Below are 144179 nucleotides of genomic sequence, written 5' to 3' on the forward strand. Positions count from 1 at the left end.
TGTAGACCTAAACTCAGCAGGGACTATCTTTATAACCATGTCCTCAGGGAAATTGGAACATGCTTGAATGGAATACTGTTAAATGAGCCTAACATGACCCTCCTTTCTCCCTTACTCTCAGTATTTATTCTCTGTAGGCTTTAACTTTTTGCAATGGAAGCATCATCTCCCATTTCATCCATCCAAGAAAAGGTACTGTTTTTTGTTGTTTTTTTTTTCCTTTTGTAAGTAATCTAATAAAGGTAAACATTAAACCTTGAAGAATGTTAATGATGCAACTCAGTTACCTTTGGAATTTCATAAACAGCTCTGATTGTATGAAAAGTCATTTGCAGCACAAACTATGGTTTAACAGGATGACAGTTTTGAGCTATCCTAGAGAAAAAAAATATGACCTTTGCTCACCAATTTCTATCATAATGTGCCCTATATCCATTTTCTCATAGATAGGAAGGAAGCTAAATATTGGCCTTCATCCCCAGTGGCTTGTGAACATGACACCATGAAAAATTTTCTGGGCTACTCAGTGCATTTCATTTAACCCTGAGCAATAAATGGCCTTTCATGCTACAACATAAATCCTGTTATCACTCTACAGCTCTACTGCTCCTCAAAAGGGAATTTTGGTATATATTTGATATATATATATGTGTGTGTGTGTGTGTGTGTGTGTGTGTGTATGTTTCTGATTCTAATAATACTACGTAAAATTTTACCTCTTATAATAATCATGGGCATAGATCTGAACTCTTATGGAAAGGCATTTATTGGGCACTTATCTACAAGACACTGGGGTTAAGTACTTGAAATATAATATCACATTTAATTTTTACAACAGTGAAGTCCTATTCATAAAAAGGATTTTACGGAAAAGTAACCTGAGGCTCATATTGCTTAAGCCCTCGACTAAGGGAACCTGGAAAATGGCAAGATTAGAATTTAAACTCAAGCCTATGTACTTACAAAGTCAATGGACACAATCTTAACATGATGCTATATTATACTATCTGCAGAACTTTCATCTTTCTTTCCTTCCTTTCATCTATTCATCCATTATTAAATGTTTAATAAGTGTCTATTATATAGCAGATGCTCTTTTAAGTAGCTATATTAAAACAGTGAACAAAAAAAACAAGGTCCCTAATTTCTTGGAAATCATGTTCCAGTGAAAGTGCAGTAAAGATATGAATGAACAAATAAAAAATATTTTTTGTATTGATAGGTCCTGTGAAATAAAATACAGCAGGGAAAGATAAACAGTGACAACTTCATGGTAGTTGCTTGTTTAAACAAAGTGGATAGGCAATATTTCTTGAGTTTTGAGTTAAATGAATGAAACAAGCATCTGGGACAGATAATTTTCAAGGGGAAAACATTTCAAACCTAGGTTTGAGAAGGATTTTTACTGTGGCAGATTAACAAGAATATAGGGGAAGAGAACAGTTAGGTAAATAATAGAGGCCAGATTATAGAGCAACTTTTTGGTCACAGTAAGGATCCTGGATTGTAGGTTTTATGTTGAATGAGATGGAATGCAATCATAGGTTATAGAAAGAAAGGGTGACTTAATCTGACATATTTATATACAGTTTCTTACAATGCCATATGGAGACTCTTTTGTTAAAGATGGAAGTAGAAAGACAAGTTAAAAGGCTTTTATAATTATCCAGGCAATACGATCATGGCTTGTATTTGAACGATAGTTGTAAAGCAGTAATAGTAGTTTATATGAGATGTATATTGAATTAAGGCATGACAGGTTTTGCAGATGGATTAAATACAAGAAAATTCATGTAGAGGTTGATGTCTTTGAATTCTTTCAAATAGTTTTTCCTGTGAAGAAAACCAAAATAATTGTAGTTTGAGGTCAAGGGAAGATTGTATTTATTTTTTAAGATAGGAGATCTTATGGTGAACATAAGGTATTCTTTATGATATAATTATCTACTAGGAATTGAAATCACATATTAAACAGTCATCAAATAAGTTGCAGCAAATTTGTGCCATATTTTACGAACCTGCATATGGCTTAACCACAGCCCAAATAGACAGTTGTCCCTGAATATAAGAGAGTTGGAGAACCATATTTTCAAAGTTATAATGCTTCCTTTCTGGCATAAAATAACGACAATAATAATGAGCTTCATAAATATTTGTTATTCTCCAATCATAGAACCGTGTGTACATACAGTAGAAATTATGTTTCCCCTACACTCTTTGGCTATTCATTTTAAAATGTAAATGCAAAATAAACATTTCAGATGGATATGTCTCAAAAATTGGGAGGATAGAAAAAAAGAAGAGATATGTTAATGAGAGAAAGATAAAAGAGAGGGAAAGAGAGAAACCATCAAAATCAACAAGTAATCTACTGATCCTACACTCTAGAACAGGGGTTCTTAACCTTTTTTGTTCTATAGACCTTTTCTCAGAATGCAGTGGCAGATAGTTTTATGACACTCAACTAGTGTCAGATCTAACAACTACTGTGATTTTGAATTATGGATGAGCATAACAATTTTTCAAGATATGCAAAAACTAATGTTATATGAAATGAATAATACTGCAATTTATTACAAACATTCATAAGTGAAGGAAATGCTAGATTTCAGTTAGAGGTTAGAAAAAAATAAAGATAATAAGTTTACTTTTTACAACTCAAGCTCAAGGACCCCCTGAAATCTTTCTATAGACCACTTGGGTGTCCATGGACCCATGGCTCAGAAATGGTGCTCTAGAAAAAGGACATAAAAATAATTCTTATTACAATATTTCACATTTTCAAATACAATCATCTTTGAAAAGAGCTAGGTCTTTATGACCCAGAGTTCAGATAAGAAATACAAGTTTAGACCTCACCAGGAGAACTAAACTTGATAAAGAGAAAACAGGGATTTATTGTTTGTTAAGACAGATTAATACCAATGCTCCAACACAGTTCAAAATTTTGAACTAGCACATTTTACTCAGAACTAAAGTAAATTATAATACGGGGAAATTTTATTACTCTAAATTTTTATATTCATCCCTATCTCCCTAAAATTATCATTTTTTAAAATATTGATTTTGAACAAGTTTCTCATTATTCATTTTCCAACTACATGGAAAATTTAAAAAACAACATCTTTAAAACAAATTCATAATTGTGTCCAAAAAAGATTGTCAAGATAATGACTTCAGTGTATTTATGAAAACTTTCTTGTCTTAATTAAGATCAGTTATTACAAAGATAAAACTATATTCCATGTAATCAATAACATATTTTTAAGTATAATCAGGAAAAATGAACTGTCACTAGACAATCTGCCACAACATTTTTCAATCAACAGAATTTAGCTAAACTAATTAAAACAATGTGTTATTAAAATTATGGTATAAAGCTTTTATACATAATCATGTGTTTAATGTACCACACTACTAATGCCTGCTTTATTCAAGTTTGCAAAAGATTCCTGAATTGTTTATTTTTTCAACTTTTATTGCAATGCTTTCAAAAATTAAAAGCTTAAGTTGGAACAAATGTGTCAGATTCTCTGAGTTCAAATATGAAGTTGATTCGGAGTGATTAGTTGGATCATCCTTTCCCTTTAAAAAGACATGGAATATATAAGACAGTAAAACAATAAAATCTCAATGAATACTCATGGGGAAATGCATTTCAGGGCAAAATCACCTGATTATTTTCATAAGAAAATAAGAAAAATGGGCAAAGAAAAATGTTTATGTCACAGGAGGCTGCAGTGCTGCATCAGTGTGAATACATTAATAAGAATTCATCTTAAAATATAAATGTTGGAAAGTGGATGTGGCTTAAGCATCTGACTCCCACCTACCACATGGGAGGTCCCATGTTTGGTTTCAGGTACCTGCTAAGAAGACAAGCGCGAGAGAGAGCTGATGTGACAGACTGGGTTAAGGGCTGGCCCAGAGAGTTGACACAGCAAGCTGATGCAACAAGAAGACAAAGAACACAGAGAGGAGAAACCAAAAGACCAAAAGACACAGAGAGAAGAAACAACAGAGTGGAGGTGGCTCAAATGATTACATGCCTCCCTCTCACTTGCGATGCCCCAAGTTAGGTTCCCAGTGCTTCCTAAAAAGGAGAAGATGAGCAGACAGTGACTGCAAACAAAGAGGGAAGGGAGGGGGGGGAGGGGAGGAGAAATAAATTAATAAAAATAAATTAATTTCAAAACAAAATTGAAAATACTTAAACAGTTAAACCTGTCAGTTTTAGGGGTCTAATGGGTTATCAAAATGTTAAATGTTTATCTAAAATTTTACTTTAAAAATTATCATATGGACATATGATAATCCATTTTCTAATTTTTGCAGGTACCTAAATATATGTGCATGATTTGATGTGTTTTAGAATATTGAAAGTCCTCAAAACATTTGAATTTCATCCTTTTTTTTTTTTTTTTTTTGCTACTGCATTGCTTAGTTTTAATTAGAATGAATTTTGGTTGTAGATTCTAGACCTCAATATGCTTTCTCTCCATATCCTTATGATTGGATCATTGTATTTCAGGCCCCACCAGACTTGAACTTCTTCTGCACAGAGTTAAGGAATTCCAGTCGAATATTCAGACTGCACACCTAATCATTAGAGGATGTTCATACTGTTCCCCAATATTAGGGTTTGCCTTGTAGTCTAATTGCATTAACTACTTTCCAATTCCTGCCTGTAAGTAAAATAGCTTGCCAAAGTGCTCTCATACTTGTTTGCCAGGGATCCTGTCAAGCTTGTGACATTTTCTTCCTGAGTGGAATATAATATTGAACTCATCCTCATGGCTTTTTGCCCATTACCATATCCAGATCTCCCTAAAGTCAACTCACTGCTTGCTTAGTTTTATGAATTTCTAAAGGTATATACAATCCATAATCCCTATTAGAACATCCAACACATCCCTTGCTAGATGTTAAATTCCATGATACCTACAACAATCTGGTGATCCCACCTGCATCCTATTATCTTAGGTGCCAGTTACCATATTGTGAATTCTGGGCTTAATTTTCACCCACCATATGTCAGTGGGATACAGCTAGGATCTCCTTTCTTTGTAAAAAGAGTAACTACTTACTGGTTTCTTACTCAAATCACAGATTATTTCATAAAATTGCCAAGCTAGACCTAGCCATTTGAGTAAGTACAGAACTATACAAGATGGCTTTCTTTTTGGGGGGAAATGGAGGGAGGTATAGGGATTGAACCTGGGACCTTGTACATGGGAAGCAGGGGCTCAACTACTGAGCTACACCTGCTAACCAAGTTTTGCTTTTAAAAAGGCTTAGTTCATACCTCTTTTGGATGTTATGTTAATATATCTCAGAATTTGTATTGAATTTATAATTTATAAAACTTACATTTTCATAAATATGAAATCATTATGTTTATGTTTAGTCATCTCAATAGAACAGTTCCAACCTCTCCTGAGTTCCATAAATATAGAGTACAGGAGATCAAATTGTAGAAAATCTTCTAGTTCTGTTTAATTGAACAAAGTTTGTGTTGACAGGTGGTTGTGTTGTAGCTTCCTAATAAATAATACTGTTTAGGTTTATAAATAGGACATGAAAGTAAAATGTACAACAGTTAAATACAAAAATGATATTGTTGTTCTGTCTTCACTGGCATAAGAAAGATTAGGAAAAGATATTTACTGGTGTTAATTTATCTATTTAATTGTCAGAAGAAGCCAGTTCTGAAGTGGTGGCATACTAAATATTTGATGAAGGTGATAAAGTTAACCATGACGATGTTGTAAGTTAAGTCAAACAATGACTAATTATTTAAATTATAGCTGAATGTTTGTATCTCCTGAATCTTTCAATAACATCCAATTCTGTTGAGTTTATGCATAATAAGGCATCACATTGGGGTAATGATATGAATAAAAAACATTTTCAAAGACCAAAATATTACTTGAGAAATTAAAGACATGTCTGGGGCACAAATCACATCTTGGTGTTTTCCAAAAGGCTTCATTTGTTTCTCATATGTATCTCTTCTACTTCCAAAGATTATTCTACTTCAGTTTTAATAAAATAAGTTTCAACAGTTCAGCATCAAAATGAGTGACAACTGAAATAGATTATAAAATATTCAAGTAATAACAATATATGGGTCCAAAAGAAAGAAAGAAAATGGTAAAGAAAGACTACTTTGCTGAAAATACTACTCCAACACTATTATCTGAAACTTATTAATTAAAGAACAAGAATTGCACATAAATGTTACCTTTGGAAGAAATATAGTTCATCTGCTGTTGATAAGGAAAAGCTCTGCTTTAGAAAACAGCTAAAAATATAGAAGGAATGAAAATAAAAAATCACTCCTTCTCAAATTGATGATTAAGTAAAGAATAAGTAAAGGATTATTAGTGGATGAAATAAATAAATAAAGGATTTTAGGGGACAGTAGGTTTGTAAGACACAAAAAGTATTATCCCACAGATTTCTTGATAACTGTAAAAGGAGGAAAATCCATCTTTATAAAGGAGAGATATGGTCTATTATTACATGAAGAAGGGATAAGAATTAGAACCATTAATTTTAGGATACAATGATTTTGTGAATCTACTTTTGGTATGCAATATGGGATACATATCATTACCTGTGCCCTATTTTCACCAAAAATTGAAAAAACATTAACTTGAATATAATCAGATCCTTAGAACTAATTTCTAGTTTTGGAGCAATAATGGTTTTAAGGAAAAGGTTAAATGACACCATGAGGAAACAATTAGGAAAATTTAGAATGTGACAAATTCTAAGACAGATTTAGTTTCTTTACACATCATGTCTTAAAAGAATAAAAAGGCAGTGAAATTATTCTAGATTTAAAAGCCAGAACAACTAAATGCCATGTGAAAAAAATTTTGATTATGGTTGAAAATAAAAGAGCTATGAAAGTTGTACTGGGGGGAAGCAGACTTGGCCCCGTGGTTAGGGCATCTGTATACCACATGAAAGGTCCACAGCTCAAACCCTGGGCCTCCTTGACCTGTGTGGAGCTGGCCCATGCGCAGTGCTGATGCGCGCAAGGAGTGCCCTGCTATGCAGGGATGTCCCCGCGTAGGGGAGCCCCACACGCAAGGAGTGCGTCCGTAAGGAGAGCCACCCAGCGCGAAAGAAAGTTCAGCCTGCCCAGGAATGGCGCTGCACACATGGAGAGCTAACACAACGAGATGACGCAACAAAAAGAAATACAGATTCCCATGCCATTGAAAACAACAGAAGCGGACAAAGAAAAACACGCAGCAAATAGGCACAGAGAACAGACAACTTGGGGGGGGGGGGAGGGGGAAGGGGAAATAAATAAATAAATAAATCTTAAAAAAAAAAGAAAGTTGCACTGGGGACATTTGGAGAAATTTAAATACAGAATGAATTGTTAGATATATTATGTAATTATGATATTGTGATTATGAAAGAGTATCTATGGCTAAGTAAAGGTGTATTGATTCATATGGAGGTATGAGGCATGAGAAGTGCAACCATCAAATGGTTCAGAAAAATATACATGCATAAATATTAATAAATAGGCAAAGCAATATGAAAAAATATTAAATTTTAAATCTAAGTCATGATTATATATTAGTGTTTAATGTATATTTTTTCAACTTCTCTAAATATTTGATAATTTTCATAATAATATAATGAAAAGTCAGAGTATTTATACAATAAGCCAAGTTGGCCTATGATGGTGAGTAACTGCATATATTCTTGGATTTAGTGAATCAAGATTTATGGATTTTTAAAACATTTTGCCTTCAAAATAAAATATAGATAGTCAAAACTTAAAGTAGTTCTAAGATTACCAGAAGAATAATATTTAAGTACTTACTAGACTGATTTCCATTCTCCTAAATTTATAAATTTGTAATATTCTTCTCTAATTTATAAAACCACCAAGGTCATTTTAATTTCAGAGTTTAAGAGATAAACTTTGCTTTATTAAATTGAATAAGGTTTTTTCTCTGGGACTTAAAGAGAACGTCCTTCCATTTCTTGCTTTATAAATCACATTGAAAATCATACTGTTGGGTATTGATACAAACTTTGCTAGAAAAAAAAATAAGTAAAAGATTTTAAAAATAAAACAAAAGGAATCATGAATTATGGATGGTGCTTGTGTTGTGAGCAACCCTGAGCAACTTACTGGTTTGAAACCAAAGTGCAACTCTTTGCATCAGTCACACTCCATTTTCTGTCTGATATGTTGTAGTATCAAATATGTGGAATATGTAGTATCAAATATGTTGAAATATCATATCTGTTTTTGATTTAAAAAACAGGATATGTTAGAAGCATTTGCAATTATTAAAAACTATTTAACTGCTCATGAAAAATGATTGGATAAATGCCTTTTGAACTGTTTAATCATCCCTTACAACACTGGGAGTAGATAGTACACTAACTGTGATATGGAATAAATGGAAAGTGGTAGAAACATGCCAATCCCAGGATTCCAAAGAGTCTCAAATAGCTGATCTTCCAATGGCTCAGATTCAGATTGAAGAAAGACTGGTGGGACTACTCAAACAAAACTATCACACTTTTCTACACTAAGGCTTTTACATGAATATAATAGGCAGTATCACTGAATACAAGGAAGCATGTTCTGGAAGCAGAATATATGTTTTCAAATTCTGATTCTATTGCTTATTTGCTTTGTGTTCTGGAATAAATTCCCTACTGTTTTCTGCAGATTATCTGAACAGTTAAATAAGTACACATAGACAGATGTCTATACATATTAGCCATTAGTCTGGGCTGTTAATATTTATAGAAAAAAAATAGACTATTCCCTCTTTAATATCCATGAAGCCCAATTTTTTTTTAATTTAAAAGAAGTTTAAATGAAAACTAACAGACAAGGTTTTAAATGCAATTAATGAAGGCATTGTAAGTGAAATATAAAGCAGAATCTATCAGTAATGCCGATGTTTATTATGGAGCTATTTAAAATGTCTAATTTTATCTGGAAAAAATAACCAATAAATATGTTTCAAATAATCTCAAAATGTTAGTATATTTCAATATTTTCCTTGAAAAAATAAAACAAAACTAGAAATTCAAACTTTTCATTACTCCTTTACCATTTTTAGTGTTAATAAATGGATTCAAAAGATTGTTGAGTAAAATTACCATAATATAACTGAAATTTGAGCAGTAATATAAGTATCACATTGATTTGCAATTTAATCCATGGTTTGGAAAGAAACAGTGGGCAAATTTGGAATGATATCTAAAAATATAGGCCTGCGTATCAAAAATTTCTTATTAATTAAAGAAAGATAGAAGACCTTATACAAAAATTAACTCAAAATGGATAAAGGACCTAAGTATAAATTAAGCAACCATACTCCTAAAAGAAAATGAAGGAAAACTTCAAGATCTTGGAGTAGGAGATAGTTTCTTAAACCTTACACCAAAAGCAGCAGCAACAAAAGAAAAAAAAATAGATAAATGGGATCGCCTCAAAATTAAATACTTTTGAATCTCAAAGGCCTTTATCAAAATGGTGACAAATATTTGGAAATCACGTATCTAATAAGGGTTTACTACCTATGATGTAAATAAAGATTCTACAACTCAACTATAGAAAGATGAACTACCAGATTTTAGAAAGGGCAAAAGACTTGGATAGAAATTTGTCTAAAGGAGAAATACAAATGGCAAAAAAATATGAAAAAATTTTCAACATCACTAGTGATTATGAAAAAGTATGTCAAAACTATAATGAGATATCATTTCACACCTTTTAGAATGGCCACTATTAAAAAGTTGAAAGACTACAAATGTTAGAGAGGATGTGGAGAGATAGTAAGGCTTATTCACTGTTGGGGGGAATGTAGAATGGTACGACCACTGTGGAGACTGTTTCGTAGTTCCTAAGGAAGTTGAATAATGACTGGTCATGGGACCCAGGAATATAATTACTAGGTGTATACCCAGAAGAATAGAGAGCAGTGTCACGAACAGACATCTGCACACTGATATTCATAGTGCTGTTATTCACAATTGCCAAAAGATGGGAAACAATCAGATGTCTATCAACCAATAAATGGCTAAACAAATTGTGGTGTATGCACACAATTGAATGTTCTGTACCTGTAAGAAGGAATGAAGTCATGAAGCATATGGCAATGTGGATGAACACGTAGTGAAGCAAGCCAGATTGAAAAGGACAAATAATGTATGATTGTGCTATTATGAACTAAATATATTATGTAAAGTCATGGAGTTAATAATTAGAATATAGGTTGCAGAAAAATAGAATGAGTATAGAGAATGAAAAGCTAAGGGTTAATTTGTACAGAATTGATTTAAAAAGTCAATTGTAAATCTTTGGAAATGAATAGAAATGGTGAAAGCACATTATAGTGTTTCTAACTAGCAGAGCTATTTGGGTATACAGTGGTTGAAAGGGAAGTCTAAGGACTTATTTTATTTTATATTACAAGAAAGAAAGCTAAAAATTGTAACATGGGACTGTATAACATAGTGAAACCTCTTGTGAAATATGAGGCTTTTAGTTGTTTCTTTGTTTTTCTCTTACTATTATTGGAATAATGAAAACATTCTAATAATGATTGAAGTGATGAATGCACAACTATGATACCAAATAGTATTGATTGTACACTTTGGATAGATGTATGCTTTTTAATATGCAGTCATATATGGCTGTAAAAATAGGATTTCTGTATGTGAAGAATCATGTCTCATTCATCTCTTCTTACATATGCCCAAGTGCAGTACCCAAAGCATAACTGATTCTTGATGTATTTGTGTTGAATCTAATTTGACAAGAAGAGAACTTAAAGTTATGGGCTTTGTGATCAGACACATGCCTTTGAGTGTCATCTCACCTGCCCTACCACTTAGAGTCTCAGCAGGCACTTGAGAATATAACTTGGCATTACAGATTTTCAATTGCTCCATGTTTAAGTAGCCAATAAGATTGCCTACTCACAGGGCTGCTATAAGGATAAATGGATAGTGATAACAGTAGATAACCATTATTAAGTACATTTGTTGAGTGACTACTATGTAAGAAGTTTGGTTCTGAGTAGTATGTGCCAAGTAATCTTTGAAGAACTTTATGTGCTCAATTTCTTGAATCCTCAATAGCCCCAAAAGTTATGTAATATTAGGTCTCCATTTTACAGATGAAGAAAATGAAATGAAGAGAAGTTAAATAATTTGCTCAATGTCAAAGAGAAAGTGTGGAGTTGAACTAGGAACCAGGGAAGTTTTACTCCAGGGCCTCTTTGTAAGGGGTCAGCATGCAATAAATGATGCAATTGTTAGATTTAAAAGCAAAACAAAATCAAACATAAATACTTCAATTTTTACTCATACGGTCAATTTTTACTCATGAGGACAGGAATGCAAAAATTCCTTTAGGTTTCTAATAGTTAATAATGAGTATGTCATTTTTATGAACGTATGAATATACTTGTTACAGCCCAGCTCCTGAAGGGCACATGTTGCAGTGGCTGCCAGATCAGAGAAACACCTGGTACAGTGTCAGCCATGAGCTTTATTTATGGGACTTATGGACAGGAGAAATTTTCTCTGGTGGTGGTGGTCCAGAAAATGTAGACACTGGTCCATAAAGAGGTGGGCAAATGATGGGCAACAAAAAGGGTTTCTGAGCAAAGACATTTCGTAACAGAGTTACATAAACAGGGTCTGGTGATGTTATTGTAGGGAGGAATTGTACAACCTGGAGGGAATTACAGTTTAAGATCTCATCTGTACATTGTTCTCCTGTTGAGGAGGTTTGGCACATTTTAACTTGTGGCCTGGAGCATGCAGGTGGCTGCATACTGTGATCTGAGTTTCCCTTAGGGAGGGGAAGCCAGGGCTGGGACCTTATGGACCCCCACAATGCTTAAGCCTTCAAAGACTTTCGCTGGCAAGGATAGGAACAGCTGAGGGGGTGGTACTCTGCCTAAGGGGCCTGACTTCTGTATTAAAGAAAACCATGTGTGACTTGAGATAGGAGGTGGCACTTTAACCTTAGGATTTATAGCAATATATCTATTCCTTTAACTCCTCCCAGCCATTTCAAGACCACTTATGCATTTTTTTGGCCTCAGTTGTCACAGTCTTTCAGCAGAGATTTGATATTTGAAAATATGAAACAGCAAGTATCATTTCCATGTAATTCCTAAAAAGTTGGCTTCCTTCTAGACAGACACCTGATTTGGAGATAAGCAAAGTCTCTGGCCAGCTGGAAAACAAAACAAAACAAACAAACAAAAAAAAAACATACAAGAAATTAAAAAAGAGTCAAGGTTTCCAAGAACATAGGTCTCTCCCCATTTAAACTGTTCCAAACTGTACTCGCTTAGAAATACGGCCCAAAAAAGTCTTGGCTCTTTCTATGCAGAAACTTTTTAATTATCTATGGCAGGCCAAGGGCTACAGCTTGAGGCAGCCACATGGCCAGAATCTCTGTTCTCATGTCTTTGGCTATAAGAGAAGTCTGTAAACCAATTTCCAGACTGTGTTAAAGTAGTTTAACAGTCAGAAGAAAAAAAAAGAGTCTCTTTGATGTTCAATATTTGAAATTAAACATTTGGTTCATGTATGAGTCCTTTTTAGGAGTATTAAACCAGTCACTTGTATTTGAGTTCCACATTGCTATAACTAATAATTATGTCACTTTTCAGCTGTATTAAGCTCACAAGTTAAAGTTAAGAAGGGTTTGCTTTTTTTAAGAAAATTTACTTCACAGTTTATTTGCAATACTGCATGAGTTCACTTAATGGAGTTCCTTATAGCAAAACTAACTTGTTCAAAGTGACGTTCTTAAAAATTTTTATTTTTAAATATGATAGCTCTCAAACAAAGGTACTTATCTATTTCTGATTTTTTACTGACTTTTAGCTGCTGGATCATATAATAAGAAAGGACACTGGTTTAAATGACACACCATTTTGATAGAGTACAATTTTTATGTTCCACAACATAGGAAAATGTTTACAGTCATACTTACATCCCTCATTAATATTGGAAAGTTCAGAGCAGAAATCTCAAAGCATTGAATTGAGATTTTTAGTATCTGATTAAAACAGAGGCTAGTTAGTTGGTACAACCCGGCGGAACAGATGAGTTCTTCATGAAAACAAAGTCTGTTCTCTGCATTACAAACCAACTTCTGAAGAACATTCACAATTTTGAAAACTGAAATTCTATTTCTGTGGGGCTATTTCTAGTGTATAATACTAAGTAACATCAATAAGAAGGTCTGGGAGTTTTTTGTCTTTCCTCTCCATAAGCTCCACTAGGTCTCCCATTGGAAAGCAGACGTGGCCCGGTGGTTAGGGCGTCTGTCTACCACATGGGAGGTCTGCGGTACAAACCCCGGCCGGGCCTCCTTGACCCGTGTGGAGCTGGCCCATGTGCAGTGCTGATGCATGTAAGGAGTGCCCTGCCACGCAGGGATGGCCCCCCATAGGGGAGCCCCACGCAGAAAGAGTGTGCCCCATAAGGAGAGCCACCCAGCGTGAAAGAAAGTGCAGCCTGCCCAGGAATGGTGCCATCCACAGGAGAGCTGACACAGCAACATGATGCAACAACAAAAAAATAAACATAGATTCCCGTGCCGCTGACAACAGAAGCGGACAAAGAAGAAGATGCAGCAAATAGACACAGTGAACAGACAACCGACAACAGGGGCTGGGGTGGGGGAAAAGGGGAGATAATTAATTAATTAATTAAAATAGTGCTTGCTGTATATAATATCATCAAGACAAAAGCCATAAGACTCCTTTCCAATTAGAAAGTTTCTCTTAAATAGAAATTCGGAAGATACCACTGGTTGTATTCCTATTTTGAACAGCTTGGTCAAAATATGTTTGTAATGAAATAGATATGATATTTTCATGCTGTAATGGATGGCAACTTCAAAGAAAACTGTTTGTGTTCCCTAAGTAAGGACAATAACATGCTTTCTTTTCTTTCTATGAAATGAGGAAAGGGGGCTCTAATTTTATGTAATAGTGATAAACTTTGAATATGACATGAAAATTTAGTCCAAGTATTCATCTTGACAGTGAAATTTCTAAATTTATCACAGTATTCAAAACTTACATGTAGATTTTGATTATCAGACTTCTTAAAAAGGCCAACTGATTGTCTTAAAATTAATCCAGTTCAAGTGCTTTTATCATGAATGTGTTGATTTTTGCAAATGATTTTACTGCTTCTGTTGAAATGATTATGCTGTTTTGTTTTTATTCTATTAATATGGTGTATTGTCTATTAATTTACATATGTTGAAGCAACTTTGTATTCCTAGAATAAATCCCACTATATCATGTTGCATATTCCTTTTTATGTTACTATATTCTGTTTGATAATATTTTGTGTCCTTTCATATAGATATTTTTCTGCAGTTTTTATTTCATGGCTTATCTATGTCTGGTTAGGACACAGGATAAATCAGGACTTATAAAATGAGTTGAGAAGTAATTCCCCCTCTTCTAAATTTTTGGAGAATTTGTGAGGCTTGTTGATATCTCTACTTTAAATATAAAGTTTGGGCCTGGGCAGGAGACCTGAATCTCTTGACTGTCCATGTAACAGCCAGGCCCTGAACCTCAGCAGACTTGCAACTCCTACCATCTGGTTTGTTGGACTTACCTTGGCCAGCTAACAGGGAGGTGAAGAAGCTCAACCACCACACCAGGGTGCCAAGAATGCAAGCAAGGGAATTTCATCCATCATTCATGTGGAATCTAAGCCTCCTCTTGATATAGAGGAGGAGTGGATATAACCATCCCAGGGTCCACAGGATGGAGGAATAGAGTATGGATTAGAGTAGACTTACTGGTGTTCTACTATGGAACTATTGTGATTAGTAATGGAAGAAATTGTAGCATTGATGTGGAGAAAATGGCCACGGTAGCTGCTGAGGGTAGGAAGAGGGAAAAAGAGATATGATGTGGGAGCATTTTCAGGACTTGGAGTTGTCCTGGGTGGTACTGCAGGGACAGATGCTGAACATTGTATGTCCTGACATGGCCCACTGAGTGGACTGGGGAGAGTGTAAACTATAATGTAAATCACTATCCATGTGCTCCAAAATGTATTCACCAAATGCAATGAATGTGCCACGATGATGAAAGAGGTTGTTGATGTGGGAGGAGTGGGGTGAGGAGGGTGGGGGTGTATGGGGACCTCATATTTTTTGAAAGTTTAACATTTTTAAAAAAAAAGAAGGAAAAAGAAAAAAGGGAAAAAAAAGGCAGAATCCGTACTGTTCCATTTTTTAATTCTCCCTGAGTCAATTTTGGAGGCTGTGGTGGTTTAAAGCTATATATATCCTAGGTAAACATGTCCTTAAATTTAATACATTCCTGTGGGTGTGAACCCATTGTAAGTAGGACATTTTGATGCGGTTACTTTCCTTTAAGGTATGGCCTACCTCAATCACGATGTGTCTTAATCCTATTACTGGAATCCTTTATAAGAAGAATCAAATTCAGACAGCAGAGAGAGGAAAGCTACAGAGTGAGCAGCCACAACCTGAATATCAGCAGAACCCAGAAGAGAAGGGAGAGGGTAGAAGAGGCTGCCATGTGCATAGCCATGAGATGAGATAAAGACCAAGTATCACTGGTAGCTAACCCCAGAATGGCAATCATCAGGAAAAAAGCATTGCCTTGTTCATGCCTTGATTTGGACTTTCTCTTAGCCTCAAAACCATAAGCAAATAAATTCCCACTGTTATAAGTCAAACAATTGCATGGTATTTGCCTGAGCAGGCTAGGAAACTAAAACACTCCCCAATCCAATACCTAATGTTTGACATTATGTTTTACATGATGAAATTCAATAATTTGTTTTATGTGAAAAAATATAGAATACACAAACAGTGGCTGTTGTGATTCTAGGAATTTGTCCATTTCTTTTAGGTTTTCTAATTTGTTGGTATAAATATATTGATGGTGTTATCTTATAATCTTCTTTATTTATGAAAGATCAATAGGATAGTCCCCTCTTCCATTCATCATTTAAGTAATTTGTGCCTTCCCTCTTTTTATCTTGCCCATTGGAGGTATATGTTTGTTAATTTTGTTGAACTTTGAAATGAACCAATCTTTGGTTTCATTGATCCGCTCTATTGTTTTTCAATTTTCTATTCATGTTTATCTTCTCCAGGCTTTCCTGTTTCCTTCTTTCTGCCTGCTTTCAGTTTAGTGACTTTTCCTTCTTTAATTTCTTCTTATGAAAGTTTAGGCTATTCACTGAAATCTTTCAGCTTCTTTAATACAGGCAATTACAGATATAAATTTCTCTTCAAGCACTGCTTTATCTGCATTGAAAAAGTTTTAGTATATTGTAACATTATTTTCATTCATCTCCAAGTATTTTTTATTTCACTTGTGATTTCTCTTTGATGCACTGGATATTTAGGAGGGTGTTGTTTAATTTACACAGAATTGTGAAATTCCCCTATTTCCTTCTGTTATTGATTTCTAATTTCCTTCCAATATGGTTGGAAAACAAACTTTATATGATATATGTCTTTGAGAATTTCATGGCCATATATATGTTCTACCTTGAGTTTTTAAAAATTTCTTCTTTTTTCTTACAATTCCTTTGCCTGGATAATCTCAATTGTTCTAGCTCCAAGTTGTTGACTCTTTCTTCTGTCTGCTGAAATATATGTTGAGGCCCTGTAGTGAAGTTTTTGTTTCATTTCTTGCAGAATCAAACTCCAGAAATTCTCTTTGTTTATGGTTTAATTTTTCTCTTTATACATAATCTCCATTTGGTAAGACATACTTTCCTTTAGTTCCTTGGAAATGGTTTCTCTTCATCCTTGAAGATATTTAAAATAGCTGATCTATAATCTTTGTCTAGTAAGTCCAGTATCTGTGCTCATATGTATCTATTGGCTGTTTTTCTTTCTTTCTTCCTTCATTTTTGTAAGTCTTGTAATTATTTTTAAAACCGGTTGTTTTAAATAATATGATATGGCAACTGTGGAAATCGGATTGTCTTCCTTCCCTAAGGATTGTTTTGATACTATTTGTTGTAGTTGTTTGTGTGCTTAGTGTCTTTTCTACACTAAACCCATAAAATCGGTGTCCTTTGTCATCTGTGGCTCCTGAAGTCTCTACTCAGTCAGTTTAATGTTATGCTATTGACTGGAATGAGATTTCCTTAAATGTCTTGGACAAAGAAGTCCCCAGGTTTGCTGACATTCTCTGTCTACGTGTTGACATGTCTTTAAAGTTCATACAGGTAGTTTAAACAATTCTCCCTTAACTTCACTTCCTGCTTGGGCAGAGCCTCCAAGTCATCCAAAGGTGAGGGCATGGAGCTTTCCTAGGCATATACACACACTGAGCATGCACACAGCCTTGCACATGTGTGTGGCCTTCTAGATTAACAGGAGTATATCACAGTTCTTCAGATCCCCTGCAAACATCTCACTCTCCAGCTTTGCCTTTGAGTTGATTGGTCAGCTTATTTTTTTGCAATAAATATTATCACAGGCTTAGACAGCTGCAATGTTAAACAATTCTGCTGATTTTGTTTGACAGATTCCCTGAAGAAAGGCTGTTCACACTGAATGAACTCTGAGTCAGGTCAAACAAAAACACTTCCTGCAAGTGGGGTCTTCCAGGAAATTACCAGACAGGGCAAACAATGACAATGATTTGTGGATGACCCTTCAAAAGAGTTCCAAATGTGTTCTCATCACTCTGGAGGCATCTATGTGCCTGATGTTCACCACAAATGTGTATTTTCCAAGGCTATCATGTACTTCAGAATAGATAAGGGAATTAAAGACATTTAAAATGCCACAAAGATCGTATTTTTATTGAGATTCACTCATTTCTCTTGAATACATGTCCTCCAGTTTCTTTAAAGACTTTGGTTTATTTCTGAGTTGTAAAAATGTTGATTCTGACCGTCCTACCAGTTTACTCATTATTTTTATGGAGGAAAGAAGTTTTAACGGGTACCTACTCTGTTGTCTTTGCTGATGTTATGCACCATCATTTTGAAAAGTTATTTTAATTGAGTTTAGAATTCTGGGTTGTTTTTTTTGTTTTTGTTTTTGTTTTTTTGTGGCAATTATGTAATTTTCTGTCTTATTCCTTCATTGTAATCTGACAAATTCTTCATTATTTTCCTTCTTTCATTTTAAGCATTCTATCTTCTTTTTCTAGCTCCTTGAATATTTTCTCTTGTCTGTAATTTTCAGCAGTATGAAAATGATACCACTAGGTGTGTTTCATTTTATTCCATTTATCTTGCTTGGTTTTCTCTGAGACTCTTGGTTTGTGGTTTGGGACATTGGTCAGTCATTCATTTTGGGAAATTCATTGTTATTTCTTCAAATATTTCTTCTGCTCATTATCTTTATTTTTCCTTGTATGGGATACAAATCATCTATACATTAGAAAATTTAATAATATTTCAGAGTTTCAGATATTCTGTAATGCATTTTTCATTCTTGTTTCTTTCTCTTTGGATTTTAATTTTTATAATTTCTATTGGTTTATTTTCTAATTCTCCTGATTCATCTAGACAAAATTCTGGTTGCTGGTAGTGTATGATTGGAAAATAAGTGACGTTATAACTACTGAAATGGAAACAGCTATTTTTTGTAAAAGAGAATGATACTCAAGACCTTGGATGTAAGGAAGAATCACCTCTAGAATCTTCATCATGAAGGAAAACACCCCAATGTGTCCCTCCTAAACGATTGCAAGCACTTTTAATTTAGCTGACTCCTTGATCTGACATGCCCCACCAAACAGCTCCAACAAAAATTTTATTGCCATTTCTTTACTTAACTGGCAAATCTATTGGAAACAGAAGGAGATGGCCCAAGCTCTTCCACACCCAACAAAGCACATCTGTCAATACCATGGGATATATTTCCAATGCACATTCTCATAGCCATCACTCAATTTGTGGAGCAGACAGAGATCATTCTGCTGGTGGCCTGGACACTCCCTGTAAAGTAAAAATCAGATCATTAATTCAAACTGAACTTGGAAATCTAATGCTTATCAGCTTTCTGGGTGGCTGCATTGGAGGTATTCTCAAGTTCTACTCCCTCCCTCACAACTTAGGTAGGTCCCATTTGGGGAACCCCAACGTTTTAAACAAGAATGTTTCTTTCTGGGGACATCATGGGCTTTGCCAGGCTTGTGCTTCTTGTCTTGTAGCTCAAACTAACTTGCCTTTCTCCCCAAAACACAGTGACTTGCAACTTAGAGGTAGATATAAGAAACTTCAAATGTTTTATGGTACAATAGCAATAAATCATGCAGGTCACAAGGGGCTATGGAGCTCTCTTTAAAATGAAGCCACTTGATTACTTGCAGTTATTCTCTGGAGGGATAATTGATTAATCATGCACTCCCTGGAGGCAGTTTTCTCTAAAATGGGAGTCATTCAATTAGAAACTGTGGTACAAAATTAATTCCTGAGTTCAGATAAAGTGATCAATGACAATGTGTTCGTCTGAGAAGACTTTGTGTTCACATGGAACTCACTGGTCATGATTATTATGGATGATAAAATTATCCAAGACGTCTTTCTTACTGGCCACAGTGGAGTCTGGACCATCACTAATACATCTTATGTCTTGAATTATGCTTTATATTTTTAAATCTATATATTGTATATGTTTTGTTCATTAAAATATGTATTTAGAATGGTAGCCCCAATGCTTGGCAGACAGTGAGTGGTCAATCAATCAATCAAACCTAATGAAATGATAATTTTTAATGAATTAATTAAATAGAACTCAAAAGGTCCATGTCTATAGGTAAGCACTGTTAAACTGCACGCTTCAAATTTTTCTGTGAATTTGTGACAGATAATAGAATCCACTGCAAGAGTATCACATAATCTACTCCACCTTCATACATTAAAATTGTTCTTATTTCTATTGCCAGAGAGCTACTTTTCCCACTCACTGCTACAAATATTGCTCAGAATGATGACAATTTCCCTTTCTCAATAAGAAATACGTTTTTTGGTTAGGAGGAAAGAGAAGTTTCATTTACTTGTTCGTTTCAAATACTTTCCAGAAAACACCTCAGTTATATTAGCTTTCTCTGACTATAAGACTGGAAAGTCGTGGGCCAGAAATCCGGTTTTCCAAACTAAATAATTTGATAATTTCATAATTCAAGTGTTTGTGGTACTCCAGTTTTACATGTTCTCAAGTAGTATAATAAACTTTAACAAGTGAATGGTGTTTTAGAGCGACTTGAGAAAATTAAATAAAAAAGCAAGAAAATGTAACAATTTTTAGAAATAACTATGTTAAAAACAAATACAATGAACAATTTTTAGGAAAATTGTTGCAATAAATGCATTTCCATGTCCTTAATTTTAATTAATAATCTAAGAAATAATGACCTTTAACCTGGAATATTCTATCATATTTAAAAATGAGAATTTAATCCTATTTTCACTTAATTACTCAGGTATTTGTGTCTACATAAAATTGGATAATGATTCAAAACTCCCATCTTGGGTTTTGATTATTTGACACACAGATAAGGATATTAATATGAATTAATCAGTATTACCTTTATACCTATCCTAAATTACCTAATGATTCCCTTTCAAGTACAGCATTTTTATACATGATTATTTTTCTAATGAGACTATAAGTTTTCTTCAGACATAATGCTGTATATTTAATAAGATGTTTTAGAAATAATACATCCTTGGTTTCAAATTCTGAATCCATCATTTACTAGGTGTATGACCTTAGTAAATCACTTCAACTTTCTTACACTCAGATTCCTAATTTTGAAACTAAGAATAATACCCATGATATAAAAGAATTAGAAAATGACTGATTGCTATTTATGTATGAACTCTGTATAATCTTGTTAAAACTGCCAAAAAACTGTACAAAATAAACAAAAAATACAAACTAGCACACCGCAATGTGTGTTAAGCCAAATATTCATTGATTGTAATAGAATTACAAGTTTCTATATTACCAAAAGGGTTGATATGTTAATTTTCATAATTGTTTTCTAAAAAAGGATATAATGGGTGGGGTTTTTAATTGTTCACTTATGAAAGTTGATGTCAATTACTGAATAGAATACTTAGAGATAAAACTTAAAGTGTGCTAAAAATATTTTTTGGGTATTCAAATAACGAAAAAAAGACAAGAAAGGAGGAACTGGTAACTAAAATCAGAGAAGGGATATATAGAATAAATTATAAAATGGTAAGTTCACACTCAACAATATCAAAATTGAATTATAAGTTAATTGACTACTCCAATGAAAAATCAGAGATTTTCAGAAGAGATTAAAAAGAAACAATAATTACAGCCTCCAACCCAATACTCAACTAGTTTTCCATGCAGATATCTCTATAGGTTATCAGCACTTTTTGGTGAAGTGGTTAACTTTTCCTTATTGAATTAGCTTGCTTTCCTTTCTCAAGTGTTTTTGCCATTTTAGGTCCTCTGCTTTTTCATAAACATTTGAAAATCAGAAGAGAGATTATGTTACACAAAACAAAAGAACACCAAAAAGCTGTAGCAAGGCTACTGATTGCTATAGCACTAAATCTAGAGATGAATTTGGAGAGAATTGCAACTTAATGATACAAAGTCCTTCAATCCATTACAATTACCTATCTCCATTTACTTATTTTTTTAAAATTTCCCTTTGTGATGTTTCACAGTATCTTGTCCTACATATCTCACAAAATTTATTCTTAAGTGTTTTATTTTTGTTTTGAGTACAACTAATACATTTCCTGTATATTGAATGCAACTGGTATTTGCATATTGATCTTGCATCCTGTGACCTGTTACCAATTTATTTATTCTAATACCTTTTTTCCCAAGTTGCTTAGGGTTTTATACCCATAATATTAAGACAATATAATACCTATACTGAAGACAGTTTTACTTCTTCCATTGTAATTGCAATCTTTATGTTATTTAATTATTCTACCTGCCATAATACAGTAGCAATACTGAGTTTAATAATACTGTAATAATAGATAATAATAATGAATAATACACTAAAAATACAAATATAACCCAATTGACGGCCATCAACACACTTAAAGAGGTACGTCACAAAGGAATATATGCACGTGCCCAAAAAGGAAATGGAACAGTGCTCAGCAATACTCAATAGAAAAATGCAAATCAATACCATAAAGAAATATCACTAAACACTCGCTAGAATGGGTAAAATTAAAGATATTGAAACTCCAAATCTTGGCAAGGATGTGTACCCAGAATACCAAACTCTTACATTACATATTAGAGTATAAAATAACTACTTTGCAAAAACTATTGGATAGTTTCTCATAAAGTTAAACATCCATCTACCCTATGAGTCAGCAGTTCCACTCAGGTACTTATACAAAAGAAATGAAAACATATTCATAAATGAATTCTAAACACATATGCATAGCAGCTTTCTTCACAAATTTGAAAATATGAGAAAAACCCAAGGAAAAAATGAATATACCTATGGATAAATAACCTTACAATGGAATACTTTTAGCAATTAAAAGCCATTAATAACCTGTTACATTCAACATCAGGATGAAACTCCCCAAAATTATGCTAGGCTGATCCAAAAAGTAGGTGCCCTATTATTCCATTAACATGATATTTCAGAACAGAAAAATTTAATCTGGGGTGATAGAATTTCGAAGAGTGGTTTCCCATTAGGGATTTACAGAAATGGGGCATGAGAAAACTTTCTGAGGTGATGAAAAAGGTTTTATATTTTGATATGGATGTGAATTATTTTAGTATACTTATTTGTAAAAATACATTAAACTGTATATTTTAGATATGTATATTTTCCTGTATGTTAACTATACTTCAGTAGAAAAAGAAGATGTAAAATTTTTAAAGGAAAGGAAGCTGTTATCAATAAAAATTCAAATTTGAACAAATCGCCCCTAAAATAATTTTTAAAATAAAGAGACAAATATGAAATGGTACATATTTTAGGTGAAATTAATATATTTATTTTTGAAAATAATGTTGAAATCATGCTTATAAAGTTATCCCTTGCAGATACATACAGAAGCTTTTGAAAATAAATTATGGGGTATCAGGTTTGAAAGAGAAAAAGAGAAAAATAGTGTTGGTGGAGGAAATAAATGAAATAAGATCAGCCACATAATGAAAATTTATTTTTCATTCGATAATGTTATTTTATTTGAAAAAGTATTTAACAGTGCTTCTCAGAATTCAGTAGTACCAAGGATAAAATGAAATCTACGCAGGAGAAAAAATGTGATAAAGAAATATTATAAATAAACATCAAGTCATAGGATATAATAATACCCAGAAGATATACTAGATTTAGGATATTATGTCATTTCTTGCATCAGCTGTGGTTTCCATATAATATAGAGTGATTTGTAAATCCAGGGCATTTAAATAAAGCTTAAATCCATCCAAAGTGTACAATCAGTAGTATTCAGTATAATCATGTATTTGTGCATTCATCACTTCAGTCTTTTTTAGAGTAGTTTCATTATTCCAGTAATAATAATAAACAAAAAAACAAAACTCATCACCTCTCAATCTCTCTATGCTCCCCCTGCTGTACATAGCTGCTATTTTTTCCTTCCCTAGTATATATGTATTTATATTTTGTAAAAAGGTCTTATATATCACCCATATTCGTGTTTTAAATGAGGTTTTACTATCTTATGGAGTCTCATGTTACAGTTTTTAACTTTCCTTCTAGTAATATACATGACCTTAGACTTTCTCTTTCAACCACTGTCATACCCATATATCAATTGCTAGTTACAAACAACATGATATGCTTTCACCTTATCTATTATTTCCTAAGATTTACAGTTAACTTTTTTTTTTTTACCAATTCTGCACAGATTAACCCTCAACTTTCCATTTTCTACCCTCTTTATAATTTCTGGTGACCTATATTCTAATTATTAACTCCATGACTTTACACAATATAATTAGTTGTGAATTTGTCCTTTTAATTCTGGCTTGCTTCACTCAGCATAATGTCCTCCAGGTTCATCCATTTTGCCATATGCTTCACAATTTCATTTCTTGTTACTGCCGCATAATATTCCATCATGTGTCTAAACCACAATTTGTTTATCCATTCATCAGTTGATGGACATCAGGGTTGTTTCCAACATTTGACCATCATGAATAAGGCCACTGTGAACATTTGTGTGAGATGTCTGTTGGTGTCTCTGTTCTCAGTTCTTCTGTATATATACCTAGTAATGGTACTGCCAGGTACAATGCAAGTCTATATTCAACTGCAAGTCTATATTCAACTTCCTTAGAAAGTGCCAAACACTCTTCCACAATGGTTGTATCATTCTACATTCCCACCAACAGTGAATAAGCATTCCTATCTCACTGCATTTACAGTTTTCTGACTTTTTATTAGTAGTCAGTTTAACAGGTGTAAAATGATATCTCATTGCAGTATTGGATTGCATTTCACCAGTCACTAGTGATGTTGGATATTTTTTCATGTTTCTTCACCATTTGTATTTCTTCCTTTGGACAATTGTCTTTTCAAGTCTTTTGCCCATTTGTTAATCAGGTAGCTTATCTTTTTATTATTGAGTTATATGATCTCTTTGTATTTGATGATAAATTTGGAAGTGTTATATGGAGGCTAATTTTAATATTCTTTCATTTTCCATACGGAAGTGTTATATGGAGGCTAATTTTAATATTCTTTCATTTTCCATACATTTGATGTTTGAATAATAAGAAATTAAAATGATCAACTTTTATATTTTCTAAGTTTTGTTTGAATAGTTGAAAAATTTTCCCAATATAAGGATCCAAAATTTCTCACATGATTTATTATAGTTTAATATTTTAAAATATTTTCCATCAGCAGTGTATATTCATTGTAATTAGAAAATAAAAATAGCACGAAGAGGATAAGTCTGGAATGATCAAACTACATAGAGATAAGCATTATTAATGCTTTTTAATTATGTAAATTTTCTGGTTTGAGTCATCTGTGGACCCCAGAAAATTATGTTCTTAAACTAACCCATTCCTGTACACATAAGCCTATTGTATGTAAATCCTTTGGTTAGATTCACTTAAGGAAACTTTTGATTAAGCCACTTTAGTTAAGCACCTTTAATTAGATTGCAGGGTCCAGGGTACTCTCACTGGAATCATATATAGCCTGAGAAGTGATAGCAGGAACACATGGGGAAAAAGAACTTTTATGTGTGTGTGTATGTCTGTGCATGCACAGAAGTGTATGCATAAGTCCTAGTCACATCTTTTGTTACAATTATTTGTTATTCAGAATTGAAAAACATTATTTCATATTGGAATTTAAATATAATTTTAACTTTATATTTCATGAAATAACTTGCTACCCATAACTTGTTAAATATTTAGTTTTCACTAATGAATCTTAGCAGCTTTTTACAGTGTACGTTAATTGGTATCTGTTAGGGTCATTGCTATGCTATCTAATATAACCATTAAGCAAGAGAGTTATATGACGATAAGTGATTTAATTATTGACTGAAAAGCTTACCAAAAGAATTTAAGAAAAACTTAGCAAAAAAAAAAAAAATCTAAAGGAAGAGTGATGAAAATAAATTTTAATAATGAATACATTCATTTAAAAAAATAAGCAGTATCACTTTAAGAACACCACTGTCTATTGTATTATTTTTAAAGCAGTTAGAGAAAAGTTGTAAGGTAAATTAAAAAATAAAGCTAGGAAACATAAATGCATTAGATTTCAATTAAGAAATGAAATATATATGCAGAAAGATGATTTAGACAAAGTCAACAAATACACTAAAATTCCATTGTACTGAATGTTAAACAGCTCAAATACCTGAATATCCATATTGCCCTTTATATAAATCAACCATATTATTTATTTCATTATGTGTTCTATATCTTTCTATAGTTCTTGACCAGTAGATCTGTTAAAGATTGAGACATACATAAAAGCATAATACTATTGTTCCTATCTATTCATAGCTGCATTTTCTAATAGTTGTTGTGTTGCATATTTTATCTTTTATTGTAATATTAATTGCAATCATATTTTATCATATATTTTATTTCTTGATACAAAGTATAATTTAATGTTAAATTGAGTTCTAGTTATGTAATGTTAATATGGCTTTTATGATTTTCAAATTTGCATTAATTTTACATAGATTAATTCAACCTTGGATTTTAAATATTTCTTATATATTTACATTGAAGTGTACCTTTTCTCTACAACTTTGGATATTTTATGCCTTTGAAAATTCAGGAAACTTATAATTCTTAATAAGAGGGTTAATGCATTTAAGTTATCTATCTCTATATGTTATATTTTTTCCACTTTTTTATTTTTTAAAAGATATTTCAATTACATAAATGTTTCAGAGGGATATAAGGGATTTCCATATGTCCCAATCCCCACACCTCTCATATTTTTCCACATTAGCAACATCTTTCATCAGTGTAGTACATTCATTGAAATTGAAATTAATAAACACATTTTGGAGCATTGTCACTAAGCATGGATTATAGTTTACATTGTAGTTTACACTCTCAACTAAATGGCTCGGTAGGTTATAGCCAGATATATAATGTCCTGTAATGTCAGTCAGGATGATTTCCAAGTCTGGAAAATGTCCCCCTATTACAACTGTTTTTCCCTATCCCTGGCCCCAGAATATCCATGGGTCCTGGCCTCCACAAAAATGGTATTTTTCCATTGCTAGAATCACAATAAACCTATAGTAGAATATTAGTAAATTTACTTTAGTCCATAGTTCATTTCTCAATCCTGAAGACTCTGGGATGGTAATGCCCGAGGGGCTTCAATTATACATCTGATGAATGGGACTTTCTTGCTTGCAGTTTTAGGTACTTTTAGTTACTTGGAATGTTGTTTGTCCATCATCTCCTCCCTATTATGAGTCCATTGAACTGGAGAGTAGGTGTTGCAGTTCTGTTGAGACTCAGGGCTCAGCTGGCGTATGGATGGCCCAAAGATTTAAGTCTCTTGGATGTGCACCTACCAACTTTAATACTAATTATAGGTGCTACCTCTGGGATGGCCTCCCAACTCACTTTGAAGTCTCTTACCATAAAAACTCATTTTTCTTTAGCTTTTCCCCCTTTGGTCAAGGTCTTTTTTTTTTTTTCCAGATGCATTGTTTGTTGGTACTTGGTAGCAATCCTTCAGTGCCAGGGAGGCTCATCCAAGGGCTTCATGCCCCATGCTGGGGGAAGTTATTGCTTTTATATGCTGAGTTCAGCTTTGAGAGTGGTCATATTTGAGCAACAAGGAGGATCCCAGTAGGTAACTCTTAGGCAACCTACATCACTAGGCTAAGTTATAATTTCAAGAGTAAAGGTTCATAAGCATAGTTATCAATATCAAGGGTCCTTCAGTGGACAATTATCTTCACAAGTCATTGTCCCTGTAACTTGGGGCACCTTGTTGTTCCATTAGAGAACGTGGCAGAGCTTCCTGGGATGGGAATTTGACTCTCCACCCACTATGACAATGTCCCATGAACATTTAAACCTATTTATATGCCTTATACGTATACCCAAGTGGAATTCCTCCCATGTATCCCCCCTTACTGACACCCTACATCAAATGATCCACCCCTGCCACAGTTTTAACCTTTCTGTGATCTAAAACCTCTTCAAAAATGAATCTAATAAAATAGCCACATACAATTAATAAGAAAATGAAATAATAATGATAGTTTTATATATAAGAAGTATAATACAGAAAAAAATTAATAAAAAAGTAAAAGTAAAATAATATTTTTTAAAATTGAGATATTAAGAAATGATGAAAAAATATTTTTAATAACCATTTTTTGACATTTCACCTTTCATCACTGTAAGACTGTTGTCCTGTATGTATAGTGATATATTTTTTTCCATTTATTCCCCCAGTGTCTTACTTTTTTTTCTTCAAAGAAGTTTTAGGTCACAGTTGAGTACTGAACAGAATACAGGGGATTCCCATATATCCAACATCCTCCCCCTTTTCCGCTTTCTGCCATCAAAAGCATTTTATGTGTGGCAGGGTACATTTGTTACACTTTATGCACAAATATTGAAACACAGCTACTAACTATTGTCAATGATTCACATTTGGACCATATACTTTTACAAAATCTGATAAAATTTAACATGGCCTATATCCATTATTGCAAAATCATGTCGAACAGTTCCATCACCCCCAAAATGCCCACTGTTCCATCTGTTTTATTCCTCTCTCTCCCTCCCCTTTGGGCCCATTACAACTACCAGGCTTCACTCCTAAAGGAAAAGAGTCATAGTTGCTTGCACCTCTACAGAGGGCTTGACACACTGGTCTGTCCTCCCATATGATACAACACCAATTGTCTCAAATGACTCCCATCCCTCTGTTTGAGAACATAGCAGGGCTCCCTAGGATGGGAGTCCAACACGTTTCCACTCATTATGTGGGTCTTACCCACTGATGCAACATACTATATGCCAAAATGATCACTAATACCTCCCTAGAAGCCTGTCCCAGATGCAGGCTCAGATGCCAGCCATGCAACACCATAAACCATTAACCCTTCCTTTTCTTATTGCCAAATGAGCATTCCCAACTTTGTAGTTTGAACCATATACCCCCTAATCCCCAGCGCTCACCTACTCTCTCCCCAAGCCCTCTCCCCAGTTCCATGGACCATACAACCAACTCTCCCCACCATACCCCCCTTTCAAACCTGCACCACCTAACCCAATATAATCACTATACCCCTGCCACTACACAACTACACACTTCCACCTTGCCATAGATTTTGTCCAGATGGCTATTGATTTGCAACTTTCTTCTCCATTATTATTTATTGTAACCCTATCTTATATACTCTAGTTCTGAGAGTTTGCTCAGTTTGCTTGATTTATATCAGTAAGGTCATGTAATATTTGTCATTCAATGCCTGGCTTCCGTCACTCAACATAAGTTCCTCAAGTTTTATACGTGCTATCCCATTCATCAGTTGATAGGCATTTGAACTGATTCCAAATTCTGGCAATAGTTAATAATGCCACTATGAACATTGGTATGCATATATCTGTTCATGTCCTTGCTTTCAATTCTTCCAGGTATATACCCAGCAGTGGAATTGCTGGATCATATGGCAGCTCTATAGTTAGTTTTGTTGAGGAATGATCAAACTGTCTGCCACAATAGCTGTGCCATTCTACATTCCCAGCAGCAGTGAATGAAGGCTCCTATTCCTCTCCAAAAATTGTAGTCTTTTGTTTTTTTTAATAGCTGCCAATCTAATGGGTGTAAGATGGTATCTCACTGTAGTTTTGATTTGCATTTCCCTAATAGGTAGTGATGTTGAGCATATTTCATGTGCTTTTTAGTCATTTGTACCTCATTGGAGAAGTGTCTGTTCAAATCACTTGCCCATTTTCAAAATGGTTTGTTTGTCTTTTTATTTTCAAGGTGTAGGATTTCTTTACAAATGATAGATAAGAGACTCCTATCAGATATATGGTTACCAAATATTTTCTTCCATTCGGTAGGTTGCCTTTTCATTTTCTTGACAAACTCCTTTGAGGTGCAAAAGTTTTATCTAATTTTGAGGAGGTCCCATTTGTCTATTTTTTTCTTTTGCTGCCCATGCTTTGGGTTTGAAGCTCATGAAATCATTTCCTATTACAAGACCCTATAGATGTTTCTCTATATTATATTGCAAGGTCTTTATGGTCTTTGCTCTTATATCTAGATCTTTGGTTCATCTCGAGTTAATTTTTGTATAAGTTGTGAGGTGGTGTTCCTTTCTCATTATTTTCATTATTTAGGATATAGATATCCAGTTCTCCAAGCACCATTTGTTGAAGAGGCCATTCTCTCCCTGTTGAGTGGGCTTGGTGGCCTTGTTGAATACCAGATGACTGTATATGCAAGGATCTATATTAGAACTCTCAATTCAGTTCCATTGGTCAGTATGTCTGTCCTTGTGCCAATACCGTGCAGTTTTGACCACTGTAGCTTTGTAGTATGTTTTAAAGACAGGTAATGTGATTCCTCTGATTTCATTTTTCTTTTCCAATATATCTTGGCTATTTGAGGCCTCTTGCCCATCCAAATAAATTTCACAGTTAGTTTTTCCAATTCAGTAAAAAATGCTGTGTTGATTTTTATTGGGATTGCATTAAATCTGTAAATCTGTTTGGGTAGGATAGACTTCTAAATGATGTCTAGTCTTCCCATCCATGAACAGAGAATATTTTTCCTTTTACTTAAGTTTCTTTGATTTCCTTTAACAGTGTTATTATGTAGTTTTCTTGTACACATCCGTTACAGTGTTGTGTAGTTTTCTGTGTATAAGTCATTTACATCTTTAGTTAAATTTATTCTTAGGTATTTAGTTATCTTTGTTGTTATTGTAAATGGGATTTTTCCCTTAATTTCCTCCTCAGATTGCTCATTACTGGTGTACAGAAATGCTACTGATTTTTGCACATGGATCTTAAAATCTATGTTTGTACTGAACTAATTTATAAGCTCTAGAAGTTTGTTGTAGATTTCTCAGGGCTTTCTATGTAAAGGACATGTAGTCTGCAAATAGTGAAGTTTTTACTTCTTCCTTTCCAATTTGGATGTCTTTTATGTCTTTTTCTTGCCTAAGTGTTCAAGCAAGTACTTCTAACACAATGTTAAATAAGAGCAGTGATAGTGGGCATCCTTGTCTACTTCCTGATCTTAGAGGGTAAGTTTTTAGGATTTCACCATTGTATATGATGTTAGCTGTGGGTTTTTCATACATACCCTTTATCATTTTGAGGAAGTTTCCTTCTATCCCTATGTTTTGTAGTGTTTTAATCAGGAAAGGATGCTGTATTTTTGTCAAATACTTTTTCTGCATCTAGAGAGATGATCATGTGATTTTTTTCTTTCAATCTGTTTATGTGGTGTATTGATTTTCTTATGTTGAACCATTCTTTCATACCAGAAATGAAGCCCACTTGGTCATGGTGTATAATTCTTTTGATGTGTTGTTGAATATGATTAGCAAGTATTTTGTTGAGGATTTTAGCATCTAGGTTCATTAGGGAGATTGGTCTATAAATTTCCTTCCTTGTGGTGTCTATGTTTAGTTTTGGTTTAAGTGTGATGTTGGTGTCATACGATGACTTAGGTAATGTTCTTTCCAATTCTATTTTCTTAGGTGGGAGGTCTTTGATGAATGATTCTATCTCACTGTTTATGACTGGTCATTGAGTTCATCAGTTTCTTCTTTCATCAATAGAGTCTGCTTGTCTATTTCTGGGAATTTGTCCATTTCCTCTAAATTATCCATTTTGTTGGCATGTAATTTTTCAAAGAACACTCGTATGATACACTTTATGTTTGTGGGGTCAGTGATATATCCCCTTCCTCACTTCTTAGTTAGTGTATTTTCATCTTCTTTCTTTTTTCTATGTTAGCCTACCTAGGGGTTTGTCAATTTTATTGATTTTCTTGAAGAACTGGATTTACGTAATGTTTATTTTATTTTTTTCTTATTTTCAATTTCACTTACTTTTGCATTTATCTTTGTTATTTCCTTCTTTCTACTTCCTTTGGGTTTAATTCATTGTTCTTTTCTAATTCTTCCAGTGTGCAATTAGGTCTTTGATTTTAGCTCCTTTCTATTCTTTTCTATATATATATACACATACATGTAGAATATATATATATATATATATATACACTTATGGCTATGAATTTCCCTCTCAGTACTACTTTACTGTATCTCATAGGTTTTGATATGTTGTATTGTCATTTAAATTTGGTTCAAGGTAATTAGTGATTTATTTTGCTATTTCTTCCTTGACCCACTTTTCGACTAAGAGTGTATTGTTTAACTTCCATATCTGTGTGCCTAATCTGTTTCTCTGGCCCTGACTGTTTTCCAGCTTCATTCCATTGTGGTCAGAGAAATTATTTTGTATAATTTCAATCTTTTGGAATTTTTTGAGAGTTGTTCTGTGGCATAAAATGTGGTCTATCTTGGAAATGACCCATGTGCACTCAAGAAGAATATATATCCTGTTTTATTTGGGCATAGTGTTTTGTATATGTCTATTATGTCGAGCACCTCTAGTGTGTTATTCAAAGTCTTTGTTTCTTTATTAATTCTCTCAAGATGCTCTGTCTAATGGTGATAATTGCATATTACAGTCCCCCACTATAATTGGAGAGCCATCTATTTCTCCACTTAGTTTTTCCAGTGCCTCATGCATTTTGATGTGCCCTGGTTAGGTGCATAAGTGCTTATGATCGTTCTTTCTTCTTGAAAGATTGCCCCTTTTATTAATATATAGTGTCCACCTTTGTCTCTTACAATAGTTTTACATTCAAAGTCTATTTTGTCCTATTTTAGTATAGTTTTCCTGTCCTTTTTTGGTTATTGTCTGCTTGTAAAATTGTTTTCCAACCATTCACTTTCAGCCTCCTTGAATCCCTGGGTCTAAGGTGGGTTTCTTGTAGATATTATATACATGGGTCATATTTCCTTATTCATTCTGTCACTCTGTGTCTCTTGACGAGTGAGTTTAGTACATTAACATTCAATGTTATTATTGTCATGGAATTACTTAGATTAGTCATATTTTCTTGGGTGTTATGTATGTCATGTATTGTTTTTATTACTCTTTTGTCCTTTTAGTTTTTCTTACACTGTCCTCCAACTCTCTCTTTCCTGTTTTATTTCCTTTTGACCTGCAGAAATCCCTTTAGTATTTCTTGAAGTGTAGTTTTCTTTTTGACATATTTTCTTAAATTCTGTTTCTCTGTGAATATTTTGAACTCTCCCTCAATTTTGAATGGCAGTTTTGCTGGATAGGGAATTCTGGGCTGGATTTTTTTTTTTTTTTTTTTTTTTTATCTTTTAGCACCTTAACTATGTCATACCACTGCCTTCTTCTCTCCTTTTATTCAGATGAGAAATTATCACTTAATCTTATAGAGCTTCCCTTGTATATGATGTTTCTCTTTTCTCTTGCTGTTTTCAGTATTCTCTCTTTGTCTTGAGCATTGGACAATTTGACAAGAATATGTGGAGAAGGCCTACTGGATTATACTATTTGGGGTACATCTCACTTCTTGGATATGTACATCTATCTCCTTCAACAGGGTTGGGGAGTTTTCATCCGTTATTTCCTTCAACACTCCTGCTATCCCCTTTCTCTTCTCTTCCTCTTCTGGGATGCCTATAATGCATATGTTTACATGTTTTGTGTTGTCATTCAAGTCCCTGAGTCCCTGTTGGACTTTTTATATCTTTTTACCTATCTGTTCTATTATTTGCCTGATTTCAGATGTACTGTCTTCCACATTGCTAATTCTTTCCTCTGTCTGTTTAAATCTGCTGTTGTGTGCTTCCTTTGTATTTTTGACTTCTTGGATTATGCCATTCACCACCATCATATCCATTATCATTTTATGTATGTTAACAATTTCTTCAGTATGTTCTCCCAGTGTCTTCTTAATACCCTTATTTTCTTCCTTCACTTCATTATGTTGACTCATGATATTTGTTTAGAGAGCTCTGATTAGTCATTCCATGTTCTGCTTCTCCTCTTGCTTTTTAGTTTGTTCATTGGACTGGGTGCTGCCTTCCTATTTTTTGTATGGCATGTATTTTTTTTTTTTTTTTGGTATTTTTCATCTGTTTATCTTGATGTGTTTATTCAGTTGATTGGCTTTGTTCTCTGCTTTATGGTTTTATTTTGTTATGTTTGAGTGTGGTAAGGTTTCACTTTGACACTTCATTCCTCTTATTCTATTCCTTGCTGTTGTCTATGTTCCCTTGAAGAGAATGTTAGTACCAGAGAAATGAAAAGATATGAAGAGAAAATTAGTAATAGCAGTGATAATAGTAAAAGGTAGAAGAGAGACCATATAAGATATAGGTGATTGAATAATTAACCCGAGTAGGAAGTACACAAGAATAAGATAGAAAAGCGGAATAGGGACAATGGAAAAGAAAAATAGAAAAGAGAAGGAAAGAGAGAAAAAAAGTAAAACTAAAAAAGAGGAAATAAAACACAGAGCAAGTAGGAGAGAGAGAAATGAATACAAGAAAAATCAAAGACCAAGCCCAAAGAGGTGGACTGCAAGTATGGCAAGAGAAAACAGAAAATATATGGATGAAGGAGGGAAGAGATAGAGTGTGAGTTGAAAAAATTGGGAAACAAAAAAAGAGAAAAACAAATGAACAGAAACAAAGGAAGAGGGGACACAACAAGAAGTCAAGATAGCAGCTACTCATTTGTTTGTTTGTTTTAAAGAGAAAGAGAAAGAATGCAGGAAAAGGATCAAAAAGCCTAGATCAATACGGAAAAAGAGCCTTTCCACTTAGACCCCTAGTGATCTTAGGCTGTTGCTAATTCAACAGTCCATCACCCTACAGCCTTCTTAGGTTTTAAACCAGGTTTTAGTGACTAAAATAAGAAAAAAATAAGAGATCCGAGAAAAACTAATACAGAGAGAATGTCAATATGTTTCCTCTCGTAATGTTTCACTGGATGCTTGCTAACATTGCATCACTTCTCATAGAGGTGCCAGGGATGGAACCAGAGACCTTGTATATACATACGCTAGGCAGGAGTTCTTCCACTGAACCAATGCGCTTTCTTAGGTTAGCAAGGCTTTTCCAAAACTTGTCAGCCCCTATTTCCTCCCTGTTATCTCTATCTCTTTTCCAGGCTGCTAGGCATGGCAGCCTGCCTGAGGAGATCCCTGTCTCCTCCCTGATATAATTCCTCTCTTTACCTAGGCTGCTGAGTTACCTAGGCTGCTGACTGTGAAAGGCTGCCTGAGGAGACCCCCGTCCCCTCTCCCTGTTGCATCAGGGTCATTGCAAACACCCAAGAGGGGTTTGGCTGGTTAAAATTACTGCAAGAGACCACTCTCCACCCTCTCAGACCCCTCCTTCTCTCAGGGAGGTCACTGTCACACTCCTTTTGGAGCAGGAAGCCAGGAGTGGCTCCACTTAGATTGTTAGTCCTGAGGGTGGGGTATAAATGTCACTTCAAGCCACAGGCAGGAGAAACAAGATATTTCTGCAGTTTCCTTTTCTTTCTAACACTCTCCTAGAGTGTGCTATATAGATGATAGATAGATGATAGATAGATAGATTAGATAGATATAGAAATTGATAGAGAGAGCATCCCCTCCCCCTCATCCCCCATATATATCTTGAGGTGCTGGCAGAGAGGAAGAAGTCTGTTCCCCTCTTAGTCAGATACCTTTTGCCATGAGTTTTACCCTCACCTGATATCTCAGGGACTGGGGAGGGGAGCCCTTCCCAGCAGCCTGGAGGATCAACAGCTCACAGTTTGCGGTTTCTGCTTCCTTCTCCCTGTCTCCAACTCTACTTTTGTTGTGAAGCCGTGTCCTGGTCTGCTGTACCCCAAAGCAGGTTGCCAAGGCAGCCCTAGACTCCCTCTCAGTTGTTTATCAGTTTATCTGTCTACCCCATTGGCCATGTTCCCACAATCCTTCCATTTATTTTAAATTTGAAAGCAGATTTATGTTCCTTTCAATGCAGTCTTTCTGCCTTCCTGCCTTCCTGCCTTCCTTCCTGCCTTTATATTTGGTTTTATCTATTTTTTGTTCAAAGAAATTGCTACAACATGGATTTGTTCTAGGAAATACATACTTTCTGCCCTTATCCCTGGCTATACATACATAAATTAATTATATTTTGCATTTAGTATTTTAAAATCCTTTAGCACGATTTTTCTAATTGTCAGAATATTGAACAGCATTTTAGAGAAGCCCCTCACTTAATGTCGTGACTTTAATGAGCTTTCTCCTACTTCTCCGATCTTGTCCACTTTTCAATCATTGTTAAAATTATCTTGTCTTTCAAAAGCCAGAGTTCATTTTTATGCATTCTTTTTCCATTAAAAAAAAAAGTTTACATTTGTATTTGCTCATAATTGAACATGCACAATTGTTTTATTTTTATCTCTATTTAATTTAGAAGCAGTAATTACTACAAGTCTTATAAAATTATATCCACTTTTTAAATTCAAATATTTTTAGCCATTAGAAATATAACTTCAAGTCATTTTTAGAAAAGCAATCATGTCAACTGTTTTCTAAGATCTTACTTCCTGATGCTCTCCTTCAGTTTATATATGAAAATAGCTTAGTTGTGTATATAAGTAATTCTGTGATATTTACATTGTCTTAAAAATTATGTGCATGTTATCTTGGTAACCTTTTTCATTTAAATTTTCAGAAGAGGTTTCTGGTTCAGTCTGAACTTTGTTACTTTATGTGTGCGTGTGTGTGTGTGCATGCGTGCTTTGCATTCAGATAAGGTTTTTCTTTATCTTTATAATGCAATCTCAGTGTACGTTAATTAAAATGTGCATTTTCTTCTGGAATATCTTTCAGTGATTTCTCAATTTATTCTCTATTTGTCATTTCTTTGTTGCATTTGTTTTATTTGCCCTAGTTTCTTCTTTAGGAATGCCAATGAACAATTATGGCTCCAGTTCTTGATTACACATAAATGTTTTCCTCACTGATTTATTTATTCAAACATCAAGGATTCATTTGCCTTGTTAGGTTTCTCAAATCCATTTGAACATCATTGATTTAATTTTCTTCAAAATTAATTTACTTTATTTTAGGTTTTAATAATTTGATTATGATACTATGTTAGAGTAGTATACTTTACTACCACTAATATTTTTTTTTATTTCTTATTTTTTCATTAAGAACTCACAAAACTGAAAGAACAGAAAAGGCAGTTCAAAAATTTATGGAAACATTACTCCTAAAAATTTCTTTTTCAGACACTTTATCTCCTCTAATTCCAATATTAAATAAGGTTTTCCTCTAGTGTTCAGAAAGATACACAGATGAATATAGATTTGTTAAATGACATGTTAAGGTTCCATTATTAATGAAAAAAATTAGGAGAGAAAAATGCTTAATTTTATTCATATCTCCCAATACAAACCTCATATTATTTTTTTTCATTAGAATATAGTACCAACTTTGTTACAAAAACATCACAATGTTTTTATTAATTATATTCCATAAATTACATTAGTTATATTTTTCATGTGTATCACCACATTCTTACCACCCTGTGGTAATAATATAATATTTCAATATTTATATTATTAACCACAATCCTCATTTACTTCCAAAATCATCATTATATATTCCTAATATTATCCTCCAGCTGTCCTCCAACTCACATTAATCTTCCTAGACCACTCTTCAGCCACAAACACATCCATAAATCAACAATGTTTGTTACATTCATTATAATGTGTTACCATCAATACCAACCAATAACCACATATTTACATTTCACTTTATTAAAAATTCTATATACATCCAGCATCTTCTCCACTATTATTTGGTCTTACTAATATCAACTAAATACAATGAATAGACTTATGAATTTGGGCTATGAGTATAGTGTAGGTTGGTGGGAGATGGAATGTGGGATAAAAAGATGGAGATATTTTATTTAATTATTATATTTTCCTACTTCTTTATTTAAAATTTCATTCTACTGCCATTTCACCTCATCCTCTTTCATTTGTATATCTATCTTTTTGAAATTAATGATATTCTTGTGTACTTAGTTTATTCAGTACATTGATTTTATGCCCTCATGTAAATACCAAATGACGTTCAAAAAATTGGACGGTGCTTAATTATATAGGTATTTCAGTAATAACCAGATGTGGTATTCCCTTTCTTTTCTGATATGTTTATTTAACAGAACCATTTTGAGATTTTTTTAACTCAACAAAGTAGTTTTAAACCATATTGAACAATAATGTTCTTATTCTCCTGTCAATGTGATTTTGACAATTATAAATAAATCCCTTTCTCAGTTGTAAAGCTGAGAATAAGTTAATTTGACATATTGACATGTTTTCATTATTGATTTCTGGTTTTAATTTTTTTTTTTTAATTTCCCTGGAACTCTTTTTGTGCCTCACTACTTGTTTTTCTGACACTGACATAATGTGAAAACTACAGTTCTTCAGTATGCACAATTATTAGGATTCCTTTTGTGTTCAACTGACTCAACTTGTTGAGTCCTTCCTCAACAAGAGAAAGAAGGACTCACTCCCACCATTCCCTTTCCTAAACTTCCTCTCTAATCTTCTCTCCTTGAGTAAATACTACCTGTTTCACTCCCAATGAATGGAAATCAAAAGAAGCTATTCAAGAATACCTGTGTGTTACAGAAACCTATAGAATAAAATCTTAAGACATTGACTGAGGGTAGTTCAGGTTTTTGCCAAATTCCTTAGGTTTGTTACATAGACAGAAGACAGCAGAGAGAGCAGCATAATTCTATATTTTATCTTTTCCACACAGGTTATATTGTATTTTTAAAGTACATGGGCAATTTAGGTCAAGGTTTGAAGCTAGAAGCATTTTTTCACTATATTTCCACCTATCTTTAATTAGTGCTAATACTTACATGATGCATACATTATATTTTCTAATAATATTATTTTAGAGAGTACAACAATGTGTTTGAGTTATTTTACTAAGTATTTTGAAGAGATCATATTCTCGACTGTTAGTCATACTATTTTGAATTGAATGTATTACTTGTTTAGTTAAAAAAAGTACATTTTTCTGGGTATTCTAAAAACTTGCAATAGAGATGGTAAATTAGCTCAAACTTTTGAAGAGCAATTTGGCAATATCTATTATTATTCAAATTTTTTAGACTTGCTGCAAGAATAATTTCATTTTGAGAAATTTTATAGAGAGATATTAAAAAGTAAACAGTAGTTAAATGTTCATTGATCTTTGCAGCATTACTTATAATTGAAGCAAACCTGGAAAAAATAGAAATGTTTATCAGTTGAAGATTGTGTAGGTATTAAGCAGGTATTTACTAGAATATTGTAGATCTACTTGTACTGGTATATAAATTCTTCAAAGTTCTATTTATAAATTGTAAAGTAATTCTTTTTTTGAAGAGAATGTATATTATTTTTCATTTATATAAAATTGAGAATCATAATATGCATATATGAATATATTTATAGTTTTTATAAATATATGTGGCTCTGTATTAAATTGTTTACTTCAGATGTATAACCAGATGATTATGACGTAGGAAGGAATGCTACACTTTTCAGCTTTATTCCTTTCATTCTTTGATATTTTCTTTCATTTCTGTTTATTCCTTTCATTATTTGGTATTTTCTTTCATTAAACATGTCTATCATTTTCTTAAATTCAAAAAACTTCATCATTATAAAAATACAAAAGAAGAGTTTTAATGAAAATAGCAAACCCTATCTTGCATGATTGTATAGGATTTAAATAAAAAGTGTAGATTTAAACTTTGTAATTTATGGTGTCCTAAAAAATATTCTATTATTTGTGTTTTCCATAGCAAGAAACTTGATAGGACTTTTCAAGCATTAGATATGGCTCCTTAGTAAATGTTCATATCTATGGTATAAACATAGGGTCCCTACTTTATAATATTTGACTCATTTTATTTTCAAAACTTATTTAGAGACAGAGGAATTCTAATTGTAAGCACTTATCACCTCACTTGTGTTTCATTTGGTCTTTAACCATAAAAATATATGTTCATAGATTTTTGAAAAAGTTATGTTCAAGAATGTTTTTTGCAAGAATGCCCATCCATTAGCTATATGGGATTGAAACCTCCTCTCAATTAGGGGTAGTGTGGGCATAACCATCCCAGAATCCTCAGGATTGGGGAATAAAATATGGGCTACAGTGGACTTACTGGTATTCTACTCTAGACTTATTGTGATTCTAGCAATTGAAGATATTATATCATTGATGTGGAGACAGCGGCCACTGGAGTTGCTTAACGGGGGAGAGGGAAAAAGACGTGTAATATGGGGGCATTTTCAGGATTTGAATGACATTGCAAATACGGACACAGGACATTATATATCCAGCCATAATCTATAGAATGGAGTAGGAGAGAGTGTAAACTACAATGTAAACTATAGTCCCTGCTGTGTGGCAATGCTCTAAAATGTGTTCATCAATTGCAATGAATGTACCATACTAATGGAAGAAGTTGTTGATGTAGGAAAAGTGGGAGATGTGGGAAGTGGGGCATATGAGAATTCCTTATATTTTTTTATGTAACATTTTATGTAATCTATGTATCTTTTAAGAATAAATAAAAAATATTAGAAAAAGAATGTCTTTTGCATCACCTTGGCAGGAAATAGTTATATCTGCTATCATACTATTCTAATTTTTATAATTTTGAAGTATTTTAAATAAAAATAATGTAATGATTTAAAATATCATGACAACACAAATTGATGGTTTTGAAACTTAAAAATATTATCAAATCTAAATTTTTAAAATTTTCTTTATTTTCACTTTACTTTGACAGAATAACCTAGAGAAGATTAGGGGAAGAATGTCCCAGCCAGGGACATTCTGCGTTAGGTTTAGAGGCTATGTCAAAATTTTCATACCAGAATGCATATTTGTTCATGAAGATTCAGATATTGATTTAAAAATTATTTTGGGGGAAGCAGATGTGACTCAAGCAATTGGGCTCCCATCTACCATATGGACACAGAGAGTAGACAGTTAGCTCAGGTGGCAAGGTGGGATAGATAAATAAAAATAAAATAAAAAAAATTTTTTTGCAGTCTTGTAACTAGTAAAGAACCATATATGTAATTATATAACAAAAGACATATTTCTGCAAAGTTCCTAGAGTAGTTGAAAGTAGGGCACATTTTATTAACCAGTGGGCAAGTAAGCCTTCAGACATTGTATATGGACTTGCTATACAATATTGCAAGTATCTAATCTCTCCAATGTTAACAGAAAATAGGCATAGGAACTTTGGTATCTCTTGATGAATATCCTGCTCTTGAAGTAGTCTCTTCATGATTTATTTCCTTTGAAACCAGCCAGCCAGTGATGATCCCTTCTCTTGGTCCACTATTTCTGCTTTCTCCAGTGGCTTTCACTTAACAGAACTTCTTGGAGGATACATCACCCAAAGTCCGTGTTGTTCTATTTAAGGTTTTATACTTTTCTATAAAATCTTTCTAAAATATAACTTTTGCTTTTTTGTGGAAGTGTAATTTTTTGAGAGACGATTAACAAAATGTTTTTTTTAGAAAATGTTATTACAAATGAGATGATGTGCAAACTCAGTAAGTGCTGCTCACTTACAGTCCAACTGTTAATTGGTCCTGCTTTTTCACATAGGAAAGCCAAGGCCCAATTAGAGTTTTGGGTTCCATTCAAGGTCATGTCTCTAATTTGCTGGGCAATCTTGGACAAGTCATTTATGTGGCCTTAACCAAAACCTATAGGGTTTTCCCCCATCTGTAAAAAATTAGGTTAATAACATGTTTATTTGTAAAGTGCTTGGGTAGGCTCAGAGCAAAAAAGTCATAAGTGCAGATATTATTATTGTTGTATTTATTCATTACTGAGGATGGTTTCAGTGCACCTTTGCTATTTAAAAAACTTGCTTGCAGCTGTGAAAACATTATGCTTAACACAAACAATTATCATTGGTGTTTGGTACAGAACTTACAGGGAAGGCAGCTGCTAGAGGGGCCATTCATTAAGAACAGAATGAAAAAAGAAACTGCAGGTATTATTTTAAAATAGGTCATATAATTATATATATATATAAACATTATATATATATATATATATATATATATTCTAAACATATTTGGAACAAATAAAATGACTGTTTTGGCTTTTTGTTGGTTCTTTGTTGGTGCTTAGGTCTTGTCTTCACCCTTTTGCTGGCCCATCAATTCTCTTCCTTACCCAGAGCTTGATTTTGTTTATGTGTCACTGTACTTTTGTTCCTCGATGAAGAAGAAAATATTACTACATATTAAAATATAAAGAGTAAAAGCTGAAGGCAGCAAGTATCAGGAGAATAGGTTTTGTGATAACTACATCTTCTCCTTTTGTCCCTCCAAATCCAATAGTATTTGTTCAGTTTTTCACTAGAAAATAATCTCAGATCAAGAATATTTATTTCTCTTATTTTTTCTTTTATGTGTTTTTCTCTATTCATGTTAACTTATTATACCCAAATTTATTTATAACTGTGAACTTTATTGATATTTACAAGATGGTTTATGTGGATTATTTGGATTTCCTGCCATCAGCAAAGTCTGCTTGTGAAACTTACAGTCTGAGAGAAATTAACATGAGAGATAGAAGAGAGTGGCTAAAACAGTTCCTTAACTACACACTTCCCATTCTTCATCATCCAACTGAATTAAAACCCTATAAAATTTCCTTTTAATTCAAACAAAACATGGGTCTACAGTAAATGAATACATAACTAGTAAAGCAAATTATTTACTTACAAAAAGGAGAGAGAGAAAGAAATGGAAGAAGGGATCTTCTATTTCTTCTTAAATCCATGTAAGTAGTTTGTGCATTTCTAAGAATTTGCCCATTTCATTTGTCTAATTTATTGATATACAATTGCTTTTAGTACCCTTTAAAGTCATTTTATTGCAGTGGGTTTTGGGGTTCTGCTCTTATGTTCACAAATATTTAAAATTGGTATGTCTTCTTTTTTAATTCAGCCCTTGATCACTTTATAATGACCATCTTTGTCTCTCATAATTGGCTTTGACCTAAAGACTATTTTGTTATTTTTTCTGATATTAGTACAGCTTTGCTAGCTCTCTTTTGTTTGCTATATTTATGCTACAGTTTCTATTCTTTCATTTCCAATTTTCTTATGTCTTTGAATTTAAATTGAGTCTCCTGCAGACAGCAAATAGTTGGCTTATGCTTTTTTATCCATTCTACCAATCTCTGACTTTTGTCTGGAGATTTCAATCCATCTATATTTAAAGTCATTGCTGATAATGCAGGAATTTCTTCTGCCATTTTTCTATTTAGCCTTTGTATGTCTTGTAGCTTTTACGTCCCTCCCTTGTTTTGTTAATGCCTTTGTTTTGTGTATGTGTGTGTTGTGCCATATTGCATACCTTCTCTTTTCTGTCTGGATATATTTTTCATATTTTTCACTTGGTGTTACCATGTAGTTAAAATTTAACATCCTAAATATATAACAATATTAAGTGTGATACCAACCTGACTCCAGTAGTATACACATACACTTTTCCTATATTCCTCCATCCCCCCATAGTTTTTTGTTCAATTTACCTATTATAACTTTGTGCATTGTATGTCCAAAACTATAGATTTATCATAGTTGAATTGAATTTTAGTGCCTATAGGATTTAAGAACTTGTTTTAGTGTCTTAAATTGTTTAAAGCAGATGCCATAAAATTGGTTGGCTTAACATTAGGAATTATACAGCTTTCAGTTTGATGTCAGGAAAATGTTCAAATCAAGGCATCATTAAGGAAATGCTTTCTTCCCTAAGACTGGCTGCTGGTAATCCTTGACTTCTCATGGCACAAGGCACATAATGTTGTCTGATCATCTCTCCTTTTTCTTTGAGGTTTTGGTGATTTCAGCTTCTCTCTCTCTCTCCATTCCCTTTGTAAAGGACTACAGTAATAGGATTAAGACTCACCCTGAATGACGTGGGTCACACCTTGACTGTAGTAACCCCATCAAAAGAGCCTGCTTACAATGGGTTCTCACTCATAGGAATGGGTTAACTTTAAGAACATATTTTTCTGGGGAAAATACGATTACAAATTACCACAAATGGAGTCACATACCACAAAAGCCAATACAATAGTAGTGGCATTTATCATTACCCAAATGTTTACCTTTACAGCAGCAAGTCTTTGTTTCATTTTGCTTCTTTGAACCACTGTCTATTGTCCTTACCTTTCAATCTGAGTAACGCCCTTAGCTTTGTTTGTAGGGAAGGTCTAGTGGCATGAACTTCCTTCGTTTTTTTTTTTTTTTTTTATCTGGGAATACCTTGATCTCCCTCTCTTTCTCTCTCTCTCTTTTTTTTTTTTTTTTTTTTGAGATACCAGGGTCAGGGATTGAACCCAGGAATTCGTATAGGGGAAGCTGGCACTCAACTACTGAGCCACATCTGCTCCCCTGAATTGTTTTTTTCATTTGTTTGCTTGTTGTCTGTTTTATGGTTTGTTCGTTTGTTTTATTTTTAGGAGGCACTGGGTACTGAACCTAGGACTTCCCATGTGGGAAGCAGGCGCTCAACTACTTGAGTCACATCGCTCCCTGACCCTCATTTTAGAAAGAAGATCTCATCAGATATAAAATTTTTGGTTGGTATTTGTTTTCCTTTACCACTTTAAGTATTTCAAACCACTGCCTTGTTGCCGCCATGGTTTCTGATGAGAAATGGGCACACAATCTAATTGGAACTTCCTTGCACATGACATATTGCTATTCTATTGCAACTTTCAGGATTTTTTTCGTGTCCTTTGCATTTGACAGTGTGCTCAATAAATGATGGGGTGTTTTTTCTTCATGTTTATCCTGTTTAGTGTCCTCTGGTCTTCTTGGATGTGCATATTCATGTCTTTTGCTAAGATTGGGCTGTTCTCTGCCATTGTTTCTTTGAATATTCCTTCTGCCTCTTTCTCCTTTCTCACTTTCTTCTCCTTTTGGACTACCATAATGCATATATTGGTATACTTGATGGTGTCCCAGAGGTTTCTTTGGCTATTTTCACTTTTTATAATTCATTTTTCTTTTTCTTCCTCAGCTGGACTCATTTCAATTGCCTTTTCTTCAAGTTTGCTGATCCTTTCTTCTGTCAACTCCAATTTGCTACTGATACCCACCTGGAAATTTTCCATTTCAATTATTGTGGCCTTAAATCTAGTAATTGTATTGCTTCCATTTTAAAATTTCTATCTCTTTACCAAGATTCTCATATTGCTCCTTCTTTGTTTTCCTGATATCATTTAGTTCTTTTTTCTATTTTCCTTCATTTCCTCCAGCATTTTTTATAGATAATTTTTAAAAAGGTTTTGTGCAGTATGTCTACATTTTGGTCTTCTTCATTGATGGTTTTTGTCTTTCATTTTTTGTTTTTTCATTTTTATCCTTTTTCTTTGAATGTACAATTCTTTGTTTACATCTTTCTTTGTCTTGAAATCTGTTGCACACTGTACATGTTAGTATTTTAAAATGTTAACTCTGGAATTTATTTCCTGAAATGTCTGTTTCTTGATTTTGTAACCAGCTCATGGATAAGACAGAGATTTTCTCTCCTGTTAGGAAGGTCTGCAAGGTCTCCCTTTTCTTTCCCGAGCCTGTGTCTTTTGTTGGACTTTTCTTCTTGTTCATTGTTTTGGATTCCCCTTATGCATAGAAATGTGAATGTCCCTCTATTTCTGAGAAAACAGATCTCCCTCTCCTGGGTGTTTAAAGCAGGCAAACCTTTGCCCCAAACTTTCAGCCTCAATACTTTCTTACACTCTTTTTGTTGCCTTAAGCTGTTTTTGTCTGGAGCACAAATTCTGGGAGGAGGCATGCCTAATTTTCAAAGTCATTCTTTTCCAGCTGGAACAAGGCCAGGGATTCACAAAGGGCTCCCAGACCTGCTCCACTCTGCCCTGGGGATTGTTACAGATGACAGGTCTCTTCACAAATCCCCACATCTTTGTTTCCATGACTGGCCCAGCAAATGCAGCCCTGAAGAATTTCAGTGTAATTAAGTCTGCTCGGCCATCTTTGCACAGGGTGGGTTGAAATGGTAACCTCCCTCTGAGTGGGGCCCATAGGGATCCGAAAGCACTAATCAAAAGCCACAATCAATGATTGGCCATGTCCACTCCTGATCTTGAGAAAGAGGATTTTTACATTTTCTTTAAGTCATCAGCAAGTTAGCCAGGGACTGGGCCTTGAGGTCCCCTGCCATAAGGGTGAGGGATGGGCACCAGTAACTGCTGTGTGGAGAAACCAATTTACTAATCTTGACCATATTTTACCAGACTCTTTATCTTGCTCTTCCCTAGATGCTATACAGTATTCTTTTGGCCTCTGGAGTTCTGAAATAATTGCTTCAGACAGTTCCTTCTGTTTAATAGCAGTTCTGGAAAGAGGACAGAATCCTGGAGCTTCCTACTCCACCACCTTCCCACAATTCCCCAAAGGTTAGTTGGATTTTTAATCTAATGCTTCCAATTGTAGTTTCCTTTAAAGATTATAGACATACCTCATTTTATTGCACCTCACTTTGTTGCAGTTCACAGATACATTGTTTTTCACAAATTGAAGGTTTGTACCAACCCTGCATTGAGCAAGTCTGTTGACACCATTTCTCCAACAGCATGTGCTCATTTCATGTCTGTGTCACATTTTAATTAAGGTATGTACATTATTTTTAAGATCTAACCCTATTGCATACTTAATAGACTACTGTAGAGTATAAATATGGCTTTTATATATACTGGGAAATGAAAAATTCATATTACTCACTTTACTGTGATATTGCAGTGGTCTGGAACTGAACACACTATTTCTCCAAGGTTTGCCTGTATTGAGTTTTGTGTAGAGATGCAGTTAAGCTACTTGGGAATCGGTTTGATGCTTTGAACTTTGTTAGGGTGGATCTAGAATGGCCTTACCCTAGGGTCAGTTTGGCCTTACCACAAGGTGTGTGATACTTTGGGTTTCTACTGAATGCCATAGTTGTTCAATTAATTCTCTCAAGTCCAGTGAACATCTACCAGTAATATTTGAATTTTGTGATCATTTCAGCTTAAATCTCCCTTGTATTTTCCCTTGAATTTGTTTTTATCCAGGTCTTGTGGATATTTATCCTATGCATGTATAGGTAAGTATTTACTCAAAGACTCAAAAATACCCCTATATAGATTTCTGGTTCTCTTTGTTTGTGAAACTTCCTTCTCTCCAGTAATCTGCCTGATGGGTTCCAGCTGCTATGCCCGCTAAACTCTGATCTCTATCTTTTCTACTCCATTGTACTCACCATGTTCTGTCAAGGGTTCTTAACATTTTGGTTACATAGACCCCCTTTTCCAGTCAGGTGAAAACCATGGACCCCTTACTAATCTACATTATACTGTGTATTATTTAATAAATATTTAACACCCGCACCAATATGTCCCTACCAGAACAATGTTTTTTTGAATTTCAGTTCAAGCTCGTGGACCTCTGGTTAAGAACCCTCGATTAGGTGCTTCTTCCTATTCTGTGGTTGAGAAAGTGCTTCCAGACAAAAAGTTAGGGCTGCTAAAATTCTCACCTACTTTCTTCCCTTTCTTTTAAGAATTATGATTCTGTAGGCTTCTTTTTGTATAATATCTTAAAATAGTTGTTCCATTTGTTTTTTCTGTTTTCTATTATGGGAAGATATACCCAGTGTCATTTCTTCCACCATGGAAAAAAATCCAAAGTAAGAACCTAAATTTTTAATGTATCTCTTTTCTGCTTAGTTAGTATCATTTGATTTTCAAAGCTTGAATGGTGTTGATTTTTACCTTGATTTCCAGAAAATATTTTTACACTTCCAGGAGAAAAGAAAAAAAAATTGGTATTGGGAGAGGAGGAAAGGAGTAAAACCATTGTCCTGAGTCAAGCATAATGGCCAAGAGGCACAGAAGCCTTAACATATTGAGAGGATCATTTACAGTTGCATCAGAGTACTCTTGTAGCATATCACAGACATTTCAAAACAAAAAATGAAAGGCAACAGTCAGTCAGGAGTACTGGTATTAAGATTCAAAACTTCATAGTGCAATTGATGTTCATGTTTTAAGTTTATTTTTTCCAACACATATAGGATATACAAGTTTTTAAAAATACATTTTACTTTCCTGAATTTCACTTCCTTCATCTGTAACAATTCCTACCTAACATCTCAAAAAATAATGCGTAAGTTCAAATGTAGTAATATGGAAACCCCCTGAAAATTGAACAGGTATGAGAAGGAAATATAATAACAAAAAAATTGATATAGGACAACTTGACTTTTCATATGATAGATTATGATAAAAGATGAAAGGTAGAATATAAGTGAGATATTTCTTCAAAGAATTCCTTGATGGTCAACAATATGGCATGACTATGGATCTAAGAAGGAATAAAATTGGATAGGGACACTCTTTAATGGTTTGGATACTGAGCATAGCAGAGATAATAGAATGAATGATTGATCCACTATGACTCTAAATGAATTCATAGAAGTTTTGATAAGGCAGTGGACTATATTTAATTGTGATGTGAATATATTAATTTGACTTATAACTTCCCCACTCTGTAAAGTGTGGATCATATTCTTTAGTCTAAATATGAAAAGAAATATTAACTGGAATTAAGATCAGTTGTCTTTTCCTTTTTTATTTTCTGGAATATTAGGAAAATTTACTTCCCTAAATAGTTCTTTAAATAATATTAAGTACAATTGCTTTGATCCTTCTTATTTATTTAAAGAATACAGAATGGCAGAAAATAAAAACATCATATATGAAGATTCCAAAATGAGATAAAACAGATAAAACATGTTAAAAAGCCTTGACATTAAAATCTTGACAATATAAAGAGGTACAGACCTCATATAGCAGCCACTTATTAAATTAGTTTCCTATAGATTTGTTCTTTGTTGTGTCTATTTTACATAAGATTTATATACTTCACTGATGTTTTATTTTTACATTCAATTTATAGAATTTATTTTACATTTATTCTACATTCAGTATTTAAATGTGTTTGTAGGGGTGACATCAGGTTAATTCTGGAAAAGAGCAAAGATACTATCATTAATTTTCATTCACCCATTTTCCTTTTATTTAAGATTTATTTACAATATTTTCATTGTTATTGCATTATTATTTGTTCTTCCCAGCCACAAGTCAGTTTATCAAATTGAAGACATAACCAAGTTGCCCAAAAAGAAACAAACAAACAAAACATGATAATACAAATAAGTACTTTCAGCCACTTTCCAGGTATTGACTTCCTGTTCTCAATATGTCTCACACCTGCAGAATGACTCTGTGTATAAGTACAAATCGATGAGAAAAATTGGCAAATTACTTGAAGAAGAAATTTACAGAAATCAACCAATAACTTAAGAATTTCAGAAAAAAAATAGATGCTCAAAATAATTAGCATTCATGGAAATTCAAATAAAATCACAAGATATCACTGTCTGCATTAGAATGACAAGACTTAGAGATAGATGATAAAAATGAAATGCTTGTGAGAATAAAAATTAAGCATTACTAGTTAATGTGTATTGAAGAAGGCATTCCAGAAACCATCTCCTCTGGTTTTTACCTAGTCAAATTGAGTGGTTAGTAACCCTTAAATAATTCTCTTGGGAATACTTCAGAGATGAATTTTCACATTGAGCCATAACAAGATATGTGAACGAAGGTACATTGTTATGTGTGGTGGCAAGAAGTTGGAGTCAACCTTAAATTCATTGCACATTCAACATGGTGGATAGGAATGTGTGAAAGACACTCAACAATGTAACAACCGCAATGCCCAGTATCTAACCAAAAGTGTAAGGCCTGTGAATGAGAGGAGAGAGAAAGTTAGAGAAAAAAAGAATCAGAAAGAGAGAGAAAGTAAATGCTACACATAACATAGAGAACAATCAGTGAATAGAAACAGACCTAAAAATATTAGAAACTCTAAAACAACAATTTTAAACATGTTGAAAGATTTAAAGGAAAACATTAGCATAATGAAAAGAACAAATGGAAGAAATTAAGGAAAAAATATAAAAAATGGAGATGAAAAATCTATTATCTGAAATAAAATATATTTTGATAGGCTTAGCAACAAATTAGACAAAGTAATAAAAATTTGTGAATTTGAAAATAGCAATAGGAAATATTTACTGGAAGTTGAGAGAAATAAGTCTAATAACACAAAGAATGGAGTCTCGGTGGGCTGTGGATTATCACATGAATAACTGTTATTGTGGAAAGAGAATGGGGAATGTTTGAATGTTTAATAATTTGATGTAAACTATAAACCAACTGATTCAAAGGACTAAATAGCCATGTAAGATAAACACAAACAAAATTATACCAAACCAAATCATCATCAAATTTTTGAAAGTCTTGCATAAGGAGAAAATCCTTAACACAGACAGAAAATAAAGAGGTACCTTACAGCAAACAAAAGAATGAGCACTGCCGCCTCATTAAAAATAAAAAATCAGGCCAAAAACTGTATAATGAAATCTTTATGGTCTGAAAGAAACAAAACTAGAAAATTGGAATTCTATATTGAGAAAAATTATCTTCAAAATTGAAAGCAAATAAAATCTTTTTCAGAAAAATCAGACTGGTTATACCTTATAGCCAGTTAATGTGCATTAGGAAAAGTAAAGTTATTCAAAATACATGAAGCATAAACTGAGACATGAAAAGAGAAATAGATAAACCTACTATGATAGTTCAAAATTTCAGCATTCCTCTTTCATAAATATCTGAGCAACAGAATAAAACCATCTTACTGAACTAACACTTAAAAAATAATATACAAAATAATAATTGAGCTTAATTATTTATTTTTCTCTTGTGGATGATACCTCCTCTAATAGCCCATATTCTGGTTCATAAGGCATGACTCATTAAATTTAAAAGGATTTATATACAGAGCATGTTTTCTGTCCACAGAAAATTATATAAGAAATAATGGAAAATTTTCTGGAAAATCTCCAAATAATTTGAAATGAAATAATACTTTTCAAGTTAGCAGATGAATCAAAGGTAAAATCATGAGTAAATTAGAAAATATTTTCAACTGAATGATTAATACAAAGTATATCAAAAGTAGGGATAAGAGAGGAACTTGCAACATTGATATAAAGAGAGTGATTATCAGAGATTCTGATGGGGGAGAGGGAAGAATAAATAGAACGTAGAGCATTTTTAGGGCATTGGAATTGTTATGCATGACATTGCACTGACAGATACAAATCATTATATATTTATCCAAATCAATAAAATTGTATGGTGCAAAGTATAAACCGTAGTGTAAACTATAGACCATGACTAGTAGCGATGCTTCAATATTTGTTCATCTGTTTTAACAAATGTACCACAGTAATGTACTATGTTATCAATATGGGAAAACGTGATAGGTGGGGCATAAGGAATATGGGTATCCCCTATATTTTTCATGTAACTTTTCTGTAATACAAAATTTTTTTAAAAAGTAGAAAAAAGTAGGGATGCCACAAAAATAACAATTTTAGAGAGGATGCAGCAAAAATAGCTATTTTAGGAACTTTATAGCTTTAAATATTTACATCAGAGGACATAGAAAATTTGAATATGCCAAACCTATTAAGTCTATTAAATTTGTTATTAAGAGTATTTCCATAAGGAAACTCCATATCCAGAGATATCTTCAATGGTAAGGAAGAAATAATACCAATTTTATATACAAACGTTTTAAGATTATAGGATAGAAAACAATTCTCAACTCATTTAGTGTGTACAGTATATCAAAACTAGAAAATGACATTACAAGGAAACAATTGAACAATGCACCATATGAACACTGAAGGAATATCTTAAAATTTTACTGAATGGAATCCTACAATATATAAGAAAGGATAATGCATTATGATTAAGGCGTGTTTACTTCAGTAGATTTAACACTTGGCCATCAAGCAATGTAATTCAGTATTTTAATGGAATGACAGTGAAAAAACCCCATAAAATTATGTCCTTAGTTGCAGAAAAATCATTTGACCAAATTTAACCCCATTCATTGTAAAATCTCTTAGTGTACAAACCAAAAAAGAAAATTTCCATATCTTAATAACAAAAGACCACATTCTTAACATCAAAAGGCAAAGCACTTTCCACCTAAGATCAGGAAGAAGACAAGGGTGTCTGTTCTTACCATTTTATTCAAAATTTTACTCAGGGTTCTAGTCAGTGCAACCAGGCACAAAAAAATAAATGAAAACATCAGACTGGAAAAGATAAAGTAAAGATGTGTTTGTTTGCATAAATTATGTTAATGTTGTAAGAATCAAAGGAATCTAAAACTACTATAGCTAATGAATATAGCAAGGTCACAAGGTCACAAGACATAAAATCAGTTATATTTCTGTTACCAGATTTTGCCGAGGTTCTTGACTATGTTGCAGAAATGAATTTCAAGAGCACATCAGGTGAGTTATTCCGGTAGGGAGGAACGAGAAATGGGAGAAAATAACAGATCAGGGTTCACCAGTAGAGAGGAAGGGGCTGAAAAGTGGTCAGGTGGGCTGATTTACAGACTACAATTCCCCATTATGGATTTAAATGCCCAGGTTTTACTTGTGTGGCAACCATGACAGGGGAATAGTGGTGAGAGCAGTGCGCAGAGGGCAGGAACAGGGGTCCACAGGTGAAAGAGTGCATTCAGGCCTTGCACCTGCTCTTTGAACCTTTAATTATTCCACCCATTTGCTAATGGCAGGGGGAGTTCCAGCTGTTTGCTGTTTTGATTGATTACCCCACCCATCAATCCCCCATGAAGGCCCAATGATAAGTCCTTGGGGAATATCTAGGGCTTCTCCTGGCTTCCAGAAGAGGTCTTTGTTCTGAATGGCAGAATCTTGGGGAGGGTCTTCCAGAAGGCATCTTAGGGGTTATTGATGTCCACGTGGACTCTGCCAGGTTCCAGATCCATCTATTGATTCCCTATCTTACTAGATGGCCTCATTTCTATAGACTATGGAGTAAAAAAACGTAGACACCCTTTTGTAAAAGTTTGCACTTATTTTTATAAATGTAATGTGTACTTACCATATCATCACAATTTCATCCTAGATAGTCACCCAAAAGAAATGAAAACTTTAGTCCACACAAAGACCTGTTTGAAAATATCCGCAGTAAATTTATTTGGTATAGCCAAAAACTGGGAAAAAATGTCCACCAGAAAGTGAGTGGATAAGAAAATTGCCTTGTATTCATAATATGGAATATTATTCCATAGTTTTTTAGGAACTAATTATTTACAAACAAAATATGCCAGGGCAAAACAAACAAAATAGACACTTAAACTAGACATATTTATTTGAAATTCTAGAACAGAAACAATTAGGATATGTTAAACAGATCAGTGTGGGCTGGGGTCAGGAAATGTGGGAACTAAGAGAAAAGACTGAAAAGTGGCACGAGGCAAAGGTTTGTGGTGATAGAAGTATTTTATATCTTGATTGTAGTAATAGTAATTATATGGAAATGTACATTTGTTAAAGTCATCAAATTATGCAATTGATATGTATGCATTTTATTAAATATAAATTATACCTCAATAAAGAAGAATTTTTAAAAAATGTTATTTGAAGTGGGATGGTCATGTTACTGCAGATTGTTAGAGCAAACAATTCTTGCATGATTTCTTGGCCCAGAAAATGTGCATACAGACATCAGGTCTAGCTTCTTACATTCCAGAATTGTATTTAGTTTATAAAATATTATATAAGAATGAGAAACATTCTTACCTTAACGTGAAAGAAGACATCACTCATACATAAAATGGAGAAATTAATAGATAAATGCTATTTATTCTGAAAACTTATTTCTGTAAAGTGAATAAAATGGAAATAAATATTTAGAATTAAACTCTGTAATAGGCTTAGAAAAGGATAGCTTATTTGCATGTAACAACAATGCTTAATGTCCTACAGTGCATTGAGGTTTTATTTACTACAATAAACTTCTTATAATTAAAAATATATTATCATTAATTGACAGACTTTAGGTTATCAGAGTTACAATGAAACCTTTTTGAACACACACTGGGTTGTCTGAACCAGGGCCATAGAAGAGAATGACTCTTTTCTGGTTGAGCTATGCTGCAGTGAAATTCCAGAAACTCATAGATAAAAACAATCACTTTAAATTGTACCACATATATAAGAAGGTTTCCAAAAAAATGAATGGAAAATATCATAACATATCAAAAAATATCATATTATTTAAAATTAAAAGAAAAAAGTATGTAACTGGTGCTAAAATTGCAGCAATAGATTTTATTTGGTGAAATATCATGAAAACTAATTTTGTGGCGCAGTGCCAAGGTTTATTTTACATTTGTTTAGCAATATAATAAAAGGATAGATGGGAGAGAGTTAGCAAAATCATAAAGTTAAAACAACTTTTTTAGTTTTATTTCATTTTGCTTTGTACATATCATTCCTACCAGTCTAACCTTTGTCAATGGCCATAAGTGGCATGCGCCACAGATGGGAAGACCTCAGCCCACCTACAGCTATGTATATCTGGTGTGTCAGTTTGTTCTTGTTGGCTTGCCAGAATCCATATTTTTGCAGGGGTGGTTGTAGGTGGGTGGTAATGCACAGATGTTTTACTTAAAACAGAAAGTATAATCCAAAGACTATGAATAAATGCTCTCAACACAAGGGATAAGAATACAAATAACAGGGATTGGAAAAAATTACTGTTTGTATGGTACATCCTTCTCAAAATAACTAAAAGAATATTTAAATTTTAGTCAAATGAAATGATTCACACACTAGGAAATTTTATTTTATTTTGGAGAGGAAAATTGTGAAGAAGTTTGTTTTGTGTTGTTTGTATCAAGGATTTATTAATATTTACATCTAAATTTGCATGAGTGAGTGGCCAAAGCCAATTGCAATTTTAACAGTTGCAGATTTCTCAGAAGAAATGTTCTATCAAATATCGCATGTGATTTTTGGCACCCCTAAATCCCAATTGCATAGAAATATGCTAATATAAAATTGTACTTAGTAAAGTACTCTGTTTATTGATAGAAAATAAAGAGAAAATTGAGCCTTATATTAGCATAGTAAAGGATGTCATTTATATGTATGAAGTGATAGCTTTTTAAATTAAATATAATATGGTCTGTAATGATGTTCAAGACACTTCAGATGGTTGTAGCTATCTTAATTTTGTCCTGAATATCCTTACATAGAAAGCTCCTTATTCAACAGACTAGAGTAATATTAATAGTTGGGAGTTGTACAACAACACAAAACTGCCCCAGATACATCATCTATACTCCTAGTCAATAGATAAAACGGAACATATACAAGAGTGAGGAAATATGAAGGAAGGGGAAAGAAGTCCATGTACTTTCATTTAGGTATTTCTAATGAGGCTTTGAATAAGAGGACAGTCATTCTTTTAAAAAGTTTTTACAATGACAGTATATTTTTACTTTTAAAAAGTTTTTACAATGACAGTATTTTTTTTCTTTTAAAAAGTTTTTAATTAAAATTAACATTTATATCAATGTTACAGATTACTCAGTTAATACAAGATAATAACTACAGTAACAATAAATCTACTTTAGTCAGCAGTTATACTGCCCTGGTTATTTTTGTTCATGCCTCAGTCTTGAGGGATTTGGGTCGATGTCTACTCTGACAGCATCAAGCTGAGAAGGGAAAGGGACAGAGATATTACAGGGCAGAGAAATGAAATTGTTTTGCTTGCAGTTGAAGATGCTCCTAGCTTTTAGCATGGGGTTGACCCATCATCATCATTTTGTTAGTTGTCCAGGACAGGCCAGAAGAATGGGAGAGGAGGAATTGGTGGTACATCAGGGCTTCACCAGCATAGGAACAGTCTGAGGGTGTTAATCTCTAAAAAGTATGTTTAGCAATGAAATTGAAAATTATAGACTAAAATAAAAGAAGAATCAATATTTATAAATGAATGCAAGGTTATATCGGGTAAATTGGGTAAATAGCTTTTCACATATTCCCAGATGGAGTCCCCTGAGGGAGGGTTGATTTCACGTGGCTGTGTGAGTTCTCTGTGGTGTCTGGACCTTCCGAGGACCCACAGGCGCACTTTTGTTTTAGGTTTTGTTTACTGTGGCAGCTTGTGAAGTCTGACTGAGATCTGCATAAATGTAACTTCAGGAATGACCTCCCAATTCACTTTGAAATCTCTTGGCCACTGAAACTCCATTTTATTTAATATTTCCCACTTTTTATTAAAGTCTTTCTCCAATGCATTACTGATCAACCCTTGGTAATAATCCCTCGATGCCAGAGAAACTCATTCCTGGAAGACATGTCCCATGACTGGCAGAAGGTAGTGAGGTTTTTTGTAGTTTGGCTTAGAGAGAGACCTCTGTTGAGTAACAAGGAAGTTATCAGGAGGTAACTCTTAGCAAAAATTATAATTAGGCTTAATTTCATTATTACTGGAATAAGGTGCATAAGTGAAAGCATTAAGATTGAGGGTGTGCTTATTAATCTCCTTTACTTTATTAGGTAAGCTTAATATAATCCAGAGCTTTTGGCCATCTTACTTGAGAAAGTTGCAAGACTTAACCCTGGAGGAAGTTTAATCTTTGTTAGTTACTGTGAGGGCCTCTATCCATCCAGAAAACATATCTATGGCAATAGGGACATATTTATAACTCATAAAGTATGTAGTCTTATAATGTTCAAGATGTTTAAAAGTCTCTGTCTGTCGAGACATCTGACCATATCCATTTATAATATCTTCTTACTAGGGTTATGTTAATTGACAGGTAGAATATAATTTATATACTTACCTTGCTTCTTGTGTAGGTATTCTTACTTTTTTTTTTTTAAATGAAGCTTTAACTTTAGTTGGCTGCATGTACATATAAAGAAGCCTCAAAATAAAACAGTCTAATTTACAAGGAAATTTGGCTGATTCTCTGGTGCATAGTATTTTTCAAAGAATAAAAAATGCCACATCCTCATAACCTCCCTATTGTTGACACTTAATATAGGTGTGGTAGTTTTGTTACAATTCATACAAGAATGTTAAAAGTTACAGTTAACTATAGTCCATATTTTACTACCCAATGATTAACACCTTGTGCTAGTGACATACTTGAAAGAACATTTTTATATTTGTGTTATTAACAACACCCTCATCCACCACAGGGTTCACTCTGTTATACAATCCCTTGTTTTATCCTCTAGCTTTCCTTCTAGTTACATATATGACCCAACTCTTCCCCTTTCAACCATGTTTACACTCATACTTCACCACAGTTAATTACCCTCAAAATACTGCAATACTGTCACCTCTGTCCATTTTCAAACCATTACGATCAAACTAATTATAAATTCTTACATATTAAACATCAGCTCCCCATTCTCTACCACCATTCTTTCTCCTGATAACCTATCTTCTGAATTCTACCTCTATGAGTTTGCTTATTATAATTAGTTCACATTTGTGAGATAATACAATATTTGTACTTTTCTGCCTAGATTATTTCACTCAACTCAAAGTTTTCAAGTCTCATCCATGTTGTCGCATGAGTTAGTATTTTATTCATTTTTACTGCTAAATAATATTTCATTGTATGTACATATTACGTTTTGTATATATATGTTGCTTCCACCTTCTGGCAATTGTGATTAATGCCATTATGAACACTGGTGTGCATTTATCTGTTGATGTCCCTGTTTTCAGTTCTGGCAACATATCTATTAGCAAGATTGCTGGATCATATGGCAATTCTAAAGTTTCCTAAGGAACCTCCAAAGAGACCTCCACAGCAGTTGCACCATTCTACATGTATGTTTTCAATTTCTTCTGTATGCTTATCCAGTGTCTTCATAATATCCTTTATCTCTTCCTCCATTTCCTTGAATTGATTTAGGAAATTTATATAGACATCTTTTATTAATTGTTCCAAATTCTGCATTTTCACTGACTTTTTAATTTGTTCCCTCTATTGAACCATACCTTTCTTTTTCTTAGTATGGCTTGTCATTTTGTGCTGGTTTCTGGGCATCTGATTACCTTGATGAATTTATTTTAATGATTATTTTCTTTCTAGCCTAGAGTTTTATTACTGTTTGGCTTTGGGTTTATGCTCAACTTAGTCTAGATCTTTAGAATTATCCTTTTTAAAATGGTTAAAACTGGACCAGGGACCCACAAAAGGGACACAGACCAGTTCCAAAGAGCCAGTTCCTCTGCAGCCTCCCTGTCCTGCTCCTTCCTGGATGTTGTGCCATAGTCCTCTGGCTCTGGAGTCTAATCACAGCCATTGTTCTTCCTTCTGCACCAGTCTGTGCTTACCCATCCCTGGTGAGACCTGCCTGACAAGTCATTTGCACCACTTCCCTCTAAGCATGGCAAGTTCTCCCTCACAAGCTGCCCATGCTGATTCCCATGGCCTCCCACCACTTCCAGCACCAGCCAAAGCCTCCCTTTTGAGCCACACATGCCACTTCCCCTGCCACCTCACCTGTGCCCAGTAAGCTTTCCATCATGGGTTGATCTTACCACTTCCTCTGTATCTGGCAAGGCTACCTGTCTTTTTGCTATTTCTGGAGAATAATGTGCCCTGCTCCTTCCTAGTCCAACATCTTGGAGCTCCTAGAATAACACGTTTTTATCATTATAAGAATAACATGTGCTTATTGTGTAAAATTTGTGAAATACAGAAAAATACATTGGGGGTTATATTTTTTTTAATGTAACATTAAAAGAAAATAAAGAAGAAAAAAAAACAAAAACAAAAAAACTACTGATACTTCAAATATCCAAAATAATATGATTCAACATTTTGAGGCAACAAGTCATAGTATTTTTTGAAAATGGAAAAAAAAAAAAATTTGTGTATAGCTTTTTTTGTATACATTTGGAAGAAAGGGAGTGCCACAAACCAAATTCATATTTAGTGTCATTTACATAATCATTAGAAAATAACATCCCATACCTAATGATTGTCAATGTATGGTAATTCTATATGTGCTTGGTCTGAAATTAAAATATGGTTTCTAACAATACCTTAAGTCAGACTTTAATAAGCATGAATACCATTTCCTCAATTATAAATTGTGTGGTACTTGATTTGTCCAAACAAGTGTTGCAATTGTTTTAAAAGAGCAACTCTCCTCTTCTTACTTCTGATTGCATTTCCTATAAATGAAATGACACCCCTGTATACCATGGGAGTAAATTTTCTCTATTCCTCATTTTTTTAATATTGCTTTTAAAATTCTTATTAGAAAAATTTTTTACTTTCCTGGATATAATCTATGATTGTTAACACACCCAGTGCCCTATCTATTATAGTGGACTATTTGTTTTGTTGATATTTCTGGTCAGTGCTATAATTTTGAATTTTCTAAGGTGTAGGAGGTTAAAGGAGTCAGCTTTGAAAGGTCAAGGAGTCAAGAAAAATAAAGGTAAACTTTGTGAAAGGCACTATGGCACTTAATTTTTTTTTTATTTTAAAGAAGCTTTAGATTACATAAATTGTACATAAAAAATAGGCGATTCCAATATGCCCCAACCCCTCCCCCTCCCACACTTTCCCATGTTAAAAATATCCTTCATTAGTGTGATACCTTTGTTAAAATTGATGAACACATATTACTAGGGCACTTTTTCAAGTTCTTTGAAATGCAGTGTGGGACTTTAATATGGATAAATAATCCATATATGGAAAATTATACTTTCCTCTCTCACTGCTATGAAAATTTCCCAAATTATTCTACTTAAGATATTGCTGAATTTTACCATAAAAATGACCACTAATTTATCTTAAAGAATAGTTAGACTGATTCAAATCTAATTGGTATCCCCAAAAGCCATTTAAATGCCTTTTCCATTAACGTCAGAATATGAACAAATAATCCTTATATGTGAAGGATAATGGCAAAAGACACATCATTGAACAAGGATGAATTATTCATCTGACATATTTAATTTTAAAACACCTACTTTTAACCTACTAAAGAAATAAGGTTGCTACTCTATAACAAAGTTATCATAATTATTTCTCTGCCTACTTTTGAAACACTTCAGGCATATTAAACTATATATTCTTATAGGCAAGTAGTAACAGATCACATCTAATAGAGAAGTGCTCCATCTAAGCAAACAAATGCTAAATAATTCATAAAATAAATAGATATTGAGACTAGGTCTAATGTGTTCCCCTATTTTCCTATATTTTTAAGCAAATATATTGAAGTTAAGGTTTTAAATACAAAGTGTCTAATTTTTCCTTTTTGATTCTGGAAGATAATTACATTTTTAAAATTTCTGTGACTTAAGACTAAAAAATAATCAAATATGTCTTTTATTTCTTTCTGGTACTTCAGATGTGACAAGATTTGAGTGAAAAGTTCAGATTGACAAGCAGAATTTGGAGAATTCACTTTTGATGTAGAGCATATGGATATCTCTTAGGTTTCAAAACACACAGTTATAACCATTTTACATATGATATAAAGGATAAATTTTTCCTTATTCCTGATACTAGCCTCTCAGAAATATATACTAGCTATACTAGAAGTAATACAAATAATTGGCCTAAAATTGAATTTCAATTAATTCAATATATCAGCTCTGTTACTGAAACTGAATTTAATGTTTTAAAAGAAATTAGTATGGACATAAATAAAATTTTATGCAAGTTTGAACAATATATTTATATAAATTTAGATACAAACTTGAAGGATATATTCCATATTAAAAAGAAGGATAGACAAGACTTAAATGTACAAATTTCTAATAATCTTCACTGGCAAGTATGATGGAAGATGTGGTTCACTTCATCAAGAAGACTGAGAACTTCTGAGAAGAGATTTCAATTAAGAGAAGCACTAATTTGATAAATAGAGATAGAGCTGGAAGATTGGCAGAAAACCTTGAGCAACTAAAGAGAGGGAAAAAAACAAAAAATAGTTACCTACAGTCACCAGACACTTGTCCATATATTTTACATATACTGTCATTTAATCTCTACAAAATTTATTTGAAATAAATAGTAATATCCCTACTTAAGGGATGAATTGCTCTTATAATTACATTTGAATCATGCCAAAGCCCATTCCGTTTATAAGCAAAACAATCTACCTTTATGAAGAGGAGAGGGCACTATTTCTGGATCTTGTGCTTAGAGGCCAGTTTTGGACATAGTTTCATAGCCAGCAGGCCATTTTGTTAACTAGGTCTGTAGTCATACATGTAGATTGGTTCTAATTTTTTCACATTTCATCTGGATATTTTATATCAGATTTGTAACTTTAATGGAATTCAAAATAAGTTCATGAACTTGTAGCAATTTTTTTCAAAATATTAAGAAATAAGGGCAGGGAGAGGGAGAAAGAGGTGTGATATGGGGCATTTTGGGACTTGGAGTTGTCCTGAATGATAGTGCAGGAACAGATGCAGGACATTGTATATCCTGCCATAACCCACTGGATGGACTGGAGGAGAGTGTGAACTACAACGTAAACTATGGTCCAAGCAGTGTGGCAGTGGTCCAGGGTGTATTCACCAAATGCAATGAATGTGCCTTACTGATGAAAGGGGATGTTGATATGGGAGGAGTAGGGGTGGGGGTGGACAGTGGGGTATATGGGAATCTCATGTTTTTTAACATAATGTTTTGTGTGATCTATTTTTTTAAGGCAATAAAATATACAAAAAATAAAATAAAAAAGTAAATCTGAGACCAAACAAAATTAAATGCAACAAAACCCTTCTGGTTCAAACTCTTACCTATGTACTTATGCATTAAGCATGTTGTGTGGCATAATTTATGTTAGACTCTGACAAATATAAGGGGATTTGTAGATGTTATTTTAAAATAAACACTATATATATTAGTGAGAGAGAGAGAGGTTGAATGAAATAAAAGTGCTTAATCCTTATCTTCAATTCTAAGAAGAAAAAAGAGTGCCTCCAGCAACCCTATGTCTTGGGGTCTCCATTTTCAGCACTGTTGTAGAATAATAATTGTTCTTTCCATAGGCAATTAACAGAGTCCAAATTAGATGTTTCTTTCTATTCAATGTCATTTTGTATACCAAACTACAAATATTTTAAGCATTTATAAAAATGCAGAAGGAGATGCAATTTCTAAAAGCATATGGTAGGGAAAGAATGTCCAAATTTTTTCCTCACTGGTATAAATATTACATTTTCTTGAGACTGTGAATAAAGAACTTTTTCAATTCCAATGATTTCTGAAGGTTAACCAAATCTGCTCCTAACTATGTAGATGACCTTGGGAAAATAATATAAACGCTCAGATACTCATTTCTTTAATATGTAAACTGCTAAGATTGAAATATATGTTCCCCAAGGTTCAATCAACTCTAACATTCTGATAGAAGTGGATGTTTTTATGACTTAATACTGTAACTAGTATAAACATGGAAAAAAATTATGGTACAGACAGATTACAGTATATCTAGTTTAGCAGGAACACATAAAACTTTAAATCACCTTTACATATGTTGCAATTAGTTTCTGGAAATTGGAAACCATATTTGATATATGTTGTTTTCCTTTAATATGTGATAATCTGGAAAATCTATAGGTCTATTGCTCAACCTTTCTAAACAGCAAATAAAACATACTTTTTATTTTTTCATAAATTTTATCTCTTCCTTTTGCTTTCTCAGTATATCCAAATGATTGAATAGTCTCAAAATTAATGCAATTTAAGTAAATTCTGGTAGTAATACACACATATATATTCTATTATATTGAAATAATATTAATATTGAAATATAATAATAGATGCTTTTATTTTTTCCCAACTAATATTTGTAATTCATTCTAGAGTTAAGGAAAGCTATGTTTTAATTTGCATAAACATTTTGTTCATCACCATCTCTTAAGTCAACATACAGTCCCAAATCATGGTAATTTCTTTTCTTAAACCTGGTCTTTTTATTTCTATATGAAACACCATGTGTTATGCATTCATTTTAAAAAGATATAGTTTACCTGATGTCAATATCCATTAGTATACTAAGAAGTAATATGCTGGGCACCATGTGGAAACTCCTCTCTGAAATATAATTGCAGTTCACAATCAGTCATGATCGGTAGTGCTGACCCCGCGTTGCTCAGGGTCTATGTTCTACTTGCAATGCCCTACACTATGAACATACTATTTGTTTTCCCATTTCTAGCTCCGCTTTGCCCGTTTGATTTGGTGTTAACAGTTTTCTCCCAGCTATAGCAATTACTCTGATTTTGTAGGACTTTCAACCATATGCCTCCCTCTGACTATTCCAGCACAAACTATGAATACTGCTCAAACAAGAACAACAACAATAACAACAACAGTAACCAAATACATCATCATAATATGGTGGTCTGAAATTCAAACAACAAAATAAAATTAATGATGGTCTTTTTCCACCAGAGTGTCCGATTTAGAAATTTTAGTTTATATTTAAATTATAAATTTCTCAAAAGTCCATGAAATATAACATCATTCACCATTCTTATGTTTAAGGAAAATAATATTTCTTCAAATTCCTAGGAGTTTTGTAAGAAATATATAAATATAATATACTACATATATATACACATACACAAAAATACATGTAAACACACAGGCAGACTCACCTACACATGAATTAATATGTGTAATAAATTATTGAATAAGTCAATGAATTCTTTTTTTGACTTATTTTTATTTAATTTATTTTTCTTTCTTTATTAGACTTGAACTTACAACTTTCATCATCTCAAAGATTTTTTAAATTTTTAAAATTTTTTAAAATTTTATTCTTTTTTTAAAAAGGTACATAGATCACAAAAATGTTACACTAAAAAATATAAGACATTCCCATATATCCCACACCTCACCCCACCCCACATCTCTCACATCAACAACCTCTTTCATCATTGTGGTACATTCATTGCATTTGATGAATACATTTTAGAGCACTGCTGCATGCATGGATTATAGTTTACATTGTAGTTTACACTCTCTCCCAGTCCATTCAGTAGGTTCTAGCAGGATATATAATGTCTAGCATCTGTCCCTACAATATCATTTAGGACAACTCCAAGTTCCAAAAATGCCCCCACATCACATCTCTTCTTCCCTTTCCCTGCCCTCAGCAACTACCGTGGCCACTTTCTCCCCATCAATGCTACAATTTCTTCCATTGCTAGTCACAATAGTTCTATAGTAGAATACCAGTGAGTCCACTCTAATCCATTTTATTCCTCCATCCTGTGGACCCTGGGATGAATTCTTAATAGATATATACTGAGTTTTTTCACTCTACCCTCTATTTCTTGAATTCCCTTCAATTTTTTAATATATATTGTATTCTATGTAATTCCTTTATATTTTTCAATTTGTCATTTTTTTAATCTTCTGTATCTAGTGTTCATACCCACATGCTGATTTTATGCCAATGATTAATTTTGTTTGGAATTTTTATGTAGCTCCTTTTCAAATCAGCCTTTGTGTCAATGCTATTTGTATTTGTGTTCTTGTTCTTTCAATTTATTTCTTTTTTGTTTGTTTCTTCTTTTATGCCTTTGGTCATTTTAAACATATTTATATTACCTTTCAAATTATTTTAATATGTCCTATTTAGGGGGTTATATATAACTCCTGTTTGGTTCATCTTCTGTCTCTTCCTTGTGGTTAGTTGCTTCTTTATGAAATTGTACACTTTTTGTTGTTGTTGAACTAATTCTCAGTAGGAAATTGTTTTTATGGAATTCCAATATATTCTTGAATTGAGGAGGTATCTCTGGAGAGTAGTTTTGCCCTTTTTTCTGTCCTTTTTTTTTATAGTAGTAGCTCAGCTCCTAGATTCCGATACCACGTTGACTGTGGGAAGTCTATTCATGCATGGCTTCAGCATAGAGTTTCTATTACTTAACAGAGGTATTTTTTCCCCATTTATAGCCCCATACAGAGACAAGCTTTCCTGAGACAGAAACAGATTATAATTTTTCTATGTTTTTTATAACTATCAATTCAAATGGACTCTGGACTTTGTGAAGATATTACACCACCAATCTTATCTTCTAAAGTCTCTACCTGAATGTAATGTTTCCCTGGGGTTTAAGAGGATCAGCTCACAAACTCAGATCTTGACTTGTCTCTCTGTCAGTAACTGTGACATGTCAGAGCAGAGATTTTACTCTACTTGCAAACTATCAAGCGAACTGGCCAGAGTTTCATGGATGTTTTTGGTTCAAAGATTAAGGACAGTCTATTATGTACAACATTGCAGGAAACAGAGTATTAATGTTTTCTCATGCCACAAATCCCACAGGGAATCACAAAAAAAGCCAGGTGACTCCTGAAAATTTAGTGGGAGGTTATTGAGGATCATGTTTCTTTTATAATGGTCAATAAGCATGCCTGCCCCTTGCTCCAAAGACACTCTGTGTTCTAAGGCTATACCCCAACCTTCCCTTTGCTAGAGAGGGATGCATTATCCCCATCTTCCAAGGTTCTTCATTCTGCAAGCATCTTCTAAAGGATGAGAATGAAAGGACAGTCACTGTCTCACTAGAAAGCCATCCAGTAAGGAATTGTCTTCCGACTCCCTTCTTTATTTCTAGGCAATAGAAATTCTGTATTAATTGTTTTTAGTTCAGCTATGCTTTCAATCATTTTGTAGTTACATTTTATTCAGAATTTCTGCATGTTTGAAGTCGGATTGAGGCATGTTAGGAAAGGGAACTAGGGAAGGCAGAATAAATCTGTAACAGCTAGGAATCCTGTAGTCAGAACATAGCCTGAGATTCTGCCCATAAACCCCCTGAGGGAAGGCTCCTGCTTGAGAACACAGCTGTAACCATTAGAGCCCAAAAGATTTCCAAGACCCTAATCAGGAGATCCTGTTTGAAACTCTCAGACTCAAAAGAAGTCCCAGATAACCCCAAACAGAAGGGCCTCTTCACTGTTTACCTGAGAACTAACAAATGAGGATTGATCGTAAAGCAACCAATGAGAACAGCAAACAGCTGGAGCCCCTCCCCAACACTAGGAAAGGGAATGTGGAAAGGTCTTAAAAGGCATAACCCAGGGCCCCACATGGGCATCTCACACTGTAGCACACCCATACCCATATATGGGGTGTGTACTTTTCTTTTTTTCTCTAGTTTCTCAATAAACTCTTTACTCTCTTGCCTACACTATGGTATGTTTGACAGATACAGGCCATTTTATATCCTACCATAACCTACAGAATTGAGTGGGAGAGTATAAACTACAATGTAAACTCTAATCCATGCTGTGTGGCAATGCTACCAATTGCAATGAATGTACCACAGTAATTGTTGGAGGAAAATGGCACTCACTGGGACATGGAAACTGATTGCAGGCAGAAAGTTTATTGGGAAGCTCTCCCAATGGAAGGGGTCTGAAGAATAGACTTTAGCCCCTCAGCTGGCATGTCAGAGGTCTGAAGAGAGACTTCAGCCCCCTACTGGAAAAGGGGGGATTTGAATTTATATAGTACATTCCTAGGTGGGGAAATGATAGTCAGGGGGCCAAGGGTGTGAATGAGGTGCACAGGCCAATAGGAGCCAATAGGAAGCCCTAGAAGTGAAAATTTACCCTTGTATGGCTAATGGGTAGGGGGTTAGGAAGTTATGTTTTCTTGGAATGCTGGAGGAGCAGGTGATGCTTTGATCTGAAGGGAGTGAAGGTCTCCATCTCCTTTTACTCCCATTTCTACATGGTTTCTTTGTTCAACCTTTGGGGACGTGCTGGACTTCCAGACATGTAGGTTATGGGGGAGTGGTTTGTCTTTCCTCAATGCATGTCAGGAGGAACTGAGTCACAGCTTGTTAATTATTGCAGACCTAGTGAGGGGGAACATGTAACACTAATGTAAGAAGTTGTTAATGTGGGGAAAATTGGGAGGTGTGGGGAATGAGGCATATGGGAATCCCTTATAGTTTTTTTATGTAACATTTTATGTAATCTAAGTATCTTTTAAAAATAAATAAAAAATATATTTAAAAATTTCCTTTATATGGCATAGACAAGAACCTAAAAACCCAGAATCTTCTGCTAACCTGACGAGAAGAGTCCATTGTATCTTATTTCAACATCTTGCCTCACATAGTAATGTCTCACTTTCAAAAATGATATTTTGACTGAAAGTTCAGTTTTAGGCCCTGAGTTATTTTCTTGAATCACCTTGAATTTATTCTATTGTCTTCTGCCTTTCTTGCTAAAAATAGGCAAAGAAAGACAAATCTATGAGGTTTGTTTCTGTTGTTGTTTTTAAGTAAGGTGCTCTTTTTTGTCTCCTTTGGTATATTTAAAAATTTTTCTGTTTGTGGATATTTTTTATTTTTACTCTTTTGGGTATTCTGCAATTTGCTTTTAGGAATCTGTATGTGATTCTCCAATGTACTAGTTTAAAACTAAAATGATACACCTATTTGTGGAGTATCTCATTTCAATATGTATCTCTAGATAGAAACAATAAAACTTATTTGTCAATCATCTCACTTTTGTGTGTTCTAGACATATTATATAAATCAACTTCATTAGTTAATCATTTGGAGATGAAAGCATCTTATGCTAATTGATGAAAAAGCTGCAGACACTAATAAAGCTTACAGGTCAGTGAGCACAGTTGAAATTTCCGAGTCCCTCTCTTCAAGAAGCATTATTCCCTCATGACATTCCTGTAGTTTGGGTTACTGTCACCAGAAAGGGTGTCACCCTGTCTTGGAGTGCAGACTGCTATTATCATTATAATTATGGTCATTAACACATATTCACATTTTGACAAGAATTGTGTTGGATATTGTGAGTCTTCAGGCATAATGACAATATTTCAGGGATAAAATCCTGCCACTACTACTTTAGTTAGACTTTAGAAACGTGTGTTTGAGTATGTATATGTGTGTTAGATAATGTTAAAAAGCATATAAATGCAAATTTAATATACTCATGAATATACTAAGTTTAAGAAACCTCAATAAAATCATGAAGCTGAAATGGGAATACATTCTGTCTACTTCTTAATATTCTGGAGTTTGTAAAACAACTTCTTTATAGACCTTCTTAGAACCTAAATATGACTATGAGTAGTGTATAGTTTCAAAAAAGAAAGGCGATATTAATGGCATTCTGATACAAGTTATGTTTTTTACACATTTGGTTAAAAGGGAATTCCATGATATTCTCCAAGATCTGCTTATAGAAGCCTATATAAATAAAGGAGTTTATTTGAAGCCATTCTTGTTAATAAATTTCCTATCAATTTATTCTAGTGACATGATTGAGTCATGTGGATACTTTTGTCCCCATATTTCAGTCAGACAAGTGCAAGCTCTTTTGGGGCACTTATTAAGTCAATTCATCTGCACCAGACTGGTACTGATGAAAATGGAATTTCTCTCAGTTGGGCATGTTACTTTCAGGCCATCTCATTGCTAAAAGCCTCACTGGACCCACCTTTATGTTTTTATTGTGGCCTCTCTTTCCCCATTTCCCTTCCATTTAGGAAGGAATCAACTAAGCCTTGATTATATAAGATTTCCCTCTTCTAGTGACCATGCTAATTTGGCATCTGAAACTATGTAAGATTTTCCTTTGGTGTAATATTCCTGGTAGATCATACTAAGTTGTTTGAGGTGTTTTCTCCTGTAACTGAGGCCCAAAATAATACAAAGTAGGCAAAGTGTTTAAAAGTAAGGAGTTCATGGTAGTCAAACACTTTATTTCCCACAGTTATCTTTATGAAATTTTTTTAAATTGTCTTTTTTTCTCTAGATATTATCTGCTGTTCCTTTTTCTTTTCTAAGAACCATAGATTGATCAAAACAAGGTGTAATTTATGAATAAGAGTATTGTGGCAGTTTAATATTGTCTGTGAATTCCACAAATAGATATTGATATATGTATGTAAACTGGTCTGTTCCTCTGGTCATATTAGATTATATGGATTCAGAGGTTTCACTTTTACTTGATTAAATAATGATTAAGACTTTGATTGGGCCACTTAAGTAGGACATTGCACCTCTGTCCCTTTTGTGAGTGGGACTCACAGAGAAACTGCATTGCGGAGAAAGGAGTTTGGGGTTTTGATCCTGGAGCCTAAAAAGTAAACACACAGGAGAAGAACACAGAGGAATAGAGATAGATCCATAGATACAGCAGGGGCCTTGGAAAGAGATGAGCTCTTTGCCTGGTAGTCTACACTTGGCCTTGTGGAGCAAGCAGAGCAGCTGAGCTCAGAGAGAAATGAGTCCCGGGAAGAGAGGAACCCAGGAAGCCTGAACCTTTGCAGAGGTTGGCAGACATCTTACTCCAGAACATGGCAACATACTTTGGTGAGGGAAGTAACTTATGCTTAATGGCCTAGTAACTGTAAGCTTCAACTCCAAATAAATACCCTTTGTAAAAGCCAATAATTTCTGGTATTTTGTATCAGCATCCCCCTTTGGCTGACTAATACAAATATACATTTCACACTACAAAGGTTTAGGTTGTATTACTTACAAGTAATAGTTAACTTAATATATTGATATACTTATTTTATGTGCAATTGTGAATATCAGGCTTTCTCTGCTATATAAGTACAAACTTATTTTCACCATTCCATACTTGGGTTTTCTTCTTTTGAACACGAAGAAACGAAAGTCTTTTATCTGCTGGATGACTTTAGCAGCTCTCTCCATACTTTTCATCCCATGCTTAGGCAGCTAGAATATGCAAGTTCAGGATCAGAGTGAGCAGTTCTGCTGAAAGGCCAACAAGTTTCTAGATGGTACCAGCATAGGCATTTAAACTCCCCAGGCCACTGGCATCAGAAAATTGAATATTCTCCATGGGAACAAAACTATTGCCCTTCCAGAAAGTTCTAGGGGTTCCTCCCCTGGAAAACTAAACTTGTGACTCTTCCAGATCCCAGCATACCTCTCAACAGTATAATGAGGACAAAGTGCTGACATTTCCCCAACTGCACTTCATTCTGTTTTCTAGAAGGTCATTTCTGTATTATATCATTTTTATTATTAATTTCTATAATAGCAATATTCTCACCTCAACACATTTATGGAATATGAAGATAATGTGCATATTTTAGATTTTTTCATCCAGAACTTAAATAAATACATTGAGTAATTTGCCATTAAAATCAAACCTTATTATACATTTTTATTTTAGTAACAATTTTAATCTAATAGGATAAGCCAATGAAGCATGCTTCATAATTCCAAATTTCCTTAATGTTTAAAAACTTATTCAAGTTATTTTGGTGCTTTCTTCCAAACAAAACAATTAAATATTTTGCATTTTCCAAAATTTGTGCCAGAATCTATGAAGTTAAAGCAGATCAAACACTGTGATATAATCACATCATCAAAATTGAGACAGGGCTGTTTAAGAGAAAAATGGAAATTTGTAACGTGAAACTTGCTAAATATCTTTCTATGAGGAAGAAGAAAATATGCAGAAGATACCTTAATTATAAATTCTACAGGAAGCTAATGCTTTCTTTATTTGGTCAGAAAATATTGACAATCAGTTCCAATACTGTTCATTAAAATATATATCACTTCAATATGGACCTTAAATATGCCTAGGCTATGACCAACATTATATTCAAAACTTAACTTATACCAGGAAGGGTTTTATCATGCCGAAAGCACTCTGAAACATTGTTAAAATATGCTTCTTCAAGAAAAGCCCGTAACAGCACAATTGTGATCAGTGAATGTGTATGCATTTACATAAGCCCTGCTTTCTTCTGCAGAAAACTTGAGGCAGCTATATTCAACATCCATTAAACTAATATTTATTGAGCATTGATCATATGTACAAAGTGCCAAGCACAGTTTTAGGTGATTTTAATCATCAGTAAAAAACAGAAAAATTATGCCCTTGTGGAGCATAGTGAAGAAACAAAGACCCTCTCTATATAGGAAATTATGTAGGATGCTATAGGGTTGAAACAAGAGAAAAGTAGTAATGTAAAAGAATAAGGGCAGGGTGAGAATGAAAATAGACTGTAAATATAAATAGGATGATCTGTAATAGACTTCTCTGGAAAGGTAGTATACAAGCAAACACTTAAAGGAAGAACGGAGTTAGCCAGGGCAATTGCTGGAAGAAGAATGTTTCAGGAAAAAGAAACAGCCAGAACAAACATCCTAAGGTAGAATGATGCCAGACATAATTAAGAACCAGCAAGGAAGCCAATGTGGCTGAGGCAGAATGAGTGGAGGGAAGAGTAGTAAGAGCTAGGTTTAGAGAGGCAATGGGGATGGAAGGGTATATAGATCATGTAGGACCCTACAGCTACTAAAGACTTTAGAATTTACTCATTCAAATGGAGAGCAACTGCAAAGTTCTGAATGGAAGACCTGATGTATGTTTAATAGTAATAAATGTTGTCCTTTGTTGAAAATAAATTGTAGAATGGTAAGAGGGTAAGGTGGAAGCAGGGAAACCAGTTTTGCAGTTATCGCAATAATCCAGGCAAGATTGTGGCTTGGAGTTTAGCACAACAATGGAAATATGGAGACGTTAGATTCTGGATATATTTTCAAGGTAGAGCTAAGATATTTTCTGATGGATTTGATGCGAGGTATGAGAGTATATAGCATAACTGGTTCTTTGCTCTGGGAAGAACACTTTATCTTCCAGGGATGTTTGCTGTGCAAACATCTTTGAAAAGATAATTCTGGAAGAAAGGACAATCAGGGCCTTGCTTTAAAGATGTGCAAAAACACTGAAATCCATGGAGAATTATCTCCTTTCAACCAATTCCCCTTCCTACAATTTTCTGTTTGGCAAAATAGTACCACTAAACAGTTGATTGTCTACACCAGAAACTTAGGAGTCATTTTTAGGCCTTTCATTTGGTTGGAAATATTGTAACAAAGATATGCTTTCTTCCTGCTGTACCTAGTCAGGAAAGATTCTTGCAGACATGTTGGTATATTGCGTGAAGCCAGCATTAGGAAGAAGCCTTTTCTATTGAAGCCAGGGTTCAGACATGCAAAGTGACTGATTATTTATTTATTTTTCTGGCTTCCGATTTGCTTTATTATTTTTTAATTTATTTTTTAAAGGAAGCTTCAGATTACATAAATGTTACATCAAAAATATAGGGTATTCCCTTATGCCCCACGCACTACCTCTCCCGCATTTTCTCCCATTAACAACATCTCTTATTAGTGTCATATTTTTTATAACTGATGAACAAATACTGAAGTATTGCTACCAACCATGAGCTATTGTTTACATTATGGTTTACACTTTGCACCTCATAATTTTATAGCTTTTGACAAAATGTATAATCACCTATATCTATCATTGCAATATTATGCAATAAAATTTGAATGTCCCAAAAATGCCCCTATGTTATACCTGTTCTTTCTTCTCCCTCCCCTCAGAACCTCTGGTGGCCACTGCCTTTATTTCAGTGATACAAGATCTTCCATTGCTAGAATAATAAGTCTACTTTAGTCCATGGTTGCATTCATCCTTTATGCTTGTTTGCATCCTTTATGCAAATCCTGAGGATTTGGGGATGGTGATGCCCACTCTGTTTCTGATCGAGAGCAGGCTTAGATCCAATGGGGTAGATGGATGGAACTGTCTTGCTTGCAGTTGTGTGACTGGGTTTTGATGAAAAGTTTTGTAATAATACTATTAAAAGTTCATCAATTTTAACAAATGTACTACAGTAATGAAAATTGTTGTTAAAGTGGGAAAGTGTGTGAGGGAGGTGGCAGTGGGGTATATGGGAAGCCCCTATATTTTTTATGTAACTTTTATGTAATTTAAAACTTGTTTAAAAGATAATTCTTAAAAATTAAAGCAAAACAATCTGTAATGTATTCAGTGACAGAGAAACCTCATTTAGAACACTATTTTGGGAAAACATATATCATATTTGAATTTACTTGTTTTTTGAATGGGAAAGAAAAGTGTAGGGACAGGGCTGCTATATTCCCTCTTTCAAGGAAAGAATCAAACTGTAATTGTAAAGCCTGAAAACCAACAAGAAATGACAACTTATTTCAATAGTGTGGTTCCTAGGTGCCAGCTTTTGTTTTTTTTAATGCATGTTAACTCATTCCTTAACACAACACCATGAGTCAGGCATGATTGCTGACTTTGGGACAGTAAGGTACAAAGAGTAACTTGCTCAAGATCAGGCAGGATTCATGCCCAGAGTTCATGCTCTCAATAACTCCATGTATACTTTGCAAGTGACCCCATTTCCTAGGTCTGCCCACCATTCCAGTACATTCCTCTTCTATTTTCATAATCTAGTTTGAGATTCTTTCATTATTCTGTTTGAATTGATTGCTATCAGTTTTTACTACATTCAGATTTAGAATTATAACATTTGCTACTTTTGTGTCTATGCAACTTCTATGGAATAAATGCATTTATAAGGGAAAAGACCCAAGTTTCCATGTTAAAAGAAAAGTAAAAAAAATCTACCAAAATTGAGCTTGAGTTTTTGATATACTCAACGGTATTTTCCAGGAAAGTCTATTGATATAAAAAGAAATAAAAGGGGAAAATCAGGTGTTTTATAGTAGATCTCATAGTGATGATTTACTCCCTGGCTATTCTGTCAGTAGACAGACACTTAAAATCCTCAGAGGAAACAAACAATTTTATGCCTGTCAAAGAATGGACACCACAGAAACCAAAGAAATGGAACCACTGAATGATAGAAAACTCTGGCAGCCCATTTTTAACATGAGTGTGAGTTAATGACTGTGAAAAGCAATATTATTCTCTCATTTGTATGCTGAATGTTAGGTGTATCACTTCAAGAAATATATATTAGTAAGTGAAAATATCTGAAGAAAAGACTCCAAAATGATTAGTGATCCCAGATGGCCAGCTCTTGACAATATCTGGAGTGAACACATCTACTTGATTTGTGGCTTTCTAGTAGCTGCCACCTAATGGAAATAAATATTTAAGTTTTAGGTTATAACTCCTTATTTATATATTAAACCACCCTGCCTCAATTTTGATCTTGTGAGTATACCACAGTGTTTTATCTACCTTGCCTTCATGGTTGCTGCATCACTTGGAGGAATGGAAATGACTGCCTGATTATTTAGTTTGGAAGAATAAAGTGTTCAAGGGAATTTTATTAATGAATGTAAAGTTAAAGATGTGGAGAAATATTATCATATCACAATGGTAACAGCCAAATTGTGGCTTAGGAAACAATACAAAATAGTCATACTAACCCAGGCAAAAAAAGGCTAGCAAATCACTACACAAAAGCTGAGAGAGCAGATGTGGTACTGATACTAAATCTGTGTTTGAGCTGTGGGGCTAATCAAATGACCTCTTTTGATCTTCCCTATTTAGGTCCAGGTTCCATTTCAGAGACTGTGGCTGCTGCACTGCTGAATCTAGCTGATAGAGTTTGAGACCAGGTACATGTATGTATGTGTACCAAAATGGAACTTTTGAATAGTGACCCTGTGTATATAATTCGAAATTATTCCCCAATTTATTTTCATCATGAGACTTATATTTGTGAAAAAGAATGATATTTGTGAAAAATAAAACAATAAGAACAGAAGCCTAGCTTTCCCTAAATCTCCACCAGCTGCCTACAGCTGTCACAGATTTTTGAGGAAGAGATGCAGAAGCTGTTGCAAAATAACTTGATGTATTGATTTGATTCCTGAATATATATCAAACTTCTGATGAGAGGGGCCATAATTTTAGGAGCCACAGGCTCCTTTACTCCTTAAGAAATGAGATATAATTCAACAGGCTTAATTTCCTCCTTTCTGGTTTCTCCTAAACTCTACCGTGTTTCCTTACATTTCTCTAAAGGGTAAAGCAAAGGGAATAAAGAAGTGGGTGTGTCATTCCAAGGGTGGAGTCTCTGGCCTCAATGCAAGAGTCAGGTCTCAAGAGAAAAATTCAAGAGGTTAAATATCTGGGAAATCTAAAATATCCCATGTATTATTTTCTTTAGATCACATGCCTATATTTCTCACTAAATCTGCAGAAGTTCAGGATTTTAACTACATTGCCCATAAAACCAAACATATGCAAACTGACAAATTTAGGGCATGGTATTATGGCTATTGCAAAAGAATTTGATTTCGTATGCAAATCATGAAATTCATGAATATATGGGTCTAAGCCAAAAATATTAATCAATAAAACACAACAGGGTGCAATTTCCATAATTACAAGCTGCACTAAGCAGTATAGTAAGATTTAAGCTGCAGTCTTGATTGTTACTTTATGATAAATGCATGCCCTTCAATTGTCTTTTTAAGTAACAGGAATATGTTATTGCAGGCTATATTTTTGTCTTTAAAATTCTTTTTAGAGACAATAAAACCGGACATTTTGCTTATCAAACATTTCAGAAAGGATTTAAGAAATGAACTTTGAACTTTCTGCTGTAAAATCATTACGTTTTTTACAAAGTTAAAGGAAAATCATTTTGGCATTAATGAGGAAAGGTGGATTTAAGACCACAGTGGTGTCAAAAAGGCCAATCTGGAGGCTTTTGAGGAGATTAAGGGAGAGAAGATGAAGGCCTGAACTAAAGTGTTGACAGTGATTGCCATGTAACAGTGGCTTTGAATTAGAGAAACCTTCCTACGGAAGGACTGAGTAGACTTGCAAGTGGGTGGCAAGCATAAGACTGTTAACAACTCTAGCAGAAATACAGCCACTCTTTCCTCCACCCCAACCCCCATCTCTGTTACCCAGAAAATCCCCATTTTTTGAATTTTGAATTTCCCCAGGTATTTTAATGCATAAGCAAGAGTTAAAAATCAACAAGTTAAACGAGATTAAGTAATTTTAATTTTCCTGTGGTGAGCAATTAATATGTGGCAGGGACCACAACTGTGTAATCATCACTCTATTTTCCTCACATGTACTCACATACCCAAAACTTCAGTATATTTGGGGGGGGGGAAGGGGAGGAGAATAAAAATAGCATAAGCAAAACTTTGGAAAACCCTCTATGAACTTTTCATAGGAATACAAGTTAGTTCATCCTTTCTGTAGTGCAGTTTAACAATGAGTGTCAAATCATAAAATAAGCATAACCCTTTACTCAGTAATACGCCTTTGGGAATTTACCCAAAGAAACAAATTATAAGAAGTAAAGAGGAGAGCAGCAGGTGTTGGCGTAGGCCCCAAATGGGTCTAGTGTTCTCTATTCCTCCTGTATCTTGTCAAACAGGGATAGTTGTTGTCTACAACCTGATTGTCATTTCATTCTTGTTATATACCTGTGCATGTGTGATATCTGGTTATTTTTATAAGTTGTGGAGAAGAAAGAAAGATGGTGCTAGTGACATGGTAAAAAGTCATTTCAGGTGTCAAATGTTAGATCCAGGTGATACAGTTTGCTAAATACTGTCCTAGTCATTATAAATGGTATTACTCACAGAATTTCAGCATAGCATGGTTGAGATAGCAAAGCATAGAAGTTTGAAATGTTATAAAGCCTCAGTCAGATTTTCCCACAGCCTTGCAGTAATTGAACGTAGACAAGTTTAATAAATTTCTTCTTTTTTAATGTAAGCATTTATAGCTATAAATTCCCTCTGAGTATTGCCTTTGCTGTACTACCATAAGATTTGATATATCATGATTTTGTTTTCATTTGTCTTAAGAAATTTAAAATATTGTTTTAGTTTCCTAGACTGCCCAAACTAAAGAAATGGATTTGTTTTAAACAATGGGAATTAATTTTCTCACAGTTTTGATTCCAGAAAAAGGTACAAAACAAGCCATCATCAAAAAGATGCTTTCCTCCTAAAGACCAGCCACTGGTGATCCTTGGTTCCTCTGTCACATGACAAGGCATAAGACAATGTCTGCTAGTCTCTTCCTGCTCTTCAGTTTCATTGATTTCAGTTTCTTGCTTCTATGGGTTTCTCCCTCTCTCTCTCTCTCTGTATCCTTTCTATTTATAAAGGATCTCAGTCATAGGATCAAGACCCACCCTGATGGAGATGGGACACACCTTAACTGAAGGAACTTCATCAAGATTTTCTAAGCATAATAGATTCACGTTCACTGAAATGGATTAGCTTAAGAACATGATTTTCTGGGCTATGATCAGTTTTAAACAGCCATGTTCCACCCTCTGGACTCCCAAATACATGTTCTTTCTACATGCAAAATACATTTATTCTATCACATTATCCTAAGCTTTAAGTCATTTCAGAAACAATTCTTACTCTAAAGTCTCATCAAAATCAATTATGTGTCCTGGAGCACAATTCCCCTCCATCTGTGAACCACCGAAACTTAAAGCACAAATTATTTGCTTCTGATATATAATAGACGGGCAGGCATTGGATGAACATTTCCATAAGCAGGGAGAAAATAGGAGCAACTCCAAAACCTGAAACCCATACATCATTCGATTTCAAGGTCTGAGAGTCATCTATGGAATGATGTTTTTCTTCTAGTTCTGATGGAACAGCAGCCCCAAACCTTCCAAGTGCTTTTGCAGTGGCTATGCTCTCCCCACACACTGAGGTGAAAGCTCCGCACTCTTCAAACATTGGGATGGTATCCACGCTTTCCATAACCCCCCTGGGTCACAGGTACCAAACTCAGTAAGCATTGGGATGGAAACTGGAAGCAATCTCCGGGTCTTAGGCTTCACTCTCTGAAAACAATGGGGTGGCAGCACTCTTCCTAAAAAATGAGGTAGAATGCCTGCCCTCTTCAAGCCCCAGAGCAGTCTCACCCTTTCCACACACATGGGTAGGCCCATTCTCATGGCCTGAGAAGATGTCTTTGGTTGAGATCCCAGCTTCCACGGTTCTGCCTTTGATGTGATTTTTCCTTTTTCCTTCAGTCTGTCCATTTTCTGTCCCTTTTAGTCCAGGTTGTTAGTGGTTCTGTTCATACAGATCTCTCAGAAAAGCTTGTTGATTTTGCATGTGGTACACAGGAGTCCAAATCACCAGACAAAATAAATTTCCACATATCATTTCTGGATAATTGCTTTTCCAATCCTGACCACCACAGAAATTGCTGACTGTTCCTTGTTCTCTTAAGCCCCCACATGGAGCACTACTCTCTAGGGACTCACTTTCCAGAAATTCTGAATATTTCAAATCATTAATTTCTAGTTTCTTTGTACAAGAAATTCATTTCTCAGCTTATCCTTTTCCTGTCACTTTTTACTGTGCGCTACAAAGAGAAGCCATGCTGCACTTTCCACATGAAGTTTCGAAGTCTCCTTAACCAAATACCTAAGTTCATCACTCTCAAATTCTGCCTTTTACCTGAATCAGAGTTCAGTGTTGCCAAGTTCTCTGCCACTTTAAAACAAAGATCATTTTTCTTCAAGTTTGTAGTAACACATTCATCATTTCCTTCTAAGTCCCCATCAGAATACTTATATTGTCCATATTTCTATCAACAGTCTTGTCACAATAATCTAGGCCTTTTCTTCCAGTCTCTACCTATTACCCAAATCCAAATTCATATGCACACTTTTGGTATTTGCAATAGCAAATACCTTGTACTCTCCTTGTACTGAAAATACCATGAAGGAGATCAGGTTCAAACAATGGGAATTTATTCACTCTCAGTTTTGAGGCCTGAAAAATGTCCAAATCAAGGCAACTTGAAGAGAATGCTTTTTTTCTGAAGAGTGATTGCCAGTGATCCCTGACTCCTATATCATATGGCAAGGCAAATAGCTGTGTAAGATGGTCTCTTCCTTCTCTTCTGGGTTTTGTTGATTTCTGTTTCTTGATTCCACGGCTTTCTCTCTCTCTTGTCTGAACTCATTATTTTTAAAAAGGGCTATAGTGATAAGATTAAGACCCATCCTGATTGGGATGGTACACAACTTTTCTGAAGTAACCTTATCAAAAGTTCCTACTTACAGTGAATTCACACCTATAGGAATGGATTAGATTTAAGATCATGTTTTTCTGTATACACATGGCTTCAAAACACCACAATTATTTGACTTCTTTTATTCATCGGTTGTTTAAGAGTATTATTTAATTTAATTTCCACATATTTGTGAATTCTCCAGTTCCCCCTCTCTTTTTGATTTCTAGCTTCCTTCCTTGTAATCAGAGAAGATACTTTTTGTGATTTCAGTCTTTTAAAATTTAAATTTATTGTGACTAGTTGTATGACCTTTCATATGGTCTATTCCACTTATACGCTGTTTACAGCATATAAGTGAGGCTCACCTTAAATTCAAGGGCATAAGTAGGATGAAAGTTAAGGGATGGAAAAAATATTCCATAAAAAAAGTACAAAAAAGAGATCTGGAGTAGCCATATTAATATGGAACAAAATAGACTTTAAGTTAAAAACTGTTAAAAGGGACAAAGAGGGACAACATATAATGATTAATTGGTCACTTCATCAAGAAGAAATAACAACTATAAACATATATGCACCTAGAAACAGACCCTGAAAATATATGAAGCAAACATTGACAGAATTGAAGTGAGAATTATGTGATTCTACATTAATAGTAGGAGACTTCACTATACTATTTTCAATAATGGCTAGAACCTTTAGACAGAAGATAAATAAGGTAAGAGAGGACATGAACTATATACCTAACAGACACATATAGAGTACTTCTACCAACAATTGTTTAGTTTTAAATGTCTGCCCTACTGTTTTTATTTATTTGTTAGTTTGTTTTTCTTATGGATTATATCTCTCTATTCTGAAGGCAAGGGCAAGGTGCTATGTTTCTCCTATTCTTCCTGGCACTAGGATCCAGAGGATTCATCAGGTCTTTCATACAACCCATTTTAAATGAGATTAAATTCACTTCTCCATTAAATCTACTTTGGGGAAATTATTTACAAAAATATGTTTGTACCATGTGGATAAAATGCCCTGCTGTGGATAGAGAATAGGCACCTACATTTTTAATTAATATTATATAACTCATTTTGGTGTATCATTTTATGCTCAATGCTTAATTTATGTTAAGTATTAAAAATTTTTTCTCATAGAAATGTTGAAGTGGAATAGGAATAGCATTGCATCTAGAATCACATTAGTATAAGTCCTCTGAATCAGAATTCCTTAATTTATGAAATTGGAATTATTTTTCTTTTTATTTTATATTGAGTATTATGGGAATTAAATGTGATAATATGTTTGAAATGTTTTCTCAAAAAATAAAGTTTATGCACTGCAAGTTAATATTAAAATTGTTATGCCTAAAATGCAAATAACCACTGGGGAGTGTTCTGTTACTTTTCATTTTTATTTTTATTTTTTATTTTTTTTAAGATTTATTTATTCATTTCTCTCCCCTTCACCCCCACCCTGGTTGTCTGTTCTCTGTGTCTATTTGCTGCATCTTCTTTTGTCCACTTCTGCTGTTGTCAGCAGCACGGGAATCTGTGTTTCCTTTTGCTGCGTCATCTTGTGTCATTTCTCAGCGTGGGCGGCGCCATTCTTAGGCAGGCTGCACTTTCTTTGGCGCTGGGTGGCTCTCCTTACGGGGCGCACTCCTTGCGCGTGGGGCTCCCCTATGCGGGGACACCTCTTCGTGGCATGGGACTCCTTGCACGCATCAGCACTGCGCATGGGCCAGCTCCACATGGGTCAAGGAGGCCTGGGATTTGAACCATGGACCTCCCATGTGGTAGATGGACGCCCTAACCACTGGGCCAAGTCCACTTCCCTCTGTTACTTTTTTAAAGTTGTGTTTTATAGTCCATGTTTCATCATCCTTGTCACAATCATCATCATCATCTTGATGATAAAAATAACAACTATAAATATTTAGTGGTGGTTCAATAGGTACTAGAAACTGTTTCTGATAGTATCACATTTTCTTTTTTTTTTTTTTTTTGACTTGGTGGTAGGTATTAATCTTTTACTTTAAGAGATGAGAAAAATGAGCTTGAAAAAAGCATGGCTTGAGCAAGGCCACATAGCCAGTAAATGACAGAGACTTACATAGAATTCTAAACTCTAGGTTCTTGTCTTGATTTATAAAGTGACTGAAATGATAATAAAACAGAAGTTGCTTTTACTTACAAATAGAATGTTTTATTCAAAACTTATGTGGATGAAGGTCAAGTAATTGGTGACTACTTTCACATCTCCTATTTGAGATTCTGCCTTTACAAGCAGTCCATCTATACTCTGAAGAACTACTCACCTTTCTGCCAGTGTCTCCCTTGTATACTTTGCATGGATGAGTTGCTTTGCAAAGGAGTTCCTCAACTGGACTTGAAAGATATGCTCATGTTTAAGAGTATACGTTATTCAAGGACTTAATTTCTCCAATGTTTTACTTTCCATATTTAAAAATGGAGTTAGATTGAAATCAGATTTTGTCATTTGACTTCTCAAGCCATCAACACAAGACAACTTTAGCATTTTACCCCATCAACATTTAGTTCTGCTGTGGTCAATATTAGCAACTCTTCTTGGCATATATATATATATATGTATATATTCCCCTGCCATAGAATATTGTTTCCATAATCCCCAGAACAATCCCCCATATAATTCTACAACAAATATTTCTGGAAATATTTAAATTTCCAGAGTTTCAATCTTAATGTTATGATTTATAAGATGTCACATTAATTCCTCAGTGTTCTAGAGATCACATGTGTAAATTTTAGGTAATATTATTCTCTCCTCAACTTTCTTTAAGTGAGATCGTACATGCAGAGTACTAGCAGATTGACTCAGACATATATAACTGACTAATAAATTCTAATTCTCTTTAGATTTTCACTCTCCTAATATGAGTTAGCCCTTAGAGAATATTATGGTAATAAAAATTTTGTGAGATTGTATATGTGCATAATTTTATAATAAATACAATAAATTGATGTGTAACATTAATATTATATAACCCTTTTACTTAAGGAAATATTTTTAGAAGTAGTTAGATTAAGCATATAGTAAGAAAATACATTAAGATATGTCTCTAAGTGTTAAGGTTTATTAAATCTGTGTCTTTCGTGTGCTCTCTCCTGAGGTTTGGGAATTGAGCATAGCTTCACTTTATCCCTTTTATCCTGATCCACTTAATTTTTCTGTTAAGAAGTTCTGCTCCATTCGACCCAAGGACTCTTAAACCTATTTCAATTTTCTCATCTTTAAATGGAGAATAATAATAACACCTTTCTTATCCACCAGAGGGCTGTTAAAAGGAGTGAAATGAGAATGAATGAAAGTAAAACACCATTAACAAGCTGAAAATGCTGAAATAAATATGTTACAGTTATCTGTTAGGAGCTACTTTAAGAAGATAGTTCCTTTAAACACAGGCAGTGTCAGAGTCTAAAAAACTGAAGGAGATTGCTATATATGCAACAAAATTTATGTGTGCTCTTTTTCCAAACATGTTTTTAGAAAACTTTTCTAGGTCTTCTTTACCTATATGACCATGCGACTAAGGTGGAGCCAGCAGAATACGGACAGAGTGATACGTTTGACATCTAGATGTGCCTGGACCATAAACACCTTCCATGTAGGCCCTTTTATAAGTTTTCTTCCCTTCTAAAGCACTGTAATATAAACAAGTTGCACGTTGTCCTTGAATATTCTGACTTGAAGGTGGTGAATTCTCTGTCTGCAAGAGTCTATTAATAACTATCATACCTGCAAGAACACTTCATCATCGACCTGCTTGCTCACACATTATTACATGAGGAAGAAATAAACTTCTATTGTAATAAGCTATTACACACACATATTTGGATGTATTTGTTAGAGCAGTCTAAATAAGCCTACCCAATATAGAAGTCTACTTTAATGGTATTGGTAATAACGTATTTCCATACTTTTTGAAATTCAATTATGTCCTTCAAATGAAAATGTGAAATTTACAACGTTTGCTTAAATAACTGTGAATAGGTACCTAGAAATGGAATGGCTGTGTTATATGGTGGGTGAATGTTTCACTATGTAAGAAAATGCCAAGCTAATTTCTAAATCAATTTCACCATTTTACATTCCTTTCAGTAGTATATGAAAACTCAAGCTGTTCCTTATCCTTGACAGTACTAGATCTAATCAGATTTATAGTGGCATCCCATTTTTGTTTTAATTTGAATTTTCCTAATAACTAATGATGTTGAGCGTAATTTCATATGTTTATTTGCCTTCCCTACATTTTCTTTGGTTAAGGGTTGATTAAAAACTTTCCCTATTTTTAATTGGACTACAATTAAATTTAATTGGACTCCCTATTCTATTCCATTAACCTATATATTTATCCTTTTGCCAATATCTTGCTTTTATTTTTTGTAGCTTTAAAATATGTCTTGAAATCAGGTATTGTTAGCCTTCAACTTTATTCATTTACAAAGATGTTTGGTCTTATAAGTAACTATTCACAATATATGTAGTATGTAATCAATTTTAATATGCAAGGCAAGCATTAATAGTTTTGACTTTAGAATTTCAGTTCATTTTATTCACTGAACATAATACTTAAATTTTATATTATTATATCTGCTTCTATTTATTTCTATATCCTGTTTGTGTTTTGTGTGAATTTTAGAATCAGTTCACCAATTTCAACAAAAAAGACATAACACAGCAAAACAAAATGATCACTTGAGTTGTGATTGGGATTTTGTTGGATGTATAGCTCATTTTGGGAAACTTGGTATAGAAACAATATTGAATCTTCTGGTCTATGCACAAAATAAGCTGCCCATTTATTCAAAACACTTTTAAAATATTTAATTAGGTGGTTTTCAGTGTACTCATTTTTAATCATATTTTATCATATTTAACTTTCAAGTACTTCATATTTTATACTATTATTTATGATATTATTTATTTATTTTCAATTTCCGATGTTTTTTGCTAGGATGCAGAAACATGATAGATTTTCACATTGATCTTGCATCTGTGTATAGCTCTTTCCTCTCCTCTAAGAATTCTAGCCTCCTTTGTTTCCCAGGACTCTCAGCTCAATTCTCAAATCAAGAGTCCACAAAGCCCTACCTGTGATGCAAATGTTTTTTAAAAATTTTACCAAAAAAGAGAAAGTTGAAGTCTATGCTTAATGAGAATAAAAGTGTGTGTGTGTGTGTGTGTGTGTGAAGTAGGGGTGTGTGTATGTGTTTGTGTAAAGTAGAAGGAAGGCTTTTAATACTTGTTTACATTATTATTCTTAGAAGAGCAGAGATTTGGAAATATCAGTGGTCTTGAAGATGACTAAAAGATAGAGTTGACCTCCAGTGAATTAGTTGAAAGTCTTCAGAAGGAACAATGATCAAACTCAGACAAGATGGGAGGCAACTGTCCAGAATCACAGTGAATGGAATTCCTGGGACTGTAGCCCACCCAGCTGATATTGGTACAGAGGGCAAAAGCCTCCAAGAAAGAGGTCTCTAGGGATGGGAAATAAAATCACTTGAAATACTGTGTTTTTTAGTGTATTGTAAGGAAATTTATAGTTTGTCAGGAGGTCTAAGGATAAATTAGTGGTAACTATCCAGAAATATAAGCAAATTAACAATAAGGTAGTAACTTCAGGGAAAATTTAAAAAAACCTTGTACAGTATTGAAAATGTTGTCAAAGTACAGTATGTGACTTAATTAGACATAAGACTTACATCTTTGTAATTATATAAACTGATTTAACAAAAATGATGAAATACCATTGTTAGATGGCAGATAAAAATACAAGTGTATGTATCTGTATGTAAGAATGCAGACTGGGCTGTAGTTGCAGGAGGGAGAAAATATCAGATATATAAAGAAAGTGAACTATAAGCAGGTTTTGTTTTACTTTTAGGACTGTAGAAATAAATAGCAGGAACAAAAGATAATTAAAAGTGGCTTGTTGGGACGGCGGACTTGGCCCAGTGGTTAGGCCGTCCGTCTACCACATGGGAGGTCAGTGGTTCAAACCCTGGGCCTCCTTGACCCGTGTGGAGCTGGCCCATGCGCAGTGCTGAACGCAGGGGTGTCCCCCGTGTAGGGGAGCCCCATGCGCAAGGAGTGCACCCCATAAGGAGAGCCACCCAGCGTGAAAGAAAGTGCAGCCTGCCCAGGAATGGTGCTGCACACACGGAGAGCTGACACAGCAAGATGACGCAAGGAAAAGAAACACAGATTCCTGTGCCGCTGACAACAACAGAAGCAGACAAAGAAGATGCAACAAATAGACACAGAAAACAGACAACGGGGGTGGGGAGGAGGGGAGAGAAATAATTAAATAAATCAATCTTTTTTTAAAAAAGTGGCTTGTTGGAATTGCAAGAATTAGTGGTAAGTAATAGTGAGCAAAATGATGCTGGTTTTATTCAGCTTTTAGGCCTATGTACATGTATTAGGTTTTTTAAAGTAAACCTAAATCTTAACAAAAGTAGTCTTTTTATCAAAGCTTGTCATGAGAAGCTTCAATATGTTTGGTTAAAGACTAAGGATCTATATACAGTCTTCTTGGTTTTGAAGACTCCACCACTGACCAAGTTACACTTGAGCAAGTTCTTCACTTTTTGATGCCTTGATTTCCTGTTCTACATTGGGAATTACAGCAGTGTCTGTCTCATAGAGATATTAAGAATGTTGAGTAAATACCTGTAAAGTGTTTGGCACTTGGCCTGGCACTAGCAATTTCTATTTTGTTATCTGTTATATTAAAAACAAAATAAGGTTATGGATGTTTAGGGATGCTATGCTACCTTCCTTTTTAATCTATACTTAAATGTCAATGCTGAGAACACAGAAACATCACTCTAGTATTAAGAGTAATGCAAATTGCACTGATTATCCATAGACTTCCAAGTATTCAAAGATTTCCTTTTAAAATATAAATATAAAATATCAAAAATAAGTTTTGATGCTCTATATCTGTTTAAAGAAATGTTCTTTAACAAACAATTCAAATTCTGATTGCTCACTTTATTTAAGTTGTGTTCATTCAATAAATTTATTTAAAGTACTTAAAACCTGTAATATGATTTTTCAAAACCAGCAGTGTGGAGACAACAGCTGGCTTGGCCAAGCTTCCTGGCCTAGTTATAAGCCTAAATCTGAGATGGATTACCAGAAGAAAAGTTGGCCTACTTTGAATCTTTAGAGGAGGTGTTTGTTAAAGCAAAAATGACCCCGAAGGGCAGTATGCATATAAAGAATAGTTCATTCTAGTTTCTACTTATTTGTCAGGCACTAGGGAAAATATAAATTCTATTAGCCTCAAGGCATAAGGTTATCCTATATATCCACTGCAAAGTTATTCAAAATATGTATTAAAACCAGCAACAAAACAAAATTAACCTCTTTTGTATCCTTTCCTTATTTCAGTAAACTTTTGGGGGTTTGTTGGTTTGAATATATATTGCCATGAGGAAGTCAATACTGTAAATCAAACAAAATTATCCTAAGAAAACATGTACCATTAATGAAAAAAAATTAGAGATGCAACAATGAAAATTACAGAATTGATATTTTAAAAAATATGTCTTATAACATGAGCTCCTCAAGGAAAGCAACTTCCTTTCATTTGTGTGTCTCTATCACGCTATGCCGTGCTCAGGACATATCCAATATACAGTGAATGCCTATTTCATGAGTTAAATACTGGATAAAAATCTTTACAGGGGACATTTTATTTTCATTGTGACTTGGAGGCTGTCTTGATGAATATGCAGTTTATTCATAATATTGTACCATAAAGGTCACTATGACAAGGCAGAGGAGAAAATATGAATTTGGGAACTTGAAGATGAGTTGATTCATTTCACAAAGGTAAACACCAAATGCTGCATAACTGTCTGCTTTTAATTAGCTTGTCAAAAGATTTTGACAAAGACCTCCAGTGAATTACTGAGCAAACCTGAATGCAGATTACTTCTCTTGAATCATCTATTGTCTTTCATAGTTTTTAATAGAATTGATCTAATCATGGTCATTCTATTCTCTTATCAATTTTGCACTCCTCTTTTGTTTGAATTTGTAGCTATAAGGTTTGTAGAGGTAATTTTGCCTTCTCCTTGTTTGCAATAGCTGCTTTCAGCATGAACACATACTTGAGATTTCTCCTGATATTTTTATTTGGTCTGAATATGATGTTTCTAGTCATGTTTATACCTTTACTTATTTCCTTTGTTTTTTAATAAACATGTTTTATTGCATTCATTTCCTTCTTTCAGTTGCTATTATAACAATAAAAAAGTATAGTCATTTTTTTAAAAAAAGAAACTCCAGAAGATAATGCCTTGAGTACCCTATCCAATTTCCTTAATCTTCTCTTTCTCATAAACCTTTTTCATCCCCCTCTTCTTCAATACAAATAAGAATAATTTTTCTGAAATTAGCAAATTATCTACAGATGATCTGATACAAACCAATTTTCATCTTCACAGTATTAAATGAATTATTTCACCAAAGTTGCCTGCAAGATAATGAAAGCAAAACTCAAGGAAAGAAATTAAATGACCTTTAACTGGTCTCAAATAGAATTAAATGTCAAAGTCCTGAAAAGGAGTTCCCTCTGTTTATTTCTAGTAGCAACACTTACAGCCCAGCATAAGATGATGGGAGTTGTTGGGTAATTCTTTTAACTTAGATTTTTATTTCTGGTAAATGTTTTCCTATTCCTGGCAGAATACACAGTGTCTCTTTATTTAAATGAATTGTCTCTCTTGAATTCCTCAAAACAATTTAGTTTTCCTGGGAGATTATTTTCATAGAAATTACTTTTCTCTTAACTATAAAAATGGGACACATTTAAATCAAAGTTGGGAATAGCATGGGTTTCAGATATTTTCTCAGTGTTACCCAGTTACAGTTATTTTTCTGATCAAAAATCAAATCAAGTAACCAAGCTGTTAAAGTACTCAGTAGTTCAACAGCAATTGTCCATATGAAGATGAGAAGTCTTGAAAGGTTCAGACTCTTAATAATAGTAAGAGGTTGGGGATAGAACAGAAATAAATAGAAGCAAAAATAAAAAAATAAAGCCCAAATGTTATGTTTTATTAGAAAAGTGGAGCTGAATTCTAAAATTGACTATTAACACTTTTCCTGAATACTGTAATTGATTGCATGGTATATAAATTGCAAATAGTTACTTATAAGGCCATCCATCAATTTCATTCCACATTTTGGTAATTTATATGTCATCCTTTGCTGATGAATCAATATCAATAATAAAGATGTGAGACAAAAAGAAAATAGGAGAAACTCAAGCTAGGGGTTCACAGAGTCATGTCAACTTAAAATAAGAGACTCATACAGTTGAGCTGCATATATAGAAATACAAGCAACTTCATCCAAAGAAAGGACCTTGAACCAGTGTCCTAATCCCCAGTTAAGAGCACTACCATAGGTATAATGTATAAAAGCAGGAAAACCAACCATTTTTCAATATAAAATGGATACAGGAGCAGAGAGAATCAGGCTTTTTAAAAAATATATTGAAATGTCTTTATTTAAGAAACATGATGGGTATTTATTAAATGCTTTTTCCCCTCCCTGCCCTGCTGTTTTTGCCATCAGTGTCCATTCACTGTGTGATCTTCTGTATCTATTTCTCTTTTTGTCTTCTCTTCTTATCTTTCTCCTCTAGGATTCACCAGGATTTAATCTTGGGGACCTCTGATGTGGAAAGAGGTTCTCTGTAAATTGTGCCACTTCAGGTCCTGGTCTCTGCTGTGCTTCACATTGACTCTCCCTTCGTCTCTCTTGTTGAGTCATCATTTTTGCTGCATGACTCACTTGCGAGGGGTCTGGTTCACCATGCAGGCACTTGACTTGCTGTGCAGGCACTTGGCTTGCCACATGGGCACTGACTCACCAAGCAGGCACTGGCTCACTGAGTGGGCACTGACTTGCTATGTGGGCACTTGCACGGGCACTCAGCTCACCACATGGGCACTGGCGCACCACATGGACATGCACGTGGGCACTCGGCTCACCACACGGGTACCCACACTGACACTCTGCTCACCACTCGGCTTGCCATGTGGGCACTCATGTGGGCACTCAGTTTAGCACATGGGCACTCGACTCAACATATGGGCACTCAGCTCACCATGCAGACACTGGCTCACTATTCAGGCACACTTTCTCTTCTTCTTTTTCACCAGGAGGCCCTAGGCATCAAACCTGAGTCCTAGATGGTAGGCAGAGGCCTTATCACTTGAGCCACATTCGCTTCCTGAGAATCAGTCTTTGAGACACTGGATATCAAGAACAAAATTTTCTGCCTATCAAGGGTAGGGGCAATCACATTTTTTATGGCCAGGATCAAGAGTGTTTTTTTTTACATCAATATTAGAAGTGTAAAATTAATGTCATTGATGATAAACACTAAAAATAGTAGTTTTAGAAAGAGAAGTTCTTTGTATTTTATCTAACTTGGCTACTGAATTTCAGAAACTCAACCAATTCACATTTTAGGATGGATGATACCCAGTTCTGAAAACCAACTGATAGTGTGTGTATATTTGTAAGCAAATGTGTGTGTGTGTGTTTAATTTGAACATTTTTCTAATTTAGAAAGAAACTTACCTAACTGCAGACCTCACTTATTAGGAACTAAAAGGGCATAAAAGTAAGAAAAACCAGAATTGAGCAACTATTAGGTGAAAATCACAGGGCTAGCAGTTTTGAAGTATAGAAATATGTAAGACACAGGACTCAGCCTGTTTGAGTATTTCTGCAGTTTTTAAGGCTGGCCATCTGTGGGCAGCACTCCCATACTTATATCTCCAACACAGATCTTCCTGTGCTCCAGATACTATATCCAACTGCCTTTTTGATGTCTATTTAGATGTCTTTCAGCTATCTTAAACTCAGTCAAAAAGGAAACTCTTGGTCTTCCTCCATCATTTATGTTATGTCCTTAACCTTTAAAGTTAGTGATACCACAACTGCTGTTTAAACTAGAAATTTGGCAATTGTTCTTACCATTTGACTCCTCCCCCGCCTCCAATATCCAATACAAAATATATCTGTAACCCAATCGTATCTTTCCATTTCCTCTGTCACAACTCTAGACCCAAATATTCTCATATCCTATCTGGACTGCTGACTTCTTTCAATCTATCTGATGAAATATAACGGCTTGCGGTGACATTTTAAACTTAAATGGGATAAGTTACTCTTCTGCCTAAAATCATTTAACCTCTCCAAACTCTTAAATATGGCTACCAATGCCTTTGACAAATAGGCTTTTGTCTAGCTTTTAAACTTGTTCTATTCTACTCTTTTTCTCCCTCCCTTTACTTATCATATTTTAGCCATTCGGTCTTCTTTTACCTCTTGGAATGTACCAAGTTTTCAATTTCAAGGCATTCCCTTATTCTAACCACATCACTTTCTTAGTTACCTGGCTCACATACCCCCTCTAAAGGTCCTTCCTTGACAACACTATCTAAAATGGTCCCGTTTAGCAGTGCAGACCTATTATCTTTCTCATGTGAGTTTAAGCACTTTGAATTTTAATATTTTAATATTTAACAATGTAATATTAAATATTTAACATTGAATTATCATTTATTTAAAAATTTGTATGAGAATTCTACCTGACATAGTACCAAATCTTGGCCATTACAGGCACTCAGTCAGTTTCTAGCCATTGCTTTGTTTATATTATCACCTGCATATCTCTTTTTAAAATTTTGTTTACCTCCTCAAATAAAATTGATGTTGAAATCCAGACTTTCAGAAGTGAATGAAGCTGTCAATCTTTATATATTTCTCAAGTCAATTCTGTCTAGTATTATCCATATCAAAATCACAGAATTAAAGTTTCTAGAGTGTTCTGCAAGGATTCAAGCCCTGCTCTGTTATTTAATGAATTAACTTCTCTAAGTTACTTGTAAAATGAGAAAATGCTATTAAGCATCAACAAAGTTGCTTGTGATGGCTGAGGTAATACATTTGGAGATCCTGTCACATTGCTGTTAAAATATGTAAACTTATTTTTTTTCTCCTTCTAATTTTATTATTTAATTCTATGATTTTCTAAAAAATATTTCTTTGGCCTGATCATCATTAATCCTTTATTGCGCTGATACTCATTCATCCAATAGGACTCAGATTACCTTTTTGAAGAAATATTTCCAGAGCCTTCTAAATTGTATCTTTGGTGCATGTCACCTGATGCTGAATAAGCATGTAAAAATTTAAGATTTTTCTTTAAAAATGAAGAAAACTCTTGAGCAAATCACTTTAACTTATGTAAATTTCAAATTCCATAGCAACATATTGAGATTTTAATTCTTAACGTGTGCATTTAAAATGTCTAATCTGAAATGCATGTAACATACCTCAAATAGTAGAACTTGATGCCTGCCAGTTTCTAAGAGCTAATGGGACTGTGCAAGAAGAATATGTTCTTCATGCTGAACTTTCACTTTTGTATTAACCTTTTGATGGATTTAATACAATTTACTATTTGCTGTATTTTTCAATCCTGCCAGTCCTAACATTTGAATATCAGGATAATTTGCAATTAAAATACACATATATTGCCAAGAAATGCCTTAACATAGGAAATTATTCAAGAAGAATAGAATAAATTTGTCTGGAAAAAATTGTAATAAATCTATTCAAATATTAGCATTCTATCTACTTCTAAAATTTTATCTTTTCTACCCAGGGTTGATTTTTATAGATAGGAAAAAGCACTGTGTAATTCTCTGGGCTAAGAGAAAATGGAACTTTTCTGTACAAAACTCAGTAAGTTCAGGAGTAGGCGCCTAATCTGGATATTACACTTTTGTGTGAAGGTGCCTTTTTCCCATCTCATGCACTAGGCATTTAGTCCTAATGGATGCTATTTGCAGACACTGCCTCACCATAAATAACTGTTTCATTGAGGTCAGGACCCTTTGTGTTCAACTTGTTGTCAGTGTTCCGACTGAATGGCATCTGTTCAGAGGAAAACAGGGAAAAGAAAAGAAAAAAAATCTCAATAATTCCACCAACCACATCTCCATTCTACACATTATTATGTGTGCCAGGAAAGTTTTGGTCAGAATGAAGAAAGGTAAATTGAAGACGACAAAATTCCCCATGTTTTCCAGTCAACAATCAAAACGTGTTGTGTTCTGCTGTAGCTCTGCCTGTATTCTTCCTACATATTTTATTTATTTTCTCATTTGTTTCTGAATGACTAGACCTGCATTTAAATTTACAGATATAGAGCATGTTGCCTCTGGGCATGTTTAAAATACAAAGAAATAAATAAGCATTCTTACAAAAATGCTATAAAAATCACAATGGAACCCAGTTTTCCTTGTATAGCAAGGAGAGGAAAAGGCACCTGAGCCAGAAAAGACCAACTAAAGTTTTAACCACATTGAAAAAAAATTGTGGCTTCATCAAAATTCTTGTGTTACAGAGAACAGCTGTGTGATGGACAGAGGAAAGACCTCGTTTAATAATGATGCCAAATAGTTAGTTCAGCACATATTAAATGTGCCTATTATTATCATTATTTTACAACTAATGTTAATATCATAACTATGTTAATTGATAAATTGATTCTTGAAGATCCCTACATAGTTTAATAATCTTTCAAGAGATCATTAATACCTTTTGAGACCATTTCATATAATAATTGCAAAACAATATTGTTACAATTGAACTGATTCCTTAAGATCCCTACATAGTTTAATAATCTTTCAAGAGGTCATTAATATCTTTTGAGACCATTTCACATAATAATTGCAAAACAATATTGTTACATATGAACCATAATTGTAAAAACATGATTAATAAAACAAACACAATAGATCTTCTTATTCTAAAGTGGTATACTATTAAAACTCATATATAATTATGAATTTTGGAATTCTGGTTGTCTAGTTGGACACCAGGACATTCAAAAAGATGAGAATTTTAGAAGAATAATTTGCCCAGGTAAAATTTTTGTACTGTGTAGTGGAATAGTACAGAGAAAAAAAATCTAGTTCAATAATGAATTTAAATCTGTTGTGAAGACTAGACTAGGTCAGCACAAAGTAAATATGCTTATTGGTGTTGTTATTTTCATTGTTAATCTAGCTCATTAAAATCCTTGAAGAGTTTACTAATTCTTCCAGGAATTTTTGATATGGTGAGTAGCACTTTTAATATAATATTTATTAGATAATATTGCCATGGTTAAACAATCAAAAATAATATAATATTCAAACTTACATATGACTGTGAATATTCGACCTCTAAGTGTTTCCAGTAATAAGGGAAGTTTGTAAGAATTTGAATATTGAATTTATATTTATGTGAACAAGAGAGTTAAGAAATTTAAGTATGAAGGAACTTCTTTCATGATTGCTTTTTAAAACTTTATTTTTTAATGAGTTCAAATTGAATCATGGGCATTCATCATATTCACCTATAAAGACTTCTCTTGGTAACTAAAAAGTAGATTTTTTTGTCAATTTTGAATGTGTTTATAAAAAATAAAACTTAATTAATTATATGTAGAAAAATTCATAAGTCTAAAGGTATATTATTCTTGATGATGAAGTAGAAAATAAGTTGGGAGACTTCAAGGACACTTGGCCCCTCTGAAAAGTACTAACCTTCTTATTAGAGTTTAAGTAATTTGTTCTTCTTCAAATATAACCTAGAATATAATTATTCTAGGTTTCAATTGTTAAACATTTATAATATTTGCATTATTTATTATTGTTTTGATCTGAATAACACTTGTAATGTATGATCTTCTTGATGTTTTATCTGAAATTATATTTTACCATGTGCGAGACATGTGCATAATAGAAGACAAAATTCTCTACTGCAATGTAAATATTTTAAATGTCAAAATCTTTTAAATGCTAATTTTTAATGTTTCAAGCTTTCCCAGTTCCAATCTAAAAAGGTACCATGGTATCTAATAAGTGAAGAAAATATGTAAAAGCTAGACAATTTTAACAGTAATTTAGGAAACAAGTTTTATGCTAACAACAGTAAATACTCATACACAAATACCCTAGATAATTTGCTTTCCTTAACTATAGGAAAATAATCTCCATAATTAAAACTTTTTTAGTTTATCTAGAACTTCTTTGAAAGGAGTTCTTCCTAAATGGCATAGTATTTAAAAAATAATGATCAAATTTAGGGAAAAAAAAACACATTCAATCACTAATTCAGATGATTATTAGAGTTAATTCAGAAGAAGCATTCAGAGCAAAGAAAGAAACATGATATTCAAAATTTTTACAAGTATATCGTTATCTGATCCTGAGTGTTAACAAGCAGCATTCATTCCTTTCATTCTATTGGATAAATCAATGGCCTTCAAAAGAGCTAGTATTTTAGTATGAAATAATTAACAAGACAGGGAAGTGAAAATATGACTTAAAGTATACAAAGCTGTAGCGCTGGTTTTTTCAATCTCCTACGTTGATTCTTCCTAAGTATAAAAATCTCAAAGTGTGATCCTTGGACCAGCATTGTATAATCTAAAATGCAAAATCTGAGAACCTATTTCAAACCTACTGAATAAGAATCTTCATATCAATAAAATCGCAGGTGATTTGCACACATACCTGGTGTTTGAGAAACTCCAATCTAGTAGAATAAACCAAAGATTAGGAGATACAAGAGCTAAGTTTAAAAACATCAACAGGAGCAGGTCATGGAAGGTCTCAAAGGGTGCAAGTAAGATAAAATCTGATTCAGATAACTTTAATGATAAAATTGGTTAAATTCACAGAATCATGGAGGGCTACAGGCATGGTAAATTCAGGGGACAAGTTAAGCTTCTCTGAGCTTATTTTGGCTTTGTCCTCAAGCTGGAAGCATTATGGATATAGCTTTCCAGGAATGACAACCAGGTGGATTATTTTTTCCCATATATTAATATCTTTCTTAAGAACAAGGAAATTTTTCTAAGAAACTCCATGAAAAACACCTAATATAGCTCTTTAGGAAGAAATGGGTAGCATACCTATACCAAAAAAAAAAATTAGTGACAATAGGAAAAGAGATTACCAAATAGACTTAGGCAATCACCACCAGTCAAGAAAGCTCAGCTTGGGTCATCTTCCTCTGAGTAATGTAGGGTTAATTGAAACTTGAAAAGCAGGTGATCTGTTGGGATAGAAGAAGGGAAGATAAAGGTAGGCAACTTTATCCAATAACCAAAGTGGAGAAATGGAAAGAATTTTAAGCAGAACAGTTACATGAAAAATCTGTTTATAAAAAATATTGTGGGAGAGATATATGTAAGTACAAGGCAGAAAAATTGCTGGTAAGTGTCTATTACAATTCAAATAAGAAAGCCTGGGGTACAAAACAAGGCAGTTGTAGAAATAGAGAAGACAGAGTTAAATGATGTGGTACTTAGAAAGTAGAAAAGAAAAGAAAAGAAAGGACCTGATATTTTAGAAGCTGTGGAGAGTGAAATGATAAGAAGGGTTCTAGGAAGGTTCATAGAATTCTGACTTCAGAACACATATATTTTCACCAGAGTAGATAGCTCAGTTCATGAGGGCCTTGGGTTTCAAGTGGAAAGTTTGAAACATATCAGGGAGATAATGAAATCATTCTTTTTTAAGTTTTCCATTTCTTCTCCCAGCCCCACCAAGTTGATTTCCAGAACCATCCTATTCTTTTTTTATAATATCAAATCCATAATACTGTTGGATGACTTGTGGATTTGACTGTACTTTTTGTCTTATTGATTTATAGTCCATTTTACTGCGCTTACACATAATGATCTTTCAATACATGTTTCTTGAGTGTATCTCTATAAAAACACATCCCATTCTCTTTTGTGCTAAATGTCAGTTTCACAATTCACTATATCCTTAGACTCTTGAAGACAGGAACTGTAACTTCTTTGTTATTGTAATTTTGTATAATTATTTCTTCAGTGATATATTTGGACATTTAAGTCCCTCACTACACTTTATAACATGAATTTAAGGTAAATGGAATGGGGAGGAACAATTTTGCGTGTTTTTTATAATCCTTTACCAAGAAAAAATTATTATCAATATTTTATATTCTTATAATGTACTTAGCTGTATTCCTTTCTCATTTGGTAAAAGAAAAGACTTTGATGAACTGGTGATCTTGGATTTCAACTTTCTCTGCTAAGATTTTTATATATTCTTTTAAGATCTTCCCCATGCTTTAAGAGAATTAAATAAAAATAAACAACCAATATCACTTGCCCAAGTAGTTCAGGTGTCATTTAAGAGCCTATCTGAATATATTTCTGTTTTAGACTCCATTGACCAAATATAGACATTGGGATAACCTTCAGGTAGACTTGATAGAAAGGGTCATTAAGCATGCATGGACCATTAAGACAGTATACAAGCAAAGTTTATAAACCAGAGCGAACAAGAAACACCCTGACTTATTAAACAGACTTGTTTCATGATCCCCTCAAACTAGCAAATACTTAGCAGATTGCATTCTGTACTTTAAAATGTTTCATTTAATGGTTTTCCAGTACATTGCACAAGCCTTGTCAGACTAACTTAAAGTTTGGGGCAATTGTTAATTGACAGGAATCTATGGGATTAGAGTACAGTCTGGAATGTCACACAAGCTAGTTCTTAACCTAGAACTGTAAAAATGAGAGCAGAGTAAAATAATAAATTATCTTAACAAATAGATTAGGGTTGGCAGGTGAGGTCATTATGGTATGTTAAGATATCAAAGAATGCCCTGTGAAGTTATTTTATATTCTCTTTAGGCCAACATTTTATAAAAGTTAATTCAGAAATGGTGTAGTAGAAAAACTGAGATTTTCAAGAAAGATTGTGGTTTGAATCCTTGTTCACCCATTTATTAGTTGAAGGGTTTTGCACAAATAAATTACCATCTTTAAACCCAACTCCTCTCTTCTTCAAAGTTAGGTTGATAATTCCTCCCTTGCAGTGTTTCTGTGGTAAATAAAAATAAATAAAATAATTAATGATGAAACATAAAACAATGGGCTCTTATTTGGGGGAAATTCCTTTGTAAACATTTATTTATATTCTTAGTGAGCAAAATTACAATTGAAATATTGTATATTTATGATGTTTCATATTTTATGTTATTTGTATTTCATTTTCTGTAAGGATAATTTTAAAAAATATTTCTGCATATACTCACCTGCCGATTATAAGTAGCTTAAAATCTGCTCTTCATTTTATTCCTTATAAATATAAATATATAGATAGAAAAACTATCTCTCTAGAAATCCATAGAGATATCTATACTTAGAGAGATAGATACAGTAAATCCTGCCTATGTTTAAAACATATTTCTTTCTGAAAATATAATGAAATACCAACTTAATTTTTTTTTAACTTTTGCATATACATTCAAATATTTTATATATAAAAGTCTGCGAATAAACTGTGGTCAAAGATTATCAACACCTAGGCCTAAAAGTTTCTGGTTGTGTCCTAAGTTTCCACTTTAGTTTGTTTTCTGAAATTAGAGAGGATCACTATATTGCGAAAATGTACTCTTAGGTCAGGCTGTGTCAACACAATCCTAAAGCTATAGTTGGTGAGATAAGCAACAGTTTTCTGTGGAGTATGTTAAATATAGCAGGCTATTAGACATCCAAGAGGAAACATCCAGAAGTCCATATCATCTCTAGGTAAGCCTTAATGAGTTCCTATAGGGAGTTACAGGGAAGAGAATCCAACAGAGCACACAGAGGCAGTCTTCCTTTATTTGACATCAGAAAACTGAGGAGATTCAACAAAGAAGAATGAGAAGGAGTAGCCAGTAGGTGGGAGGGGCTGACAGGAATCAGAATGGAATTGAATTTGTCAATGTGAATGTTATCCATGTACTTGACAAGACCTTTGTAGCAGAGGAGGGCACTGACAGTGGCAATGGAGTAGATGTGAGGCAAAATAGAAAGAGTAGAAGAATATGAAGAACAAGTATAGAGAACTTTCTCAAGGATGGTTTCTCCAAAAAAGACTAAAATTAATGAGGTAATAGAGGAAGCCATAGCTAGGGCTGGGGAGTGAGGGGAATACTTTACGACAGGAGATATGTCAGCACTTCTTTTTGATGTTGAAAGATAGGACTAATAACATAGAAGAGAGGATAAATTACAGAAGCAAAACATTATGCAGTCAGAATATTAGCCTAGTGAGGCTTTAACTAAGAAACCTCAGCAGATCTTGGAACTTTCATTTGGAAAGAACAAAAAATGAAAGAAAATACATTAATTTTTCTTTATGTAATACTGTACATATTTCCAAATAATTTTTGTGGATGCTGACCAATATATAACATATAGAACAAAATATATATACACACTTTTTCATTTAAAAATTTATGGAGATATATCATTCATATATGAACATACATAAATAATATGTGTATAGTTAAAGTTGTGAACTTACAAAACAAACACGCATATTATCAGGTAGGACTTGCACATTTTCACCCCACTACCAACATCTTGCATTGTTGTGAAACATTTACTACAAATGATGAAAAAACATTGTCAAAATATTACTACTTACTATATCCTATATCTTACATTTGGTGCATTTCTCCCCAGCCCACCTGATTATTAACACCCTGTATTAGTGTCATGTATTTGTTATAGTTCATGAGAGAACATTCTTGTATTTGTTTTTATTAACCACAGTCCATCTTCCTCCATAGGATTCCTTGTGTTATACAGTCCCATGTTTCGTAAAATCCATTCAAAGTGCACACACACTGGTTCTCATTTTCATCACAGAGTTGTGCTGTCATTACCTCAGTCAATTTAGAATGTTTTCAATACTCTGAAAGGGAAAATTCTACATCTCTTTTATGCCCACTATTGTCCCTTAGAATTGAAATAGTATCTTCTTGCCATTGCTGCATTGCTGCAAAACATTACAATATTACTATTATCCATAATTTACATTTGTTGTAATTTTCCTGTGTATCACCACATTCTTAATTCCTTGAAAAGAACATTCTAATATTTATATGCTCTTCATCCACCACTGAAATTACCATTATAGGTCCTAGATTATCTTTTGCTTCCTCTTGATTAACATTTATTTCCCTAGAACATTCCTTTCAACCGAAATCACATTTATAAATTAGCAGTGTTATTTATACTCTCTATAATGTGTTACCCTCAATTCTATTTATTTCTACACTTATACAATAATTCTTATTAAAAATTCTATGTACATTAACCATCAGCTCACATTCTCAACCCACATTCTATTTCCTAGTAATATACTCTAGAATTTACCTCCATGATTTACACATCATATTTAGTTCATATTAGTGAGATCATACAATATTTGTCCTTCTACATCTGGCTTATTTCACTCAACATAATGTCCTCAAGATTTATCCACATTGTTATACACATCCTGTTTTCATTTATTCTTACATCTGGATAGTATTCCATTGTAAACATATAACACATTTTGTTTTTCCATTCCTCTGCAAATGGACATAGGCTGGTTCCATATTTTAGCAAATGTAATAATGCTGCTGTGAACATCAGTCTGCAAATATCAGTTCACTCCCTTGGTTTCATTTTTACTGAAACTAAAACATCCTTGGGGAAGCAGATTTGGCCCAATGAATAAGGTGTCCACCTACCACATGGGAGGTCCAAGGTTCAAACCCAGGGCCTCCTGACCCATATGATGAGCTGGACCACACACAGTGCTGATGCTCACAAGGAGTACCCTGCCACGCAAGGGTGTCCCCTGCATAGGGGAGCCCCACCCACAAGGAGTGCCCCTCCCTAAGAAGAGCTGCCCAGCACACACAAAAAATTGCAGCTTGCCCAGGAATGCACTGCACACATGGAGAGCTGACGCAGCAAGATGATGCAACAAAAATGAACAAAAACGAGAGACACATTCTGGGTGCCTCTGACTCAAGTGGACGCAGAAGAACACACAGCGAATGGACACAGAGCAGACAACGGGGGGGGGGGGGGCGGGGGAGCAGGGGAAATAAATAAAAGAAAAACAAAATGTCCTTGGTTTCATTTTTTCTGCATATATTCTTGGTAATGGAATATTGTGAAATCATATGGCAATTCTATATTAAACTTCTTGAGGTACTGTCAAACTATTTTCCACAGAGGATGTGACATCCCACATTTCCACCAACAGTTTAGGAGTGATCCTATTTCTCTACATCCTCTTCAGCATTTGAAGTTTTTTTCAATGATAGCCATTCTAAAAGATGTGAAATGGTGTCTCTTTGTAGTTTTGATCTACATTTCCCTAATAACTAGTGATGTTGAAGGTTTTTTCATGTGCTTTTTGACCATTGTATTTCCTTTTTAGAAAAATGTCTATTCAAGTCGTTTGCCCATTTCTTAACTGAGTTGCTTGTCTTTATGTCTTTGAGTTGTATGATCTCTTTATATAATCTGGACATCAAACCTTTATCAGATATGTTGTTTCCATTTATTTTCTCCCATTCAGTATGCTGCCTTTTTACTTTCTTGACAAAGTTTTTTGAAGAACAAAAGTGTTTAATTTTGACGAGCACTATTTATGTATTTTTTTTCTTTTGTTGTTTCTGCTTTGAGTATAAGAGTTAAGAAACTACTGCCTACCAAGATATGTTTCCCTACATATTATAGATAAAGCTTTTATATTTAGTTTCTTGATACATTTTAAGTAAATTTTTGAAGAAGGTGTGAGATAGATGTCCTCTTTCTTTCTCTTGGATATGGATATTCCATTCTCCCAGCACCATTCATTGAATAGACTGTTCTGGCCCATTTGGGTGGGCTTGACAGCCTGTCAAAAATCACTTGATCATAGATGTGAGGATCTATTTCTGAGTTCTTGATTTGGTTCCTTTGGTCAATATATCTATCTTTATGCTAGTACCATGCTGTTTTTACCACTGTAGCTAAGATATATGTTTTAAAATTAGGGAGTAATAGTCATTCAACTTTATTATTCTTTATTAAGACATTTTTTTACTATTTGGGCCCACTTACCCTTTCAAATAAATTGACAATTGGCTTTTCCACTTCTGCAAAAGAGGCCATTGGGGTTTTTATTGGGATTGCATTGAATCTGTAAATCAGTTTGTGTAGGACTGACATCTTAACGATATTTAGTCTTCCAATCCATGAACACAAAATATCTGTCCATCCATTTAGGTCGTCCTTGTTTTTTTAGCAATGTTTTACAGTTTTCTGAGGGCACGTTCTTTATGTCCTTGCTTAAGTTTATTTCTAAATATTTTATTCTTTTATATACTATTGTAAATGGAATTTTTTTCTGACTTTTTCCTCAGATTGCTTACCAGTAGTATATAGAAATGCTACTGATTTTTGCATATTAATCTGTATCCTGTCATTTTGCTGAACATGTCTATTGGTTCTAGTAGTTTGCTGTCGATTTTTTGGACATTATAAATATAGAATATATAAATAGCATCAGTGAAGAGTGGAAGTTTTACTTCTTCCTTTCCAATTTGGGTGTAGTTTCTTTTTCTTCCCTAATTTCTCTGGTTAGAACTTCTAGCACTGTATTGAATAACAGTGGTGACAGTGTGCATTCTTGTCTTGTTCCTGATCTCAGGGGAAAGCTGTCAGTCTTTTGTCACTGAGAACAATTTTAACTGTGGCTTTTTCATATATGCACTTTACCAGGTTGAGAAAGCATCCTTTGATTCCTATCTTTCAGAGTATTTTTATCAAGAAAGGATGCTATATTTTACCAAATGCCTTTTCATCATCAATTGAGAGGATCAAGTGGTTTTTTTTCTTCTTCAATTTATTATTGTGGCTTATTACACTAACTGATTTTCTGATGTTGAACCACCCTTGCATACCTGGGAATAAAACTCACTTGACTAAAAAAATAAAATAAAATAAAATAAAATAAAATAAAATAAAATAAAATAAAATAAAATAAAACTCACTTGACTGTAGTGTAAAATGATTGTAATGTGCTTTTGTATTTAGTTTCTAAGTATAATGTTGAGGATTTTTGCCGCTGCAGTCATTCATTAGAGAAATTGATCTGTAATTTTTTTCTTTTTCTTTTTAGTATCTTCATCTGGTTTTGATAAACCAGAATTAGTTTGTAGTGTTCCTTCTGCTTCAATATTTCTGAAGCACTTGAGCAAGGTTGACATTAAACCATCTTTGAATGATTGATAGAATTCACCTGTGAAGCCATCAGGTCCTAAACTTTTCATTTTGAGAGATTTTTGATTACTGTTTCTTTCTCTTTACTTATGATTGGCTTAATGAGGTCTCCTATTTATTCTATATTCACAGCAGGTTGTTCATGTGTTTCTAGGAATTTGTCTATTTCATCAATATTGTGTAGTTTTTTGACCTAACGTTATTCATATTATCCTCTTATGATCTCTCTTATTTTTGTTTTGTCAAAGGTAATGCCCATTGCATTTCTGATTTTATTTGCATCTTCTCTGTGTTTTTGTTGTCAATCCAGCTAAGAGTTTGTCAATTCTGATGATCTTCTTGAAGAATCAACTATTGGTTTTCTTGATTCTGTCTATTGCTTTTATGTTCTCAGTTTCATTTATTTCTACTATTTTCTTTATTATTTATTTCCTTCAGCTTGGTTTGGGATGAGTTTGCTGTTCTTTTTATAGTAACTCCATTGTGCATTTAGATCTTCAATTTTGGGTCTTTTTCTCTTTAATTAGTGTTGAGGACTACAAATTTCACTCTCAGTACTGCCTTTGCTGTATCCTATAGGTTTTGAAATGTTTTGTTCTCGTTTTCTTTGTCTCAAGATATTTCCTGATTTCTTTTGCAATTTCTTTTTTGACCCACTATTATTTAAGTGTGGTGTTTAAGCTCAATATATTTTTGAATATTTATTTTTCCAACTGTTATTGATTTCCAGGTCCACTTCATTATGATCATAGGAAATACTTTGCATCATTCCAATCTATTTAAATTTATTGAGACCTGTCTTGTGGCCTAAAATATTGCCTATCCTGGAGTAGAACCAATGAGACTTGAAAAGAATGTATATCCTGCTCTTTGGGGATGTATTATCTATTAATATCTATAAGATCTAGTTCATTTAACATATTATTCAAGCTCTTGGTTTCCTTATTTATCTTCTGTCCAGGTGTCCACTCCACCTCTGAGAGTGGTGTATTGAAGTCTCCAACTATTATTGCAGGAATGTTTATTTCTCCCTTCAGTTTTGCCAGTGTGTGCCTCTTGGGGAACCCAGGTTAGGGCCATAAATATTTATTGTAGTTATTACTTCTTGGTGACTGTCCCATTTTATTATTATATAATGAATTTCTTCATCTCTTACTACAGTTTTGCATTTAAATTCTATGTTGTCCAATATCAATATCACTTTTCCACATCTTTTTTGGTTATTATTTATGTGTAATATTTTTCCAGCTTTTCTCTTTCACCCTGATTGTGTACTTATATCTGAGGTGAGTATCTTGTAGACAGCATATAGATGACTCATTTGTTGTCTTTATTTTTTTATTTTTTTATCCTTTGTGTCATTCTATGTCTTTTGATTGGGGAGTTCAATCCATTAATGTTCAATATTATTACTGTAAAGGCATTATTTAATTGTCCATTTATCCTTTGGCTTTCCATTGTCATACCTTATTATTGTATTTCTTTTATTGTTGTTGTTAGTGTTTTATTACTTTTTTTTAAAAAAAGATACATGAATCACACTAAATGTTACATTAAAAAATATGAGGTTCCCATATACCACACTCCCCACACCCCCACTCCTCCCACATCAACTTCTTTCATTAGTGTGGTACATTCATTGCATTTGATGAGTACATTTTGGAGGATTGCTACACAGCATGGATTATAGTTTATGTATAGTTTACAGTCTCTCCCAGTCCATTCAGTTGGTTATGGCAGGTATAATGTCCTGCATCTGTCCCTGCAGTATCATTGAGGACAATTCCAAGTCCCAAAAATGCCCCAATATCATACCTCTTTTTCCCTCTCCCTGCCTTCAGCAACTCCTGCTGCTACTGTCTCCACATAAATGATATAATTTATTCCATTGCTAGAGTCACAATAATTCTATAGTAGAACACCAGTACGTCCATTCAAATCTACATTTTATTCCTCTATCCTGAGGACCCTGGGATGGGGATGTCCACTCCACCTTAAGTGTGGGAGGAAGGGCGCCCGGCTTGCCACAGTAGCAAACGGTGCGGCAAGAAGTGATACCGCCTCTGCCCACTGGGCCTAGATAAGGTGACCACGCCTGACTAGGCCTTTGCTGCTAACGGCTGGCCGGCGCTACCCTCCCCCTTTTTATCTCCCGCCTAGCCCAACATCCGGCCAGCTCTCACTCCCCCTTTCCCCTCCCCTATTCCAAACCTCTCAGCCAGCCCTCTGCCTAGCAACCGCTTACAATCACCTATCAGGAAGCAGTACCCGCCTGCACCTATCAAGTCCCTCCACGCAGTCCCTAACCCTATAAAGCTGTGTCCCCTTCAGCAATAAACCGGACTTGCGCACGGACCTGGTCTCCGCGGCTTTCTTCCTCCCCTTGCTGTGCGTCCTCCACTCCTGAGAGCCCCTCTGATGCTGTCTGCCGTAGCATCAGACGCCACTGCGGTCTAGTCTGACCCCTCCAAACCCCCCCGTCAGCATCGGGGTGCAAGCCGCCCCAGCCGCACTTAAGTAACCCTTACTAATAATATTCAATTTTACACTTGTCTCCAGGTCTCTCACCTTGTTTTTTTCCTTTCAGGCTATGGCACTCCCTTTAGTATCTATTTAAATCTGGTATTTTGGTATCATGTTGTCTCAATTTTTGTTTGTCTAAGGCTTTAAACTCACCCTAATTTTTGAAGGACAGTTTTGTTGGATTAAGAATTCTTGGCTGGCAGTTTTTCCCTTTCAGTACTTTAAGTACACATACCAGTTTTTTCTTACCTCCATGGTTTTTGATGATAGATTGGCACTTAGACTTTTTGAGGTACCCTTGTATTTTAGTTTGCCAAAGTGATGCCAATACATAATACCAGAATTGTGTTGCATTTTATAAAGGGTTTTTTTTGGGGGGTAAATAAATACAGTCCCAAGGCCATAAAAAGTCTAACTTTAGGCAAATAAGAGGTATTTCCTCACCAAAGTCAGCTATCACTGCCATGTGTTTAGATAAGATGGTAGGCAATCTCTGCCTTTTCTCTCTCTTTCCGTGAGGGTTCCTCTCTCAGGCTTAGCAGCTCTGCTTTCTTCCTGATTTCAGCTGCAAGCTGATATAAAGCTTGTCTCCTTTAGGGCTTCCTGTATCAGTCTCAGCTTTTCTGCTCTCTTCCCAAATTTAGCAGTAAGTTATCAGGTATATAGCAGGACTGGTTATCCTCTTGAGCTGACCTGTGGGCCCAAATTCTTCGAGGCTTTGTGCTTGAGCAATTTTCTCCTGCACATTGCAGAATCAAAAATATGCTGGCTCACTTTTTTCCTCTGTCTGTCTGAGTGAGTCCTCCTCTGTTTTTCTGTTTATAACAAGCCCAGACAAGGGCAGAGACTCAACTTGAGGCACACCTCATTGATGTAGTTCAATCAATAGTCCTAATATGATCTTATCAAGTAATCTAATTAAATGACCTTCAAATGAATTTATGCAATCAAAGGTATTACACCCAGAGAAATATATTAGTTTACAAACATAATCTTTCTCTTTTTGGAGTTCATCAAATAATCTCAAACTCCCACACCTTGTATGTGATGCATTGCTTTTCTCTTGCTGCTTTCAGAATCTTCTCTTTATCTCTGGTATTTTTCACTCTGAATAATAGATTGTGGCAGTTTGATATTGGCTATGAATAATATTGGATTATGTTTGTAAACAGGTCTGTCCATTCTGGCATATTAGATTATATTGGATTCATAGGTTTCACTTTTACTTGATTAAATAATGATTAAGACTTTGATTGGGTCATGTCAGTAGGATGTAGCATCCCCACCCTGTTAGTGGGTGGGAACTCACAGAGAAAGTGACAAGGCACAGGAGTTAGTTGGAATTTTTGAGCTGGAGCCCCAGGAAGTAAACATGTAGGAGAACACAGAGAAGCAGATACATAAGGATACAGAGAAGGCTCCATTAGACACAGCAAAGGCCCTGGAAAGAGAAACAAGCTATTTGCCTGATAGTTTGCAGCTGCAGAGACCAGAGCCCTGAGCAGCTGATCCTGGAAAGAAATAAGCCCCTGGAGGGGATGAGACTTGTGCCAACCTACATCTGATATTGGGAGAAGCTGGGACCACAAAACCTTCAGAGGAAGAGGGAGGTGAGCCCTCATAGACATCACCCATCATTTTGTGCCAACAAATGGCAACAGACTTTGGTGTGGGAAAAAACTTATGCTTTATGTCCTGGTAACTGTAAGCTTCTATCCCAAATAAATAAAAAACCCAACAGATTTCTGGTATTTTGCTTCAGCACTCCTTTGCCTGACTAATACATAGTTCTATTCATATTTATTCACTTTGTGGTGCATTGACCTTTTTGGATATTGGTATTTATATCTTTCCTAAGGGTTGGGAAGTTTTCCATCATTATTTCCTTAAATATTCTTTCTTACCCTTTTACATTCTCTTCACCTGTGACACTGATAATGCATATGTTTGTACATTTCACATTCTAATTCAATTTGCTGAGACCCTTTTCCATTTCTCCATTCTTTTCTCTTCCTTTTTTTCCTGTTTTTTCAAATTAAGAATTTCAGCCACCCATTGCATCTTTCATTCCCATAGTCTCTGTTACTTTTTGTTGAAATCTTTCAAATTGTTATTTAGGCTAATCCAGTGTCTTCTTAATATCCTTTATCTCTTTAGTCATATTTTCCTTCAACTCCTTAAATTGACTTAGGAGATTTGTGTGATTATCATTGATAAGTTGTTGTAAACCTTGTGTCTCATCAGGATTTTTGCTTTGTTCCTTCAGCTATGCCATCACCTATTTCTTAGCATGGCTTGTCATTTTTTGCTGATGTCTAGGTATCTGATTATGTTGGTGAATTTATCCTGATGGTAAAATTTTCTCTTTACTAGTGGTTATGTTTCACATTTCTTTGATTTTTGTTTCAATTTATTTAAGTCTTTAAAATTGCCCAACTTAAGTTATCGAAATATGGCCATGGACTCACTAATGTGCACAGAACTGATCCAAGAGGTCTAGGATGAGAGACTCGAAAAGCATTTTTTCTCCATGGAGGTATCCTTTTAACCCTACACTTGCCAATGATTCTGGTCCGGCAAGAACCAAGGTTCAAAGCAGGCTCTGCTGGGAACCACTGAAGAGAAACAACCCTCTGCTCTATTTTGCGTCCTCCCTCTTTCCAGGGGTAAGGCTACAGTGAGTCATGGGTTTTATCCAAGCTGTTTAACTTGAGAGTGGGGAATAGGTACCGTTCCTGGCCACAGAGGCTAGTAACTCATGGTTTTGTTTCAGGTTCTTCATCTCTCTGTGCCTTAACCTCCTGGATGTGCACAGCTCTCTCCTGGTCTGTAGATCCTCAAAGTAGCTCCCTCAGACAAGTTTTTGTCCTTCCTCCATTGTTTTTGTAGGAGAGTTGAGCCCTGCTTACCTACTCTGATAACATCTTCCCAGAACATGACTCTTTTTATACATTTTATAAAAGTCATCAGATTGAATATTTTTAAAATCCTAGCTTTTTATTGATTATATTACATGCATTCTTTTGGGATGGCATTGCCCATAAGGGGATTATGGTTGTTGAATTATATAACTCAAAATATACGTTCTTAATATGCATTATTGTGGGTATGAACCCACTGTAAATAGGACCTCTTGAAGGTATTATTTTTTGTTAAGATGTGTTACTGCAGACCTTTTTAAGAAGAAATTCAGACATAATCAGTGAAATCCATAAGGAGGGGCCAGAAGCCAGAAGTCAATTGAAACTGGAAGGGAAAAGAAACAATGTCACCATGTGACAGGAAAAAGCCAAGGAACCCAAGGATTGCTGGTGAACTAGAATGAAATTGTATTAGGATTCTCCAGGAAGAATAGAACTTTCATTATATATGTATTTAAATATATGTGTGTGTGTGAGTGTGTTTGTGTATTTACTATAGTAATTTGGTCATGCTACCATTATGCAAATCCTAATTCTGTAGGCCAGTCCTCAGGTTTTAGTCTGTTTAGACTTGTTGAAAACAAAGATTCACAAGCAAATCATTATCACAAATAAATCAAAGAAATTGAGTGAAAGAATTTTTTTAAAAAATTTATTTTATTTATTTCTCTCTCCTTCTCCCCCATTGTCTGCTCTGTGTCCACTCGCTACATGTTCTTCTGCGTCTGCTTGCATTATCCAGTGGCACAGGGAAACTGCTCTCTTTTTTGTTGCATCATCTTGCTGTGTCAGTTCTCCATGTGTGTGGCGCCACTCCTGGGCAAGGCTGCTCTTTTTTCACACAAGGCAGCTCTCCTTATGGGGTGCATTTTTTACACATAGGGCACCCCTATGTGGGGGTGACCCTGTGTGGCATGGCACTCCTTTTGCACGGCAGCACTGTGCATGGGCCAGCTTACCACACGGGTCAGGAAGCCCTGGGGAATGAACCCTGGACCCTGCATATGATAGATGGATGCTCTATCAGTTGAACCATGCCTGCTTCCCTGAGTGAAAGAATTTATGTAATATATCTCTATGGCTGAGAAAGAGCATGAAAATGTACACATGTAACAAAAGGAGAATACATCAATGAGAACTCATTCTGAGGAAGTAAAGAAGGTAAATATGTATGGAATAAATGCTAAGAATTGGATAAACAGTATAAATGAGAGGATGATTATGTTTATGAAACAAACTTATTTTATATTATTTTCTATTTAATTATAATACTATAAAAATTAACATTATTGACTTAAAGTTATGTTTCAAACTTTTAATAATCTGTCACTCAAGGTAAACTTATTTTTCCATAGTTCAATTTATATCTTAGTTTAGGAAAAAAATCTCCTCTCAAATTCCAAAGGGGAAGTCCATGTTTCTGAATTTCAAATTTGTAGTAGTATAAAACCATAGAATATAAAAAGTAAAAAATTTGCCTGAATGTATAACTTTTCTAGCCCACATCCTACTGAAATGAAGGCCATGTCAGGAGTGGAACATATTCTACTTGCAATGATGAATAACTGGTGCTAGCAGCAGCTACAGAGGAAAACCATTAGAAAGACAGATGAATGTATCCGTAAGTAGAGGTACACACATCTGCTAATGGGAAGGTCACAAAGCAAACATTAACAATCAAGAACATTAATATATTTTGCCACACCAATGCTTTCTCAATAGTGATTTTTGACAGGCAAAATCTGGCTCTCATATGTCTCTTGCTAACCCTTGGGGACAGTTTTGTTTCAGTACACATACACATCTACAGATTTGCCCTTCAAGATGATAGAAGCAACAAAGGGAAAATGTTTAGCTTTTGTGATTTGTATACATTGAAATTAGTCTCTTCCCTTAGTAGACAAATGAAGAGACTGGTCTGTAAAGTGCTAGGCTATGACATGTGTAAAAGAATGATGCTTTCTTTTTTCAGTAGCTATGTGTTGCTCCCTCTTGGCACAAAAATATATGTGTAATATGATCGCAGACTTTTTTAGAAGTGGCCAAAATGATTATTATACAGGGAATCCTCTCCTGTACTTCCGGGGGTAAGGAAAAATTGTAATAGCCAAGGAGAATGAAAAGATGACAGATCAGTTTCTTAGTTGGTATATTACTTGTCTTATTGCTTTATATTTGGGTCTCTGGGCAACCCCCAGACCAAGAATTACTACAGATGTCAAGAAGAATAATGCATAAGCATCAATGAATGTGAAATAAAGTTTATTAGCTTTGTGGTAAACTACAAAAGTATTTTCCAAACAGAAGTGCTCAGGTTCTATCGAGTGAAACGAAGGAGAAGGGTGGCAGGTGACTTTGATGTTTCTTGTAACTAGGAGGTAAACTGACTTCTTGTAGGCTTGCTCAAATGTCAGGCAAAAGGAGAAGGGAGAGGAGTGAGGTTTAAAAGCGCTCAGTGGTAAAACATCAAATATGAGTTTTTCCTTTTTATGACATTGCTGTAATATCAGAAACAGTTACAATAATAACACTGGTGTAAATACTAAGACAAAACAATAATTGTAGGCTTTTCTTCTACCAAGCAACCATATGTCTTAACTAGAAAAACAGGTTGCTTTTTAATAGCATTTTCTATGAGATTTTGGCTATGTTGCCTTATTTAATCATCATTAAATTTGAGATTGAATTAAACTGGAAATTACTTTCCTAATTTTCCAGTAACTCAGACTAAGAGTAATATAGGCAGTCTCTTAAACCCAAGCACATGTCAGAATTAAGACCAAAACCCAATCTACCTGTCCTGGTAAATAGTTTAATCATATCACGTTAGCCCTTTATAAAGAGGCAGACTAAGTTCCTTTCCTAAAGTTAGTAGTTATATTTCTATATAACTTCCAGTTAAAATAGATCTTAGTAATTATTATCCTCTTTTTTACAAGAATTTATTGCACAGGAACTCTTTTTCTTAAAGCAAATGAATTGTTCATTTAAATTATTTATATTTATAGAAATTGGGGTTAAATCTTACAACAAACAATTTTCACAGTAAATGATATTTTTAGAAATATGTGTAAAATATGGAAAACTTGATAATTTTTAATATAGGGTAGGAGGCATGAAGAGAAAAGAACCCTGACATTGATATATGCCATTTTATTGTTTCATTATTCAAGGTCTTATTCGTCTGTTACAATCTTTGCCAAGTTGAAAGTACCTGAATTTATATATTTGGGTCTACATAGCTCAATCTCTATTCTTCATGTCGTTCAGAATATTGTTATAACTTTACAGATCATCATGCTTTCTGTATATTTTTCAACATTATATTCTTCTAGGAGGTCATAACAAACCCACTCAAATTAATATACTCAAAAATTTTCCTCTTTTCACTAGAATATTTTAGTAAAACTCCTTAACAATAATATTAATACCTAGTTCTTAAATTCTACATAATTAAGTAATTCATCTGATATTTTTAATTTTATCAGTATTGAGCACATGGTATATTAGTGTCCTTATTGCTGCTATAGCAAATTACCACAAATTTAATGGCTTATAAAACACACTTTTATTATCTTACATTTCTAAAGGACAGTAGTTCAAATTGCATCTGATAGGCTAAAATCAAGGTATTCTCATAGCTGTATTCTTTTACAGACTTTAGGAGAGGATCCAGTTCAGGATTCTTGCGCCATAGATTTTGTTTTTTTCATTGTTACTGCATTTCTCAGCTTCTACAGGCTGCCTCCATTCTTTGGTTCATGGTGCTTTCCTCCATATTCAAAAGCATCAATTGCTTCAGTCAAACTTCTGCATCCATTGTTATATCTTTTCTGACTCTAACTCTCTTCCTTACCTTTCACTAATAAAGACACTTGTGATTATATTGGACCCACCCAGATAATCCAGGATATTCTTACCATCTCAAGATCCTTAACTTAATCACATCTGCAATGCCCTTTTTGCCATATAAGGAAACATATTCATCAGTTATAGGTGTTAGGATATGGATATCTTTGGGGGAAAGGGTCGTTATTTTATCTACCACATATGGTATAAATTTAATATATTTTTCATTTATTGAATTTATGTATATAAAATCTAAATATTGTCAGTGATGTTGTTATGTTTTACCAATCCATCCCATAACATCAAAGTAGTTTTCAGTATTTTCCATCTTATACAACAGAGATGAGTTTGTGAAAAGTGTGCTCCACAAAAAGTATAAGGATATGGCACATTGTCATTCAAAGGTTGCTACTGACTCCCTTTGTCCAGGTTACTTAATATACCATAGATTACACTAAAGGTAAAATTCTCTTAAGGTAATATATTTTAAAATTAATATTTTTATGTTTATTTTTCTCTTAATACCAACACCATATAATAGATTTTTGCATATACCTATATATACTGCCTTTCAGTTGGCTTAATTAAAACTACACTTAGAACTGGGGTCTTTGATTCATGCAACTTTTGATTTAAAGAATAAATTACTATCTTCAGTCTAAGCAAACACCAAAATATCTGCCAAAAGGACATTTCAAAAATGCCTTCTTTACCTCCAGTTTTCATTTGACATGGAAAGAGCTAGGAGATTATCACTCCCATCCTCCTAACAGGAAAAAGCAGACAAAACTCAACCCCTCTTAAGTCCATGAAAGAACTGATATCAGAAAACAAGCCACCACCCCCAAAACTGAAGAGACAGGTAGATACAGAGAATCAGAGGTTACGGGGAGTGGAAACTGAAGCTCAAGTCAGCAACAGATGAAATGCTTAGAGTTATTGACATACTTGCTAGAGACTGATCAAGGTCCAGATTAAGAAAGAAAAACTCCTGAAAGTCCAGTCTTTAGGCACCCACACAATTTCAAGGGTTTTATCTCCAGCAGCTCCATCAGGTTCTCACTGTGAAGATCTGTGAAAATTCCCTAGACTTTCTAGCAGGGTGAAGAGAAAAGTAACCATAGGTTTATGTTCTTAACAAAAGCCTGTCTTCAAGAAAAATTACTTTATGAGAGCCTAAGTGGCATGTGGGAAAGAAAATACCCAATCCAGCCTCTTTTAGTGTTCTTCACCTAAAGGACAAAAGCAAAAACAATTAAGAATCATTTGTGAAGGTCTGAGTCCAGGGGCACAGGCTTACTAAAGCTCTGGGACTTAATCATGGTCTCACAGAATGCTTATCTTCACCCCACAATTTATCATCACATCACTATGAGTCCTGCATAATAAGAGAGGATTTTAATGGAAAAGAACAGCAGAACTCAACTCTTATTTGAGGAGTCTCTAGAGAAACCCAAGACCAAGTCATGAGACAAAAACAAGACACCAAAGGAAACTGTATCCTCTGACAATTACAGACATATCGAATAGTAAATAAGTTTGAGAACTGTAAGCTTTTACCCTAAATAAAATCCCCATTATAAAAGTCAACATATGTCTGATACTTTGCATCAGCATCCCTTTGACAAACTAAGGCATTCATAGAGACAGAAAGTACATCAGATGTTACTAGGGGCTGGGGTGGAGAAAATGCTTAATGGGTAGAGTGTTTCTGGTTGGAGTGATGAAGTTTTGTTAATGGATGGAGGTGATTTCTGCACAACATTGTGAATGTTATTAATACCACTAAATAGCACACTTGAAATATTTAAAATGACAAATTTTATGATATATATAGGCAATACATTTGAAGAAGTTATTCTTTCTTAATTACTTAATTACTATTTAAGAAGTAATACCAAATGAGGAATTTATCAGACAAAGAAAAATGTATGGAATTTGTCATCAGTAGATGTGCCTTGCAGGAAATTTTAAAAGAATTTCTTCAGAGAGAAAAAAAATGAGGTCATATATTCAGATCTGCATGAAGAGAGGAAGAGTGTTCAAGAGGTAATAAATGAAGTTTTTTTTTCTTGTTTTAACTTTTCTAACAAATAATAGCTTGTTCAAAATAATAATAGCTATAATCTATTGGAGGGTTATATGCTCTTCTTTTACCAGTACCATGTATTTTGAATATTTCTTTGTAATAAGTTTTAAAGTAGGGTAGTGTTGGTCCTCCAAATTTGTTCTTTTAAGATAGTTTTGGCTATCCAGGGTCGCTTACACTTCCATATGAATTCCATATGAATTTAATAGTTGATTTTTATTCATGACAAGAAGGTTGTTGGACTTTACATTGTAATTGTGTTGAATTTGTAAATTGCATTTGGTAGAATTGACATCTTAACAATATTTAATCTTCCAATCCATGAACATGCAATGTCCTTCCATTTAATTAGGTATTCTTTAAATTCTTTCAGTAACGTGTGTTGTTTTCCATGTATAAATCCTTAATATCATTGGTTAAGTTTATTCCTAGACATTTGATTGTTTAGTTGCTATTTCCTTATCTCCTCTTCCTAATGTTCATTACAATATGAAGGGTATGGGAATACCACTGATTTGTGTGTGTGTTGATCCTGTAACCTGTCAATTAGCTTAATTCATTAATTATGTATAGGATCTTTGTTGTGGATATTTTTAGGATTTTGTATATTTTGAATCATACATCTGCAAATAGGGAAAGTTTACTTCATCATTTCCAATTTGTTTGAGATTTATTTCTTTTTCTTGCCTAATTGCTTTGGCTTTTAAAATGTGGAATAACTGGTCACAGTGGGCATCCTTCTCTTATTTCTGATTTAAGAAGGAAAGGCTTCATTCTTTCACCATTAAGTATCATGTTATTCTTATATGTCCTTTATCTTATTGAAGAAGTTTCCTTCTTATATGTCCTTCATCATATTGAGGAAATTCCCTTCTATTACTAGATTTCTAAGTGTTTTTACCAAGAAGGTTTGGTGGATTTTGTCAAACGTCTTTCTGTGTCAACTGAGATGATCATGTGTTGTTTTTTTCTTTTCTTTTCTTTTTTCATTCATGCTGCACAGATTTTTACTCCTTTCACTAGTTAATGGGCATTTGAGTTTCTTAGGAGTTTTGGTGATTATGACTAACATCACTTTAAAGTGTGGTAGTTCAAATCTTTGGTAGACCTCAGAAAATTATGTTCTCATATTGGTCTGTTCCTATGGGTGTAAACATATTGTAAACCTTTGATTATATTAGATTTAGTTATGGGGCATTTGATTAGATTAGTGCAGTAAGACTTAGCCTACAGTAGGCCTTAAGCTGCTTACTGGAGTCCTTTCTAAATTGAATGAATATATAGAGGAAAAATGCTTCAGAGGCAGAGAAAAACTTCCAGAAACTGGGAGAAAGAAAATCACAGAGGGAGAAAGATAGCCACAGGAGCAGAGAGAAAGCTGGAGGAAGCCAGAAGCTGAGAAAAATGAGAACCCACGGAGGAAGGAAAGCCCCAGCAGATGCTTCCAGTTGCCATTCCCTGTGAGAGAGGAGGAGAGCACAAACAGATGCCTCCATCTGCCCTTGCCACATGGAAGAGCTTTCCAGGATTGCCAGCAGCCAGTCTCCTATTGAAGCATTGGCCTGGATATTTTTCTCAACCTCAAAGCTGTAAGCTTTTAAACTAATAAATCACAATTGTAAAAGCCAACCCATGCCTGGTATATTGCCTTGGCAGCCATTAGCAAACTAAAATATCAAGCATAATTCTTTTGTGTTTATATGAGGGTAATGGATTTTGTCAAGTGCATTTTATTTGTTAGTTGAGATTTAAATATGTTTTCCTCTCCATTCTATTAATGTCATATGAGATATTAATTGGTTTTCTTATGTTGGACCACCCTTATATTCCTGGGATAAATCACACTTGATGCTGGTATATAATCCTTAAAAATTCTGTTCAATTTGGTCTGCTAGCATTTTGTTGAGGATTACTACATCTATATGAATGAGAAATATTGGTCTATAATGTTCTTTTCTTGTGATATATTTACCCAGCTTTGGTGTTAAGATGATGCTGTCCTCATAGAACGAGTGAGAAAAAGTTCTCTCTTTATTGTTTTTTGGAAGAATTTGAACAGGAGTCTTAATTCTACTTGGAATGTTTGCAAAATTCACCAGTGAGGCCCTCTGGTCCTGGGCTTTTCTGTGTTAGAAGGTATTTTATTATTGATTCAATCTCTTTACTTCTTGTCTATTTTTTTATCTTTTCATTTTAAGATACAGAGATCATACTAAATGTTACACCAAAAAATATAAGAGGTTCCCATATATCCCACTCTCCACATCCCCCACACTCCCACATTGACAACCTCTCCCACCAGTGCAGCACATTCATTGCGTTTGATCAGTTCATTTTGGAGGATTGCTGCAAAGCATGGACTATAGTTTATGTTGTAGTTTATACTTTCTCCCAGTCCATTCAGCGGGTTATGGCAGGATATATAATGTCCTGCATCTGATCCTACAATATCATTCAAGACAACTCCAAGTCCCTAAAATGCCCCCATATCACAACTTTTCATCCCTCTCCCTTCCTTCAGCAAATTCCGTGGCCACTGTCTCCACATCAATGATATAATTTCTTCCATTGCTATTGATGCAATAATTCTATAGTAGAATACCAGTGAGGCCACTCTAATCCATATTTTATTCCTCTATCCTGAGGTCCCTGGGATGGTGATGTCCATTCCACTTCTAAATTAAGAGGGGGCTTAGTTGCCACATGGATGATGGATGGAATCCTTCTGTTTGCAGATGTAGGCTCCCTCAAGTCCCTGGTATGGTGGTTGACCATCCTCACCTCTCTGTTAGCTGACCTGGGTAAGTGAACTGGAGAGTAGGTGTTGCAACTCTGCTGAGGCTCAGGGCCCAGCTGGCACATAGACAGTCCAGATATTCAAGTCTCCTGAGCATACATCAACCCCAGCATCAATCACAGGTTAGGTAAAATTGACAGAAGAGGCATGTGTAGAGAGGTCACATCTGAGTCCAACTCCATCAAACTCAGGAACACAAATTCCAAATTGGGGCCCCTGGCAAGGCACTGAACTCCAGACTGTAGGACCTGTGTGTCTCTGTGGCCTTCAGGAGCACCTCTACCTGAGATTGTATCTACTTTGGCTCTCTCTGAGATCCTGCTGAGAAATGTGTAAGTGCGACCCCTCTAATGACCTCCTGACTCATTTTGTAGTCTCTTAGCCATAAAATCTCATTTGTCTTTACCATTTCAGCCTTTCATTCAAGGTTTTTTTCTAGCTGCATCACCAGCTGGTGCTTAGTAACAATCCCTCAGCACCAGGGAGGCTCATCCCCAGGAGTCATGTCTCATGCTGGGGGGAAGGTAATGCATTTACGTGCTAAGTTTGGCTTAGAGAATGGCCACATTTGAGCAACATAGAGGTCTCTGGAGGTAACTTTTGGGGGAGGGTTGGGGAGGAGCAAGTGAACATGGGAGGTTGTTAGATGTGTGGTACAAACTATAATCTTGAGAAAACTCTTTAGAAAATATAATAAGGAAGGGTTACTGGTATAAGGTGTTTGTCAGAGGTCATCTGGCAGAGGATGCACCTGGGGCAGGCTTTTAGGGAGTATTTGATTGCTCATCATGTCATAGTGTGATATATCAGTGGGTGGAGACCCATACAATGAACCAGAAGATGTTATACCCCCATCCAGGGGAGCCCTGAGGTTCTCAAACAGAGGGGAACATTGTTTCTCAAGACCATGGATGGCTCCCAATGGGGGAGGAGAGGCTAGTGTGTCAAGATCTCAGCATTATTGCAAGTATCTATGAATCTTGTCCTTTAAGCAGTGAAGCTTGATTATCACTGTGGGCCCTGAGGGGAGGGGGAAAGGTGAATCGAATGATTGGAAAGGGAGTAATTGGCGGGCAATGGAAATGGTCTGGATGATCCTGCAATGCTGGATACAGGCCATATTAAATATCACCAAAAATTTATAAAGGTGTATAGTCTAAAATGTAAGCCATAATGAAAACTATAATGGAACCATGACTAGTATCTATGTCTCAATATCTGTACATCAGTTGCAGCAAATGTAACATCCACATGTAAAGAGGTCATTGCTGGGAAGGGGAAAATGGTTTGATTTTGGGTATATGGGAGTTCCCTCTATTCTATATATGACTTTACTGGGACCTAATACATTTTTGAAGACATATAAAAAAGAAAAAAGATGTAGACACTGAGGAAGAAATGGAAGAGAATGCCTTGCCACTGTACATATAGGGCAACACCTATTACAGCAGTGAAAGGCAAAATGTCAAAAAAAATTTTATCATAATTTTTAATACCCCAATTTATTTTAGTTTTTCTAAATTTCTATGTTTTCTATTTCTAATCTTTAAACTTATCATTGCTATTTCATTTTCCTTTTAATTGAATTTGGCAATATATTAGACTTCATTTTTGAAAAAGTTTTGGGTAACAGAGGAGTTCAACTATGGCATGGGAGGAGCACTGATGTGGGATGTCATTGCTGGGGGATACATGGGTGGGAGGGAGTTCTCCAGGACATGCATAGACGGTATACAGACATGTTCAGATGTTTGTTGGGTATTGACATGGTGGCTAGATTTTCACACGACAATTGAGGGACAGCTGTGTTCCAATTCCAGGAAACTCTGTTGCACTCTCCAGTGGAGCAGCAACAATCCCCCAAGTACAAAGGCAAAGAAGAGTAAAGATAGATGGTCCAGTGATGGGTCCTTGATACTGATGATTATGCTTATGAACCCGTGTGCTTGAAATTCTAAGTAGGCCTAGACCTGCAGGATGCCTAAGAGTTGTCTATTAACATCTTTTATTTCTCTTTGAGTCAATCCTTTTAGGGTGTGAATAATGTTGCCTTAAAGCAGGAATTCAGATGGATATTCATCCAATACTCATCTCAGCATTACTCATAATAGCTAAAAGATGGAAGCAATCCAGGTATACATCAACTGATGAATGGATAAACAAAATGTAGTATATCCTTACAATGGCTTATTAATGATTTTTAAGTGAGCTATTTGACTTTTTGTTGCAATATTCAGTTTTTTGTTTGTTTGTTTTTTCCTCACGCATAAGCTTTATTGGGACTTACAGACAGAAGAAAATCTTTGACAGCAGCCAGTCAAGGAATGAATGAAGTTAGCGCTTTGCAAAGAGATGAGAATATGAGGGGTGATGTATCAGAGATTTGAGAACAAGGACATTCCATAGAGGATGAGAACAGGGTTTCTGCCAGCATCATGAGGTGTTGTGATATTTTTTTTACGTTTTTAGGAAGGATATTTATGAAGGAATTTTACTGTTTTGGGAGGATTGTAGTTTATGATGATATCTATACATTCTCTCCCCTCTGGGGAAGGTTGTTAACCTTTAACTTATTTATGCCTAGGTCACACAAGTGGCTACATGCTGAAGACTTAGGGGTGCCTGGGTCCTCACAATCCACTCCCACATAGTGGTTTACGTTGACCAGGACACATTGCACCTGAATTCCACAGCAATATATAAAAGACAGCAACTAAGCTATTATGTGGTTTTCAGTGACAATTGCAGTTCCACCTGGCACAAAATTGGCCAATGGGTAGAACCGCAAAGGAGCAGACTCTATATCTAGCCTAGTTAATAAAATTACACAACTCAGGGGATAATCACCCCACTTCATGGATTCCCTCTTGTCATTCCATGCAGACAGGGGCAATGTGATCTAGTGACAGACTCAGCTGTTAACCATCCTAAGCCATTATATCCAGTATATCCTAACAAAGGCACAGGCTTATTCACCTGCTCTCTTACAAGGTAAAACATATATTTGAGTATCACTGAAAGACAGCAACTGAATCTCAGTCTTAAATGAGAAGGTCTTGTTCCAAACCTGTTGATGGGTTGTATTCTGCCATGCCAGCAAGGTGTCCCATGCTGTCCAGCTTGCAGTCTTTGGCAGGCTTCATTATGACCAGCTGCCTTCCCTGTTTCCTATACTGACCTGCCTCAACTCCCCTCTCAGGAACTCATACCCTTATTCTTAAGGGGGAACTGAAGAGCGGTGGTCATTCTTCTCTAGCTGCTTCCTGCTGGTTAAACTCCGTTTTATTCGGAGGAAAGTTAAATCGTTTTCTTTAAAAATGAGTAATACCAAAGTGAATTCTGAAGAGACCATCGTCATAAACTTGTTATTCAAGGAATATGGTCAATGAATAAAAATTTTAAAACATCAATATACCCTAAAGAAAAGAGAATATAATTACATGGGGTAAATTAGGGAATACAAATGAATAGTAGAAACATTTTCAAAGAAAAAGAGCTTATTACTCATTTATTTATTATTGGTTTTGTGAAGAATCCATTCCCAACTCTTAGTGGAAAAAATTGGGTTCTGTTTGAAGACAATAATATAAATATTAGGTCAAAGTTATCTATTGTTCTTTTATGTGCAAATACATACAGTAGTATATACAACATACAATTTGAAAATATGTATTTATAAGTATGCATAACTGAAAGAAAACAAAATGATGGGTCTACCTTTATAATATGTTCATTATTATTATTTTTTAAAGCTATTTAGATTACTTAAATGTTACATTAAAAATAAAGGGGATTTCCATACGCCCTGCTCCTCACACCACCCACATTTTCCCACATTAACAACATTCTTCATTAGTGGGGTATATTCATTTCAGTTTATGAACACATTTTGGAGCATTGCCACTAAATATGAATTAAAGTTTATATTGTAGTTTACACTCTTTCCCATCCAATACTATAGGTTATGGCAAGAGATATAATGGCCTGTATCTGTCATTGCAATGGTATCCAGGACAAAGTCCAGGTTCTGAAAATGTCCCTATATCAACTGTTTTCCCCTCTCCATGCCCTCAGAACCTCCAGTGGCCAATGTGTTCACATCAATGATATAAATTCTTCCATTGCTAAAATACCAATAAGTCTATAGTAGAATACCAGTAAGTCCAGTCTAGGCCATAGGTAAACCACCAATCCTGAGGATTCTGGGATGGTGATGTTCACTTGACCTCTAATTAGCAGAGGGCTTCAGTCCCATTTGGCCAATGGATGGGACTCTGTTGCTTGCAATTGTAGACTCTCTTGGTTCCTTGGTATGGTGGTTGCCCATTATCATCTCCTTGCTAGTTGTCCTGGGTGAGACCTGTAAACTGGAGTATAAGTGTTGCAATTCCATTGAGGCTCAAGGCCCAGCTCACAGATGGACCACCCAAAGATTTAAGTTCTCTTGGTCATACATCTAAAAACTCTAGTACTAATTATAGGTTCAAATGAAAGGACAGAAGAGCTATGTATAGGAAAACCACAATGGAGTCCAACTGTGTCACACTGGGGAGCATAAATTCCAACATAGGGTCCACAAACATGACACCAAACTTCTGAGCTATGTGCCCTGACTATAGTGTCTGGATGTTTCCAGTGTCCTGAAGAGCCAAGCCATTTGTGGTAGTATCTACTTTGGCAGTCAATGAGATTTTGCTGAGATGTGTATAAGCATAACCCTGGAATGACCTCTTGACTCACTTCGAAGTCTCTTAGCCATATAAACCCACTTGTCTTTACCTTTTCCCCTTTTTGGTCAAAGTATTTTTCCAGTTGCGTTGCTAGTTGGTACTTGGTAGTAATCCCTAGGTACCAAAGAGGCTTATCCCAGGAGCCATGTCCCATGCTAGGGGGAAGGTAATTTATTTATATGCTAAGTTTAAATTAGTGAGAGGCCACATATGAGCAAGAAGGAGGTTCCTGGGAGGCAACTTTAGACACTCTGTAATAACTAGGCTAAGTGTCAATTCCAAAAGTAAAGTTTCCTAAGCACAGTCATCAATATCAAGGGACCATCAATGGACCATCCTCCTTCGCTAGTCATTGTCGCTGTACTCAGTAGATTCTAACTGTTCCACTAGAGAGTGTGGCAGAGCTCCCAAGGACGGGAATTACATATTCCTTCAGTTATTGTGTGAATTTCCACCACTGTGACAATGCCCCACAAACAACTGAACACATTTATATTCCTAATACGTCTGCCCAGGTGAGCTTCCTGTGATATCCCCCATCACTGACACCCTGCACCAATGACCCTCCCCTGCCACAGTTGAAACCCTTCTGCAATCCAAAACTTCTTAAAAAATGAAGGCAATAAAATAGCCAAATACAATTAATAAGAAAATGAAATCATGATGATAGTTTTAAAAATAAGAAATAATATACCAAAAAATTATTAAAAGTAAAAATTTAAAAATTGTGATAATAAGAAATAATGAAAAAATATTAAAATTTTTGACATTTTACCTTTCGTCACTGTAAGATCTGTTGTCCTGTATGTACAGTGACATTTTCTTCCATTTGTTCCCCAGTATCCTGCTTTTTTCATTTTGTCAAAGAAGTTTAAGTTCCCGAAAAGTCATACCAAATACAGGGGACTCCCATATACCTAACATCCTCGCCCTTTTCCTCCTTTCCCTTTTAATAGCATTCTGTACATGGATGGTACGTTTGCTACATCCGATGTACAAATACTGAAGCATAGCTACCAGCCAGGGTCAATGGTTTACATTATAGTTTTTATTTTGTACCATACACTTTTATAAACTTTGATATAATTTAGCATGGCCTGTATCCATCATCGCAAGATCATGTAGAACACTTCCATCACCCTCAAAATGCCCCATGTTCCGTCTATTTTATTCCTCCCTCCTCCTCCCCTTGGAACCCATGGCGACCACCAGGCTTTGCTCCTTGAAGGACAAGATTCAGAATTACTTACAACTGAAGGCTTGGCACACTGTTCTGCCCCCCCCCCCCCCCATTAGGCACCACCCATGTTCTCAAGAGACTCCTGTCCCTCTATCTGAGAACACAGTGGGCCTCCCCAGGATGGGAATGCACCACCCTGATGCTCATTATATGGGTCTCCATCCACTAATATAACACACAATGGCAAGATATTTTGCATTATTAGAATTGATACTTGAGAAACTTTTGTTAAAATCTTGAATTATTATCAGTGAGTGGAAGTGACTATAGCCATAAATTAAATAAACTTTATAAAGCCTTGTCTAAAAAGAGTAGTATAGTTGGAAAAGTAGAAACACAATCCTTTGCGAAATTATTTGCAATTAGTTAATTTAGTTAAACATTGATGGAGTCACTATGTGATGGAATGCATAGTGATGGTCTAGTTTTAAACATGGAATGAAGATGATAACAGTAGAAATATTCATGGATTATAAAATGATAATTTTACAGATGACCTCAAATTGTTTAGTTTTACTGGTAACTGGAGATTTTTATGATATAATTGAATATAAAAGTCATTTTGAAATACCAAAAATTTTAAGTTGAAAAACATATATATGCCTCATTTTCAAATGTGGCTAATCTAATGCTTTCTAACAAATCAAATGCTATTTAATTTAGGAAAAAAGGTTATGTGATTTATCCCCACAGTTCAAGAATAGCCACAAGAGTTTAATTGCCCTTAACGTAACAAAAACAAAATGAATTTTCTACCCTTATCCAGATTCCTATTAGAATCTAATTACCCCTTCCCATATTTTCTGCTCTCCAAAAGAAATTAAGTGGAAAGAAGTCAAAGGTAGCTATAAACATTGTAACTATCTCCCAATCCCCTCCCCTGTACCACACCTAATGAACTTTCTTTAAATTTCTCTGAGAATGAGAATCATCTAGCTCATCAGACAAAAATTACTTTAAATTTTCTACATACCTACCTCAAATGCAGGCCTTCATACTTTTCTTTTTGATGTGAGGAGCAACTAGACACAGAGTTCCTCATTCTGCCTAAAACAAAAACTTCTACTACTTCAGATATTTGATTTGTTGATAAGTCCTCTTTCATGTATCTTTTACTATCGCCTTGCCTAATGTTTTTCTTTTTACTATTTGCTTTAAGGCAAAAAACAAAATCTAGTCTCATATATATGCAAAAATATGTCAAATAATGTCAAACATTTTAAATGATACGTCTAATGGAAGAGGTGTAAGATTTTATTATGTTTAAAATTTGAATTTCACAGACTTCTAAGGAAGTTGAGCTTGTCTCTTTATGTTAATAAAGTACTCTTATTTATAAAATGCTTATTCACATTGTTTACCCAATGTTTTTCTTAAATACCTTTGGATGTTTGTCATTTTTCTGGTTAATGGCTTATTTTCCATACTTGTTTTTAAGTTCTCAATTTGCATAAAAATTGTTTTTTTTAATGGCTTACATATTTTTTACACTAAGAAACTTTCCATGTTCTAAGTACATAAAATATTTAGCCATATTTTCTTTCAAATTTAAGTCTTCAATCGACTAACATTTTATGTTTGGTATTGTTTAAGGAAATAATTCATTTATAACCAATTTTATAAGCACAATTTAGGGATTAAATCATGAATATTTGAACTCCTGTATTCACCAGCACATATATCATAGAAAAGTTTCCATATATACATAAGTCTGTGTCTGGACTCAATTGTGTTCCATTCATTTAGAAATTCTCATTCCTATATCAATAATTCACTTTCTTATTAATCATAGAGTTATAAATTCTTGATGTATTATGGACACACACACTCTTCCTTGTTCAACTTTCTTAGAGTCTATTGAATATTCTTATTCCACTACTCTTTCACACAGCTTTTTTACTCAGCTTGTCAAGAATTTTAAAAACTCTTATTGAGTCTCCCTATCCATGGACTTCTTGGAATGACACTGCATTTACTAAGTCCCTTTATATATTTTAGTATATTTTCATAATTTTATCCATAAATCCTACTATATATTTGCTATATTTAACTGAAAATATTTGACACACGTTCTGGGGGAAGGGAGAGGGAAGAATGGGTGGAATATAGGGCATTTTTGCAGCATTGGAATTGTCAACTAATGTGAAACTTTAATAGATATTTTAATATTGAAGCAACCTGCATTCCTCATTGAAAGTGAAATCCATCATGTTTATTATATTCTCTCAATCTCTTAATCTCTCTCTTTTTCTTTATTTCTTTTTTTTTATATATGTATTTGGCACTTGCAACTATAAATTTTCCCCTAAGAATTGCTGTAGCTGCATCCCAAATGTTTTTTATATGTATTCATTTCATTCACTTCAAGTTATTTTCTAATTTCCTTTGTGATTTCTTCTTTCAACTCTTGGTTATTTAGAAATGTGTTCATTTCCACATGTTTGCCAGCTTTCCAGTTTCCCTCTGTTACTGATTTCTAGTTTCATTCCATTGTTATCAGAAAAGATACTTTGCATTATTTAAATCTTTTGAAATTGATCAAGGTTTGTGTTGTGGTCTAACATATGGTCTATCCTTTAGAATTCTCCATGGATACTTGAGAATACTGTGTATTCTGCTATTTTGGGGTGAATTTTTCTAAAGACTCAGGTAGGTTTAATTCATTTATAATGTTTTTGTTGGTCTTCTTTTTCCTTGTTAATCTTTTGCTTAACTTATCTATCCATTATTTATATTTGCTGTCAAAGTCTCCAGTATTGTTGAAGTTTCAAATATATTAGACATTGTTGAATAATGCAAGTGTTATATTATGCAATTTCTTTTAAAATCAGTTAAGAGAAAAAAGGAGAATAAATATGCATTTATATTGTCTTTTACAACTATATAATTATCTTTACTCATGTTCTTGATTTTTTATGTGGATTCAAAGAGATTTGAATTGTCTGGCATCACTTGTTTCAGCCTTCCTCTAGTACTAAATCTATAATGAAATACCAAAATAAGCCCACTGCATTGTTTAAATTTTTTTAAAAATCTGCCAGTGATTAATGTTGGAAAGGAAATGGAGTAATCGGAACCCTCATGTATTTTTCATGGCATAATTACCTTGAAAAAGAGTACTGCATCACTTAATATTTGCCCAAGATAAATGAAAGAGAGATAAAGCAAGAGAGAGAAAGTGAGTGGAAGGGAGGATGGGAGGGAGAGACAGAGGGAAGAGGAAGGAAGAAATGAAAAAACAATATCCTCACTTTACAACTTAAAAATCTGGATAAAGTAAAGCAAACTAAATCTAAAGCTATAAGAATAGAAGAAATAAAGATTAAAAATGGAGGTTAATGAGAAAGTAAATAGAGAAACAATGAAGTCAAAGATCAAAATCTGTCCTTTGAAAAGATAAAAAAATTGTCAAAATTTTAGAAAGATTAACCAAGAAATAAAAAGAAGTCTGAAATTTTAAAAAATCAGGAATGAAATAGAGAAAAATAATACTGACCTTATAAAAATAAAAAATGTTTATGAAATACTATCAACATCTATATGTCAACAAATTAAATAACTTGGATAAAATGGACAAATTTCCAGAAAGATACAAACTACCAAAAATGACTCAGTAAGAAAGAGAAAACCTGATTACACCTTTAAAAAATGTAATTAAATTAGAAATAAAAAAAAACAAAACAAAAAGAATCTCCTACAAAGAATGACCGGGCACTGGCAGGTTTACCGGTAAATTATACCAAGCATTTAAAAAAGAGTTAATAAAAATTCTCCACAAAACTTTCCAAAGAATGTAGAGAAGAGAAGCATTCCCTATTCATTCTAAGAGATCAGTATTACCTATACCAAAACCAAATTTATATCACAAGAAGCCTATAAACCAATATCTGTTTGAATATAAATGCAAAATTCCTTAACAGAATTCTATAAAATTTTCCTTTTCTCCTCCTCATTCCTTTCTTTGCTCTCTTTTTCTCCTTCTTCCTCCCTGATTCTCTCTCTCCCTTCTCCCTTCCTCCCTTCCTCCTTTTTTTTTCTTCCCTCCTCCTTCCTCACACTCTTCTCTCTTTCTTTCTTGTCTGATTTTTGGACCAAAATAACATTGATCTCATGTCACTTAGAGTGTATTCTCTTCCTCTATTTTCTGAAAGAGTTTGTATAATTTGGTTTTATTTCTTTCTTAATATCTTTGGTAGAATCAACTAGTAGATTTATCAGTGTTTGATGATACTTTGGGGAGGGATTTTGTTATTGTTGTTGTTATAATGGTCTTTTTATTAAATATGTTTTTTATTTATTTTTAAAAGATACATGGATACACAAAATATTACATTAAAAAATATAGGAGGTTCTCCTATGCCCCACTTTACATATCCCCCACTTTTTCCACATCAACAACTTCTTTCATTCATGTTGCACATACATTGCAATTGATGAATACATTTTAGAGCACTGCTACCAGCAATGGATTATAGTTTACATAGATTACACTCTCTCCCAGTCCATTCAGTGTGTTTTGGCAGGATATTTAATGTCCTGCATCTGTCCCTGCAATATCATTGAGGACAACTCCAAGTCCTGAAAATGCCCCCATATCACACCTCCTTTTCCCTATCACTGCCTTCAGCAACTCCCATGGCAACTGTCTCCACATCAATGATACAGCTTTTCTATTGCTAGAGTCACAATAATTTTAGAGTAGAATACCAGTAAGTCTTTGGGGAGGGATTTGAATTTAGAATTTAATTTCTTAACAGACCTAGGTCTATTCACATTTTCTCTTTCTGCTTGTTCCATTTTCTAATCATATAAGTTTTCAAGCAATTTTTTTCTATATTGCAACATTTTAGAATTAATTTCTATAAAATTGTTATAATTTTCCTTTATTATCCTGTCAAAGTCTGTGGTTAGTGATGCATTCTTTCTTTTTCTCTTTTTGCCCATATTGATAGTTTGTATTTGAACTCACATTTTTTAAATCATTAGTCTAGTTAGGCATTCAAAGAGCCACTTCTCATTTTTGTTGATTTGTTTCCATTGTGTGTCCATTTTTTTTATTGATGTCATTTTTATGTTTATTACTTTTTATTTTTACATATCTTGGGTTTAATTTGGTCTTTAGTCAGTTTCTAAAGATAAAAGCAAAATCTTTGATTTGAACATTTTTGCTTTCCTCATATAATCCCTTCAAGCTATAAAGTTCCCTAGAAGTGCTCCTTAACCTGCCTTTCAAGATTTATGTGGGTTTTTTTTTTTCCTTTTATCTTTTATTTCAGAATAGTCTCAGATTTTTCTTTCGTGACTTTCCTCCTGGAGCTCATTAGTTATTTAGTATTTTTTGTTTTGTTTCTATCTATTTTCAGTCTTTATATGGCGTTTGTTACTGATATTTAAATTCAATGCTTTCATTGTCTGTCAGAGAATACACTCTCTATATTCTCCATCTTTTAAATTTTTAAGACTTCTTTTATGACCAAGCATATGATCTGTCTTGCTAAATGTTCCATAGTCTCTTGAAAATAATGTTTATTTCACTGGGTTCTCTGTGTAGCATGTAATGATTTTCAATTTATCTTTGACTTTTTATCCCAACTGACAATTTCTGCCTTTTTTAGGATATTTAGGATATTAACATTAGTGTAATTACTTGCATGTTTTAGTTTGTCTACCATCTTGTTATTTATTTTCTTAGTGTTCTTTTTTCCTTTTGTTCTTCTTTCCTTACTTTCTGTGGTTTAATTGATGCTTTATTATTTCATGCTATTAGTATTGGTAGTCAAAATCGGTAACACAGAAAAGAGGAAATCAAGGAAGAGAAAGCACAGCAAACAAGAAACAAACTGGCAATACCTAATTGAAGTAAAAAAAAAAAAAAGATGGGAGATAAAGAGGAAGGAAAGACAAGAAAACACACACAAAAAAAAACAAGCCCTCAAACAAGGAATCAACCCAACATTAAGAAAAAACCAACTTCCATCTTAAGCCACTGTGGAGCTTGTCAGCCTGCTGGTATTTATCAAACAATTACCCTGAAGCTTACTTGCTGCAGATTTTGAAGTGGGTTTTAGTGAGTAAACTAAGTTAAATTATGTAACAAAAGTAATGTTTCTTTTTTGTGTTTGTTTTTGTTTTTGTTTTAGGGAAAATGAAAGAGACCCAAGGGAAGCTAATACAAGGCTAATGTCTATGTTTTCCCTGTCCCAAAGTATCAGTTAGATGTTTAGTATCCCAGTGGGTCACTATTCTAAGAGGAACCAAGAACTGAACCAGAGACCTTACATATTCAGCTGAAACTCCTCCACTGAGCCAAACCCTCCTTCCGATTTGACCTGCTTCTCAAAAAAGAGTCCCCTTCCCAAGGCAATATCAACTCTCTGCAATTGAATAAACTGATTAGGAATCTGTCCTTCTCCTTTTCTCTCTTCCTTACTTCCCTTTCTACCAGGGCAGCAGGAAGCCCATGTGAGAGCTCCCCTCCAAAATTCAATGGGGCTCTGGTGAACCAGCTCACCACAGAAAATAATGACTTTCAACCTCCCTGAGAGAGAGTATCCGCACCGTGCTAAATATGTTCTTGGAAGCCTACCAAGCACTTGCTACTGTATCCCTCCCTTAGGTGTGTTGCACAGGACTGTTAATTGCCTGGCTCCACCTTCTCCCAGACCAATTTTCCCTATCCCAGGGAGGAGGTTAGGTAAATCAGGCTGCCTCAGCAAATTTGCCTCTCCCCTCATCCTGGTTTCTCCTCAAGTCAACTGGTATGCTCCTCAAAGCTCAAAAAGGGGCGTCCAGACAATTGAACCCATACTGGAGGGACCTCTCTCCATCCTTTGCCAGAACTGTCCCACTCTCAGAATTTATCTCTTCCAGCTGTGTGACCAGCTAGGTTTGGGGAAGGCATGGCTTCCTGCCCTGAGGTTGAGGCTTAGGCATCCCACAGCTCCAGCCTCAAGTGCCAGAAACTCATGGTTTTAACTTGAGCAATCATTTTTTTGGTCAAACTCTCTCCAGATCGGTATCCTGAAGCCTCCTGCTTTATGGGCTCCCAAAACAGCTCACTCAGGTAGGATTTTGTCCCCACTCAGCTGTTTATTTGTAGGAGATATGATGTGAATGCCCTTACTCCAACACCACCTTGCTTAGATTTATTTTCATGTGTAACATTTTCTTTCTTACCACTTCTCAAAAGCACTCTCTCTCTATTATCTATTTTATAGCATTGATTAGTCACGTTTTAGATAATTTCACACTGTCTTCCATATCTTACAACCTCTGTTTCATATATTTCTCAAAATGATTTAAATTTCTAATTTCAATTATTACAGTTTTAGATCTAGAAATATTGTTTTATTTTTAGTTTAAAAACATTTTTATTTTTAGATAAACTATATGACATGTTTTTCTTAAAAACAATGCCTTCATTCCAAGTAAATCAAGAATAAATGATGAATTCAAGATGACTCCGTACGTCTATGTCCTGGTGTGATGTGTATGAAAAACATCAGCCAGCTATAATGTCCGGTGATAGATCTAAAGCAATTACCAAATTTAACATTTCTCCATTTCTAAGCCATCCTTAAAGACAATCATATTTGGGGTCACACCATCCTCACGGTAGTCCACAAGAGCAACTATACCATCTGGATTCATATTTGCACCATTTAAGAACTGATGGTTATTGAAATTAGCAAGGACATGCTTGATTTGTTCTGAAGCCCTTTTCACAAAAGGTTTTATTCTTTCAGGCTCTTCAAGTTTCCCTTGGATTGATTTCATATAATCTTTGACTTACTGCTTGCAGGCTTCTTTTGTGAAGCTGTTTTCCTGCAAGCGACTGTTCATGATAATAACACCAGTTACCTGTGCCTTCGCACCTTCAGCCTCGGGGCCTTCAAGGGAGGCATTCCCACCAATGAACGCATCATCAATACTACCCTCCCTCTCCAGGCACAGTCCATCCTTGATCTATGGGATCTTTTAGATGTCAGAAAACATCTCATTATGGCTGAAGAAGTCCGGTAGATGATCACGATGGCGACTGGAGGGAGGCAGTAGCCGCTGCCGCTTAGCAGGAGCCTAGAGAGCAAAACGAGCATGCCCCTGCCTGCGCGCCACTGAGGGGGAGGGAGAGCTTATTTGATTAAAAAATTTTTTTTTTCTAGATTTAGATGTATCTATACCTTCTATATAGATTTAGATATAGATAGAGGCATAGTTATAGATATGGATATGGCTGATAGTATCTTATCCTGACCTCACACTTTTAAAAGCTTTATTTATTAAAGCATATTAGACATATTATCTTTATATTAAAGGTCATTCTGACCTTTCAGTATTGAAGTGTTTGAAACTAGACTTTTTTATTTTGTCTTTATGTGTGTTTGTTTCCATTGACATTTATAGTAGATTGCATATTTTGTGAAATTTTATTTTGAATTTTTGGTTCCTTTATGTGTAGAAATTGTTGAAGCCTAACTTGAAGGTGCATTACTCTAATTATATTTATCTTAGCTAGGTCTCTGCGTACACCATCAACCACGTCTATATTAAAACTCAACCATCTATTGTCTTAAAAACAAATGTAGGAGAGTGACACCAGTGAAAACTGCAGAGTTTGCAGCTCCACAATCCTATCCCTCCCTGGAAACATTGAAAATTAAACTAAAACTGTCAGAAGTAACTTTGTCAGGACTCTGAAAACTGGTAAAAGGTTTATATCAAACAAGTTAATGCTAAATCAAGAAAAGAGCAACTTAAAGACAGTTGAAAAGCTTTGCTGTTTTCCTGATTGCAGTTTTCCCTCTCCCCTCCCCAGATCAGTGGTAGTAGTGAAGATGGCAGTCTTATTCCCAGTGTGGATGCTTGGTCACTGGAACTGTGAGGTAGCAGACCACACCTTATTCTCAAAAGTAGTTTTTCTTTTCTTTTTCTTTTTTCTGTTTTTACTTGTCTGGAAACTACATGAAGGATCAACACATGCTGATAGCCTTTGTTTAAACAAACTGAGAAACTGAGGACAAAAAATAAAAATACCTGTCGGGAGGGTGCCTCTCCAAAACATTAAAAGGCAGACAACCTGCTGCTACCTGAGGCAAAACATTATAGTTGACAACATTAGGCTTGCCAAATGACTGTGAGGAAAAGCTGGGGAGAGTGTTTCTTTGGAAAATTAGGACATTAGAAATTACCAACATATACAGGGGGGGGGTTAGAAAAACACAGGCATGTCTAGGGTAACACATGTGCTCAAAAAAGACTTGAGGGCATCATATTGGGCCTCCCCAGGATGGGAATCCAACTCCTTCCCACTCATTATGTGGATCTCCCCCCACTGATACAACATACAATGACAAAATGATACTAGCACATTCTCTAGAAGACAGCACCAGGTGTGCCCTGTCCCAAATGCCCCCCATCCAACACCCTAAACCAGTAAACCTTCCTTATCATATTGCCAAAAGTTTTCTCAACATGTAGTTTCAACCATGCAGCCACCAATCCCCAGTGTCTACCGTTGCCTCTTGCAGCCCTCCCCCCAGTTCCATGGACCATCCTTCCATGGACCATCCAACACATCCTTCCTACCCTATCCCCCTGTCAAGCTTGCACTGCCCAAAGGCCATTATATATCCTTCCATAACCAACAGAACTGATTGGGAGAGAGTGTAAACTACAACATAAACTATACCCCATGCATATTGGCAATGTTCCAAAATGTGTTTGCCAATTGTAATGCATGTATTACACTAATGAACAAAGTTATTAATATGGGGAAAAGTGGAAAGTGTAGAGTTTGGGGCATATGAGAATCCCTTATATTTTTTTATGTAACATCTTATGTAACCTAAGTTTCTTTAAAATATATATGCATATATATAATAATTGAGAAGAATCAAAGTTTTTACTTCTGGGAGATCAGTAAACTCAGGGAAAATAGCAAGTGAAAGGTAAGACAGAGTTGTCAGTGACCCAGCTAAGAGCTGAATGAGTCCCCCAATGAAGAACAAATCTAAAAAGACTGAGAGATTTTTCTCCTCTTTCCCATTCTTCCCCTTCATCTCCTCTCCTCACTTCCTTTTCCTTTACTTTCCCTACCCTTCTTTTTTCTTTTTATTTTTTCCTCCCTCCCTCCCTCCCTCCCTCCCTCCCTCCCTTCCTTCCTTCCTTCCTTCCTCCCTTCCTCCCTTCCACTTTTGGCTTCAGATTTAAAGAAATCTCATTCAAAACACTAACTGACCACAAGATAAAGGAAAAGGGACCCCAGAGACTACACACAAAAAACAAAACAAAAAAAAGAGAATAAGGATTTGAAAAAAAAAGAGCTTAGAAAAGTTACTAAATAAAAATAATCCTATAATTCACAGCAAATGAAAGAACAAACTTGAGGTGAAGAAAATATCTGATTTCCAATTACCACATTGCAATATTCAAAATATGCCACTTTCAACCAAAATCAGAAAGCATGCAAAGAAATAAAAAAGTATAGACCATTCCTGGGAGAAAAAAACAGTAACTATCTAGAAGGAAAATAGACATTAGACTTAATAAAGAAAGACTTTAAATAAATTTGCTTAGATATATTTTAAAAGCTAAATGAAACCACAGACAAAGCACTAAAGGGAAAAGGAATTATTTATCAACAAATTAAAAAAAACCATAAAAATAGTTAAAGAAATCATACAAAAGAATAAACAAATTCTGGTGAGAAAAAGTAAAACAACTGAAATGAAAATTCAGTAGAACATTTTGATAGTGATGGGTCAATTGAAATTATCCAATCCGAGGAGCAGAAGGGGAAAAGAATGACTAACACCAATACATTAAGAATACTAATAAGAATATTAACATGAAGGGAATTCCAAGAGGAGAAGAGAAAGAAAACTGGCAGAAAGAGAATACTTACAAATATCAGTCTGCAAAGACTGGGAAAGATGTCTCTTTTTTCTAGTTTTTTAGTTAGTTCCCTACCATTCAGGGAAGTCTAAGTCATAAGAGTAGTTGAATACAAGCTTAGGAAACAGATAGTAACTAAATTCCAGAGTTAACATATTAAAATATTATAATGTCCAGTATGGAAAAATGATAACGAGGAATGCAAAGAAACAGGAAATGATGGCCCATGAAAAGTTATAAGAAAAAGCATTAGAAACCTTCAGTGAGGTAGGCAAGAGTTTGGACATACCAGACAAAGACTTTTAAAAATTTGCCTTAGATATATTGATAAAGCTAAAGGAAAACATGGACAAAGGACTAAAGGATATCAGAAAAATAATAGATGAATAAAAGAGAATTTCAGTAAAGGGATAGAAATCATATAAAGGGACCCAACAAAAATATGGGAGCTAAAGACAACATTAACAGATAAAAATAGCATTCTTCAGATGGGTTCAACAGCATATTGTGGCAGGCAGAAGAAAGAAGAAGTGAACTTGTTAAAATAATTTAAATCATTCAATATGAAGCATAGAAAGAAAAATGAATGCAAAACTGTGAACATCTAAGAGACCTATGAGATTCAAACAAGCATGCCAATAAAAATCCTTGTGGGATTTCCAGAAGGAAAAGAAAGAGAGAAAGGGAAAGAAAGAATATTAAAAAATAAATAATGGTAAAAAACACCCCAATTTTTTGGAAAAAACATAGAATATACACATTCAAGGAACTCAATGAACTGCAAATAAGATAAACTCAAAGAGACACATCCAAAGACATGTTATAATAAAAGTGTCAGATGCCAAAGACAGAGAGAGAATCCTGAAAGCCACAAGAGAAAACAACATGTCACATAAAAGGAAGCCTCCATAAATTAAGTGTTAAATTCACATGGAAGCCATGGAGGCAAGAATGCAGTGGGACAAAATTGGTAAGCTGCTGAAAGCAAAACAAAACAAAAATAAAAGCAAAGCCAACCAAAGATTCTATACCCAGCAGTACTGTCTTTCAGAAATGAGGGAAAGATGAAAACATTCTCAGATAAACAAATTCTAAGGACGATTCTCACCTGTCTGGCCCTACAATGAATGGTGAAAGTAGTTTTTCAGGTTGAAAGAGAACAACATTAGAAAATAGATAAAAAGTGCAAGAAGAAATAAGGGTCTCTGGTAAAGGTAACCACTATGGGTAAATATAAATTATTTATGGCAATAATATTTTATTTTTAATTTTAACTCCACTTTTTCTTAAAGATTAAAATTAAAATGTTTTCCAAAGCCAAAGAAAAAGTCTGAAAAATTTACAGAATGAAATGAGAAAGAATATTAAAAGAATCATTACAAAAAATCAATTAAATAAAAAATGAAAGTAATGGAAGAATTCTGGAATATAAAAGATATAAGATTAGAAAAAAACTATAGAAAAATGGCAGAAGTCATGTATTACAAATAGTTACTTTAATTGTAAATGGATTAAACACACTATTCCAAAGTCAGAGATTTCCAGAATGGATAAAAGGCATTACTCAGCTGTATACTGTTTATAAGAGACTCACCTTAAATTCAAAGACAGAAGCAGCTTGAATGTGGAATGATGGAACAAAAACATTCCAGGCAAATATTAACCGAAATAGAGTAGGTGTAGTTATACTAATATCAGATAAAAATATAATAATATCAGATAAAAAATGTTAAAAGGGACAAAGGACACTACATATTGATAAAAAAGGTAAATTCACCTAGAAGATAAAACAATTTTAGGCATATACATGCTAACACCAAAATCCCAAACTATATGAAGTAACAAGTAAAAGAACTGAAAATAGAAATAGTTCTACAACAATAGTTGGAGACTTTAATACAACACTTTCAATAGTAAACAGAACAACTAGGAAGAAGATAAATTAAAAAAAGGAGACTTGAACAACACTAGAAACCAACTAGACCTAATAGACATATATAGAAAACTCCACCCAAAGCAGCAGAACACACATTCTTCTGAAGTGCACATGGATTATTCCCCAGGATAGACCATGCATTAGACCACAAAACAAGTTTTAATAAATTTATCAAGATTGAAAACCCCATAAAGTATATTTCCAATGCAATGGAATGAAATCAGATATCAGTAACAGAAGGAAAGCTAAAATCTGCACAAATGCTTGGAAATTTTAAAAACATTATTTAAACAATGAGTCAAAGAATAAATCACGAGGGAAATCAGAAAACACTTAAAGATAAATTAAATAAAAAATACACAAACTTCATGGCAGCACTAGTCACAGTAGCCAAAAGGTGGAAACAATTCATGTGTTCATCATTGGATGAATGGATAAACAAAATGTGGCATATACATGCAATAACATTACCTATCCATAAAAATTTAAAAAGAATGAAGTAACGATGTATGCTTAACATGGATGAATCTCAAATATGCTATAATAAGTGAAACAAGCCAGATACAAATGGTCACATATAGCATGATTCCTTTTATATGCAATATTCACAGTTGGTGAATCCATAAATAGAGAAAGCAGATTGGTGATTTGCCGAGGCTGGAAAGGGGGAAATGGGAATAACTGCTTATGGCATGGAGTTTCTTTTGGAACAGTGAAAAATTTTCAGAACTTGATATAGCTGGTTGTTACATATAATTGAGAATGTACTAAATGTCACTGAACTTCATATTTTAAAATAATTAATTTTATGTTATGTGAATTTCACCTCAATAAAAAGTTATGCCTATAGCAATGATACTGGTTTTATGAATTAGACAGTTTTTCCCTTCACACAGTCATTGTTCCTCTCCATCCAGAGCTAAGAATAAGATGAAAAAATTTCCTTAGCATCTTCATGAGTACAGTAATATGTTTTCCATTATCTAGATCATACATTATCAATGCCGCTTTTCAGTGATCCCAGATTTATGCTAATATTCCTACTGGGGCAGACACTCAGGTTTTTGCTTTCTTCTCTGTGTACAGCCAATTGAAACTTCAGTTTCAGGCAACCAAGTACTATGAGGTGTTCCTAGTCGAAGGGCTAGTTTATTTATATTATTTTGACCTTCGAGATTTTTCTCTAAATATTTGCCACTTCAGTATATTTTATATAGCACCTTATGTACCAAAACTTGTTTTGTTTTTTTCCAGTTTCTCTAACCTACCAGATTACCAGAGATAGAGTCACACTATCTTGCCATTTACTTACTTTTCATCTGTCGAGGCTGAAAATGTATTCTTTCTAAGAATAAAATTATTTTATATTGCAACATCAAATGATGCTACACATTTTTCTGATATCCGTCTCATCCTTGAATCTTTCCTTATACCTGTACACCTTTTATCCATACCAGTGATTCTTGTTATGTATCACAATCACCTTAGAACATCTGACAAACATAGTTTTGAAAACTCCATATTAGGTATATTGGACCATGGTGTTAGATCTATGCCTCGTATTTATTTATTTTTCATGTCTAAAGTGCTACTGACAATCGTACTGTACTATATATCTTTTCAGTTTGGTGATATTTACTCCAAAGTTATATTTAACTCAATAGATTTCAAATTGAATAAGTGAAATCCTGATGACATTTTTACCACCAATATTCCTCTTGTAGAGCCTGTCTCAGTAAATAACACCATCATTCATTCTGTTATCTGAGCCAAATATTTGGTGTTTTTCATGTACTTCTCAATCTCAATTATGAAATGTCTTTTATAGCAGCCATTGGATAACATGAAGCAAGGAGTAAATTTATGAGGATAGAATGTTTTGAAGTTTAAGAATTAGTAATAAAAATACCAACCACATTAAAGCCTCTGACTTAATATCAAAAGAATCAGGAGAGGTAAGTGCAAAACTAGTAGAGTACACATGTAGAGGTAGACAATTCTTAATGAGTATAAAATTGGATAACTCTGAGCTTTTGAGCAAAAGCTTCACCAATGTATAAATTTTTGGGTGTACTTTTGTTCAGGGGTGTGACCTAAAGTTTAAGAGTATGGCCAAGGATAAGCCAATTCCTTGTACTCAAAATTGTACCGCCTAAGTGGATCTAGAGATTCTCCGAATTTACCTGATAGAAAGCATTATCTGGCTTTTGCATTTCTAAGTTTGGGATAACATTTCCACCGTTTTTGTGCCATCTAATACTGATTTCAGGGTACCAGATTCCTGAGAAGGAAATAGTGTATCAAGAAGGGAAGCAATGTTTTCTTGAGTTTATGTTTTGTGTCCCTATATCAGGCATCTTTGTAGACTGAAAGTTTTATAATAGAGAATGCAATTTGGTGAACCAGATTTAACAGAGAGTGATAGAATTTGTCAGTGTGTCCTTAAGGTAAGGATAGGATGAAAATATATAGGACAGCATGGGATCTATGATGTCTTTCTATTTGCAGTGCTTCAGGTTGTTGTCCACCAGCTTCTGACATAGTGGAATGTTTCTTGTATGTATATCAGTTTCTGATCAATTTCTTGTGGGTATAAATCCCTGAGACCCTTTGGTATCTTGGTGAGTCTGTGGGCATAGTATAGGCTACCCAAGTACTGTTCCAGTTGTTTGGGAGTTGATAACTCAGAAAACTGTAAGTGCATGGAAGAGTATCTGGGAAGAAAATTATAAATTGTAAATGGTTGTTTCTGAGTGAAGAAGCAGAATAAGAATTCTTTATTAACAACACAATAGTAAAAGAATTGGAATTTAAACTCCAAACCATGAAGTTTCTGCCCAGTTCCTCAGAATTCCATAGTGGGATTTCTGTTACAATCCAGCTAACTGTAAAACATTATCTTACACTCCATTCCCATTATCCCTTGTTTATCTTCTCCAGGAACGTATGGGGTAGGCTAGCCAATCTGCCAAAGCAAGGTTGGGGCATTCCTGTGTCCCTGCATACTACCATCAAAATCCGATGCAATGGCAACCCAGTTTCCCCTAAATTATAACACCCAAGAAGTATAATCAACTGGATTTAAGGTTTAATAAAACATGAGTGGTGGAAGAAAGACAGGGGTCTAAAATTATTTCCATGTTTCCAATGTAAAGGAAAGGCTTGATGAGATTACCAACTTTACACAAGATTATCAAAGTGCATATGTCCTTGGTGAACTGAGAAGGGATGTTTTTGTGGTATTAGTTTTTCTTCTTTAAAAAAAACCTGTGCAGTATATTTGCCATTGTCAACAATGAATGTTAAACTTCAATTTCACTGTTGCTATGTATTATTTTATCCTTGCTCTCAGGGACACAAACAATGTTTGCCCTTTTATTTCACAATTTAATGTGTAGGATATTTTGAAGTACATTATATATGACTTCTGTCATGTCTGAGTATCAATTTAGTTCATCAGCACAGTCAGAGTATTAGAGTTTATGTTCAGTAGACAGGTAGTAGATGAAACTGACTGATCCTCTGAGAATGATAACAGGAGGACAAATAGAAATTGGATATACTGAAAGGTGAAGGCTAGAACGAATTCTATTGTACCTTAATAGCATTACAACTAAAAACTAGCAGTGTTTCAGCTCATTGGATGCTTCTTTTCACAGATAATTAACAATTATTATTTATTCTATCAGTGTCAAATGGATCACTGTGTTTTCAGCATTTATTTTATTATACAAATATTCTAAATTTAATGAAACTGTTTAAACAAGTGCTTTTGTTCAAAGAGCAAATTTGAAAACAATTTTAATGAAACTGGTCATGCATACAGATCCCAATATGAACTCAAGGAAAAGCTCATTTTAAATTGTGTATTTAATTGTGTATTTCTTGTATTTGATTTGTTTCATGTACTTTATGGATTGTAAGTGCTAATCTTGTTAGGTTGTTATTAGCATTTCAATTAATGGTTTCCCATCAATAGAAGCAGATAGCTTGGATTGCCTGCTATTTATAAAACAGACACTAAAAATAAAAGATATCTCATCCAAATATTTCTGAGTTAAATTTAAGTATATGTCAATGAAATATTGGCAAAAGCTGCTTCCAAATTTCTGGCATAACATTGCACCCACATTGTCATCTGTAAACCACAGCTTGTGAGCATTTAAGAATCCACAGGAGTTCTAATATGCTAAAAACTTCTAGTTATATACAATGTTTTCCTGTGTAATTAATAGGTGGTTATTTCTTCCCCACTCTCTGATTTTCCACATTTTTTCCCCTTATTCATAACATGGTGAATGTCATTTTTCAATTTCTAATTTTTAATATGAAATAGTTTTGAGTTTGCAGAAAAAATTGTGAAGAGAGAGAATACCCAACATTCAAATTTCCCTACTATTAACATCTTATACTATTTTGGGGTATTTGTGGTATTAATAATGTACCAAAGTTGGTACATTAATATTAACTGAAGTCCATACCATATTGAGTTTTCCTTAATTTAGTCTAATGTTCTTTTCTGTCCCAGGATCCCATCTAGGATAGCATGTTACTTTTAATTGTCATGTCTCCTTAGGTTCCTCTTGGCTGTGACAGTTTTACACTTCCCTAGTTTTTGATGACCTTGACAGTTTTGAGAAGTACTGGTCAGATATTTTAAGGAATATCTCCAATTGAGAATCATATGATGTTTTTCTCTTGATTAGATAAGAGTTATGTGATTCTGGTAGAAAGATCATGGAGATTAAGTGCCATTTCATCACATCATATTGAGGGCACATACTAGCAACATGACATTTTTTCATTACACGAATTGTTACACCTTTGCCTTCTGGGGGCTCTTTTAGTTGGCTTCTGTGCCTCTGAAAAATACCATTCTTGTGCTTTTGTTTTGTTTTGTTTTGTTTTAGCACGTCCTTAGTTTTTGTCACTGCAAGATGCTCCAGACTCATTTGCATTTTCCTTGCCCAGTCTTTAGAATCAGCTATTTTTGCAAGGAACCCTGGTTTCTTTTATTGTAGAGTGGTTTTTAAAAATGAAATGTGAGTACTAGATGGGCTTATTGCTACCAGTATAAAACTTTTTGATGAAATAAAAGCCAGAAAATATTTCCTTATTTTGTATACATCCACTGTAAGCTTATTAAAATCTGTCATAACTGTTTCTTTAGGGGATTATTGAGTTCCAGTACATTACAAAGCCACTGTTATGGATTTCAGTTTACTTCTCTGAGTGTGTAAGGAATAAGGGAGTTATATCTTACTATGTTATTACAATGGTATTGGGGAGAAACACAAAGAATAAACATGTAACACCATCTAGGAATAGAGAGGAAGTCTCTTGAGAAATTACATCAACTGCATTAGTTTTTTATTGCTGCACACACACACAAGCACACACACACACACAAATATAGCAAAATCCCAATGGCTCAAAATACCACCTATTTTTTATCTCACAGTATTTCTAGGGCAGAAATCTTGTCAAAACTGAACTATGTCCTCTGTTTATGGTCTCACAATACTAATATTAAAATATGGGCCAATCTGCATTCTCATAGGAGCTTGAGAGGCTTTTTACCAGTTTAAGTGGCTTGCCAAAATTCATTTCCTTGCAGTTGTTGAACTGAGGTCTCTATTTCCTTGTTGGCTGTCAGCCATATCTCTCACTGGTTTACAGGCTACCCACATTCCTTGCCATATGGCCTCCTCGACTTTCAAAGCCAGCAACAGAGAATCACCTTCATACTTTGAATCACTTTCCCCTCTTTATTAGAGAAGTTGTAGCTTCACAGAACAATCATGCATAAAATACAGAATTCCCATATACCACACCCAAACCTTGCATTGATGTGGAACATTCGTTACAATTGATGATGGCACATTTTTATAATTGTACTATTAACTAAAGACCATGATTTACTTTAAGGTTCACAGTGTAGCTTAATTCCATGGATTATTTTAAAAATTTTATTCTGTAGCCATATATACAATCTAATATTTCCCTTCTTAATCACATTCAGTTATATACTTCAGTGCTGTTGAGTTTACAGTGTTGTGCTACCATCACCATCATCCATTACCAAACATTTTTGAATCACTTTTAGTCTTAACTAATCAGAATAGGCACACTGAGGATAATCCCTTTTTCTTAAAGTCAATTTTGTATCATATCCAAAATTTTAATCATGGGAGTGACATCCAACATATTCATGAGTCCCAGGGATTAAACAGCATGTGTACACTGAGGGCTGCAATCTTGGAGAAAATCTTAGAATTCTGCCTATCACAGAATTGGATTTTGAAGACTTAGTAGGAAAACATTTTATAGATATAGAAATGGAAGATGAGGACACTAGGCAGAGAAGAGAGATTAGCAAGAGCAAGATATTTAGTGTGTTACTACAATAAATTTAGTATTAATAAGGTAAGATACTTCCAGAAAGGCCATTTTGAACAATGAGATTGCATGCATGCTTCAAGCTAAAATATAGAGAATCTTGGGAAACGGACTTTGGCCCAGTGGTTAGGGCGTCCGTCTACCATATGGGAGGTCCGCGGTTCAAACCCCGGGCCTCCTTGACCCGTGTGGAGCTGGCCATGCGCAGTGCTGATGCACGCAAGGAGTGCCGTGCCACGCAAGGGTGTCCCCCGCGTCGGGGAGGCCCACGCGCAAGGAGTGCGCCCGTGAGGAAAGCCGCCCAGCGTGAAAAGAAAGTGCAGCCTGCCCAGGAATGGCGCTGCCCACACTTCCCGTGCTGCTGAGGACAACAGAAGCAGACAAAGAAACAAGACGCAGCAAATAGACACCAAGAACAGACAACCAGGGGAGAGGGGGGAAAATAAATAAATAAATAAATCTTTAAAAAATAAAAAAATAAAAAAATAAAATAAAATAAAATATAGAGAATCTCATTTCATGGTAAGGAACCTGCAACTTTTTTTTTTTTTATAATTGGTGAAGTGTTTTAATAAAAACTCCAAGGTAAAGTTTGTTTTACCGATAAATACTAAGGCAACAGCATAAGTGATAATTCTATTGCACAAAGCTAGAATTAAAATCAGAAAGTAGATCCGAGCAAGAATTGACAAAGACATAAAATAGGAAAATGGTGGTAGGAAAGAGGCTTGTGCAATTAGTCTTCAAAATTGGGCTGGGTTCATAATGACTTGAGTTAAGTAGGCCTTGAGATTATTGTCCTGGGAGAGGTATGACCAAAGACACAGGGGAGAGAAACCTCAGAGGTTGTCAGGAGTATTTAGTTGTTGGTCATGACGATTTGTGGGAAATAAGACCAGAAAGCTGGGGTCATAGCTTAAGTATCTTGATTGCAAACATGCTGGAAAACTAGTCCCTTGCATATGACATTATTGAAATATTCTGGAGCAAGATTTTCTTTTTCTTTTTCTTTTTCTGTAAAGGAGAAAAAGCATAAGAACAATGGCAAACCAAAGCCTAGAAAGCAAATGGAAATGCATCAACAATTGCACAATGAAAATTGCATTTGACTAAGTCATTAGATGACCAGAATTTGAGTGTTTTATCTTCCAATTAGTAAGTGATCTTGTTCAAATTATTTAAGAAAAAAATAACCATGTAACATTAACCCTGACAGTGAATAATATGAGGTAGGTACTATTCTGTCATTGAAATTTATCACCACACCCAAGCCCTACCCAGATCTGGGGTTGATATCATTGCTGGGGATAGAAAAAGGAAAACTAAATAACAAGGAAAGCTAAATATAAAGCATCAAATAGTAAGAAGGAAGGCAGTACCCTCCTCTATCTCTTCTTTTTCTGCCCCTTGAAATCTGAAACCAGTCGGAGATTATCCATAGAGTTGCAAGAAAATTTTCTCACTTTCATAAATCACAGATTTCTCTTTGACAACCATCAATTTAAAACGGAAACAAATGTCATTTAATAGAATGGAATATACATTAATGTAGAAAATATTATTTCTGAATCTAAGTTCCCCAGTATACATGCCGCTAAGTTATACATAGGCTACAGAGATGATTACACATTACACTGTCACTGAGAATTAGTTTTGTGTACACAGAACAGAAAGTGATGTGGGCATATGGCTACTATCCAGTTAATCTGATCAGTCTATAAAATTTGATTTTCTTTTGTCTGATTTTGTTTGGCTACCTAGACAGATCTATTTAAGTGATAATAGTCAAATTTCTATGTCACTTTCTGTTTAGATTTAGCTTGAGCCACTGAAATGTTTCCCCCTCTTTACTGCTAAGTTCTTTAGGAATCTAGTAAACAGAATTGCCATGGAAAGGCACAGCACGGTAGATCACAAGCAAGGAAGATATATGGAAATTTCTAGGTTTACTTTGGTGCATAAAGACAAGGTAAAAAAAAAGCCAAAGTTATTTATTATAGGCCAATTAGTGAGGATATATGTACCGGCAGAAGCATTGAGTCTATAAGGAGACTACACTTTTGTGAAGATGCTGTTTAATCTATCTGCTTAAGTTGGAGAGATAATACAAGAATGAATCCTCCCTTCTTCTCCAGAAGGTCCTGTGTTAGTCTCACCTCTGATCTTGCTATTTTCAGTACTATATTTAAAATAATACCTAGTTCATGATTATGACAAATTAAGACCATGGGGTGGGGGTGAAGAGACAAATACACACTAAAATTCTCGTTACTTATTGGGTGAGAATTTTATAAACTGTGAAGTCCTGAGGATCTTGCTTCCTTTTAGCACCTGGGCACTTGCTCTATGATCTACGATTGTCAAATTTCCAGAGCCTTCTATGGTCTCCCATGGTAATTTGTCCCTAAGAGATTTTGCATCAGACCTACAGGCATATTCTCTGTTTCATAAGCCCTTCTTTTACAAAGTAAAAGCCTTGTCTTTCAAGATTTTTGCTGTGGTATGATTCCAAAATTCTCCCAGATAGATAGGAGGTAGAATGAACTAAAGACAAACTGGCCAGTCCTAAATTTTGCTAATCAAATGGATTTCTCTGAACAAGGAGAGGGTCATGTACATAAAATGTACTGACAAAAAAATACAGAGATTAATATTTCAAGCTATTTCTGCAATAATTTTATAGATGAGGAATCTGAGGATCATGACAATGAAGTGTCTTGCCTATAGACAAAGTGATAGAAAATGAAAGGAATGGTTTGAAGTGCCCTTGGTTGAATCTCATGGAAGGATTTTTGGATGCAGGGGTTGAATTTATCTCACATAAGACTGTACTTAAATGGAGAAAAAGGGTATTTTTACTTTTCTTGAGAACTCTATGTTGATGAGATTGAGACTCAGAGACTTAGTAGGGCAGTGAATGGAATGCCCTCGGTGGTGTGGGAACTATGAGAATAGCATAACTCATAGCCCAGGTTTTGGGGAAATTGTAAAGGGCAAATAGCATTTTACAGAAG

This window comes from Dasypus novemcinctus, chromosome 11, assembly GCF_030445035.2.
Source record: "Dasypus novemcinctus isolate mDasNov1 chromosome 11, mDasNov1.1.hap2, whole genome shotgun sequence".
NCBI classification, from domain to species: Eukaryota; Metazoa; Chordata; class Mammalia; order Cingulata; family Dasypodidae; genus Dasypus; species Dasypus novemcinctus.